The following is a 140252-nucleotide window of genomic DNA, read 5'->3' as shown; positions in this document are numbered from 1 at the left end:
ATTAACAACACAGTCAACTTCTATACCTTCACCAGTGATATGAGAAAACCTAAATACAGAGCTAAAATACAGAGCCAAAGTTCCAAACATTTAGCAGTTTGCTTGGTTAAGAACTAGATACGCCATGACAGATCATAACAGAACACTAGTGTGAAGACTTTTTTATCCCCAAAATGAGACAAAACCCACTAAAGAATGGTGACTATAAGCATTTGTATATCAGTCCAATAGATTCATACCAAAATAATTCACTGAAATTAAGACTCACTTGTGTTGTGGATTAGTCAATTCAAGCAATGGCTTGACATGGTTCTCTGTAGAATAGGCAAAGTCTCTCCATTTCCATCCTCGAACTCTACCATCATCACCACAACTACACAATTTTTCCAGAATTTCACATCAAACTCAGAGCTTTGAATTAACTAATGAACACAATGGTAAATAACTAACCCACATCAATCTAACGCTCAGAGCCTTGACCTTCCTCAAGACGCGCCGTTTCCTCGCCAGTGAAGAGGCGTCGCGGACTGGAGCAGTTTCCAGGGTGGAGAAGAGAGGAATAGAGGTCCGTGGAGAGGGACGAACCATTAGGAAAGGGGAGGCAATCTGTGCATGTAATGTGGGAGCGGCGCGGCGGAAACGACGGTGCGATCGGAGAAACGGCTCCACCGCCGGAAGCTGGAAAAATAATCTGGCCTTTTTAAGGGGATTGGTTTCAGCTAGCTTTCGTAGAGATCTGTAGAATGCCATCGGTCATCAACGTTTTCGTCTTCCCTCAATGATGACACGTGGTTGTATAACCTTTGGAAAGATCGATATCAGAAATGGCTAATTAAGGATCGGTTACAAGGCTTTAATTTTTTTTTTTATTTAAATAAATCACTCATTAACCTAAAAACCCTGCTAAGGATCGCCCGATAATGGTGGTCTTAGGATCAACTTAGTACCTGCATTCCTTCCCAAAATATCTCTCTTTCACATCATACGTCAAAGTTTGAAACTTGCTTAAATTACTTTTCATCATATGTCAATATTGATAGAGCAGAGCAAAATAACAATTAAGGAAATAAGAGGATGATGTTCATAAATACATCTCTGTTTCATTAGCATGGATTGTGGAACGCAAAGGCTACATGAAGTATAATTGGAACTCGATCGCCATCTCCTAAAAGAAATTGAAGGACAGTTTTATGTCAACGTAACAGTTGAAACCATCGCCTTTTTCGGTGGCAGAATCTTCTTATAGTTATTAGTTTAGATAGGATACCTGATAATGCATGTCCAGTAGGGGAAACTGAAGAATTCTCAGGCGTATCTTATTGTTGTGTTGGAATCAGCAAAACACCGATGAAGGTAAAGGTTTCCAAAGATTTGCAATCAAAGATTCAATGTTTCTTCACGTAATCCGAAGCAAAAGATGTCCAGTAATCTTACCCACATTCGTTTGATGTTTCTCAAAGCCTCTACATTGCTGCCTACAAATTTGTCATGACTTTGCTCAGTCTCACGGCATCCATCATTAACAACATTGTCTTCCTCAGCTTCACAAACATGTGCACACTCTTGGCTTTGTTCAGTCTCATGGCCTCCCATGTAAGCATCGTTGCTTGTGTTTCCTCCACCAACATGCTGAAGAATATTTGGATTACAAGGTTGGCTACCCAGCGATTCATTGTTCTCGGGAAGCAGTATGCCACATCCTTTTAATTTAAACTCACTGTTTTCCTTAATGAGACGAAATTGTATATCCACGTGAGCTAGAGGTGTAATGTCTTTGTTTAGAGGGACACAACAGTCTTTTATAAACAGATGTCCTCCCAACTCCGATGAGAAACTTCGTTGGAAATCAACATGATCAAAGTAGTTTCTGGATATGTCTATGAACCGAAAACATACCTGGATTTCGAACGTATTAAACCCATCTGTGCTAATAGATCCAACATCGCACAAGGCGCAAACCTTGAATCTGATGAATGGTTGGGAGGGAGAGATGTGATGTAGAGGAATATTAGTGAGAGAAGTTCCGGTAGTACGGTGAGTGAAATATGAAGGCACTTCTTTGCCTGATAGTATCACTTGCATGGGAACTGTTTGTGGTTGAAATAGAACTTTGTGATCAAAGTTGAAGCAGCCGATGAAATCGAGCTGGGCCATTGAGATAGAACAACCAGCCTTATCATGAAGCCTAGAGTGAATATTGTCCGTTGTAATCGCCACAACGCTTGGACAACCATCCCAGCTAGCCTCAGTCAATGCCTTACAGTTCCCAAAGTCACCCTTCTGAAGATGTCTTAGTTTTAAAATGTTCAGGGATACACGCCGTAAGTTGTTGCATTTCGCCATTAATAGATATCTGAGCATAGATAATTTCTCGATCCACCAAGGAACCTCTTCAATCGCTGTAAAACTTAGATCCAGCCCTTTGATGTTTACTGAGATATTAGGAAAACTCCTCAACCGTGAACATCCAAAGAGATTTAAATACTCGAGTGATTGGAGGTTTATGCCTGTTGGAAGAGTCTCCAGATTTTTGCAGTCTCTAATGTCCAACTGCTTCAGTTTATTGAGATTTTGAATCGAAGAAGGAAGCTCCACCAAACTTAGGATATCCGAGAGTTGCAATCTCGTCATGAGGGTAGTAAACGGCTGAACCCAAAAATAAAAAACAAGATATGTTAGTGTCTGAACTACGTTAGCATACCATTTATAAAGCTTTTTCAACGCAGCTATAGATCTTCACACATTGATTTTTGTAAACTAAACATTAGAGCATCTGCAGTGGCAGTACCTCAAAGAGTTTCTTCCTATTAAGCAAATATAAAAATTGGATAAAGTAAGAAAGAAAAACATTTTTGACCAGAATCGTTTCGTTATAAAAGTACCCATAAGCAAAAGGTGAGAAACGTTTTTCCACATGTCCATTAATTATTGGGTGATTTAGACAGAAATAAAAATAATTGAAAATTATATTATTACTTATTAAGAGAGAAGCAATTTAAAAAAACTAAACTTTAATTTTCTATATTATTTACAATGATGCCATTATGCCGAGGTGCCAGCTCAAAAAGCACTCTCGGATCCCTAAATTTAATATCCACCTATTACTTACACATGTCAATTAGGGCCAAAAACCGCAGCCCGAGCCCGCCCAGCCCTAAGAATTACCAGGTTTGGGCTTAGTTTTATAAGCCAAAAAAATTAGGCCTTTCGGGCTAAGCTCATTTGGGCTTTGTGTATTTTGAGCCTAAGCCCGATTGGCTAGGGTCGGCCGAAAACTCGGAATTTTATATTTTAGCTTAAATACTATCGTTTTTACATTCAAAATCATTATTAATATTGACATATTATTTTAATATTTTTATCCAAACTCTAATAAAACAACTATAAAAGTTATTAATGCACTTTATTGTTTGATAATTATAAGTACCACACTTTAAATTTTGTAAATATATCTTCTTCTTTTATGTACAACATGTTTTTTTTTATTTTAAAATGCAAAGTATGAAACGTTGACCATGTTTATCATAAATTTTGTTCTCTTCTATATTTAGTTTTAATTTATATTTGAATATCTAAATCTTATTAAGTTTGGTTTGTTTATAATATGTTTTTAAAGCATACGAAAAAGTAAAACATTTTTGATAAAGAAGAAAAGTTTAAACTCACTTTATATTTAAAAAAAATGAAACTATTTTTTTATAAAAATTTACATGTATTAAAACGATGGAAATGACAATAATAAATTATTTTTCGAAAAGCCCAGAAAAGCCTGAAAAACCCTATAGCCCTATAAAGACCGGGCTTTGAATTCTAGGCCCAAAATATTTCGGGCCCGGCCGGATCGGGCTCAAATATTTAAGGACTTAGCGGGTTTGGGCCGGGCCGGACCGAGCCAGCCCTAATTGACACAATATGCCATTGGTCTTACATAATATACATCAAATTAAATCTCGATATCAACATTTATAATAACGTTTCGTTGGTGGGTTGCTAAATATTATAAGCTAGTTAATAACTCGCGCCTTGCGCGGAATAAGATTATTAATTTCGTTATTTCGTAAGATAAGAGGACATTAGGTCTGTTTAATCTGGATATCGGTTCGGTTTTAGGTTAGTTTTTTTTATTTTTAATCTACTAAAATATAACTACCATTCTAAACCAATATTTATTTTGTTTGTTTGGTTAAAATACTTGAGGTTTTTTTGGTTTTTTCGATGATAACCAAAAACTATTATTATTTGTTTGGTTTCATTTTATATGAATTTTAGACAGTCATGATGTCGAACCAATGGTTTCATATTATAATTTCTAAATGCATGAAAAATCAAATCAAATTTAGATAATAATTGAAGAAAAAGAAAAGAAAATTATTAACACAAATCTTTTCATTACAATGGGGTCGATAGTGAATGAAAATATTATAAAAAAAAAGAATATTCCAACTTCAACGAGAATTAGAATCCTCATTTATAGTGAATATTTATTTATATAGGTGCTCACGTCAATGTACATGTATGTAGGGCTGAGAAAAATATCCGTAAATTTTGATTCGATTTGTTATCCTTTTCAATTCGAACAAAAAAACTGGATATATGTACCTCTAGGAAGCAAAACAAATACTAATATGCAATATCCGTAAAAAACGAAGCAAATCACAAATACTAATATTTTTAAAAACGGATATCCGATTTGATCCGTTATATGCATATATATACATATATTTAATGAATTAAATATATAAGTTATATAAATATTATATTTTATATAAGTCTTACAATATTTTTATTACTAAATTTATTGAATTAGTTATTAGTATTCAAAAAATTAAATGTTTTTTTGTAATAAAATTTTCTTATTTTATATTATTTAGATTTACAATTTATTTTTACGGATCGAATCGTATACAAGTTAAAAATCTAAAAAAAAATCGGATATCCGGGACACCGAATATCCGTATGGCTACGAATCAAATCGAATCAGATAATTGATTATTCAGACTAAACAGATCTGATCGCAATACCTCGAAAACCCCAAATATCCGATTTGTGCTCACACCTACATGTATGTGTATCTAAATATATATAAAAACGGTTGATAAATATATAAAGTTACTTCTAAATAACATTACAATACATTTTTGTTCAAAATAACACATAAAAGATAAAATTTTTAAAATACAAATTAAGTAAAAATAAAATAGGCCTATATATTAGTGATTTTTTTGCAAATTGTCTTTTTATGTGGAACATTTGTATAACCCGTAGAATCCTGCATGTGAGTTTTTTATTGAAAAAAACGTAAAATAGTATATAGTGTGAACACATTTATGTAAGGTTTGGCTGAGAAGCTCTTTGAACGTGACACGTCAGCCTATTCATTCTCAAATTATTGTGAGGTTAACACGTGACGAACATAATGGGAAAACATTAAATGGAAATGTTTCTCTCTTTTAAGATATAGAAGATTTATACGATATCTTACAACAGTTATTTGACAAGTTAAAAAGTAACCTCCGTATGAGAAACATTACTAAACGTCAGCACAATATCATATAACTCGATTATAGTGCTAAACCTCTTGAGCTATTTAAGGTAGATATGTTGGTTATGAAGAAACATCCAAGGGTTCAAAATTGTTCTTCCTCGTGAGAAACACCTGATCAAGAATATAATAAGAGGTCTAAATTTACCCTTGCCAACCAAAGAAAAACTTTCTATTAAGTCTTTTTTTTCTATTAAATCTTGATCATAATGAATTTCAGTATTTTACACCTTTAACATTGCACAGTACTGTTTTACATGAAATGATGATCAAATGTTGGTTTTCGTTCAAGGTACTTTCTTCAAATAAGAAAGTAACCGAATATCAAGATTAACACAGAGCATTGAGTTCCATGAAGTCTATTTTAAGAGTTAATTTATACACGATCAACTTGTGACCAAGTTCCACTATAGGGATTCTCGGTTTCTATTATGTAATTAAGATTTTACCAATAAATAATGACATATTTTCAGTGATGCTGCTAATTCTTGTAGCCCTTCAATTTCGGTTCAATGCAATGCTTTAATAGCTTAGTTCATCTATATGTTGGCCAAGTCTAACCGGTTGAACATTAGAATCAATCATGGTTCAAACCTTTACATGGAAATCATGGTTCAAACCAGTATTTATTTTGTATATCTCCTATGTATTAATTGAGAAGCATTTGAAAAATTAAAACTTTAATTTTGTATTAATTAAAAAAAACTTCAAATTCTAGGTGGCACTCTAAATGCTTTCTAAATTCCACTTCAAAGAATTCTAGAGCATCTAATATAAAGTATAGTTTAATCTAATGGTGTCACATTATTCTATAATTATATAACACTAGAAAACATTATATTAACCTAAAATATAGGAAGTGTGTATTCTTTCCTTAAATAAAAACTACGGAATTACCTAATATGATTTACATATATATGGTAATTAATGATTATGAATAATAAAGATTTGATAACAATTTTTGCATCATTCTTCATTTTTGTTTAAATTTATATTATTAAAAAAAATTAAACAATAACATTAACCATATAATAAAAAATTAGTTTTTTCTTATATGTTATATTTTAAATTTTTTAAAATGACTTTATACAAAAATGAGGAAACATTATATGTTATATTTTTTTTAAACGACTTTAAAATACAAAAATGAGGACACCTTATATGTTATATTTTTCTTATATGTTAGAATTTTCGTATATGTTATATTTTGAATTTTTTTAAAACGACTTTAAATTAAAAAAATGTAAGTTTTCCTTAAGTATACGACTAAAAACATTAAAATGACATGTTTCAATTCGATGGTTAATTTGAAAGCTTTCAAAACCATATAGAAGATAAAAGTCAAAATAATTTAACTGTGGAAACAATACTGTTCACTTTTTTCAAGAATGTGTTCGATGGAAAAAATAAGGTTTTTATGTCATAATTTGTTTAATGTCCACTATAGAACATTATATTAACCTAAAATATAAGAAGTGTGTATTATTTCCTTAAATAAAAGCTACATAATTACCTAATATGATTTACATATATATGACAATTAATGATTATGAATAATAAAGATTTGATAACAATTTTTGCATCCTTCTTCATTTTTGTTTAATTTTATATTATTAAAAAAAATAAACAATCACATTAACCATATAATAAAAAAATTAGATTTTTTCTTATATGTTATATTTTGAATTTTTTAAAATGACTTTAAATTACAAAAATGAGGAAACCTTATATGTTATATATTTTTTTTAAATGACTTTAAAATACAAAAATGAGGACACCTTATATGTTAGATTTTTTCTTATATGTTATATTTTGAATTTTTAAAACGATTTTAAATTACAAAAATGTAAGTTTTCCTTAAATATACGACTAAAAACATAAAATGACATGTATCAATTCGATGGTTGATTTGAAAGCTTTCAAAACCATATGGAAGATAGAAGTCAAAATAATTCAACTGTGAAAACAATACTGTTCATTTTTTTTCAAGAATGTGTTCGATGGAAAAAATAAGGTTTTTATGTCATAATTTGTTTAATGTCCAATCCGATCAATCCATGATGTATTAATTATAGCTTTGTTCCATCATTTTTAATAAAAATTGTTCCGATCCATCGGAAAGAAATTATATAATAACAACAAAAAATATTGTATATATATAATTAAAATGATCAAATATATAAAAGAAATTATCTATAATATACACAAATAAACTCATCCTGCGCAAGGCGCATGTCTTATCCTAGTAGGGCTTTATGCTTGGGTAAAGGCCAAGACTAAATTTAAGGGGATTGAATGACACTATTTAATTCACATACCAAGATTACTTAGCCACAAAATAAGATTTTTAATTAATGACATATTTTAGCGAAATCTAATACTATATAAATAGGAAATTTGATATGTATCAATTGGCTTTGGTGTCTTATATGACAATATAATATACTTGATTCCCATTAAGTTCATTTTATTTATTTGATTTTTGAATTAGATTAGTGGAATCGAATATAAACATTAATTTTGATTTTCTTTTTTAAAGACATTAATTTAATTTTAAATAATTTTAAATATATGTGATTTCCGGCTGTTTTGTGGATCGTGTGTTGATGGCTGTGTTTTGATTCTTTTCTCTCAAGTATTGATTCTTATTCCCTTCATTTTTGAATAAGTGTCATAATGACATTTTTTCACACATATTAAAAAAATTGCTGAAATATACGTAGGTTGTTATTAATTACACCTCTCTAACCAATAGTAATTGAAATAAAAAAAATTATTTATAAAATCAATGCATCTTGCAATTAATTTTCAGCTGAAAGTAATTATAATTTGCATTGTAATTGTAAAGTGACACTTTTTATGTAACAAGAAAAAAATGTTAGAATGACACTTATTATGAAACAAAGGAAGTATATTTTAAGTTAATGTTCTACAATCAAAAGCCAGTAATGGCAACAGATTGAACAAAAAAGATTATGTAAATATAATTATTTTCCGATATTTTCACCCTACACAAGGTGCGTGTCACTACCTAGTTTAATATTATTCAAGAAAATTTTATAAAGCATGTTATATAAATGTATAGAAGAAATAGAGTTTTCCCGTCAAAACCACAAAATTAAGTTTTCTCGCAAAAAAAACTACATAAATCAAGTTCCCGCTAAAATAGCAAAAATCAAGTTTTCCCACAAAATCAGAAAATCAAATATTTCCGACAAAACCGGAAAACGAGTTTTTCTGCAAAAATCAAGTTTTCTCGCTGAAACCGTAAAACCGAATTTTCTCACCAAAACCACAAAATCGAGTTTTCCCGACAAAACTGTAAAAACGAGTTCTCACACCCTAATCGCAAAAACTGATTTTTACCGCCAAAACTGAAAATTTAAATTTTTCTGTCAAAACTCCAAAATCGAGTTTACTGGCCAAAATTGCAAAATCGAGTTTTCCAGCCAAAATTGAAAGTCGATTTTTTTCCGCAAAAAAGAAAAATTGAGTCTTCCCGCCAAACTGAAATCGAGTTTTCTGTCAAAATCGTAAAAATCAAGTTTTTCCGCCAAAACCGCAAAATCGAGTTTCCCACCAAAATCACCAAATTAAATTTTTTCACCAAAGCTAAAATATCTAGTATTTCCGCCAAAACGAAGCTCAATTTTTGATTTTGATAGAAAAACTGGATTTTGTTGTTTTGGCTGGTAAACTCATTTTTACTGGTTTGCTGGGAAACTCAATTTTTCAATTTTGACTGGAAAACTTTCTTTTGCGGTTTTGAGGGAAAAAAATAATTTGGGGATTTTGGTGGAAACACGATTTTGTGGTTTTGGCAGAAAAATAAATTTTGGTGGTTTTGTCGACAAATCTCATTTTTGGTATAAAAACTCATTTGAGGTTTTAGTAAAAATTCATTTACGGATTTTAATATAATCTGGATTTTTGGTTTTGCGGAAAGAACTCATTTTTGAGATTTTGGCAAAGAAACTTGATTTTACGGGGTGGTCAGAAAAAAAAAATTTGCATAATCGAACAAAATTAAAATTTCAATATATAGCTAAATATTGTATAACATTTGAATGCAAAATAAATGGGCTAACATTAAGCTCTATAACCCTCAAGGCTAATTATGGTCAACCCTTTTCAGCTCTGTGTCATGTGTCAGAAGCAAGGGTTAGGGCTAAGAAATTATGCAGGGTTATCCCTATAAGCGGGGTGTTAATCGGGCTGGCCCGGTCCCGCAAAGCCAATTGCTATTTAAACCTATCACGTGATACAAATCAAATCTTGATTTTCTAATGTGAAACAAAGTTATTGATATGTTTTGCCGGTATATATAACTCACTAATTCACACCTAATAGAGTAACATAAAACATCTATATTATTAAAATTGAAATATATTTTGGTACTGTTTGGAAACACAAATAACAGTATAAATGAGAATGTCTAGAAACATAGATAACAATAAAAAAAAAAAAGTATAGTGTCCTTTTAGTAATTTCATTAATATAACTACATTAATTATATTTTCACATTTCACTCGGTTTAACAATTTCATTAATTATATTACATTAACAATACATCACATCATTAATTATAATACCATAATAATAATAGTGCATAATTTTTATTTATTAGTTAATCAACATTAACTTTAATCCAATTATAAAATCAAAAATGTAAATACCTTGGTTTTGCCAATGGTTAAACATTTAGGTTAGTTTGTTTTACTAAATCTTTTTTTTTATTTTAGTTTCAATCGGTGGAACATTGCATAGCCAAAAACATAATTCAAAGGCATGTTTTTGTAAATAATTAATAACTTAAATCAAAATAACAAAAATGTATTACATTAATTGTCACTTAACTTTTTACTCCATATAATTATTTTATTAAATAAAAAACTTCTTTCATTTCACTTAATTTATCCAAACACATAGAAATAATCATTTTGATTAGTTTATAAAATCAGTTAGACACGAACATTGACTATCTATTTAGATACGGGTTGTTCTTTTCAGGTATCATTTTTTTTTTGAAATTAGGCCCCGCTAGAATATTATAAATTTATGTATGGGTTTCGAGTTGGGTTTTTCTGGATCTGGATGAGTTCGGGTCTGATATATAGGAATATAAAATATTTAAATAACAAATATATCTGAAATAGGTTCGGATATTTATACCAAAAATAACCATATTACTCTATTCGGTCCAGGTCTTTTGGATATAATTAGTTATATTACGATCCAACTAAAATATATAACACTAATTATGAAAAATAAATATCAATGTATAAAAATATAAAAAACTAATACTCGTGCAGGTGCGCGGATCAATCTCTAGTATCTTCTTAGAGTAGTATACAGGTCAATAATTCACATGTCATCGAGTAATTAAGTTACTTTATTATGAAATTCACATTATGTCTTTAAACCATTGAGATGGAAAGGAACACGGTTTCGAAAACCCATATATTTACCTACAATTTAAGAAAATATTTTAAATTAATAAAAATTTAACTATTTTACATAACTAAATAAATTAAAATATAAGTTGAAGACGATTGGAAAGGAACACGCTTTCGAAAACCCATATATTTTACTTACAATTTAAGAAAGTATTTTAAATTAATAAAAATTTAACTATTTTACATAACTAAATAAATTAAAATATAAGTTGCGGGCTTTCAAGCCGGTCCTATCCCAAACGAACTTAAGTCCAAAATATTCAAAACCCAAATTGACTAAGTCCGAAAAGTCTGGTTTTTTAAGTTTAAATAATAAAGTCCAAACCTAGAAATTTATAGGGTTGGGCGTGCTCGGACTGCGGGCTTCGGCCCTAATTGAATTTATACGCAACATGTGTTGCATATTTTCTCTCTTTTGGACATATTTGTAGGTTAAAGTTTAGAACAACTACATACCTTATGCACTACTTCCCTTAGTTTCTCACTCTTTAGGTTTGTATGTGTTAGATCTTGCTCTGCGATTTCGGGAAAAGTCTTAAACCTTGAGCATCCCTCGAGATCAAGGTGCACGAGAGAGTTGAGATAAATGCCGGCTGGAATAGTCTCCACTTTTACGCATAAATTCATCAGCAGAACTCTCAGTTTTTTTAGATCTCGAACCGAAGAAGAAAGCTCCAACAAACTTGAGCAAAGCCCAAGATAAAGTCTCTCAAGATTTGTGGCTTTTGAAAGATCCGGGATTACTTTGAGGTTTGAAGATCCCCACAAATTTATTTCCTTGAGACATGGAAGCAACTGTACCCAAGAAAAACAAATAAAAAAACACATAGTTAAGTACATATACACATCTAACTACTACTAATAACATATATAGACACTATCTATGAAACTTACCACAACTCCTTCCCACAGCTTTTCGAGCATGCTTATCCGCATTTTTAGCATAACGAGGTTTTCAGGACAAAACTTAGAAGGCATACATCTCATTGGATACCCGTACCAACACAATAATTTGAGACTAGAGGGTAAATAGCTGAAGTTTTCTGGTAAATGTGATTGACCCGCTCTTCCTAACATATAATGGCTTTGCGAGTCAAACTCTAAGAAACGGAGATTACACATCCTTCTGAACGCATTCTCGTATACATGAAGAGTTTTAATCGTATCCATATTCAGTGCTATACCCAAAACCTTTTTAGTACCCTGAAATTTTAAGATCAATAAAATGGAGCAAAACTAATTAGATTAGCAATAAAATGGCACGCATTTAATCTGTTTGCATCTGATATATGGATAGACAAAAAAAATAACAAAGCTTACAGTGTTATTTTCAAACACATGGCAAATATCCTTCGAATCAATAAGGAATTCTCGTTCTCCAGGCTCATCGGACTGTGAATGAACAATCTCTTCACCCATTTCTTGTAGCAAAGAGTGCATTACCACATTATCTTCTCTTACATGTACAAGAGACTTATCGACTAAATTCTTAAGCCCAATATGAACATCTAGGTCACTATCTGCTAGCATCATCTTTATGTGATCGACTTCCTTACCATTGAAAAGACATGCAATGTGGCGAAATATTGCTTCATCTTTCTTGTTGTTTAATCCGTTGTAGCTGACTCTTAATGTTCTTCCAATTTTTCCATCCAAACCATTCCGAAGCCTCGGCAGCATATCCGGCCAATCTTCTACGTCCCTACCCCGTAAACTAGAACCCAAAACGTTAAGACCCAATGGAAGGCTACCTGCACGCAATACAACTTCAGAAGCAAGCTTCGCAAAACCATCAGGTGGAGAACTTTTTCTAAAAGCATATCGACAAAACATCTCCACTGCGAGTTTATAAGATGGGAGAGAGACCTCGTAAATGTGATCAATCCCATGCGCCCTTAATAAATGCTTATCTTTTGTAACCACAATTATTCGACTCCCACTTCCAAACCATTGAATTCTTCCTGCTAAGGCTTCTAGCACATCTTGATCATCCAAATCATCAATAAAGATAAGAGCTTTTCGGTGCCTTAGCATCTTTCCCACTGCACCTATATGATCTATCTTTATATCTCTCTTATCTAAAACTTCAGCCAAAAAAGCTCGTTGCAAGTGCAGCTTCATGTTATAGTCACATAGATTAGCTCCTCTATGAACCTCCATGCTCTTGGATATGAAAACCTTGTCTATGAAAACACTATTTTGGAACCGGCGAGAGAGCCGACTAAATAGAGCTCTTGCAATGGTAGTTTTGCCAATTCCGGAGGGACCCCATATCCCGACCATTTTTACCTCCTTGGAATCCAAGTGCAGCAATGAACTCATCTCTCTGATGTGATCTTCAATTCCAACAAAATCCTCAAACTCATCTGATGGAGATAAATTCAATTTATCCAAAACATCATCCGCTATTTCTTCGACCATCTTTGCTTCGTTAGCCCTAATAAAGAAAAAAAAACATTTTTTTTCAAAAATTCTATTAAAATACGTCAACTAAAATTTGTTAAGTTTTTTTTTTTGATAATCCAGGCAATTCGGACATCCCAGAGGGAACCCGACTAACGCCTAAGTATACCTTTGCAGAAGGCATTCTGGAGGTGCCTTTTTCAGCCCATTTTAATCGACAGTGACCAGCAGGATTCGAATCCGGGTCCGGGCCAAAGCTCCCTCAAAACCACTAGGTCATCCTCGCTTGGTTATTTGTTAATCTTTTTGCCACACATACTTTTTTCCTACCTAGTTTAATATTAATCTAATTATTTTATTCATTTAAAATTGTAAACTCTCAGTTGAATACAGTCCCCTAAGTTTTTTAATTATGTTCATTTTAATAATTAACATTTTAATTAAAATATCAATAACCTTAAAAATATTTTTTTTAAAACAAAATATTCAAAGTTCAGATAAAAATCTTAAAATTTATAGTTTTTAGTTTAAAAGTTTTCATTATAAAAGTAAGTAAATGTGGATAATCAAAAAAATACTAATCTTATTTTTTTAGTTTTATTAGAAAATTTAATTTGTTTTCTGAATAAATCTTATATAATTTTTCCATTCTTAATTATTCTTAAAAGCAAATTTAAAATTTTTATCCATAAGTCACTTTTATTCTTATAACTTAAAATTTTAAATTTTAAGACTTGTTTTTGAATTTCGGAAATCTTAAAATTTTATTGAAACCTATTAATATTTAATTAAAATGAATATAGTCTAAGCATAAAAATGAACAAATTTTTAAAATTAATATATTTAAATAGTATAATAATTAGATTGAGTATAAACAAGGTAGCAAAAAAATGTTTGGATATTAAAATATTTAGTAAATTTAGTTGGGATATTTTTATGGATGTTTTTTCTTCTGATTTTACAATCATGTTTGTTTGTCCTTTTCTGTAGAGCAGGATGTAATTCGGGTCTTACATTCCGACTAATCTCTTCAAGATCAGAACAAGAGCCGGTTATTTAATCTTTTCTTAAAGAGAATCGAACCCAGAAAATCAAGCTTCCACATAACCACTAGACCAACAAACCGTTGGTACACAATCATGTTTGTTAAATGTGGTTCATAAATTCGTACCAGGTGGTTGTTTCAAAAAAAAAAAAAAAATTCGTACCAGGTGACACTATGATATCCAAAGATGTTAGCTACACCAGTCAAAGCTTCCCTCCATCGAATGATCTTGTCCTCTGTTTTATTTTGGCATGTCTTGTTAAAGATCTTCCCAAAGTCTCCGGTCTGTTTCCTCACGTGGGAAGGATCCAAACCGTAGAAAACTGGTATGACCACTTGACCACACTCTTCCTTGCACTTCACGATCTCAAGCAACTCATTTAAACACCAGCTTGAAGAGGCGTAGTTTGTGGAGAAAATGACCACTGCAATCCTTGAATCCTTGATCGCCTTTGTAAGCTCGGGATCAAGCGATCGGCTTTTCTTGATCTCGTTATCTTTGAAAGCAATGATAAGTTTCCGATCTAGCTCCTTCAGAAAGTGGCTCATGAATGTCTTGCGGACATCTCCTCCGCTGAAGCTTGGAAAAACGTCATATGACCAATTATGAGAAGAGAATGAAGAAGAATAAGCCATATAGAATTGCTCGTATAAGCCGATTCCAGAAAACAAAAATAAGTTAGAGAAGAAGTGAAACCAATGAATTAGCAGCTTAAGAATTACATTATTGTTTATCTAACTCTCCTAATGCAACTTTTGACTGTTCAAACCTTACGAAGGAAGTTCCGCTCCTTTTGACTGTTTCGTGACTTTCACACAACTCACGACCTTTTTTCGAGTTTCTTTTCCTTACCTTAAAATTTAAAGTTTCTTTCACATCACAAAGTCAAAAGTTTGTAACTTTGGTTGCTTTATGGTAATGAATGATGACATCACTGAGTGCGGTGTTCAATTGAAAGAAAAACACAGGTACCAATCACACTTATCTTGCATTTTTCAAATAGAGCAATAGACTATAACAAGTGGCCCGCACTTTTTTATGCACATAGGTATATTATATTACCCACGGATTGTTTGAAATCCGCACTAAACAACAAAAGTATTGTTTTTTTGGAATTTTTGAAAGATTGGCTCAAAACTCATAGTCAGACCTAAAACTAACCCATGCTTTTTTTGGATTTTTTTTTTCTCCTATTCACCCCACAAGTTCATAATATTCAAGAAAATGCTATCAAATTTTTTTTATTTTTTTTTCCGAAAATGACATTTTTACTCTCTCACCCTCATCATCTTCAAGTAATTACAAGATTGTCATTGTCATCAATACCCCAACCACCATAAACAACCAATTTGAAGCTCTTAATGCACCTAAAATCCATTTACACTCTCTCTTTCTTACTTGTTATGAACTAAAAACAACATCTTTTTCACTTTGCCTCCATATTCATCCAAAAAACTCAAGCTTTTGATTCAAATTTTTTTATGGTTTATAGAGTCATTCGAGCATACTATTCTTGGTGGGTTACTTTCGTTTGAGATTCTGGGTAGTTGGAGAAGACTTTGTGTGCTAAGGAAGTCATCTCACTAGTTTAAGGTATGAAATTGGAATATTTTCCAGATCTGTTCGTGTAGAAGACTTACATGTAAGTAGTCTGGCTGTAGAAGACTTACGGGTAAGTCTTCTGGTCAAACGGATGACTTACTTTTAAGTCGTCATCTTTGATAAGTCGTCTAGGATAAATGGGTTAGTTTTGCATTAGACCGAATTGTGTCAGATATTTGACTTTTCCTGGACGACTTACCAGTAAGTCGTCTCCGGGAAAACAAAATTTCAATATTTTATTAAATCTGGACGACTTATCTGTAAGTCGTCCTAGGTTACTTTTGCAATTGGAAAATAAAACTTAAATATTTAACTTTTCCCAGACGACTTACGCGGAGGTCGTCAAGTAAGACGACTTATTTGAAAGTCGTCCAAGATAAGTAAAGTAGTCCAGATTTATTTCCTAGATTATAGTCAAACCTTGCTTATCTCGGGCGACTTTCTTGTACGTCGTCTGCCTGGACGACTTTCAAGTAAGTCGTCTGGGTAAAGTTAAATATATAAGTTTCTTTTTTGAATTGCAAACTAACCTGAGAAGACTTACAAATAAGTCGTCTAGCTTTAATAAAATATTGAAATTTTTGTTTTCCCTGAGACGACTTACTGGTAAGTCGTCCAGGAAAAGTCAAATATCTGACACAATTCGGTCAAATGCAAGACTTCCAGTTTTATGTTCATCTTTCCAGACGACTTAATTATAAGTCTTCCAAGACTTCCAGTTTTATGTTTATCTTTTCCTCAATCAATCACTCGACAGTAAGAGATATAACTTACCGGCGGCGGAGTTCAACGAGACGCCTCTGAGAGAATGCGCGCTAGGGTTTTCTCTCGGATCTTAAATAGAGGAAGTGGCTGTGAGAACGGTGGTGAGAACGACGGTGATAATGACGGAGAGATAACCGGCGGTGAGAACGATGAGAACGATGGATTAGAGAGAATCGACGGAAATCGCCTTCGAAATCGCCTTTGAGAGAAACGGCTTTAGGGTTTTCTGATTTTCGATAAAGAGTGGAAAAAAAATACCTTATATATGGCCGATAAATAATCCGGTTAGGTTTAAAAGTACATTGTAAAATTAAAGGTTTGGTCCGGTTTGGACGACTTACTAGTAAGTCGTCTGTTGAATACTGTACATCAGACGACTTACTAGTAAGTCGTCCCAAACCCTAAATTTAACCCCTAAACTAAATTGACTAAATTAACTAACTAACCAAGTTATAAACCAGTAGTTATACTTAAATAGTGTTTACTATACACAGAAATAAAAACACTTAGGTAAATTTTAAAGTTTTCAAAAAAACATTTATGCATTCCAAAATCTAACCCTAAGACACATACAATACTACAACATATGTTGGCAAAACCTAAACCAAAGAATATCATGACTCACTACTTTCACTCATCTATGTTGAAAACAATTAACTTTTGTTATATCTTAATTTATATCTCTTAAAACATATGTTAATTATATGATTTCAATTTTTCACTTATCAAAATATTTTTTACAAAAATTTTAAATTATTTCTAAGTAAAACTAGTCCAGACGACTTACGGGGGTTAGAAACGTAAAAAAATTTCGGTTTTTTTGTTTGTTCACAAGGGGTTGGTTGTAATTTCAATAGCCTTTTATGTTACTTTTGTATTTGATTCAAGTTTGGGTTAACCTTTGTGTTTGAAATCAAGTTGTGAGTCATATTTGGCAATTTTCCCATATATATATATATATATATATATATATATATATGTCAATATCATTTAAATTTAACTATATACCATATAAAATAGGTAAATATGATTGTTCGATTTATTAATCATAAAAAATATTGTACATAAAAAGAGTGATTATTTTGATTTATGTGTTTGTGCCAATTTAATTATATATATAACAGTTACCTGCTTCTCAATTATTCAATATATATATTATTTATTATTTTATAACTAGAGCCGGCCCGGGCGTAGCCCGGGATTTTTGTTTAAATTTTAATTTTGATTATATATTTTGACAGTTTAACTCCTTGAATATGCATACTAAAAAGTTTGAGCTCTTTAGTCATTTAGACTTAAACGCTTCACGCGGGATTTGGTATTTTGGCCAATATATATTTTAAGTTTGTTTCTAAATTTATCAGGTTGTTTCATGTTTGGTTAGAAGCAGTATTTCACACAATTCTTTTGTGAGTGGTGTAATTTCTAATTTGCAAGACGGAGATTAACGTATGCATATGGTATTGTTTATTTTTGATGTAGGATAGTTGTGTGAGTTTATTGTCTTCATACAAACTTCACAACCGTTAATACCTAAGTTTTGATTTATTTTATTTGACAACACTTAAGTTGTAATCCGGTGTTGATTTGTTAAAGAACTTCAAATAGTTTGGTTTTATTCTAATACCATGAGCTAAAATATCTTTTGCTCAATTTACGAAAACAAACTTCGGGTTTTATCTTCTTACTTTAGCTTTATTTATTTTTAAAGCACTACACTTTACCAATCATGTTGTAGCTTTATTTTTGTTAGTCAAAGCCTACAACAAATTTTTATTAACTTTTACCAATTATGCTTTAGCTTTATTTTAAGAGCTATAATAAGAAAAATTAAAGCAAATTTTTTTTCTTATGTATTTTAAGCAAAAAACCTACATCTTTGTTTTATAGGCTGTAGAAACTGTAAAATGAAAAAAAAACTATTTATAATATCAAATAAATTAGATAATCATAATAAAAACATCTAAAATATTTTAATTTAATTCTGGGTGTTTTCAAAATTATTGAAATGTTTTAAATAACATAAATTATTATTTACATATCACATTTTAAATAAAAGTAAACTTTGATAATTTATAAAAATCATTAATAAAAACTATTTTATATATACATCACATATTTTATTTTAAAATATCTACAACAACCTTACAGCTACAAAAAATTTAATTACAGCAAATGTTTCTGCAAAAAAATCTAAACAACTTTACACCTACAACTAACTTACCTACAACTAACCTTTTACAGCTAAATTTTTACAGCCACAGTCGAACCAATCATAACCTTCGTCATCTGTAGTAGTAACATGTGTTATACCGGTTTTGAAAATTGTACCGATAAAATGTAATTGTTTCTCTTGTACTTCTATACAGATTGCTTGATGTGTTTCTAACAATTGGCCTATATTTTTTTGTTTTGTTTTGTCTATATCCACATTTATCTATGGTTTTTGACCAACACACAGTCTTTCCTCTATATAACATTATTATATCGTAAACGCAGATTTGAACCAAAAGAAAAAATCATATACACATCCTTGTCATAGGAACCTTGTTTTTTTAATGAAAATACATTTGTAAAATCATCTTTAATACAATAGAATGTACCTAAATGATTCTTCACAAAAACAAAGAAATAAGCACCCACATTTAAATATTACATTGCTATTTTTATTAATCCAATGTATATATGTATATTGGAGAAAAGAAAAGTTATCACACGTCGTATAAAAAAATGTTAATAACTGACATTTCTGTTCTATACTGAAAGTAGATGTCAGTAATCAATTTCACAACGGAAACAATTCTGAAAGCGTCGGTGAAGTAAAAACAATGTTCAGTCTCTTTGAATTGATCAGTAATTACTTTTTACGAATCAAGACTCCAAAATCATATTCCTGAAACAAAAGCCAGAAAGTGAAACTTCGCTCCACTTCTATCTCCTCTTACTTACTAATGTTACATGAATGCTACACAAATGACTTTTTATTATCAATTCTTTTTTATATATGAAAATATAAAATATGATTCTACATATCTATACATCTGTATACTACACGACCTCCACATAACGCTTAGTTTCATCATTTGAGTGACCATTATCAAAGCCGTTACCAGAGTTAAGATCTTTTACTTGAGGCCGGTGTGGATCCGCAAATACTTCCTCCCTTTGGGGGTGGTTCGCATAGAATACCCACAGCACCAGACACAGCAACACTCTAACAGAGATCATCCCCAGCCCCGCGTTCACAACCCTCAGATTACACTCCAAGGGCGGACAGTAGTCCGATGTAATACTCTCAAACGTATCCCTCACAAAGTTGCAATCCCGAAAGCTAAGCAGCGGCGGCGTGTAATGCTCCAACGCTAGCTCTCGTTCACAGCTGCCACCAGCTGCTTGTATATCTCAGGCGTCACTCTCCCCACCGTCGTGCAGACATCGGATTTTGTTACCTCGCATATGTAGCTCTCCCACACCTAAAATCATTAAGACATGCCTTGGACCTTTGGTGTTTAGTTAAATACATTACAAAGATAAGTATGTACCGATGATGCGTTTCCTATTGACAGTTCCCAGGAGCCGCGCTCACGATCTTCCACGTTTGTGTCGAAGGGGCTGCAGAGAGGAGGCATTGGCGGTCTGGACTGGTTGTAGTAGAAGTTTTGGCCTGGAGATGGGTTTGTATTGGCGAAGGCGTAGACGAAGGTGTTCACGATGGTGACGATGCTGTTGATGACAAATTTGTTTTGAGCGAGAGTTTGGTTTGTTGTTTGCTCGTCTACGCATGAGAGGATGCTGCTTAGTGTTGTCTCTGCGTGAAGGTGGTCTACCCATTCCTTCATGGCTACACACGTATCTGAAATTGCACTGCACTGCACCAAACCAAAACAAAACAATGACATTTAGTCAGTGTTCTAAAAACGGCGGGTAGAGAGCAGTAAAAATGTAAATCCAAGGACCACTACCGGCAACAAAGAAGAAACAGTCAGGTCTCTGATCTTCCGGAATCGCTCGGCCGCCTTTAGAAGTGTTGACTCTTTCAAACGTCTTCACGTCTTTCTCCATCTGTGGTCGTTTCTTATGAATTGATTCTCAAAATTTCTTCATTATGCTCAATAATGATGTCGGACGGCATCTCGGTATCTACGGTCTCAGATTCTGTTTAAACCAATTAAACAAAAATACAAATAATTTCAGATTCTTACTAACATAAACAAAGCTATGAATATCCAAACGGCCAATCTTAGCAAACAAAACGACACAACCAGATCTAATAGTCATATTACATAAATACAATATTAACTAAAGCATATAATCTTCTATACATAACATAATCCGGTTTACCTTCATGAGTTCACCATTTGGCTCCATAGAAGCTCAATTTACAGGACACCACGCCACACCCTATGCCAAACAGGCAAACAACATATGAAACCAGTGAAAAATGAGACTTTGTCCGCTTCTACTAGTTCTCAGCATCAGCCACAACTTCACATGTAAATCACCAACCCAATCCAAATCAACGAACAATAAAAACATATGAGGAATCATATAAAACGCTAACCTGCAGCCGTAAATGTCACCAAGACTTCGACTTGTGATCAAGACAAATTTTCATCGCCATCGCTTCATTAATTTTCAGATCCATGAACTGAAATCGGATTCTGATTTTGAATCGTCAAACACAGATGCAAAAAAAAAACGATGAATCTGTAATGGGAGCTTTTGGGATTGTTGGAAAGAAGACGAAACAACGCTATCGAATGGCGGAGATGGAAGACGGGTCCTCGTTTCAAGACTGGGTTCTACTAAGCAAACATAAAGCCCAAATACAAACAAAACAGTAGCCCACACAGATTGCACACTAACTTAAATGAAACGCTGCGATTTCCCTCCCTGGACACGTGTTGTAAGCACAAAAATCGACTTATCTACGTGGAATCTGACGTGGCGCAACAGGAGAGAAGGAAACCCTTCTTTGTAATAATAGATATGCAAAAATACAGAGTGTTCATCTGGCATAAGGCGCAGATCTTAGCCTACTGGTTTTATTATTACAAAAGAATATTTACGGATGCAATAAGAGTGTACATGGCATTTTCAAAACATAAATTGGGAAATTCTCAAATTTATCTGGCTCTAGGGATAAACTCAGAAGCAGAGGAGAGACTGAAGTTGACATAACCTCTCGAGGACATCTCTTCGCTACCTTGTTTCCTTGCATTTTCCAAGGCCATACACTCGTTTAGCTCCATCACAACGTGTGCCATTGTTGGTCTCCGGTCGGAAGACGGGTTCACACAAGCCAGAGCCAGCTCTACCATCTTCCACGCACCGTTTGTGTCATAGTCCCCCATCAGTTTGGGGTCGATGATGTTCCTGAGGTCTCCTTTAGTGAGCATTAACACAGCCCATTCAATGATGTGGGTTCTCTCCCGGGTTTTATCTATAACAGGTTGGTTTGTGATGATTTGTAACAGCACTACACCAAAGCTGTATACGTCGCTCTTCTCACTCAGCGAGTTTGTTTTGTTGTACCTGAAAGAGTATATAACTTTCTCACCACTCATTTGGGCAACAAAACAAACAAAAGTGACGATAACTGAGTTCACTCACTCGGGGTCCAGGTAACCAGGTGTGCCCGCAACTGCAGTCGATATTTGGCAATCGCCATCGATTGGAAAAGATCTAGTGAGCCCAAAGTCAGCTAATTTAGCTCCATATCGCTCATTCAATAAAATGTTGGTAGTTTTCACATCTCTATGGACCATAGGAGGCTGACATCCATTGTGAAGATACTCTAACCCTGTTACAAATGGTTTGGTTTATGTCGATCTTGATTTGAGACATCATATACAGAACATCTAGTCCAACTTTTTATGTCATGAATCAGACAAAAAAAGGTAGAGATAATAAGTCGGAGTATTGCTCACCTTGTGCTGCCTCTACGGCAATTTGCATCCTGTTTTCCCAGGTTAGGACGTTGCCCCCGCGTTTTCCTGTAATGGGCATTGAATGTTTAAAACTGTGAAAGGAGATTGGATTCAACTAAATCAGAGTGTCTTAGGTAAAAGTGTTTACCCGACATGTTCTCACTCAGGTCTCCATTTGCCATGTATTCATAGATCAAAGCCAAGTTATCTCCATCATCACAGTATCCAACAAGTCCCACCAAATGTCTGTGATGAACTCTTGAAAGAAGGTCAACCTAAGAAATATAACAAAATTATCATTTCATGATTTGAGAAACTTCAAAGAAAACAAAGATTAACATGAGCAACATCTTGTTAAAAGTACCTCTGCTTTGAACTCCTTGTACCCTTGAGCTGATGAATGAGAGAGCATTTTAACAGCTACTTGAGTATCATCCAAGTTTCCATAATATACTGTACCAAAGCCTCCTTTGCCAAGAACTCTCTCAAAGTTTTTAGTTATTTTCAGCACCTCGTGATATGTGATCTTGAGGTCCTTACTTTTAACTCCACTGGCATTGACTGATATGGGTCCTCGAGCTGTAACACCGTATAAAAATATGTGAAATGAAGAAACTAAAATAAAAAAAAATACGTGAGTGTGACTAAAATCAAAAATCGTACATTTCTTTTTTCTTCTTCTAACAACGAAAATGATGGCCAAGATGACTAGCAAAGCAAACACTCCGGCCACTGACATTGCGATAGCAACCACTGGAACCTTTTTACTCTCTTTTCTGTAAGTTTCACTCAAACTGTACTCATCAAAAGGGGATATGAAGTTTAGTATGGCACAGAGAGTTTATTGTACTCTTCATCACTCCGAAAAATTTGAGACTGAATCAGTGAAGAAGTATGAACATCTTACATTAGTGTTAAAGAATTTCTGTGTAACCTTTGTTGAAGAGAATCTGGAATTGTGCTATTGAGATTTGGATTTCCACTTAAGTTTCTGCAAAGGAGAAAGCTCAAACTTTCCGAACCAAAAAAAAAATAGAGAAAGGGTGTTGATATAAGAAGCTCACATGAGTTTCAACAACTTCATATCAGCAAAAAACGCTGGAATATCTCCTGACAAATCATTCTTTGATAAATCTCTGTTCATTGAGAGAGAAAAAATTTGTTTAGTTATAAATCATATCAAATACGTAAGTTAATTGGTGTAACGGTTCAGGTACTTACAGCTCTATCAACTGTGTTAGCTTGGCAAATTCAGGTGTTATGCGACCAGTCAATTTGCTGTCTGTCAAGTTCCTAATGTATCCCAAAGAGTTAGAATTCGGGAAACCACGAAACAGAATGAATCTTGAGATGAACAAACAAAACATACAAGGATATGATCATTGGTGAATCAGCTTTTGGATAACTGCACTTTAAACCTTCCCAGTGTAAAAACTGAGGAGCACATGGATCTCCCTGCCAGCTAACCTTTTCCTTCAACTCGTAACTTTGCTTGATGTTAACCATAGCAGAAACTGATTAATCAGCACGTTCCATAAACCAGACAAAGTCAAAAGACAGGAAAGAAATTAGAAAAGGAATGGTTTTTAATGAACACTATATTCTGACCAGTGCGTCCGCACCAGTGTTTTTTATTTATTTTATATTGTTCAAAAAAATTTACATGATTGATTGTATATATTTTTACCACTTATCAATATTTAATATAATTTTATAGTTTATATGAATCAGTTTTTCTAATTAGTTTTAAATTTTCATTTGTTTTATCTATTTATAAATAAATAAATATATATCTATATATATATATATATATATATATATATCTTGATGGGTTGGGATTGAAATGTATAAATATAACAATAGCAGTGAATTATCATTTATTTTTTGTTTATACATTATTTATTTATTATAATAATTCATTATTTATGTCGAATTACATTTTTAGTTCTTAATAGATTAGATAAATAGGTTTTAGATGATATTTCTATTATAAACTTATACACATTTACTGTACATATTTTCTTTAAAATAAGTACTTTGTGCAGTATGTTATATTTTAAATTATACTAGATAAAATAGGTTAATTTTTTTATTATTTTAATTCTATATATTTTATTTGGTCTTTATATTAATTCATTCTACTAAACCTATCTAATCATACAATTGATCTAAATGGGTAATTATGATATAATAGAAACAAACATGGACCAAAATAATTAAAAAACCGTATAAGCTCAATTTAATAAGCAAACAGATTTTTTTGGTGGGAAAAAGGATTAGTTCCTTATAGATAGTTATGTTGAATTTTGGTTTTAAACGTAATAGGCTTTTTTGATTAAACCGACAAATTTTCAATTTATATGATAGTATATAGAGAAGAAATATTCAATAAATTAGTCAAGTGTAGCTAGATTTTTTATTTTAAAGATTGATATCATATTATTTAATGTGGTTGCTTAAATATAGGAACTATATTGTTTAAAAGGCTAGTGGCATAAATTTGTCATATTAAAGATAAAGTGAGGGTTAATTTCCACTTGTACTTCAGTCTTAATAGATTATATATATTTTTATTTGGTCTTTATATTAATCCATTCGACTAAACCTATCTAATCATACAATTAATCTAAATGGGTAATTGTGATATAATAGAAACAAACATTGACCTGAATAATTAATAAAAACCGTATAAGCTCAATTTAATAAGCAAACAGATTTTTTTGGTGGAAAAAAGGATTAGCTCCTTATAAATAGGTATGTTGAATTTTGGTTTTAAACGTAATTGGCTTTTTTGATTAAATCGGCACATTTCCAATTTATATGATAGTATATAGAGAAGGAATATTCAATAAATTAGTCAAGTGCAGGTTTTTTATTTTAAAGAATGATATCATATTATTTAATGTGGTTGCTTAAATATAGGAACTATATTGTTTAAAAGGCTACTGGCATAAATTTGTAATATTAAAGATAAAGTAATGGTTAATTTTCACTTGTACTTCAGTTTTAATAGATTAGATATTTTTATTTGGTCTTTATATTAATCCATTCTACTAAACCTATCTAATCATACAATTAATCTAAATGGGTAATTATGATATAATAGAAACAAACATTGACCTGAATAATTAATAAAAACCGTATAAGCTCAATTTAATAAGCAAACATATTTTTTTGGTCGGAAAAAGATTAGTTCTTTATAAATAGGTATGATGAATTTTGGTTTAAACGTAATTGGCTTTTTGATTAAATCGACACATTTCCAATTTATATGATAGTATATAGAGAAGGAATATTCAATAAATCAGTCAAGTGCAAATTTTTTATTTTAAAGATTGATATCATAATATTTAATGTGGTTGATTTAAAAGGCTAGTGGCATAAACTTGTAATATTAAAGATAAAGTAAAGGTTAATTTCCACTTGTACTTTAGTTTTAATATATTAGATGTCTGAATTACCTTCATCTTGGCTCGTGTCGAGCTGTAGAAAGTTTAAGACGTTGTAAATCTCGAGGGCGTTGATAAGAGGAGGAAGAGTTGAGTTCCCAGTCATTACAAAAGAGAAATTGAATTTCCCATCTGGAGAATTCAAAGCTCTTGGGTTATACAATGTTCTCATTTGGAGTTTCCGAGGCCTATAATAGGGGAACCAATTTTTGCCACCATTATAAGTAATGTTGAACTCTCTGATATCATTAGCTTCAAGATTATGTATTTCTGCGAAATGCATGTATATATATGTCTGTGCAGTGATCTCGCTGAGAGTCCAATTTAAGGTTAGAGGCTGACTAGCATTTTTAGGGACAGCAGCTGTCTTCGCCACAACTTCTGGCACATCGTAGAAGTTACTTGTATTGACAAAAAGGTCCGTCCTTATAGATACCTTTTGGTCGTCTGAGTATGGAAGCCAGGTTCGGTCGTGGATGTCGTCATCATACCTATAAAAGGAAAGGAGAGTATTAATGGAATCTCTTTTTTTTGGGGCGGTTTCTGGTATTCTCTTTTTTTTTTGTCATCCGTTTCTGATATTCTCTTATTATTCAAAACTTTAATCTCACACATTCTATATTCTGAATGAATTAATAGACTTTCATTTTTCTCCTACTTTTTCTCCCAAAATTTCAATTTCAAATTTTAATTATCGGAAACAACTTAGGTTTTGAATGGTGGCAAAATGAATGAAGAGGAACATTAAATTTTTTTATCATTCCTATAAACACTATTTATAAAGAATAATTCTTCCTTTTTCATTTCTGCTCATTCCTTTTTTTTGTATAGAATAATACAAATAAATCATTACTCACCAAATTTGAAAAAGAACAATCATTCTCATTTATTTATATTGTTTAATCCATCTTCAGCTTTTTTATATTCATAGTGTTCTTAAAATGTTTATGAGTTAGACCATTACTATAACTACAACCATTATATCAAGTAGTACTTTGGAAACTGTACTATTTGGTACAATTAGATTCTCGGACAATGGTACAACTTGTATAACTAAACTCTAGTTATACCAGGTTATACTCGAACAATGGTACAATTTTGTATAATTGAATTCTACTTACACGAAATTACACATTTATACTAAGTTGCACTCGAATAACTGTGTAACTTAGTATAACTACTTGATAATAGTACAACTACATGAAAGTTGTACTACTGTCACATAGTTATACCAGGTTGTATTACAGTGATGGTGCAATTTGGTATAATTATTTCCTAAGTTTTTTAGTTATTTTACGTAGTTACCAAAATCTGTGAATTCAAAAGAAATTGAAAAAAAGGAAACCGACAAAGAAATGAAACAATAAAAAAATAAAAAGAATAAGAAGAAGAGAATAAATGAAAAAAAAACTAATTTGGCCATATTCTTAAATGCAAAAGAAGAAGATTGCAAACAAAGGAGAAAACAAAAACAAATCAGAAGAAGAAGATAGAAGAGAAATCGGAAAAAAAAGAACGAGGCGTGAAAAATTAGGAGAAAATTTTTAAAAACAACAAAAAAAAAAAAGAGAGGGAGAGAAGAAGAGAGAGCTTGGGTTTAGATTTATAGTTTAGGAGGAAAATAAATTAGGTTAAAAAGAGTGGTGAATTTTGTAAACTGATAAATTTCTGAAAGTTTTCAATTTTTAACAAATTTTGAAATTAAAAAATAGAAATTAATTTAATTTTTCGAAAGAGAGTTTTTTTTTTTTTTTGGAAAAGGAAAGAAAGAGAGTATTTAAGAAAAAACTTTGTTGTAGGAGTATATAAGCATTTAATCCTTGTTGTTAACTTAACAGAAAGAACAAACCAACAATTACAAATACATAACCTTTCTGACTCATTTTTACCTGACAAATAATGGTGTGGGTGAAAAGTAAACTCTTGAGACCAAGATCAACGATCCACTTTGCGTGACATAAGTTCCATTGTGTAAGGGACGGATTTCCAAAGAGTTAATCACTACAAGAAAACAGCGATATTCTGACGGACATTCCGACGGAAAATGAAATCCTCGGAATATACCGAGGAATTTCCGAGGAAATTCCGAGGAAACACAAAATTGGGTTTCCTCGGAATTTCCTCGGAATATACCGACGGAATTCCGAGGAAACTACAGTCCGTCGGAATATTCCGAGGAAATTCCGAGGAAAACTCTGTTCCTCGGAAAAAACCGATGAATTCCGAGAAAATATTATAGCCGTTGGAGAGCCGTTGGGGGATTTTACAAAATTCCGAGGAAATTCCGACGAACTAGTTTTGTCCGTCGGAATTCCGTCGGAATTTCCTCGGTATGTCGGCAGGATTTAAACTATAAATACAAGCACTCCTCTTCCTCTTCATTCACTTCATATCTTCATCCTCCCTCTTACTCTATTTACACACGAATTTGATTCATAAAAAATATGTCTTCTTCAAATTATTTTCGTTCTTGGATCGATCGACCTCATTTGGATCCGAACACGAGATTGCTTACGGAAGAATACCAACGAGGTATAACTGAATTCATGGGGTTAGTTCACCGACAACCGGAAGCAAAAACAGGTATGTTAAGATGTCCTTGCTCTAATTGTAAAAATAGAAAGGTTATTAAAGAGTGGGATGTTTGGACTCATCTATATTTGAGTGGGTTTACACGAAGTTACAAAATTTGGTATCATCATGGGGAAACTGATTATGAACATGGTAGTACTAGTGAACCTCAGCCAGCGGTTAGATTAGAAGAACCAATTAGAACGGATGTAGATTATGGTGTAGGTACTGAGCAGATGGTAAATGATCATTTTAGAGGGGAAGATTTACCCAATGCAGAAGCTAGGAGATTTTATGATATGTTGGATGCTGGAAAGCAACCATTGTACGAAGGTTGCAGAGATGGTCATTCAGCTTTATCATCTGCTACAAGATTGATGGGCATTAAAACAGATTATAATTTGGCTGAAGACTGTGTGGATGCGATTGCTGATTTTGTAAAAGGTATTCTACCCGAGGATAATGTAGCTCCTGGTTCATACTACGAGGTTCAGAAACTCGTAGCTGGTCTTGGTTTATCGTATCAGGTAATAGATGTATGCAGCGACAACTGCATGATTTATTGGAGGGTGGATGAACAGCGGGTTACATGCAAATTTTGTGGAAAGCCTCGTTATAAAGATACAATTGGAAGAGTTCCAGTGCCATATAAAAGGATGTGGTATTTACCTTTGACGGAAAGGTTGCAGAGGTTGTATCTGTCTGAACGCACAGCGCAACCAATGAGATGGCATGCGGAGCACTCAACAGATGGTGAGATCAGACATCCTTCAGATGCAAAAGCGTGGAAGCATTTCCAATCAAAGTATCCCGACTTTGCGTATGAGAGAAGAAATGTCTACCTTGGATTATGTACTGATGGTTTCAGTCCGTTTGGCAAGAGTGGAAGACAGTATTCTCTATGGCCCGTCATTCTTACACCATACAACCTCCCCCCAAACTTGTGCTTGCGACGAGAGTTTTTGTTTCTCTCGATTCTCGTTCCCGGACCAGAGCATCCTAAGAGATCACTTGATGTGTTTCTTCAGCCACTAATATATGAGTTGCAACAACTATGGGCTCAAGGTGCTGAAACATACGATGTTTCGTGTAAAGAAAACTTTCAAATGCGGGCAGTACTAATGTGGACAATAAGTGATTTTCCAGCATATGGTATGTTGTCTGGATGGACAACGCATGGAAGGCTATCATGTCCATATTGTCAAGATAACACTGATGCTTTCCAACTAAAGCACGGAAGGAAAACGTGTTGGTTTGACTGTCACAGGAGATTCCTACCACCTGATCATCCATATCGTAGGAGTAGGAATTTGTTTACGAAGAACAAGAGGGTGTTTGACAGTCCACCTCCGGAAATTTGTGGGAAAGATTTGAAGATACAACTAAGAGATTTTGGTGCAGAAAGGACGCCAGAAGTCGGTGGACATGAGCGTTTTCCGGTAGATGCTGTTGGAGAACTACATAACTGGCACAAAAAAAGTATTTTCTGGGATCTGCCATACTGGGAGGATCATCTGCTAAGGCATAATTTAGATGTCATGCATATTGAGAAGAACTTTTTTGACAATCTCATGAACACGATCCTTAATGTTCAAGGTAAAACAAAGGATAATTTGAAGTCAAGACTGGATTTAGTCGATATATGTGCTCGTTCAGAACTTCATGTTGATGAGAATGGTAGGGCTCCTTTTCCCATATACCGACTTGATGCAGCGGGAAAAGATGCGTTCTTTGATTGGATTTCAAACGATGTGGAATTTCCAGACGGTTACGCATCAAATTTGCGTAACTGTATCGACAGAAAGGAAGGAAAGTTTACTGGCTTGAAAAGCCACGATTGCCATGTAATGATGCAGCGCCTCCTTCCGTTCGCCTTCAAGGAAATATTACCACGAAATGTTCATGAAGCAATTGCAGGGATAAGTGGTTTCTTCCGCGATTTATGCACGAGATCAGTGACTCTTGAAGGTATTGAAAATTTGAAGACTAACATAGCCGTGATTCAGTGCAACCTTGAGAAGATATTTCCTCCCTCATTTTTTGATGTTATGGAGCATCTTGTTATTCACCTGGCAAGAGAATTGGAACTTGGTGGTCCTGTGCAGTATAGATGGATGTATCTGTATGAGCGGTATATGTTCCATTTGAAGAAGATGGTGAAAAATTTAAGTAGGGTGGAAGGTTCTATAGTCGCACAGATGATCAATGAAGAAACTTCAAACTTTGCCGAGTACTACTTTCCAGCAGAAGTTCAGACCAAAAACAGAAGACCTGCTCGGCATGATGATAGAGGCGAACGGGCAACATATCATGTTACGGTTCCAGACATTTTCACAGACGTTGGACGACTTAGCGGAAAACCAAAGGACCGTCGACTTACTGAGCAGGAGCGCAGTCATTTGCAAACATATTTGCTCACCAACTGCGAAGACGTTCTTCAATATGAGAGGTAAATAAATGAGCTTACAAATTTTTATTTTAACAAGTTGAAATTTAAATCTTAATTAATTACATTATTGTCATCATATACAGGATTTTCATGGCAGAAAAGCGGTTCGAGTATAGATACGCCACAGAGGACGAACTAGAAGAAATGAAGCAGAGAGAATTTACTGGATGGATGTTTACTTATGTGAGTGCTTTAAACAAATTAAAATATATTTTATCACATATTTATACTAATTCACATTTATTGATATAATATATATATATGTGCTATTAATAGGTGTCTGCTGGTTTGGCCAGAGGTGAAACATTTGACGATTGGATACGTGAGATGGTCGTTGGACCAAACTTTGTTGTGAAGTCATATCCGAGATTTTGTACTCGAGGATATGCATTCACAACTCAGAAGAGGAGACGTTCGAGTACGACTTATGATGCTGGCGTTTGTTCTGCATCAGGAGATGATGTATACTACGGACACATACATGAGATTTTGGAAATCAAGTATTTGGGCATGGTTGGATTGCGCTGTACTGTTTTCTATTGTGATTGGCACGACAACACCCCAGATCGAGGTGTGAGAACAGATGCATTTGGTGTTACATCAGTAAATTCGAGGCGAAAGCTGCAATATTATGATCCTTTCATTCTTGCTTCCCAGGCCGATCAGGTAATTAAATGTTAATTATTCAGAATGATTCATCATCATGTGTATTAATTTATAATTTTTCTAAATGTTACAGGTTTGTTATATCAAGTACCCCCGGGTAAGGAACAGAGATGATCCATGGGTTACTGTTACAAGACTCAACCCGAGAGGCCGAGTTCAGGGAAGTTCTGAGCTGGAAGACCCACTACAACCAAGCACATCCGGCAACTGTAGTGCAGCAGAAGATTTAGCTGGAGTTGGCCTTGTAGTCGATTTAACCGACTTTGGAGAGGAAGCCGTCGTTCACGTAGAGGATGAACCAGTAATTGGAGAGTTTCACCAAGATCCAGATTCAGATTCATCTGGTGATGATGACTCGGAAACAGACTACCATTGAACTTATTTTTTTTTTTTTTTAAGAAATACCGAGGAAATTCCGAGGAACACTTGATATAACCTCTTTCCTCGGATAATAGTTATTTGGTTTATCTAGCAAGGCAAAGCTGAATACGAATTAAAAGCTACACAAAACACAACCAAATAAAACAAAGAAACCATGTAAAAGAAATACGAACTCATAATTAAGAAACCTAAAAAAAAACTCAGTTCAAAATTAACAGAAAATAAGACCATAAAACGTTAGAATAGAAAAGAAAATAAAATAGCCGGTGATAGCTCCTACTCCTCGTCTCCTGCTCCAGATGTTCCTGCATCGTTGGGTCTCTTGGACCTCTTTCTTACCCTGTGTGTACCACTCGAACCCGAACCAGAGCTGGATGGAGAGTTGTCCCGATGAACTACATCATCCTTTTGGCAACGACACGGCCTGATACGTGAAATGGCAGCCCAGATCTTGTGTAGCATGTCGTTGTTTGTCTTTATGCTCTGATCTCTCCAATGTTGTTGCTGGCGCGAAGTGGCGTTCGGTGGAAGCTCTTGCAGCTTGTACTGGCTGGAGTCTGATGGGAGTAGCTGATGGGGTTGTGAATCATCTGGAATGGCTTGTGCAGCCTCATCTTGTCCTTCTTCATCAACCACGCCCTTGCCTTTGGTCTGATATTTTGGCGTGAAGAAGGATGGCTTGTCTACTAGTGCGGTAGCAGGGGGTAGAAACTCAACTGCAGCCTCTGAAAGTAGAGCAGTCAGGCCGATCTGAGGCAGGTGGCAGTAGAGTGTTTTCTTCGCTCGGTCCTGGAATACGTAGACGTAAGGACCATCCCGATCGATCCTCGAGTGGGGACCAGCTATGAACTCCTTACTTACTAGAGAAATGACATCCAGGTAGTTCCAAGCAATGTTGTTCGATCTGTCCAGTGCTACCTGGTGGTTCTCACAGTCTACACCCACATGTCTAAGGATCCGAGTAATCACTGCACCAAATCCACATGCATTGCTCTTGGATTTGGTTACTTTCCCCTTGTATCCTGCTAAGTTTGCGGCCAGCACCGCTCCCATGTTGAAGGCAGTAGCAGGTGGGAATGTAGAGTTTCCAAATGCCGGTAGCAAATGCCTCACACCTTGGTACAGGAGGCACAACTCCCATTGCGTGACTGATGCGGCTGTGGTTGTCCCGTATAGCAATGAGCCAATGAGGCGTGTCGCATATCTCAGTACTGGGCTCCGGATAAGTGACTCCTTTGCCTGAGAAGATCTATAAACCCCTGTGCCAATCGTTTCCCAGAAGTTCAACAGCTCTGAAGTCCAATAAAGACCATATGTCCTCTCCCCCGCACTCAATCCAAATAGTCCGCAGAGGTCTGTGAAAGATACCTCATAGTATACTTTCTGCACTACGAATGCCAGAAAACCTTCCTGATGGCTATCATCGGGACGGGTGACGTATGCGGATGCTATGAACTGGCGTACCAACTCCGGATAAGTGGGTTCCTTGAGGTTGCATAGTTGGCCTAGACCCATGTTCTGGAACAGTCCTTCAATGTCTGCTTTGATTCCCAATATTGTCATCGTCTCAGGACATGCTAGTTGTGTAGCCGGAACGGCTACCTTCTTCATGTTGTTGTAGTGGGTGGTATCAGACTTATCCCACTTCTTTGGCCTTTGCTTCTCCAGCTGTGACGAACCCGCTTCTTGTGTGTTTTTCTTTGCTGATGTTTTCGTGCGCTTCATTCTCTACAAAATAGAATCATTGCTCTCAACATGGTTATAATCAATTAAGAAGGCAAAGCTGAACATGAAAATGAAAAGCAAAATCGAGTTGTGATAAAAAAAACGAAATTGAAAAAAATTCTCTATCCCTAAATCATCTCAAATCATGTTCCAAACTCGTTGATCACAGACAATTGTGTTCTATTCCATGTTTAAACATCTGTTTCATGCATATTTGATCAAGGAATCAACACGGAAATAAGAAATTCACAAAACCCAAAAAATTGCTCAAGAACACGATTTCAGAATGTGGAGATTCGCGGAGTATACCTGTCTTAGGGTGAAGACGAGTGTAGGAATCAGGTAGAGCTCGAAAAATCAAGTGGAATAGAGCCCAAAATTGTTCAAATCGGATGATTATAGAGAGAGAAAGGGGGGGGGCGAATTATAGGGGAAATCGGAGGGGATGAGAGTTCTAAGGTTTAGATCCAAAAAAGGTCGGGTTTTGCCTTATAATTCTGTTTTCCGAACACGCATCGATCGATGCGTTTTGTTTCTATAACGCATCGATCGATCACATTCTTACGGCCCGGGCCATCTTGGTAATCGATCGATGCGTTTTTGTTCTATAACGCATCGATCGATGCGTTTTTAAAAAAACATACAAGATTTTCCGAGGAAATTCCGAGGAACAATTCAGATTGTCGATCGATCGATGGGATACTCTCATCGATCGATCACAATCTTACGGCCCGGTCCATCCTAGTAATCGATCGATGCGTTTGTGTTCTATAACGCATCGATCGATGCATTTTTAAAAAAACATACAAGATTTTCCGACGAAATTCCGAGGAACAATTCAGATTGTCGATAGATCGATGGGTTACTCTCATCGATCGATCACAATCTTACGGCCCCGTAAATCCTAGTAATCGATCGATGCGTTTTTGTTCTATAACGCATCGATCGATGCATTTTTAAAAAAACATACAAGATTTTCCGATGAAATTCCGAGGAACAATTCAGATTGTCGATAGATCGATGGGTTAATCTCATCGATCGATCACAATCTTACGGCCCGGTCCATCCTAGTAATCGATCGATGCGTTTTTGTTCTATAACGCATCGATCGATGCATTTTTAAAAAAACATACAAGATTTTCCGAGGAAATTCCGAGGAACAATTCAGATTGTCGATAGATCGATGGGATACTCTCATCGATCGATCACAATCTTACGGCCCGGGCCATCTTAGTAATCGATCGATTTGTTTTTGTTCAAAAACGCATCGATCGATGCGTTTTTTTTAAAAAAATTACGTTTTGAAACCCCAAACACTAGTTCGTCGGAATTTCCTCGGAATATTCCGAGGAAATTTCGAGGAAGAAGAGGGTTTCGTCGGAGTTCCCTCGGAATAATCCGAGGAAATTCCGAGGAAATAGGGTTTTTAAACCGAAAACAACGTTTTGCCGTTTGAATAACACCTATATAACCCTTATTAAGTGTCTTACGTTCATTATGAAGTCAAAAATTTGTTCCTTACCGTATAATTAACACTTTTCCGATTGTATGAACGAAATCTCGCAACATAAGAGAAACACTTATACCTTTTAACGAACGGTAAAGGGAATACTTTCAATTAGTTTTGAAATTTGTTATTTCATGGTTTATGCTCATGTATACAAAGAATCCTCAATGGTATGCATTACAATTGTATAAGAAATGAAATACGGCAAAAAAAATTGATGTTTTGAAACCCCAAACACTAGTTCCTCGGTATTTCCTCGGAATATTCCGAGGAAATTCCGACGGATATTTTACTATCTGTCGGAATTTCCTCGGAATATTTTCATTTTACCGGGCAAATATTTCGCGAAAATTGAAATTAGAATTCCGACGGAATTCCGACGGATAATGTCCGTCGGACCCTAGGTTTTATAACCACGAGCCCCTTCTTCTTCCCCATTTCTCTCTTCTTCCTCTGCGCGACTCCTCTCTTTCTCTCCGGCGATTTCCCCCTGAAATCCGACGATATCTCCGGCGATCTCCCTCTTCTCTTACACAAATCATGTAAGGACCCTATCCCACTCTCTTAGGTTCTATTTGTTAGGTTTTTGTGTAGTTTTGATAGATTTTTGTTAGGGTGATTGGTTAGGATTGTGATTTGGTTGTATAATAGGTTTAGAATTGTGATTTGGTTGAATAATTTGTTTTGTTGAATTGATTTAGAATTTTTTTATAATTTTTTTATTTTTTGTATTTATAAAATCGATTTTTGTATATAAAATCGATTTTTGTATTTTACAAAACGATTTTTCTATATAAATTCGATTTTTTGGATTTTACAAAAAAAAATTCTATATAAATTCGATTTTTTGGATTTTACAAAACATTTTAATTATTAAACAATTTTTATTTATTAAAACTATTTTTGTTTATTAGAACTATTTTTATATATTTATTAAAAAATTTAATATATATAAATCTTTTTCTGTGATTAAATTATTTGGGATTTTTTTTTAATAAAAAAAATTAATTTATATATTTCTGTATTTATTAAATATATATTTTTTAATTTACAGGTCTCATGATGATCAGACCCGGCCTCGACAGCGTCGTGGTCGTGGTGGTACGGGGAGCCAGTCTCGGGATTCCAGCCATTTTCAGGATTCCCCTTCGCCCCACAGCTCCAACCATACATCTCCCTCTGCTGCACCCGCTCATGCTCCTCTCGCTCCCGCTGCTGCATCCGCTCCTGTTCCTCCGGGTCCTCCGGGAGTGATGAGGGTTGCGGAGTTGGTTCAACAGCCCGGTCGTGACCATCTTCCGTATCTCACTCCGTATCCACATGGACGGGGTCAAACATGGTAATTAAACATTTTTTTTTCTTTAAATTTGGATTCATTATTAACCGTTTGTTCTTTTAATAAGGTTCAACCGATCCGGGAACGGGATCAGCGCATGGATCAACCGTATGATGTACTCGGCCCTCGACAGTGGACATCCGACTTTCACTCACTTCCCAACCGACAAGCAGGTTCTGTGGTTTCGTCAGTTTGCGGTAAGTATTCTAATTTTTTACTTATATTTTTAATCTTTAATATAAATTTTCTACTAATTGTGTTTTTTTTTCAGCAAGAGTTCAACTGGAATTCCGATGAGACGCTCTTTATCTATCACCACTTCGTCCATAAAGTAATGGACAACTATGGGAAGCAGATCCACGAGTGGAAGAAGAAGTGGGAAATCAATAAGGTTCGATTTAATTTATTAAACAATTTTTTAATTTATTAAACTATTTTTTAATTTATTAAACTTTTTCTTTTTTTTTTAATTAAAAGGTCCCAAAGTCGATGAACGATACGGTCTGGAAGGAGTTGTGTGCGCATTGGGATAAGGAGGAGACGAAAGAAACTTCTTCCACCAACTCCACCAACCGCAGGAGCGACCGTAAAGGGAAGGGCATCTACAAGCATAACTTGGGTGCTCAATCTATTGCCACTCTCGGAGATCGCATGGTAAGTTCAACCGCTTTTTCTTCAATTATTTGAGTTTCAGAATTTAAATTTATTGTGCATTTCTTCTAATTTCTAATGTTTCTTTAATTTTATGTTTTTTTTCAAGGCGGAAGAAAATGATGGCGAGCCGGTCGATGATCTCGCCCTAATGAGGAGGGCGTATACCAACAAGAAGACCGGCCAGATTGATGACGGTCTTGTGAGGGACGTGGTCGACCTGGTCCAAACTCAGGTGGTAGACGAAGTGTCTCAGCTTCAAACCGAGGATGACGCTTCGACGGCTTCGACCAACTTGTCCCGGTTTCGAATCAACGAAATCGTTGAATCCGTAAGTTCTTTTTTTTAAAGTTCAATTCATTTATTTCTTGGTTTAAATTTCTAAATTTGGCTTTTTTCTATTCAGTCGGTTCCAAAGAAGAAGGGACGTTTGTTCGGTTTGGGTCGTCGCACCCGGTCGGTTCCTCCTTCTTCTGCACCACCGCCCTTTGTTGATCCAGAAGTACTTACGGCTCAGTTGAAGGACAAAGATGATCGAATATCTTTGTTGGAGACCCAGATGGCGGCTCAACAGGCGGGCTATGAGGCACAGAGGAGGCTGAACCAGCAAATGATGGAGATGATGCAGAGGATGTACCCGAACGAGGTGTTCCCGGACGTGCCAGACCCGTAGTTTTTTTTTCCCCAATCTCGGAATGTTTTATTTTTATTTGTGAAACTTTGAATATTAATTAGTATGATTTCAATTTTACTTTTAATTTCATATTTTCGAATTTAAATTTCAGAAATTTTATTTTTTCAAAAAAATTAATATTTTTTACATTTCGAGGAAATTAATTATATTTTTCACTACATCGATCGATGCGTTTTTGAACAAAAACGCATCGATCGATCCGTTTTTTTTAAAAAAATAGCGAGGGACATTTCCCTCGGAATTTTCCGAGGGACAACTCCCTCGGAAAATTCCGAGGAACGGATCCCTCGGAATATACCGAGGGAACAGTTCCTCGGAATAAACCGAGGAAAAAGTCCGTCGGTATACTCCTATCGATCGATGTATATATGTCCAAACACGCATCGATCGATGAACTTCCGAGGAATTATCCCGACGAAGTTCTACCTCGGTATATTCCGAGGACTTTTCCGACAAACAAGGGATCCTCGGAATTTCCTCGGAAATTTATTTCCTCGGAATTCCGTCGGAAAATTCCGAGGGATTTCAGAGGAAAAAAGAAATTCCGAGGAATTATTTCCGACGACGTATTTCGTCGGAATTGCGTCGGAATAACGATATTCCGACGAAATTCCGACGATTTTTTCCCTCAGAATCCTTGATGTTTTCTTGTAGTGAATAAACGGTGTCGTTTCTCCTGTCTTAACGAGACAAACTTGAAGACGGTTTTGTGTTAAGACATGGATCATCTCACGGTTCGAACCATATCTGCCTCCAGGGAATGAAACAGAAGTCCATTTGTTAGGACCAATGTGAAGATCAAACCTTGGGAGTCTATTTAGATCGTCATAGTTCCCATAATTAAAGGAAGCTTTGATCAGATATTTTCGGTTAGCTGTGAGGTTAAAGTTGTAACAGTTTCTTTCACCTTCAGGAAAGCTTCTTAAAGTCCAATATTGTTGCTGTAAACGCGTTTTGTTCGCATCATTGATCCTCCCGACCAATCCGCTATCGATGTAATTCGCATCTGATTCGTATATTATATTCGTCGACTTCTCCGTATAAACCGTTTCTTTAGGGACCAGCCCACAAGCTAAACTGATGAATTCTGTTCATGATCAACGTTATTTTATTCCAAAACGGTTCAATCAAAGCAGTAATAGCATGAAGAAAATAAATGTAAACAGAGTAAGAACCTGATTGATCTTGAGCTTGAACTGATTCAAAAATACCATAGGCTATTATCAAGAGCAGCAAAAAGCTATGAAAATACTTCATTTTTTCTTTCTATATTTTCTGTGTGTTGGTTGCTCTGATTCAGAAGAGGCTATTATTTATGGTTCATTCGTCTTAGATTGCCGAAGACTCATGAGATTACATTGTAGGTACTAGTCAACGTATTTTGGCACTCATGAGATTACATTGTTACATGTGTCCTAGTCCAATCCCATATCCCACAAATGGGCTACAGCCACGTGTCTGCCGTAAGAGAGCTGTTACTATGTACATTGGTTAAACTTTTTCAAAGTCGTATTCTCAACTTTTTGCATTCCATATCATAATATCTAGGCCCTGAGCATAATATCCGTAACCCGAAATCCGTACCGAACCCAAATCGAAAAACCTGATCTATATCCGGTCCGAAATGTAAAAAATACCCGAATAGATCTTATAAGTTGGTACAAAACATATCCGAACCCGAAGTGTTAATAACCGAACCCGAATGGGTAACCCGAAAAAACCGAAAAATCCAAAAAAAAATCCGAAGAAACCGATCAGAATGTCCAAAATAATATACAATATAATTGTATGAAACATGAATATATACTTCAAATATTCAATTTCATATTTATTTTGATATGTTATCTAATAAGTATTTAAAATTTAAATAACTACCTTAAATACTTAATTATATATAAATAAATATATATTTCTTATGTTTTACTTTTAAATTTTAGATTTTATTTCGGATATATCCGAACTGATCCGATATAACCCGAATCCGAATGATATATGATTACTTTATGGGTTCTATGATGTGATACAAAACTGACCAGAATCCGATGTGTTATATCCGAACCCGATCCGAACGCGAACGGGTACCCGAACGCCCAAGCATATCAGTTCATAATACATCTAATTTTTATATATTTATAACATTTTTAACAAAAAAAAAGTCCAGCACTTTAATTCATCTATTTTATTTAATACTTATAAATTTTAAATTTAATGATTATAAATTTTATAAACTTTATCTTACACAAAATTATCTAAAAATATAAACAAAGAATAATAAAAATGAAATAAAAATTATAACAATTTAAAAAATATTTCTATGTCTAAATCCAACAAAACAAGTCTCTATTTATAAAACACAAAATAATACTTTTTTATATAAATTAAATAAACAAATTATTATTATAGAATAATAGGTTTGAAATAATTAGGATGAAAGAAAAATGTGTACAATTTCAAGAACCGCTAATTTTGTGACATACTGTAAATATAGCTAGGGTCACTTTTAAAGTTTCAAATTCAACTACAAATAATCCACGTAACATTTACAATTTTTCCAACATCCTCGTTGGAATTATTCAACAGTTTAATAAATTAATCATCAGCCTTGTTAGCCTTGTTAGCCTTGTTGTATGTTGTACATGGTCTAACAAGAAAAATCAGCCTGCAAGAACGAAGATTCTGCGAAGGACGGGCCTTCACAATCTCTTTGAAACCTTCCTATTGATTTTTATTAGGGGTATAGCCTCCGCGCAAGTGCGGAGCCGGATAAGTTATTGATCGTTGTGTAGTTTTGTGTACGGGATTTTGTAGTTTATTTTTTTTCACTTTTGTTTTCCGTGTTGTATATAATGGTGATGAACATAAGATTTAGAAGTCACACAGTTTGATTAAGTTGATATAAGAATGACCGGCGAATTCATATGCAGTATTTTCGTAATGATTTGATCGATCATTAGCATTATTAGCGCTTTCATGTTCAAAAGATAAAGTTTATGAAGTTGTTTAGTATTTACTTAGGTAGTTGTTAGTATATAAAACAAATAATGTAAGGAACAAAATATAAAATTTGAATTCAAAAACTTAAACAATTTATCGAACAATAAATTAAATTATTTTCTTATTTTACCTAAATTAATTTCAAAATATAGAATTGTAATAAACTATTTTTTAAAAAAATTAATAACTCTAGAAAAATTTATAAAATTATACGGTTGCAAAATTATTTATTTTTAGAGTTTTACTCGACTTTGTTAAAAATAGTTTATGGTGGACAAAAAAAATGTCAGAAATAGGTAAACCAAAAAAATACACCACTGACAAATCTTGTATGAGTTAGAACCCGTCGACGTTTCATTAATAATCCAAAATAGAAATAAAATCTCTGAACAACATGCAAGGGAAAAAATATCCAAAGTTTATGATGGAAAACAAAGATAATAGCAGTTTTTAAAAATGCATAGAAAAGACGTTGACGGACTGATAGGAATATAATAGATATTTTCAATCACTCACGGCAGCGCTTGCGGTTGTTCTGAGCGTCTGAAATCTCTGCAGGATCTGCTGCAGCACATTCCTCATCGACCTTGTCTCCCAAAACAGACGGACCCGATGATGCTGTCAATCCTACGTCACCTTCACTGCTTGGAAGAATGTTCTCACTGTGCTCCTGAAATACATGAACGTGATGACAAGTAAAATTAGACAACCTTGCCATGGTTCTCTATGATGGTATCTTTAGTGATGGTGGAGATAGTGAAGGTACGGTGATTGCTATTAATGGCTTCCATCAATTTGAGAGCTCTCCATGTTTTGGGCTGGATCTTGGCAAGTAGCTATGAATATATCAAACACTATGTTGCTGGTATGAGATTTGAATCGACCTAGAGAGCCTGCAACAACATAGACGGTGAGGTTCTTGAGTATATTGAACTCCACCAAGCCAGACACACTCGTTTTCAACACCTTGTTCCCTATCTCTCTTCTAATTACTGCCATGTCCCTCGATGCAGTTCACCGCAGCAGGTTTGTTAATGTCGGAGAAGAAGTTATCTGACCAATAAATTTCAAGTTTTTAAGTCTCAAGATGACACTAAGCTAAAAGGCATTGTTTTAAAATCAAACCAATGACATACAAAAGAAACTCACCAGAGATTCCGATCACATCCATGTCAGGGGATTCATCGCTGAGGAACTCAATAACATTATGCACACCTTTGGTTACCATGTCCATCTCCATTGCACCACACCGGTGTTACAACTGAACCATACATAGCCATTTTTTCTCTGCCAATGTACAGTGAACAGTTTGTAGCCTCGTAAATCTAATTGACATGCATCGACAAAATCATTATTTCATCAGCAAAAGTTTCAATCTTGAGTCGAACCACACCACAAACATAAAAAAAGACTTACATCTTGGTGGTACCTGTTGAAAATGACAGCCGACGTTTCGAAGTGATCTGGATTCTCCTAGGAAGGCTTAAGTTCCATAGCACGTTGGCGCGACAAAAGCCGGACAATAGGCGCTCTAGTTGTACCATCCTTCAGCTCCACCTGAGACGTACTCAGCCTTGCAGCCTCTGTTAGTCCTAGCAACCAAATAACTTTCCGTTATAGCCCATCAGAACAGAGTTTACATCATATTAGTTACTCGGACAACTTCAAAGCGATCAATCAACTTTCACGATCGACCCCCTATCGTAGTGATGGATGGTAATGATTCACACGAACTGGGATAGAACCGTGGATCTCGGAATTCTGCCCAGAGAAACATACGCTTAAAGTATTAAAACTGATAGCTTGAATATTGATTAAACAAATATGGTATATAGTATTCCATAGAAAATCAAATTGTCAATACCTTTTCCTAGGTACTATTTTCTAGGCGGAGAAAGGTGGCGGGGACAACGACCGATTAAGGAACAACAACACTGGAGGCTGACATCTTCGAAGGTTGGCTAAAAGCTGCGACAGTTCAATTTAGGAGTAATTTAATAAGAGATATGAGTCTCAAGGTTTGTTTGAGGAATTATATATACTGAGACGGATAGTTTCAGAGGTGAAACGGTACCATAACTGATCGTTGGAGATATAGAGAGGTGAAGATGACAAGTTTCAAAAAAAAATTGATAAGCTAAAAGGGTAACGCTTCGGTTTATCGGTGGAGACAGAGTACTATAAAAAATCTTAGATACATACAAAAGAGATTTAGCCCACTTATAAGTTTTATTGGGCCAGAATGCGGATTTTACTAAATAGGTTTTGATGATCAAAGTTACACGTGAGTATTGAAACATTACAGTTATGTGTGGGATCCACATAAGAAATCCTTCATAAATATATATTAGTTTCGGTAATCAATGTACAAAATATCCTTTAGTTTAGTGGTATAAATGTTGGTGTTTATATCACAGTAATCCGGGTTCGAGCCACATGAAACTGGCTCATTATAATGTAGATTTCGATTGTTACTATCAAAGCTAATAATAAATAACGCTTAAATATAATTAGTCTTTTAAAAATAATAGTAATTAGTTTAGGACCTTTAGGTCAAATATTTTCTTTAATTTTTTCCAGAAAAATCTTTATGCTGAGTTAGCACCAATAGTATCAACTATCAAAATAGAGGCAGGTCTTTTCCGGAAGAAGGGCCTATCTCAACATGAACTTTGCCTGTCATGCCTATTCCTTTCCGAACTTTGTAGTAGTGCATATTCCATACTGAACTAAGCAAAAATTAAAATATACTACATGAACTTTAATGCATCGTACCTTTTCATTCCCGAACTTTTATTAGTGCATATTCCCTACCGAACTAAACAAAAATTCAAAAATACTACATGAACTCTTAAAATCGTGCTTCTATATATATTGACTGTCAAAGGTGTTAGTCATCCGTTAATTTATCAAAACAACGTCATTTTGAATAACATCTATAAACCAAAATAACTTTCTTATATAAATTGTGTAAACATTAACTTATATATATATTTTTTAGTTTAATCAAATAAATGTTATCAAATTTTTATTGTTTTAGTTTTATCAAATAAATCTATAATTACTTATGTTTTAAAAATTACCTTTAAAAATTATTATTTTATAAGTTTAAATTTTATATTATTAATTCAAATATTTACTTTATGCTTGTCCACCAGTGTGGGAGTTTGAATCTCCCAAAAAAATAAATTTTAACTTTACAGAATTTATCCAAGATAACGCGTTTTGATAAATTAATGGATGACTAACATCTTTGACGGTCAATATATATAAGCACGATTTTGAGAGTTCATTTAGTATTTTTAATTTTTAATTTTACAGAATTCATCCAAAATAATGTCGTTTTGATAAATTAACGGATGACTAACACCTTTGACGATCAATATATATAGAATCACAATATTAAGAGTTCATGTAGTATTTTTGAATTTTTGTTTGGTTCGGTATGGAATATGCACTACTAAAAGTTCAGTAATGAAAATGCATGATGCATTAATGTTCATGTAGTATATTTAAATTTTTGTTTAGTTTAATATGGAATACGCACTACTACAAAGTTCGGGAAGGAATATGCACGACGGGTAAAGTTCATATTGAAATAGGCCCTTTTCCGGTCTTTTCTCTCGCGTTGATTTTATCAGGAACAACTCATACGTAAACTAATATGATATTCCTGGGGGAAAATACTTATTTCAGTCTGAACTTTAAGGGGCTTTCATTCTCAAACTCTATAATAAGTGCATATTCCATATTGAACTATACAAAAATTCAAAAATACTACATGATTTCTCAAAATCGTGATTATATATATTGACCGTCAAAAATATTAGTCATCCATTGTATGAGAGTTCAAACCTCTCAAAATTAATTTTTAATTTAACGGATGACTAACATTTTTGATGGTCAAAATACATATAAGCACGATTTTGAGAGTTCATATAGTATTTAAATTTTTACAGAATTTATTCAAAATAAAATCATTTTGATAAATTAACGGATGACTAACACCTTTGATGGTCAATATATATATATACATATATATATATAAGCATGATTTTGAGAATTTATGTAGTATTTTTAATTTTTGAATTTTACAAATTTTATCCAAAATGACTTCGTTTTGATAAATTCGACTAGCACCTTTGACAGTCAATATATATAAGCAGGATATTGAGAGTTCATATAGTATTTTAATATGACGATGTTTTGATAAATTAATTGATGACTAACACCTTTTACAGTCAACATATATAAGCACAATTGAGAGTTCATGTAGTATTTTATATTTTTATTTTTACATAACTTATTTAAAATAACGTCATTTTGATAAATTAACGGATGACTAACTCTTTTAACGGTAAATATATACTATATATATATAATCACAATTTTAAAAATTCATGTAGTATTTTTTGAATTTTTTTTAGTTTAATACGGATTATGGACTACTATAAAATTCGGGAACGAAAAAACATAACACATTAATAAAGTTCATGTATTTTTTTTTAATTTTTGTTTAGTTTAATTGAATTTTTGTTTAGTCTAGTGTGGAGTACGCACTGATACAAAGCTCACGAAGGAAAAGACACAACGACTAATGTTCAGATTGAAATAAACCCTTTTCTGGTATTTCTCTGTAAACTGTAGTACTGAATATATATCAATTTCTCTGGGTTCTTGCAGATTTGCGGGGCCGGCTTAGTGTCATTCAGAGCCCTAGGGTAAATTTTATTTTCTAAAAAATTCATTATTTTTATTAAAAAATAAAACTAGTTTTAAGTTTTAACAACAAACCAACTGAATTTATTTATTTATCTTATTTTAAAATAAAAAACTTGCATAATTAATTTTAATATAATTTACAGTTAATCAATATTATACTTGTTATAAGAAAATTTTGGGCTCCTAATCTATACTATTATTTGAGAATTGATTTTTGGCAACGGAGTTCTCACGTTAAAAATTAGAATGGTTAATGTCATAGTTACCCTTAATAAAATTCTATTTTATTATATAATTAAAAACGATTTTTTATTAATAATATCATTTTTGTAAAGATAATTTTTATATATTGTGTTCTTATCTTAATGAATTTATTTATATACATATATATATTATATAATTAAAAACAAATTTTATATCAATAATATCATATTATAAAAAATAAGATAATTCTTATATATTGTGTTGTTATTTTGAAATGATATTTTTTATCAAAAAATTTAAAATAAGATATACAACAATTTATAATTATATATTAATATTTGAGTGTTTTAAATGAAAAAATTATCAAATATAAATAATATGATGTTTAATTTAATTTTTTTTGAACATATAAATATTAACTTATCGTGCTGGATTGTTTTGAACGAATAAATATTTGAAAAAATAAATTATGTCCACGTGCAAGGACAAAACAGCTAGTAATATCAAAATACATTAGATTTTCAGTGGGTATTAGGATCATTGCACTGCTTGCCTTTGGTATTGATCTGACACCGAGTCCCTGGGCTAGGGTCCATAGGTCCGCGGTTGAGCCTCCTAATATAGTATAAATATAGAGTAATGTTTTAGGAATGCCTTTGAAATTGTCGATCAAAATCTCTTTTAAGCGAGAGAATCAACGAAGCGGTGCTCTTTCAACGAACATCTAGCAGAAGCGCGCATCTCGCTCCTCGAGTTTAAAAAGAGCTCGTTCCATGGCTATGCTGAAAGCTGTAAAAGTGTTGGTTGGTTTGGATATAGTCTGTTGTAAATTAGAATGTTCAATTTTCTGTGGTTTTGAGCTGGATGCCGAGTAATCTCGCTCGTGAATGGAATATTTTGCGTCTCTAGAAAGACTCCGGGCTGAAATTTTGGCATGATGTACCCTCGAATTCATATCTTGGGGTCGTAGCTTAATCGCTTCGATTTCTTGGTCAATTTCCAAGTCATTTCCTACCTCGTGAATGACATTGTGGTACCGGTCACCTTGCATTGGTAACCGCGGCGTGGACTGATGTGATGGGTGTTCACCCTTGGTGATGGTGAGTCACCAAAGAGGTTGCATTGTAGTCCCCGGGATAGACCTCTCTCTGGTTGGTATGTTTAAGTTGTTGCCAGTCCTGCTCGAAGGGAGTTTACAGGATGTAACCGAATGTTGGTAGCGTTGGTGGTCTTTGATTTCTGAAGTAAATCAGGTTTGATTACAGACGGGTAAGAGAGTGTAAGTACAAAACGAACTTGCTATTGAGTTGATACTGTCCTCACCTACAGAATAACTAGACTGATTAGGGTCAACAACAATTCATTCACATGTCAATTGATTTTCTGTAAAGCATGATAGCTTGCCTACTTTAGAATTCTCTATATCTTCAACTCCTCCTATATAGTCATACACTACATTCTCCAATGGATCAAACATCAACCTGAAAGATCCAACATATGAATGTTAATGCATGCTGTATGTGACTATATGGACACAAATAAATGTGAAATACAGTGCCTACCCATTGACTGTAAAATCACGCTGTAAGCAATTCTTCCAACGGATATAGTCACGTTCATTGATTGCAGCCCACAGGCTTTCTGAAGTTTTTATTTGGCGCTTTGCCAGTCCTTGCTGAAGTACTTTTTTTTTTTTTTAACACCTCTACTAAAACTTGAGATACTAAACAGTAAACAACTCTGAACACTGAGGGAAGATAAGATTAAGAGAAAGTGTTCTTCCTGATAGGAGAAAGAAACCGAGAGCCCTATCATTAGCCCCTAGCTTACTCAGATGATTAAGTAGTTATGACATAGATTCATGTGAATGAGTGAAAACATTGAACAAACCTCTATGATGATATCGTCAGACATAAAGACAGATGGGAAACCTTCTTCCAACGATTTGGTAGAGGGGAAAGACTTGCCTTGCCTGCACACACACACAAGCATGATTCACAAATGCGTTTTTTTAGATCTAGATGGCTTTGGTACATTATATGAAAATGATAACAAAACTAATGTGTAGTTTCATTTAAACCTCACTTGAGTTCGGCAGAAGTGATAACATCATAATCCTTGGGGATTCTATCTAGTATAAGATCCCGAACACAACCTCCATCTAGGTATACTTGAAACCCTGGAACATCAATTCAGACAAAAAAAAGTAAGGACTTCTGGCGAACAAGGCTTGGCTCTCTGAAAAACACTAGAGCCAATATTCTCCATTAAGAAATATATAGCAATCTCGCATTGAAGTAGTTTTGACTCTAAATGATATTATAGAGGTAAATATATAGATGCTTTAATCAAGTACTTTTCTAAAGCTTTTTACCTTCAAATTATAACTAAAAACAAGGAATCTCTCTTACTAAAACAAAAAAAAAAAGAAGCAAATTCTAAATAAAAACGCAAAAATAATCAGTCATGATAAAAATCAAATTCATAAGTGGTCTACATACGTATAACAAAGACTCCTACAAGAACCAATACAACTAGCTTGTATATAAAGAGTCTTTACTACTAGAATCGTTCATCATCCTACTACCATCAGACAATAAAGCCTTTACTTAGAAGAGGAACAACACACGAATGGAACCCAAAAGGGTCTTCCTTTCACTTTCCTCTCCGCTGGATACTTTGCTGGCGAGTTCCACTCCTCACTCACTTCTCTCCTCTCTGGCCACCCACCCTCGTCTTCAGGGGATGTCCCTTGCTCCAGTATCGCACTCACTCTCGGTATGCTGGTTGTTGCCTCTACCCTTGGTGACCTTGCTTCGTTCAAAAGGTTCTTCAGCGGAACATGCTGCTCCTTTGCTGTGCTCCAGCTTGTTGTGATCTCTTGGTTCTTCGACAGACCAACATCAAGTGATGACGACTGAGATTCGTTTTCAGGTTCACTATGTCCTGTTCCAATAAAAAATTCGACTTAATGGTGCATAATAATAACGTTCCCTTTCCAATGAGTGAAGGTGAAGTAGTAGTACCTGAAACGGCATTATCTCTAGTGACTATCGGACTCAAAACCAGAGATCTAATGTGTGCTTCTGAAAGATTCTGCAACCTCCCGAAATCTCTATGGTCATTTGATTCAATTGTCACAGGGACCTCAGCATAATTGTTGTGTGTTTTGACGTTACCGTCAATCTCATTTGCTTGAATAACCCCTAAGCCACCAACAACTCTATTGGATTCTGTCCTTCCGCTTTCCACCAACTTCTGATTAGTTTTAGTGCAATCTTCTTCAGCAGTACTTTCACAAGCTTCAGCACCGATTTGGAGGGTGGAGTCTTTAGATGTTTCTGTTGAACTTTTATTCTGAACACTTGGTGGTTCATCTCCCTCCGATGCAACAGACACCGGAGAAACATAGTGTTCAACAGCACAAGAGGATTGAGAACTGAGCTCGCTAATTGTGCTCTTCTCCTCATCAGCTACAACATTTGCTTGAGTAAGTTCACTCTCAGGAGAAATGAGATCTGAATGGCTCACATCAGCATTCGAGTCAGCAACAAAAGGATCTACCGCAGGTAGGGAAGTTCTCACGGTTTCTGATTCAACAGTTTCTTGGGAAGCACCAACACCAAAAGATGATTCAACAGTTTCTTCAGGGTCAATCTTAGGCATTACTATGTTCTCTGCGCTGGGGGATTGGCCCTGAGGTTCAGTTTTGTCTGGTGAAGGAACATCCCTGCCGATACTTAAGTCTTCCAAGGGAAGCTCGTCTTCAAGGGCTTTGGTACCATGCAAAGAGACATGAGCATTTTCAGCAAAAGGTATGGCATCAAGAGCAGATAGACTGGTGTTGATAACTTGGTCTGCAATGGTTTCTACAGGAGGAGTATCGACCGGATTCTTATCACTCACTGCTGTATAGTCATCAGCTTCACCAGGAGGATTCATATTCATTTCTTCAAATCCATGGGGACCCTCCAAGTCCGAGTAAATGACTTCATCGTTCCATGAAGTATCCACTCTCTTTCCTAATGCAGATGCTGCCAACCTAGATTCAGATTCATCCGCTACATTGCCTTTGCATTCTGCCTCTAATCCAACATTTGATATGGTACTACGACCATCGTGAATGACCTGAGATGAACTTTCTCCACATGTATCCGCTGCTTCAGCTGAACTTGGGAAATTCTCAAGGACTTGGACAGGTAGAAGAACATCCAAACTCTCTTTAACCACTTCAGGGCTTTTGTTGCACTCCTGAGTTTCACCTGAAACGTTTCATATCAATCGTCAAAATAGAACAGGCAAAACAAGAAAGCCAAACGGTAATATAAAACCGATAAAATGTAATAATCAGATGGCTCATGAACTGAATTGTGTTTCCCTTTGAGCCAGATGATAAAATTGGCTACAGGTTTGATATCTCGTAAGGAAAAAATAAATCAACCAAGACTTAATATATTGGAAAAACAGAGCCAACCAAACACATTAAAATATCACAAAAAGAATACCATGTTTCACCAAATAGCAGCATATTCAAAGGTAACAACATCATCTCTGAATTGTTTTATCAAAAGAATGTAAAACTCACCAAGATCCGTAGCACTCTTTGCCATACCATTTGCTGCTGTCTCCTCCTCCTTTTCCTTGACAGAATCAGACACAAGGCTGCTAGAAAATTCACAAACAGCATCTGCAAACACATCTTCTTCACTTATTATATCACCAATTCTCTCATCCACAACTCTTGGACCTGACCCCGACATCAAACACACATTTAGCATCAAGGAACAAACAACAATGACACAGGTTAAACAGTGTTCTTTCTACTTTTTACCACCACAGTTCACAAATGTTCTTACTTGGGGTTTTTGGTTCATCATCCAAACAATGCCCTTTCTGCAAATCAACATTCTGGTTGGCCTGCTCGGAACCAAGGATCTCAAACCCTTTGATGGTTCCACATATTTTCTTGTGGGCACGCCGGTTTTTAGCACTAGGATGTGGATTTGGGTAATTCCAACCACATTTACTGCAGACATGGCTCTTACCTCCTCCTGTAAAACAAAAAGAATAGATTTCACAAAGATCTTCTTCTTCAGTGTCTATATACTTCAAAATTGAGATATTCTGATTAAGAAAAACTTAAAAAAAAAAATAAAGAATCAGAAAGTAAACTCATTAAACAAATAGAGAATACAGGACAAAAAGCAAGAAGCCATTATTGCAAAAGCCAAATTTTGCTAGAAAGCTACAAAAATCATATAGAAAGAGAAAAACAATTTATTTTTATGCACATTGATTAAAAAAAAAGACATGAACAGACTGATATTAACACACAGTATTAAAAAAAGAGGCAAATCAAAAACGATATCATAAACTGAGAAGCAGAAATTACAAAGAGACAACAAGGTAAGAGAAAATCAACTAAGAATGATACGACACTGAAAGATCCAAAATTGAGACTTCAGGAAGAAAACCCTAACAACATTGGTAATGATTAAGAAGAAACCTGGAGAGTGTTGTGTAATGTTGTGTTCCTGAGAATCCATGTGTGTGTTTTGTTGCTTTAGGTTTAAAGAGAAGGAGAGGAGTTACAAAGAAAGAATGTTTTGGAGTTTTGGAGTTAAGAAAGTTACAAAAGCAAATGTCTTTGTTGGAAAACGAAGAAGCGAAGCAAAAGCCCACTCAGATAAGTTAACCAAACGCCCGATCGGTGAGTGGGGCCCATTATTTCGTATAATTGTACGGAGTTTTTCTTTGTATGAAGTATATATCTCATTGGCTCATTGCTAGTTCTCACTTAATCATTATCATTCTTGGTGACGTTTGTTAGTTACCAACTGATCGTTAGCTTCTTCACTTAACAAAATTAAAATATTTTTACTCAACAAATAATAATGAGATTTTTGGTTCAGATCCAGCTACTGGATTCATTCCGTAGTTCCCATAACTTATTGTACTTTTGTCACATGAACGTCTTCATTACCCAAAGCCAAAAGCAATTCAGGTTCGCTTCTCACGTGACTTTCAAGAGACTTTATAGACCCTACCAGCCTAGTCTTATGCACTAAAAAACAAAGGAGAAAATATATTGTGGTTAGAACATTTCATTTTTTTTTTTTTTTTTTTTTTTTTTTTTTTTGTAGACTAGGATGGGTTCGGGCCTTCGGCCTTAATCCCACCCCAGGCCCGGGGCCGGCCGGCGCTGAAAAAGTTTAAAAGATTGCCTTCTCACTCTTTAGAAGAAAAAATTAATTTTGTTTTGCCAGAGATCAATCAAACATCCACCTTATGCATTTTGTACTGAGACGATAAAAACAAAAAAAAACGGTACAGAAGAAAATAAATATAAGCAATAACTTTGATTACAAAAGATCCACAATAATTACTTTTCAAGATTATAAAAGCGATAGAAAAGGAGAGATGTCAAATCTATAAGATTCATTTACTGCAGAGACTAGCGTCAATTTTGGCTTTGCTGAAATGAGATTATTCCATACACAAAAGAAGTTAAAAAATGCTTACAACCAATCATCTAATTTGATGATAGTCACACTTGATAACTGCTGGCTAATTTGGTCAAGGCCATACAAACTATATTATAAATAGACAGTGTTCTCACATAATGTTTTATATACGTACAATTTCTTGGATGTTCTAAATAAAAATTAATTGCACTCTAGCCAGTGAAATGCAAAATGATTATTTGAAATGAATTCATAATTTATTTAAAATATATTGATATATAGTACACATATAATCAAGTGCATTCATATTTTCCTGGCAATACATTGTTTCCTTTTTGCCAAATCTGTAACTTTGTATTGAAATGAGGTTTGTACACAGAAGTTACAAAATATTTTAAGCTTCCTGTCTTATGTTGATAGAGTCGCCTCCGACAACTTTTGCGGTCCAGAGGAAGCAGCCAATAGCTCGTAATCCTGAAGAATCAGTTAACCAAACTTGAAAAACTGGGACTAAGCAATAAACCGGATCATTTACCAGAAAAAGAGTCACTGGTTAACAACAAACTGATCTACTATGTGTTTTGACTGACCTGTAGAATAGACTGTGAGCAGAATTTGCCAGAGAGAACGGCGCCTTCCATGGAAGCTAAGTACTTCTGTTTAGTATAATCCCCAGCTAAGTAGAATCCTTTAATAGGAGATCTTTGTAGTGGCCGACATGGTTCACAGTCTGGGATGGTCTTGTACACAGACCTGATAGAGAGCGAGATATATATATTGTATGATCCATCATCATTTGAATGGGAACAATTTGGGGTTTGGTAATAATAAAATTTTCTAACTATAACCTTGGAGTTTTGACGACATGGTACTTGAGAATCTTAGCCTTGCTTTGGTCAGCAGCGATTTCGTCAGGGAAGAGTCTCTCGAGCTCTTTCATCGTTGCATCAATGATGTCAGAGTCGGTCCGTGATATCCATTCCTCTGCAGGTGCAAATACTAGCTCCAGCATTGACCGGTTAGGATCGTAATATTCCTTACATGTTAACGACATGTCAGCATACACACTCAGAAGGTTACTTCTGCAACACAGAGACAACAAGATTGTTCAGGACTAGTTTTATCTTTTTAAATGCCTTTAGAATTCACATGAAACACACCTACTAAAGAGTAAATGATCATATGTGTTCTTCAGTTTTCGATCAAACCTGCCATGAATATTAGTTCAACAAGTGATCTCTCATCTCAAACCAAAAAAAAAAAAAACATGAGGGGTGGTAGGTTAATAGTCTCACTAACCATATATGAACGTTAATAACTGGCACACCAACTAACTTCTCCAATCTCTTGAAGTATGGTATCTCTTTCCAAGAATCCGGTAAAAGAAGCTTCAGGATATCGACTACGGGAGGAAAAAAAACGTAAACAGCATATGAGTAGTAGGCAAGCGAGTTCGAATAATTCGGTTCGGATAGTTAGGGTTATTCGATTAAAATCTTGCCGGATTGAACCGTAAAAAAGTTCGGTTTGGTATTCGGATAGTTTGATTTTAAAGCTTTTACCTAAACTAACCGAAGTTTTTGGTTTTCATTATATTTCGGTCAAAAATTTGGGTAAGGTCGGTTAAATTCGGGTGATTTCGGTTAATTTGGTTCAAAATTTGGTTAACAATTTTTTTTTTGAAATACCCGAACTAACCGATTACCGAACCGAAAACCTAATTTTTTTTATAAACCTGCATCCAACCGAACTTCTCACCGTACTAACCAAAATTTCGGTTTGGTTAAAAATCCCAGCCCTATGAAGTAGGATCCCTTAAATGGAATGTAAATCCAAAAAAGACAGCATAGAAATGAAACCTGGAGTGGCAAAGACATAAGCGTCTCCTTGGATAGTGGTTCCATCAGTGAGTAAGAAACTCTTAACAGTACCATCATCCTCGAGCTCAATCTTCCTTATCCTTGAGTTAAGCCGCACCTCTCCACCTAGTGATCGAATATGTTCCACTATTGGCATACAAAGCCTCTCCGGTGGGTTACCATCTAAGAACGCCATCTTCGACCCATGTTTCTCCTGTCAAAATCGCAGTTTCTATGATTTAGAGAGAGAGTGAGGAAAAGAAAAGAAAGAGTTTTGCTGGGAATATGCCAAAAAAAACCTGAAGAAACCGATTCAAAGCTATCAAAATACATTGCATTGAAAGTTCGTCCGGGTTTATAAAGTTTAGGGCCTTTGACATGGCAATGAACACCTCATCAGTCACTCGATCAGGTACTCCCTGTAAAGAATACATAGAAACCAAAGTGAAATCTTGAGCACACGACAAGGAAGCAACAAAGAAACTCTAACAGAGGGAACTCGCCTGCTTTCTCATCCATTGTTCAACTGATAAACCATCTTGAGCCTCAACATAAGCCTGACCTCCGACCATAGCCGGAAGAAGTCCAATAGCAAACTTTATTTTCTCTGGCCATGTCAGCATCTCGTTGTTCCTCAATATAGCCCATAATCCTACAAAGGTAAAAGTATCCTCATTAACAATTTAAACAAACATATGTTGTTCAAACATATAATTTAGTTTGAAAGTTCAAACAACTTAAAGATAAAAACTATGCAATCACCGTTTAAGGGTGCTGGTAGGACATCTGGGAAATCAAATCTACTAAATTCTCCAGGTTTACTTGGCATGGCGAAGATCATGGAGTGTTCCTTCCACTGCAACCGATCATTGATCCCAAGTTCTCCAAATAAGTTTTGCACATTCGGATATGCACCAACTTTCACCAAGTATATGAAAAGAATCAAGGAAAAAAAAACTTAGAAAAGAATCAACAGGAAAGATAAATAAACTTTGTTGACCATTAATTAGTTAATCATAAGCTTTGCGTTACATCTTTCTTAAAGTTAATGGTAGAGCGGCTTAAAAATGAAAGGGATCTTCTTGCTGAACTCAATGAGCACATTTGAAAAGGTGTGCAAGATTATAGAGGTTCAAGAATCCTTGAGACTATCATATTAAAATCTAACTGCATTTGCAAACAGTAAATACATGCTACTAAAAAGATATCTTCCCTCAGCTATAGAAGATAAGAGCCGAGCCTAGGGCACATAATCGTAAATCATATGTAAAATTCAAATCCAAGTTATGAAAGTGAGAAAATACATACATATATATTGGAGGAGCAACGGAGAGAAATTATGACATTTTGAACTTACAAAATATATGTAAACCGGTTTCATACCAATCTCCATCTTCATCCTTCCATGCAGCTATCTGGAGAGGAACACATACTTCACATAGTTAACAGATGATCTTTAATAATTATAATCTCACCCGAGAGCCAGAAAACACAACAACAATGTAACACGTTATATAATCATAAAAAGGACAAATACATGTACGCAAATTTTGTACTTAAGAGCTGTGACATTCTATAAATTAGTTATATTGTAGTATAGTCTCATAAACTCAAATTGGTGCACGGCCTTTGGAAACTAACCAGTCTTAATAATAATGATGAATTGCAAACAACCATGAGTTAAGTTTTTACCTTTCCACCAAGAACATCTCTTGCTTCAAGCAACAGAGGTTTATGTCCTGCATCAGCCAGGTACTTTGCTGTTGACAATCCAGCCAATCCTGCAATTTATCCGAGAGGCAAAGGAGCTTCACCACATCAGAATCCGAAGGGAGCAGGATAATAAGTTTTGACACATTCATCATACCAGCACCAGCGATCACAACTTTTAAAGGCTTTGCAGGACGAGGAGCACTACGGAAAGATGCGGACAAACTTGCAGCTTCCAAGAAGTTGACAGTGTTCTCTAGCTCTGGCCTTGGTATATCCACACAAACTACCTAACACACATTTCAAAATTGGCTCATTTTGATCACCAATAACACTTTGATCAGATTTTTTTTGAATGAAACAGACAGAGACCTGCAAAGGACCAGCACTCCTCCTCCTCCTTGTTCTTGTCTTAAAAGAAGTTGAAATTTTGAAGCTGCGGTGTCCCATCAAATCACAACCTCCAGATGAAATTGCCTTCAAAAATCCATTTTGATAAGGCAAATTAGCCGCGGAAACATTCCCAAACACAACCATTGTTTTCACCAAACTGCTTCAAGGAATCTGCAAACCACATAAAAAAGAGACTTTACAGATTAAAAAAAAAAAAAAGGCGATAGCAGCAGTAAAGACATAAGCTTTGTGTCGGAAACACATAATGGAGAACAAGAAGCGAACTTGATTTTAAAAGGGTTACAGTCTCCAAGTTATCTCACTCTAGGCGTGCAATTCTGAAAGAAAAAGCAGGAGAAGAGAGGAAGCTAGACAATCCCAAAATGGAGGCCTCCAGTACCCCATATGGTGTTGGTTGGTATTGGTATTCAGAGACCACGTTCTTTGGTTTCGAAAGATACAGATTACCACCAGGTCCACCACATAAATTAATTAAAATATATTCTCATATAGATTTTTAAAAATTTATTACAAATACATTATTTTGTGATTAATTATTTTCATAATTTTTCGTTAACTAAAATTTAATATACATAACTAATTTTATTTAAATGCTGACAAGAAAAACTAATTTTATTTAAATATACAATTATTAAAATGAAAATATATTATAAATATAGATAATATCTTTTAAGCATTTAAAAAAAAAAAGACTATTTTGAGAGAGTTTATATCATTAGTGTTGGTCGGAAATCTGTCTCTGTTACCCGATTTTTTTTCTTTTTCGTTGCAACCTAACTCAAACTTATGATAGAAAAATTATTTTAAATTGTCAATTCTCAAAAATATGATATTTTTTCGATCCTCTTACTCAAACTCTATCAACATAATGTCATATTTTTCTAATTAGTTGCACTTTATTTTCATAAATATATAGTTGTATAGTTATATGTAAATTAACAATTGATCATATTTATTTTATTGATATGACATTGATATTTAAAATGATGATTTTAATACAATTTTTTTTTTGTTTTAAGTTAAAAGTTGTTTTGATTTATTTCATAAAATTAAATAAAATATAATTTTGTATTTTATTGATTCAGATTGGTTCGATGGATATGAAATCTGAAATGGAGCCAAATTAAATCTAATTTTGATTTGGTGCGGGTTTAAATTTAAAAACCGACAAAAATCAAAACTAAGAGTTAAACTTGAAAATCCAAAAAAAAAATAGATATTCCATTAGTTTTTGAATAGTTTTTTATTTATAAATTATATATCTAAATTTATAGTTTAGTTTTATTCAGGTGTCCATTCGGTTTTCGTTGTAGTTTGATTTTTTGGATTTAGAAAAATAGGAACCATTTGAATTTTTGTAAGTTTTAATTTGGTTTCTGTTTTTTTTTTTTTCCTTTTAGTTTGGTTCCAATTTGGTTTTTATGTTTTAGATAACATGCCAATGCCTAGCTTGAAGTGTAAAGTTTTGCTAAAATTTCTGTATTTTAACTTTATAGAATTGGGACCATACCTGTGATGGAGAAGTAGGTAAAGAATCAAATAAAATAATGGAGTAAAGGCAAAGAGCAAGCAAAGGCCCAACCAATAAGCGTAACAAAAAAATAAAAAGAGAGAGAGAAAGAAACCGTCGGAATCGAACTTTGCTCCACGGCCTTGCAATTTCCTTTTTTTTTTGACTTTTTCCTCATTATTCTTTGCTTTGACTTATCAGTCTTCTTTTTATGTGATCGATCACCTCCTCTTGATCTCAATCTCAATCTCAATCCACAGCTTCTCCATCTTCTTCATCCACCAACTCGCAGCAGCAAACAATGTCTAGTTTCACATATGCTTCTGCTTTCAACTTATCCGAAAAGTCTCCTCCTTTCAGTCCCGCCATTGCTTCTTCTTCTTCTTCCTCTGCCTTCGATGATGATACCGACGACGCTTGCAGCATCTGTCTCGAGCCTTTCACTCTCCAGGATCCTGCCACTGTAAGATTCTCTCTTTCCCATAAATCTGGGATGATCTGTATTAGATAGATCCTTTGATTTTATTATTGAAAGGGATGGTTTTTGAAAATGCTAATGGGGTTTGTCAGGTTACAAGTTGCAAGCATGAATATCACCTTCAGTGCATCATTGAATGGTATTATGTTGTTTTAGAATTTAATCTTGTTCGTCTATTGGTGACTTGATTCGTGATTGGGGTTTTGACACAGGTCTCAGAGAAGCAAGGAGTGTCCTATTTGCTGGCAATTCTTTGTCCTCAAAGATCCTGTCAGGTATACTCATGATCCTTTCTTGTTACAAATTGGTTTTTGATGCACTATCTTAATACTAGTACTGGTGTTCCTCTTTTTTCTTGTAGCCAAGAGCTTTTGGCTGCTGTGGACAAGGAAAGGCTGATGAAAACCACCAACATGAGATCTCCATCCTCTCCAAGAAGTTCCATTCCTCATGAGGATTTTCACTCAGAGGAGGTTCGTTTAGTATATTATTCATTATTCATTGTGCATTGGTAAGTTGCAAGAGTTTTGATTCTACTACTTGACTGGATAAAGATATGTTTTCTTCCCAGGAGGAGAGCAGCTTTGATGAACAATTCCTTAGGCATCTCACTGAAGCTGCCCATAGACGTTGTTTGCTTCGTACTAGGGACACTCCAATACCCTCCAATGATCCCTCTCCTTCTGATATGCCCAATCTTGGTCACAACATCTCTGCTGTTATTTCCCATGTTCAACATCAGAATGCAAACCCCCCGTCTCCTGCTGATACCAGCAATGGATCCAGGTATATTGACACTACACAATATCATCTAAACATTGAACCTTGTTCACTTAGTTACTGGCTGGTTGTGGTGAATTTGCATGGCGATGTCTGTTCTTGGAGAATGCTTAACTGACCTAAACCCTTATTTAACACATCTTCATCTTCTCTTGTATCTGTAAATCAGAATCTCCCGTGGACCTTCTCTATCTGAAGCATCGTCTCTTCCAGAAGCCATTAAATCCAAACTAGCTGCTGCTTCCGCAAGGTATGCCCACAAAACTCACTTCATCATTTTCCTTCATTCACAAGTCAAACTGATGGTATGGAGACATGCCTCCTCCAGGTACAAAGAATCTATCTCTAAGAGTAAACAAGGTCTCAAAGAGAAGCTACTTGCTCGCAACAACTCAGTGAAAGAACTGAGCAAAGGAGTACAACGTGAGATGAACGCTGGAATAGCTGGGGTTACACGTATGATGGAACGCTTTGATATTGCTTCAAAACGCTTTGGAGGGTCTACTACTTCCGGATTCAACTTCTCATTCAAAGGGAAGCGTGAAGAAGCAGAAGCCACTTCCAACAATGGGAACAAAAACCGAATCCCATAAGCTGGCAGGTTTCACACTTTGCATCTCCCCTGTTTCTTGTCTTTCAAGTTTGTTTTTTGCTATTGATGGATTTTGCTAATGAGAAAGAATCATCATTGAATTCATCTCAGGGACGAGGATAAGTTAATCAGATAAACGTATAATGCAAGCGATGTATATTCTCATGGAATCAAGGTCTTCGCATCCTGCATTGTTCTGAGCTCTCATGGTCTCTTCTCTCCCTCTCTCTCTCTCGTCTCTGTTTTTGCACTAAAATAAGTAAAATCCCTTCTGAGTAATCTTTTTATTACTCGATTTTCAACTCCTAGTTGGGAGTCAAAACTTTGTATTAGTTAATAATTACAAAAAAAAAGGGGTTTTGTTATATGCTTTCACTCAGGATTCGATTAGTCATATTATTGCATATAAATCCCATAAAAATAGAAATAAAAGTGACAGCTTTATATTTATGCATAAAATTTTATAATTATTTTCAAACACTGGAGTTTGTAGAAATAAAACCTGAAAAAAAAAACTAATTTTGTTTAGGTCATAAAACACCTGAAATCTAGCAGGAGAATGACTGTTTCTTTTAAACTACAGTTTCCAAATTTAAAATATATGATATATTTTATAATTCAAGATAACAATGACAGCTGTATAAAATTTTATAAATTTTCCTAATTATCTTCAAAATCGAAGTTTGTAAGATAAAATCTAAAACAAAAACTATTTTTTTAGGACATAGAACACCATAAACTTGCCAGGAGAATGACTATGTTTTTAACAGCTCTATATATATAAACTTAAGACATACAAACTCGCAGACACAAAACTAGAGTTATTTAAAAGCTATATATAAACACAAGACATACAAACTCCGCATACATAAAATTAGATTGTGGGAGAGATCCAAAACAAAGAAGAAAGCGAAGACAGAGAGACACCAAAAGATTTGCTAACATCAGATTCAACATATAAGATTAGATTGTGACAGCCAGAGCAAACAAGAAGATACATATAGAGAGAGAATTGCAAACATAAGATTCGGTGAAGAAAGCATGACAGGAGAGCCTTCTCTATGCATCAACGGATGTGGCTTCTTCAGCACGCCACAGACCAAGAACCTTTGCTCCAAGTGCTACAACAGTTTTTTAAAGGATGAGTCTGCCAGATACATGGACACTATACGAGACCACACGAAAACAGCAACAGTGGTGGAGAAGTTTGAAGAGGTAGTCGTTGTGGTAAAGAATAAAAAGAGGAGTAGATGCAATGCGTGCAATAAAAAGGTGGGGCTGCTAGGATTTGAATGCAGGTGCGGCCATGTGTTCTGTGGATCTCACCGTCACCCGGAAGAACATTCTTGTCTATCGGATTATAAATCTGCCGCCATTACCGAGTTAACTATCCAAAACCCTGTCATCAAGCCTGATAAACTGTATAGAATCTAGTCAACCTTTGATTAATGTTTTTTTTTCTTTTTATCTATAGCTTTTGTTTTGTTTTGTTTTGATTAACAGAGTTTTTATGAATATTGCCTAACATAACATAACATGTTTATAAGTTACCTTAACACTTGCTCTATCCTTAAAATTTAAAATAATGTTTGTAATGTATCTTGTCTTCGTACAGTTCAATTAGATTAGTACATATAACCTTCATGGTGTGCTCAATAATGAATTCTTCATGTGAAGAATGGTATTGGCTTTATATGGTTCACATACTATACCATGGCACCACTCGCAAGTTTGTCGTGAAAGCAAAACGTTGGGAAGAATAGTAACAGCAATACCATAAAACGGTTTGATTGTATAACCAGAGATTTATATACGGATCTTCCCCGAGTAAACATTTGTTATAAAGTGTGGTGCAGCAGTGGTTGCACTTATAGAATATTTCTTTTACTTCTAAAGGCAATCTCTCCTCGCTAAGTTCACACCAATCTTGTTTACTTGTCGTCTCATTCCCATACCCAAGTGTGAGGCAATGTTTGTCAGGTACGAACTAGATAATCAGCTCAGCCAAGAAAAGAGAAGATATGTTAAGGACCCTTTAGCCGGGAATAGAGAGTTTCATTAGTCAACGTTTTGTTAACAATTGTATAAATGTCTGTTAGAGCGTCTGTCCTTTCCATTATCTAAAAAATAAGATATCATAGTTTATAACTCTAGTGATAAGTCTGCTCGTGTTTGAGCTGTAATTCTTCTTTAAGTGGATTGCTAGATAGATCTCTGGTCTTATTGAGTAATTCTTCACACCAGAATCAGTTAACAATCTTGTGTGCCTTTTTCTTCTTCAGCATCTTTCTTTACTTTTGTTTTTTATTTAAATCGTTGATCAAATATGAGGTTTCTGATAGTTTGTTCATGGTGGATTCAACCCGGAGTAAACACTACTGCTTTAGAAGGCTACAAATCAAACGTGCTACTTTATACACATTACCAAAACTTCATGTAAGCATTGGCCTTATTAATGGAACGAAAAGGGAGACGAGAAAGAATGAAAAAGAACATACAAATGAACTAGATTTGGGGGGTTAAAAACAAGTTCGAATTGTTTTGTAGACTTATTATTATAACTACACGTATGTGCAGAATAATTGATCTAAGTTTGAGAACCTTGTTTTATTACACTCACATCTCAATCAAAAAAAAAATTAAAAAAAAAACAGAACACCAGAAATCATCATCCCTGAAGAGAACCGGTCGTAGTTCAAATCGGTTTATCCTGTCCTGTCTTTGGAGTAGTAGACGATGCCTTTGGCGTTTTTGGTCCTCCCTGCAAAAACACACAAACCGGTTCAGTATCTCAACTCCACAAAGATCTTTTTCACTTAAAAACCATTTTCTTTTGCGAGAGAGAGAGATAGTGTTTACTTACAGTTCCCTTTTGGCCAAGTAACCTCCGGCTTGAAGGAGCTCTCGCTAATGATGAAATAGCCACTGCCGCTACAGTCGCCACCCGTATCCTTTTATGCACGTCAACAAATTCATCAGTTTCGTCCACAATCTCTTCCTGCAAAAGCTCTTCAAACACATCTTCCAAAGTGATGACACCAATTACTTCTCCATCCTCTATCTCCTCTGAAGTATGCGAGAACCCACTGTTACTAATCTTGTCAATATCAACAACGACATTGTCCTGGTTTCCTTCTCGCTTCAGTAACAGAGGTGTAGTCAACTTGGAGTCATTAGTGTTTTCTTCTTCAAGCAAAGTTGAAAGAGAACCTTTGCGTTTCACATTGACCTTCACAACTGCAGCCATGTGACTGCTCCCTTTTTGAAACTCGTTCAGTATATCATACAATGGCATATCGGCTGGAACCCTGGTTAAACCATTTAAACACACGCACAATCAGAATCTAGTTTGTATAGAGAGGATATCTACAGGGAAAGAAAATGGCAAGACCTTGGAATGTGGCGTATACCAACTGTGCTGACAAGAGTATCTGATTCAGGGCGAACAGTGAGGAGACTCTTCACCTAACAAACAGAAGAACATCTTCATAAGTGTTTGCAAAAGAAGATGATAAACCGAATAAAGGATCTCAAACAACACCTACCAAAAGAAGACCGACAACATTTTTAGGATTCTCCGAGTAGACAGGAATCCGGCTATGTCCTCGTGTTTGAATCTTGTACATAGCTTCCCTAATCACAAGCAAAAAGTAGTGTAAGATACAAAGGTCAAATATGAGGTAGAGAGTTACCGAAACTCACCAGTCCAACTTTGAATTAATATCCAAGGAAAAGATTGATTCAATAGGAGTCATGGCTTCTCGAGCAGTCTTGGCAGTCAAATCAAGCGCACCACTAATGATTGTGGTCTCATCATGGGTAAGCTCACCTCCCTTGCCAGCAGCTTCCCCATGAATGGAAACAAGAGCCTTTAACTGAGCCCGTCTAAACAAAGGGTCTCCATGTCCCAACACCCAGTCCAACATCTTCGCAACGGGGAAAGATATCGGGTAGGAGAGAATCATTAAGATGCGGACAAGCCAGACCAAGTTAGCTCCCACTGCTAGTCCGTACCTGGAGCATATAGCTTGAGGAATAACCTTAAAACACACAATCACACAATCATTATAAGCCTCTTGATAAACCTTAAAGCTACAAAAACTTGGTTTACCTCTCCAACAAAGAGAACGAAAGTAACGGAGAGGATGATAGCAACATACTCGTTGAAGATCTTGTCTAAGTATATAGGAAGGCCCTGCAAGTATAAATCTTTTCACATCAGAACTAAGCACAAAGGTTAATGTGCAATCTTTAATGAATACCTCCATAGCAAGAGCATTGAACAAGAGAAGTGTCACTAGAAGCTGATGCTGTTTCTGAACAACCGGAAAGATCGCAGCTGAAAAACAAACAGTTAGAGAATCAGAATCAGAATCAGAATCAGATAAAGAGAAAGATTCAAGAGCGATTCAACCATCAACCTGATTGTTTCTTCTCCTTTGGGGAGCCACTGCGTTGGAGGATTTCGAGGTCGACGAGACTGAGAGACATGAGGCCCAGAGTGAGACCGGACATGATTCCGGCGAAGAGGACGAGGAAACAAGAGACGCCGGCGTAGATACTCCACCACAAGGATCCGAAGGGGATCGTCTCGCTTTCTAATCCGTTTGATTTTCCGACGGCGGTCAGCATCCTCGCCGCCATCATAGCGTTGAAAGGATGCATCTTTGAAGATATTTTTTCTTCGGTCTCGGTTTTAAAAATTTCCTGTGAATGATAAATTTGATTTATTTGCTGTTTCAAACCCCACGATTGTTATTTATTTCTCTAAATAGATTACTTTTCCTTTTACAACTACAATTTCCAGATATATGTAATATACTACAGTTTTTTTTAAAAAAAAATCAAGATATTAACGACAGCTTTATCTTTAATCTTTATATGCATAGAGTTGTAACTATCTTCAAAAATAATAATCTTTCTAAAATAATAATATTGGAGTGATTGTTGTAATAGCATACAATTTATAATTTTGTGTTGTTAATTTCAAAAACAACTTTATAATTAACATTTTGATTGATAATAATAAAATCTGAAAACAAATTACAAGGTTTATGTAGGGCTTAGAAAATATTTACTTTTCCAGAAAAATTTCCTATGATAACTATTTTTTAAGTTTTTATCACAAAAATAATTTTCAATGAAAAAAATGACCAACGTAAGTTTTATTAAAGAGTTAGGTGGGGTTTTGGATTAACTAATCTATACTTACGATTTAGAGTTAAATGGTGGAGTTTTGGGATATGATTTCAAATTTTTTTAAAAAAAATATTAGAAAATTCATAATAAAAGGAGATATTTTGATCATTTTCTTTTTTAAAAGCTATTTATGTGACAAAAACTTAAAAATGATTATTCGAGATAATTGTCCTTACTTCTAAGCTTAAAGGTTTAGATTTACTCAAGTTTATTGATTCTAAGAGCTTCGCTACTTATTTTTTTATAAATTAACATATTATATATAAAAATATGCCTGATAAATTTATCTACAGTTTCTAATATATTGTTTTAGTAAGAATGTAAATTTAACACACTGGTTAGGACATAAACGATTTATTTTATTTATTTAGCTGCCAGAAAACGAGTTGTTTTATTAAAAAGAGCTAGTTAATTCCCAGTGGGTTATTACTAAATAAAATGATTTCAACAAAAAAAGCCACATTACTTATGGTGCATGATGTGCGCCTGTGCGGATCGTAGACAAGTCAGCTTGTTTTAGGTGTCTCTTTAGTTTTATATTGGTTTAACTTCATCCTTAATGGTTGGTTTATAAATATTAAACTTAGAGACGCGAAATTTGACAAGACTTGGGTATTATTCAACACGTGACACACACACACACACACAAAAAAAAAAAAAAAAAAGAGATATGGGTTTCTAATGTCTGGTCTACAAACTGTCAAAAGCCATCAAGATGTTTTTCCTTTTAAAAAAAGTCATCAACATAATTAGCGATGAATGTTAAAAAAGTTAAGAACATCTTTATTCATAGTCTTTCGTAAAGGTTTTCAATAGTTATTGCAATAAAAAATTAATAAAATATAGTGTGAGTATCTAAAAATTCATCCAGTTGTTTCAATATTTTGGTTAGCAACATTGTTTCAATGCCTTTTTTTCTTGAACTAATTTTTTGTTTCAATGCTTTTGGTATAGCAAAATAGCGGTCACAAAAGTTTGTGACCATATTTACACTTGTGAAAACATTATCTTCAGCCAGAGAGAGAGGACCAGCTTTCTTTGTTTGTTACCGAGAAGAAGATATTGAGTGACTTAAAGATCTTTGTAGAATAACAAGATCACTAAGATTAATGTAACAAACGAAAAATTGTATATAAAAATATTATTTATGTCAATATTAAGCTTAATATTAATAATTTACATAATTCGACTCGATATTAAGATCTATAAGTTTTATAAACCATTTATAAGAGATAATACATTATTTCCTCGATTTATAAAAATAATTATTAAAATGATTTACAAGTGTTATAAAATATATATATATACATAATTGTTATAAATCAAGTGATGAATGTCCATAACCGGTCCGGTCCATAACCGGTCCGGTCCATAACCGGTCCAAACCCTAGAACAAAGAGACATAGCCGAAACCCTAGAGAGAGGAGAGAGAGGCGGCTGCATACCTTAGAGGAGAGAGAGAGGCGACCACAAGCTTTAGAGAAAAGGAAACCTTATTTCATTTTCCTTGTATATGTAATCTTTCCATTTATGTATTTAGTAGTTATCATAAATCTAGTTGAATTAGGATTTGTACTCTTTCCTTTTATCTCTATCTTGTAAACCTTATATAAGGGATGTCATATTCATTAATGAAATATATAGAATTCTCATTCTTTTACAACATGTTATCAGCACGATTGTTCTTTGCAATCTAAGCTAAAATCGCCAATCCCTTAAACCTAACCTAGCCGACGACTTTAACCTAATCCCGACGAACCCTAATTCGTCCTAGCTCGCGTTCCAGCTCGTCAGCAACCGATCAGCTCCATCCCTAAGGCGTTCCTGATCCTAGACGACCTCAGCTTCCGTTCGCATCACAGCCAGCTCGTGTTCCCGATCAACCAGCTCGCAATCCCGATCAGCTGCTTGCAAACCCGATAGGAAGCAGACGCGTCCTGTCCCGTTCAGCTCGCATCCGATGACAGCCAGCTCGCGTCTGTCCGTGTGCAGCTCTAGGTTCATCTGTTCTCTTTGGTGGTCCGGTTTCAACCCTACAAACAAAGGTATACCGATTAATCTAAGAACATAATGATCAAACCCTAAAACCCTAATCCGTTATTATGGAAATCCAATGTTCTTGATGAACCCTAAAAATTGGTATAACCTAAAACTGATCATCTTATAATCACTAGATTGAAATCGATTCCATTAGAACATGTTGATTGATTGTTCTGATCTGAATTATGAAAACCCTAAATGTTGGAATCGAAAACCCTAAAACCCTAAAGCTTGAAATCGATTTTAAATTGTTCTTGCTTGATTGAATGATTGATGATCTGAGTTTTAAGATTAATAGATTGATTGAATCTCGAAACTAAAATCTTAAGGCCTTAAAACCCTTAACCTCATGTTGATAAAATCGGCCACTTAAATGTTTAAAACCCTAAATCTCGTTTTAAATTCCTAAAGATCTTGAAACCTTGATCTCATATTGCTAAAATCGAATTCTAGTATTGCTTAAATCAAAACTCTAGGGTTGTTTGCATAAACATATAAAACTGAATACGAATTGCATTCGTCTTGTTTTAAAATATCGACCAGCATGACATATAGATCGTATAAACTTGAATAGTTTGCATCATAGAATTGTATGGCCGTGCGGCCTAATATAGAATCTATGATTGATCGCACCATGGTCGTTTTAGATTGTTTGAAAACATGACACTACAAGAAAACACATGCTTAACGAGGAAATTTAACGAGAAAAAACAATCCTCGTAAATTTACGTCGATTTTACGAGGAACTTACGTGGAAAACTAAAGTCATCGTTATTTCCTCGTAACGTAACGACAAAAGTGTTTCGTCGTAAAGTGGATATAATTTGACGAGTATTTTACGAGGAAAAACTATTTTCTCGTAAATACGACGTAAACTTTGCGTGTTATTTACGAGGAAATACGTGTATTTAGCGAGGAAATTTTGAATCCACCAACTTTGTAGGTGTTACACGTTTTTTTTTTGCCACCTAATTAATTTTCGTCGTAAATTCATAGGAAAATTACAACTACCAGATTCGAAATTTCCTATAAATATGGATGTTTGAACATCATTTTAAACACACCAACAACAAAAAACGTGAAAGAAAAAAAAATGGCTGGCTCCGGGACTATTTACGAGTTGCGGAAGTGGATGTATATGCATAGAGATGCTAACGGGAGAGTGACGAAAGAATACCTTGCGGGTCTGGAGACATTTATGCATCAAGCAGATTCAACACCGCTCGCCCAAGAAAGTGGTAAGATGTTCTGTCCTTGTCGGAAATGCAACAATTCGAAACTGGCAAACCGTGAAAATGTTTGGAAGCATTTAATAAATAGAGGTTTCACGCCAAATTACTATATCTGGTTTCAACATGGAGAAGGTTTTAATTATGATCAGAATGAAGCTAGTAGTAGTAATAGCAATTTTCAGGAAAAAGAACCGGTTGATCATCATTTGCATAATGAACATAGTTACCATCAGGAGTAGATGGTAGATTATGATAGGGTTCATGATATGGTAGCTGATGTATTCGTAGCTCATGATGAAGATGAAGAACCTAATATAGATGCAAAAAAGTTTTACGAAATGTTAAACGCGGCGAATCAACCACTTTACAGTGGTTGTAGAGAAGGTCTCTCTAAATTGTCGTTAGCTGCTAGAATTATGAATATTAAAACTGATCACAATCTACCTGAAAGTTGCATGAACGAATGGGCGGACTTGTTTAAAGAGTATTTGCCGGAAGACAATGTGTCTGCTGATTCTTATTATGAGATTCAGAAACTGGTTTATAGTCTTGGGTTGCCTTCGAAGATGATAGATGTTTGCATCGACAACTGCATGATCTATTGAGGAGATGATGAGAAGCTAGAAGAATGTCGATTCTGCAAGAAGCCACGATTCAAGCCGCAAGGACGGGGACGTAATAAGGTACCGTACCAAAGGATGTGGTACCTACCAATTACAGACAGATTGAAAAGATTGTATCAATCAGAGCAGACTGCTGGAAAGATGAGATGGCATGCCGAGCATACTCAGACGGATGGTGAGATGACTCATCCATCAGATGCAAGAGCCTGGAAACATTTCAACAAAGTACATCCGGATTTCGCTAGCAATATCCGAAATGTGTATCTCGGACTATGCACAGATGGATTTAGTCCGTTCGGAATGTTAGGGAGACAATATTCATTGTGGCCAGTCTTTATTACACCATACAACCTGCCACCGGAGATGTGCATGCAACGGGAGTTGCTATTCTTGACCATATTAATACCTGGTCCGAACCATCCAAAAAGGTCCCTGGATGTTTTCCTACAACCACTGATAAAAGAGTTGAAGGATTTGTGGTCAACTGGGGTGAGGACGTATGACTGTTCAACGAAGACGAATTTTACGATGCGAGCGATGCTTTTGTGGACCATAAGTGATTTTCCTGCCTATGGGATGTTGTCTGGATGGACTACACATGGGAGATTAGCTTGTCGATATTGTAATGGAACGACAGATGCGTTTCAACTGAAGAATGGTAGGAAGACAAGTTGGTTTGATTGTCACCGTTGATTTCTTCCCATTGGCCATCCTTACCGAAGAAACAAGAATTTGTTTAGGCACAAAAGGGTTGTGAGAGACACTCCTCCTCCATATCTAACTGGAGAACAAATTAAAGCGCAAATCGACTACTATAGAGCTAACGAAACAGTTCGTTGGGGTTGTAAACTCATGTATGCTAACTCAGAGCAACAAACCCATAGTTCTAATGGCGAATACATAGGCCGTGGTCGTGGAGGAAGGTTCTATGGTAGAGGAAGAGGTTGTGGTCGATACAACTATGTGAGAGATGCAACAAGGATTACGTGCTATCGATGTGACAAGGTAGGACACTATGCTTCAGACTGTCCTGATCGCCTATTGAAACTTCAAGAGACCCAAGAGACTAAAGAAGAAGAGACGCGTGAGGCCGATGAGTTGATGTTGAACGAAGTGGTGTTTCTCAATGAAGAGAAGGTGAAACCCAATACGCTTGAGACAACCCTAGACAAAAACAATATGTGGTATCTAGACAATGGTGCTAGTAATCACATGACGGGAGATTGCTCTTACTTCACCATCCTCGACGAGACAATCACTGGCAAAGTTAAGTTTGGTGATGACTCTCGCATTGACATAAAGGGAAAGGGATCCATTAGTTTTCTCTTCAAGAATGGCGTGAAGAAAACCATGTCAAACGTGTATTTTATACCGGCTCTCCGAAGCAACATCATAAGCTTGGGTCAAGCTACGGAAGCGGGCTGTGAAGTCAGTATGAAGGAGGATATTTTGTGTATTTATGATCGTGAAGGGAGGCTATTGATCAGGAGCAACAGAGGAAGAAATCGTCTCTACAAAGTTCTTTTGGAAGCTGAAAGTACTTCGTGCTTGCAAGTGATAACGTCGAATGAATCAAGCAAGTGGCACGCGAGGCTAGGTCATATTAACTTCGACAATATAAAGCTGATGGTTGACAAGGAACTTGTCACAGGAATACCAAAGATAGCAATCACGAATAACACATGTGTTTCCTGTTTACTTGGGAAAAAAACAAGGAGACCTTTTCCCCAAGTAACCAAGTTTCGAGCATCAGAAAGGCTTGAGCTCCTGCATGGAGATCTTTGTGGTCCGATCAATCCACCAACAATTGGTCAACACAGATACGTGTTTGTCATAATCGACGATTACTCCCGATACATGTGGACAATATTGTTGAAAGAGAAGAATGAAGCTTTTGGAAGATTCAAAAAGCTTAAAGCGTTGATAGAACAGGAAACTGGCATCTCTATTAAGACCTTCCGAACTGATCGTGGAGGAGAATTCACCTCGAACGAGTTTAATAACTTCTGCAAAGAGAATGGGATTCAGAGACACTTGACCGCGCCATACGCTCCTCAGCAAAATGGAGTGGTTGAGAGACGCAACAGGACGATACTAGAGATGACGAGGAGTATACTCAAGCATATAAGTGTTCCGAATTATATGTGGGGAGAAGCTGTGAGGCATATCACTTATCTCATCAACCGCTCTGCAACAAGAACTCTGGCATCTAAGACTCCATATGAGATGTTTAAAGGGAGTAAGCCGAACATCTCACACCTGAGGGTATTTGGTTGCATTGGATATGCTAGAGTATCAGCTCCTCACAAGAAGAAACTGGACGATAGGTCAAGAGCTTTGGTACACCTTGGAACAGAACCAAGAACTAAAGCTTACCGACTGTTTGACCCATCAAGCAAAAGGATTACTGTAAGCCGAGATGTGGTATTTATGGAGAAGGAAGTATGGAAGTGGAATGACTGCGTGAGAGAACGGGACCAGAGTTCACTTAGTATCAACCTCGGAGAATTTGGAAACAGAGGACTCAGAGAAGTCGAGTTTCACGTGAGTCCTAAGGAAGATAACAGTGCTGTCATAACTGAACAGACTAGCAAGAAGGTAGATAACAGTGATGAGATCATTGATAATGATGTTGTGGAGATCTCTGATGACGAAGATGAGACGCAAGAGGAACCGCAGTTGAGACGATCCACAAGAACAAGGACAACGCCGGAGTACTTGTCTGACTACATACTAATGGCTGAGGAAGAGTGCGAATGGCTTCTGATGTCTCTGAATGAGGAGCCATGGGATTTTGCTGAGGCTAAAAGCATGACAGTATGGGTAAAAGCCTGTGAAGATGAAATAACATCTATCGAGAAGAACCACACTTGGTTTCTTGTTGATCTACCTGCTGGAGCAAAACCCATCGGACTGAAGTGGGTATTTAAGGTCAAGCGCAATCCTGATGGAAGTGTGAATAAGTACAAAGCAAGATTAGTAGCAAAGGGCTACGTGCAGAGATATGGAATAGACTATGATGAAGTATTCGCACCTGTCGCAAGAATAGAAACTATTCGTCTAATCATTGCTTTGGCGGCTTCTCATGGGTGGGAAGTACATCATCTTGATGTAAAGACTGCTTTTCTCCATGGAGATCTTAAAGAAGAGGTTTACGTAAAGCAACCAGAGGGTTTTGAAGTCAAGGGGAGCGAGGAAAAGGTTTACAGACTCTCTAAGGCACTCTACGGACTAAAGCAAGCTCCTAGAGCTTGGAACTATAAGTTAAATAAGATACTAAGAGAGTTGAGGTTCACACGATGTTACAAGGAAGCCTCGTTGTATCAGAGAAAGCAGAATGAGGACACTCTTGTTGTGGTTGTCTATGTCGACGACTTGCTTGTCACAGGTTCTAACTTGGTGATGATAAATGAGTTCAAGAACGAGATGGCTGCCAAGTTCGAAATGAGTGACTTAGGAGAACTTACATACTACTTGGGTATTGAAGTGCTGCAACACAAGGATGGTATCACATTGAGACAAGAAAGGTATGCTGAGAAGATTCTTGTGGAGACAGGTATGGATGGTTGCATTTCTACTCATGTGCCGATGGATATGAACTTGAGGCTGTCAAGAACAGTTGAGGAACAAAGCGTTGATGAGAAGAAATACAGAAGGAGTATTGGATGCTTACGGTATCTGATCCACACACGTCCTGACCTTTCATACAGCATTGGAGTTTTATCCAGATACATGCTTGACCCCAAGGTCTCACATGATGCGGCGTTGAAACAGGTTCTGAGGTATTTGCGTGGGACTCTCACCTATGGTCTTACTTACAAGCGTGCAGATAAAGTAAGACTGTTAGGATACAGTGATAGCTCTCTTAATGTGGATGTCGACGATGGAAAAAGTGTTACAGGACACATATTTTATCTCAATGAAAGTCCCATTACCTGGTGCTCTCAAAAGCAAGAGACTGTGGCATTATCTTCTTGTGAAGCTGAGTTTATGGCAGCTACTGAGGCAGCAAAGCAGGCAATATGGCTTCAAGAACTCTTAAGCGAGATCACAGACAGCGAGTGTGAGAGTGTAACCATTCGGGTGGATAACAAGTCTGCGATCTCATTGACTAAGAACCCTGTTTTTCATGGACGATCTAAGCACATACACAGGAGATATCATTTTATAAGGGAATGCGTCGAGAATGGACAGATAGAGGTCGAACATGTTGCAGGGAATCGGCAGAAGGCAGACATTCTGACAAAAGGACTTGGGAGGATTAAGTTCAGAGAGATGCGTGAGCTTATTGGCGTTCTAGATGCAGCACAAAGTAACTTCAAGCTTAAAGGGGAGAATGTTGGAGTAAGCTTGAAGCCACTAGCACAAGAGTGAGGACTTGGAGAACAAGCTAAAGATAAATCCTAATCTATTTGTGTTTTGAGATAAAGATAAGGATGCTTTAGGAGTTATCTATAAGCATATTAGGATTTATGTTTAGCTATATATACATTCCATCGAGTTATGATTAGGTTTGTATGAGTTTGAGAGATTCAAGGTTTTAAGTAAGTTTTCCCTTGAGAGATTAATATAAGAGAGTTGTTTTTATACTTCATTTGCATACACAAAGACCAAAAGGTTTTGTAGTTTCAATAGTGGCCATGATATATTGAACCTCCCGGGCTTTGGTGTAAACCTAGACAATAGCTATAACACAGCTTCATTCTCTCACAGAACTAGGTTCTCTATTGTGTTCATTTTGGCCGTGAACAGTCCTGGTTAATCATGAGTGAACTTGGAGAATATAACATTTCCTTCATTCTCCTAGAAACGGCCCCATTTCACACTCACCAGGTGATTTGCCATTAGCTTTGTTTAGAGGAGTATCATGTACTACTCCATTCATATCTCAAAGCTATGGACACAAATCATTAAAAGCAAATGCTTATCCTATAATCCTTACATGTAGCACTATTTAATCATCATAGGAACTGGGTATAGACCGAAGTCTTACACTGCTTTGGGCAGACTTAGTTTGACTTAGTTGTCTCCTTGAACCTATTTCTTGGGATCTCTAGTCAGTTAGGTAGAGTTACCGCCAAACCTCATCTTAATTCACAGGCGACCTATTCCTTTAGATGATATAACAATTTGATCTCATGACACACCATTAATAAAAGGATCCTAGGTTGTTATCGCAGTGAACATAATATCTTGAGATTAGTCGAGATCAATTGTCTAATGATTTTTGTCATCTTTTTTTTTAAGATACAATTAACCATTATACACAAAACTCAGTGTATGACACTAGTTTTTTTTTCCTTTTTTTTGAAAAAAAAAATATATTGTGATAACTATCGCTAAGTTCATTTGGCATATTGCCAACAACTTTATATGGTAAGCAAAGCTTCCCCCACATTTTTTGAGATAACTCAAAAACATATTTACATTTACAATCTCTTAAGAGTTTTGAAAGTTAATCTACAACTCTTTTAGATTTAAATGAATAAAAAATAATTTTCGAAAAATTATTATAATTTTCTTTAAAAAAAATGTATTTCAAACTTAGAAATTCACATTTTACATACAAGTATCTTCATAGTTCTCTCAAGTTGATTAATAAATCCAACTTGTATGTTTTGGATTTTTCCAAACACATACTTTGCTTTTTAACAAATATACATATCATTACAAGATATTATTTGTGCCATCAAAACCACCTTTCTATATGATTATTTTTATCCATATTGACTTTAGAAACTACAATACTCATGCTAGTTTAAGTCATATTGGTCTTAATTCTCATTGTTTTTTTGTATGATCAATCTTTTTACAACTTGCATTTTAGAAATAACGAAATATAAATGTTTTGATCATTATCAACAAACATTTTATTTCCTATAGCAAACAGATTTATATTCCATCCATACTGTTTGATCTCTCGAAGATCAGAATGTTTTTTTATAGCTATGGTATCACCATATTTGAAACTTTAATCTTTTTATGCTCCAAGAAAGAAAAAAAATCTGAAACAATAAATCAAAAGATTAGTCATCTCATTCTTGATAATTAAAACAAATAAATTGTCTTTAACCAAATCAAGCATTTACACATTTTGACCATGTAATAATAAAAGTCAAGATGCCAAACGGAATTTCTAAAGTCTAAACGTTAGAGCAATTAATATATTGCAAAAATGATCAACGTATGCAATAGATATGCACGTTCACTCTGCTAAATAATTGAGCAAAGAAATGAACCATAACAATTGTTTCTAAAATTATATAGCGTCAACTATTTAAATTTGATTAAATTCTGAAACTCAAAAAAATTAAAAATTTAACCCAAAAATCCATGCAAGCTAATGAGGAAAGCTAAACGCTATTAATAAAAAAACTGCAGCCAGAATTGTTTTTTTTTTTAGTAAAAATTCCCTGCAATTAGAAAATCAGGCCAAAATCAAAGAAGCAAACAATGATCAATTGATAGTCAAATGCAACACCAAATTGCATAAATGAAACCAATATGCCAAGAAGTTTTTTTTTTCTTTTTCTCCAGTTCGATCAGAAGAATAATGAACACTAATTCTCCAAAATTGATTCTTGCACCTGTTTCGAACATAGATCAGCCTGTTCTTAAAAAAAAATACTTTTGACAAATATCAGTATTGTTAGTGCAAAAGCATAAACAATATTTGAAGATTTAAGAGTGTATGAACATTATTTTACTACCATAGGACAACTGATATTTGTAAAGAATAATAAGAACATAAATTAAAATTTCAATACCGAAATATAAAAATAAAGAAGAATTGCAGAGTCGAGATAGTTAATCTCTTTCCTTAAATCTTTAAACGCCCCGTAGTGTGTCGGTTTCATGGCGCTCAGATTCCCAGGATACAACTGCAGCATTGTTTCTGTTTACCATCACCGAAAAACAGAATCTATCGACCATATTTCTGTGATGTACTCTCAGACTCAAAAAATAAAAAATAAAAAATATTCAAGTAGAGGATCTTGGTTTTGTTGTTGTTGATCGTATGAATCCATATTTCTAAATGAGAGCACAAGTGTTGTTTTATAACTCTCAAAGAGTAAAACGTACGTTGTGACCAGAGTATTCAATAACGTTTGAATTATCATTATGGTGAAATGATTCCCATGAGTAATGATAACACGTTACTTTTCAAAGTTCATTTTGTTTGATTTACCAAATCAATTGCAACAAAATACTTTCTAATGGGTTCATATTTTATATTTTATAAACATAAAATGTTATTGTGAATAAGATTAATAAGTTAATGGACTTAGTATCCAATTAACAAATTTAATCTAAATTCAACCCAAATATTTCAAAGTGAAACAATTGCTAATTTTTCATATTTAGCCAATTTAAAGTCTTACCAGCTTAGTAAAACATTCACTTTGGATCTCCATTTTTCATTCAAACCAACTCTAATTTTGACATGTATCTACACTACTTCGTAGTGCCTAACATTCGGTTATTCCGACAAACGTCTTCGTCCAGAAACTTACCGAAATATGGTCTAAAACCATTTTGTCAAAAAAGAGTTCCAACACATAACATGTTTATAAGTTACCTTTAACACTTGCTCTATCCTTCAAAATTTAAAATAATGTTTGTAATGTATCTTATCTTCGTACAGTTCAATCAGATTAGTACATATAACCTTTATGGTGTGCTCAATAATGAATTCTTCATGTGAAGAATGGTACTGGCACTACAAGAAAACACATGCTTAACGACGAAAATTAATGAGGAAAAACAATCCTCGTAAATTTGCGTCGAGTTTACGACGAATTTACGTGAAAAACTAAAGTCATCGTTATTTCCTCGTAACGTAACGACAAAACTGTTTCGTCGTAAAGTGGATGTAATTTTACGAGTATTTTACGAGGAAAAACTATTTCCTCGTAAATACGACGTAAACTTTGCGTGGTATTTACGAGGGAATAGTTTACGTGTATTTAGCGAGGAAATTTTTGAATCCACCAACTTTATAGGTGTTACACGTTTTTTTTGCCCACCTAATTAATTTTCGTCGTAAATTCATAGCAAAATTACAACTACCAGATTCGAATTTTCCTATAAATTTGGATGTTTGAACATCATTTTAAACACACCAACAACAAAAAACGTGAAAGAAAAAAAATGGCTGGCTCCGGGACTATTTACGAGTTGCGGAAGTGGATGTATATGCATAGAGATGCTAACGGGAGAGTGACGAAAGAATACCTTGCGGGTCTGGAGACATTTATGCATCAAGCAGATTCAACACCGCTCGCCCAAGAAAGTGTTAAGATGTTCTGTCCTTGTCGGAAATGCAACAATTCGAAACTGGCAAATCGTGAAAATGTTTGGAAGCATTTAATAAATAGAGGTTTCACGGCAAATTACTATATCTGGTTTCAACATGGAGAAGGTTTTAATTATGATCAGAATGAAGCTAGTAGTAGTAATAGCAATTTTCAGGAAAAAGAACCGGTTGATCATCATTTGCATAATGAACATAGTTACCATCAGGAGGAGATGGTAGATTATGATAGGGTTCATGATATGGTAGCTGATGCATTCGTAGCTCGTGATGAAGATGAAGAACCTAATATAGATGCAAAAAAGTTTTACGAAATGTTAAACGCGGCGAATCAACCACTTTACAGTGGTTGTAGAGAAGGTCTCTCTAAATTGTCGTTAGCTGCTAGAATGATGAATATTAAAACTGATCACAATCTACCTGAAAGTTGCATGAACGAATGGGCGGACTTGTTTAAAGAGTATTTGCCGGAAGACAATGTGTCTGCTGATTCTTATTATGAGATTCAGAAACTGGTTTATAATCTTGGGTTGCCTTCGGAGATGATAGATGTTTGCATCGACAACTGTATGATCTATTGGGGAGATGATGAGAAGCTAGAAGAATGTCGATTCTGCAAGAAGCCACGATTCAAGCCGCAAGGACGGGGACGTAATAGGGTACCGTACCAAAGGATGTGGTACCTACCAATTACAGACAGATTGAAAAGATTGTATCAATCAGAGCAGACTGCTGGAAAGATGAGATGGCATGCCGAGCATACTCAGACGGATGGTGAGATGACTCATCCATCAGATGCAAGAGTCTGGAAACATTTCAACAAAGTACATCCAGATTTCGCTAGCAATATCCGGAATGTGTATCTCGGATTATGCACAGATGGATTTAGTCCGTTCGGAATGTCAGGGAGACAATATTCATTGTGGCCAGTCTTTCTTACTCCATACAACCTGCCACCGGAGATGTGCATGCAACGGGAGTTACTATTCTTGACCATATTAATACCTGGTCCGAACCATCCAAAAAGGTCCATGGATGTTTTCCTACAATCACTGATAAAAGAGTTGAAGGATTTGTGGTCAACAGGGGTGAGGACGTATGACTGTTCAACGAAGACGAATTTTACGATGCGAGCGATGCTTTTGTGGACCATAAGTGATTTCCCTGCCTATGGGATGTTGTTTGGATGGACTACACATGGGAGATTAGCTTGTCCATATTGTAATGGAACGACAGATGCGTTTCAACTGAAGAATGGTAGGAAGACAAGTTGGTTTGATTGTCACCGTTGATTTCTTCCCATTGGCCATCCTTACCGAAGAAACAAGAATTTGTTTAGGCACAAAAGGGTTGTGAGAGACACTCCTCCTCCATATCTAACTGGAGAACAAATTAAAGCGCAAATCGACTACTACAGAGCTAACGAAACAGTTCGTTGGGGTGGTAATTGGCATGTCCCTCGTAATATGCATGATTCTTACGGTGTTCATCACAACTGGCACAAGAAGAGTATATTTTGGGAGTTGCCATATTTGAAGGATCTTCTTCTGTGCCACAACCTCGATGTGATGCCAAGTTAGCTTCCTTCCATACCCTCGGATGAGAGATTCAGGTATAAATTGGTTAGCAGTGATCAAAGTTAAACCTCGAGGACGAATCATCAGTGGAGAAGAACCACCATTGCAAGAAGAACAGATAAATGAAGTCGAGGAACCCGAACAAGAAATTGATAACATCCTTCTCATTGATCCGCATAATCACGAGTACGAAGATCCTACCGATGATGCCACAGACGAAGCTGTTGAAGACGAGCTTAATGAAAATTATGATGTTTCAAGTGATGACGAGAATGTCGATGTATCCGATTGATGTATTTGTTTTATGAATAAGATGAGGGAGTTTGTTTTATGAATAAGGTAATGTGGGAGTTTGTTTTATGAATAAGCAAATGTGAGAATTGTGGTTTGGAATGGAAATACAGATGGGGTTTGCAATATATGAAGTAGAAAATAAGGAATATGGGGTTTGGGGTTTGGGGTTTCGAATTCTAGGGATTTAAACATAACACTCGTTAATTCCACGTAAGCACAAATCGTCGTTAAGGACTCGTAAGCCAACGAGGAAATAACGACGAAATATTAAAATAAAGAACGCATGGCTCGTTAATTCCACGTAAGCACAAATCGTCGTAAAGACCACGTATAAGAAATCGTCGTAAATTCTACGTAAATAGAAATCGTCGTAAATACCTCGTAAGCCAACGAGGAAATAACGACGAAATTTAAAAATAAAGATGGAGTTTGGAATATATGAAAATAAGGAATATGGAGTTTGGGGTTTAGAGGTTTTGGGGTTTGAGGTTTGGGGTTTGGGGTTTGGGGTTTGGGGTTTGGGGTTTGGGGTTTGGGGTTTGGGATTTGGGGTTTAGAGGTTTCGGATTTTAGGGATTTAAACATAATACTCGTTAATTCCACGTAAGCAGAAATCGTCATAAGCACCACGTAAAAAGATTTAAACAAAACACTTGTTAATTCCACGTAAGCCCAAATCGTCGTAAAGACCACGTTGGATGAAATCGTCGTAAATACCACGTAAGCAGAAATCGTCGTAAATACCTCGTAGTGTAAAAACTATAAAAAAAAAGGAAAAGGAGAAAAATACCAGATTAACATGCGGCAAGACTTCCAGCAATTATAATACGTAAGTCTCGCCCACATGAATTCTAATATCTTCTCATTTTCCTATTTTTTTCACACATTTATAATTTAAATAGGATTTTGCTGATGAATGTGATTTGAGATAGGGTGTGATTTGGGAGTTTGTGTGTGGTTTGAGAATGAGAGTTGTGGGTATATTTATAGGAAAGCAAGGCTCGTTAATTCCACGTAAGAAAAATCGTCGTTAATACCTCGTATATAAAAACACGGGCCTTTGTGATTCCTCGTATTGAAAAACACGGGCCTTTGTAACTGCTCGCTATTTCGTCGTAACCTTACGACGAATTTCCGACGATATGTAATCTTATATATACCCCCGAGCGCTCACTCTTTCTTTCCTCTCTACTTCCTCTCCATTTCGTAGCAATGGTAAGCCTCTCTAATTTGGTTAGTTTAGGGTAGATTAGATGGTTAGTATAGGGAATTTAGATAGGTTTACGGATTTTATGTTATTTAGTGTTCATTAGGTGGATAATGTTGGGAAATATACTGTTGATGTTAATTTTAAAAATTTAATTTTTTTCTCAGGTTCGAAAAGGAAGACTTACTGCCCATTACAGAGGGATCTTCGGAGAGCCGGATAGTCGTTTAGACCGGGCCTCTTCTTCAGCCCCCGGTTCTTCGGGTCAGGAGACTGTCCCCGAGACTCAGTACACTCAGAGAGTCTCTGGGTCTACTTCTTCTAGTGAACTATCGGCTCCTCATGTGCCTTCCCCGATGGCTCATCCGACGATGCCTCCTCCTGTGCCTCCTCCGATGGCACCTCCGATGGCCGCCGCTATTCATCCCGATTTGATGGTACCTCCGAGTGCTCCTTACTCGCAGTACACTGTAGAGGACATTCTCCGTCTGCCAGGCAGAGAAGGTTTACCAGTCATCGACCCCGACCGACCGGAAGGAACTTTGTGGTATGTTGCATTAATTGTTTTTTTAATTCGTTTAAAATTCATTTATAACATAAAAAATAATTTATATTTTAAATTTGTATTTTCCAGGTAGGGGGTTGACGGATGTCTTGCATCGGACGTAACCGACACGATCAAAGGTTACTTCTCCATGGCACATCCGAACTGGAGTAAGACGCCTCACTACGTCAGAAAGACGTGGTTCAAAATTTATGCTGTAAGTTTCTATTAATTAATTATATATACTTTAATTTTTTCATGATTTATATATATACTTTCTAAAAAACTAATTGTTAATTTATTTTTTCCAACAGCAAAAAAATAATTGGGCCTTGGGGATCACTGAGAGGGTGAGGAAGAAGTTTAACGCGAAGGTGAAAGTTCGCTTGTTGGACACGGTCTCCAACTGGAAGGGTGACTGGATCGTGAAGGGGTATGAGCGTGGCAAACCCGCTGAGCTCACCACGGATGTGTGGGATGGCCTCATCCGTTATTGGCGCCTTCCTGATTCCATTAGAATCGCCCAGGCTTGCTCTAACTCCCGTAACACGGTCGATGAGCACGGAAACATGCCGATGCTTCACACTACAGGCCAAAAACCCCACGCCGGTGTCCGTTTGGAAATGGTAATTAAATATTTTATTAAAAAAAAATTTTTATATATATATTTTATTCTAACTTTCTTAAATTTTTTTTAGGCCAAATAGACGGGTCCGAGAGGATCCACAAGAACAAGGCGGGCGTATTTGTAGATGGCAAGTCCGAGCAAATCTACAACGACGTGGTTGCTCGGGTTGAAGACCGCAGATTCAGCTGACCCAGTAGTGTACCGACGGATTACCCGTCACCTTATCCACACTTGAAGTGGATAAGATTTACGAGGAGGTAAATTTTCAAAAATTTTAATTTTTTATTATTCATTTAATATAACTTTAAATTTTTACTAACAATATTTATTTTTTGTTTTTAAGGTTGTCCCTAAAAAAAGGGACGGACGTTGGGGATTGGTTTCGTCAACGATGTTCCGAGAGCGACATCGTCTTATGGTCAGCGACAGGATGATGAAGTCACTGAGCTGCGTAGAGAGTCCGCTCAGCTGCGTAACGAGTTGGGCGCGACAAAATCTCGTATGGGTGGAGTCGAGGGCTTCTTGGACGTTATAGCGGCCACAAATCCGGAATGGGAGTCCATGTTGAGGAACATGCGACAACAACATCCCATTCGAGGCGAGTCATCCGACGTACATAACGAGGCAGAAGTTACGAGGAGGAGTGATGAATTCTACCAGGCGATGAACGACTCTTAGTTTTTTTTTTCCGGTTGTTGTATTATAAATTCAAAACTTATTTATATATAAAATATTTTCATATTGATTTATTTTTATTTTAAATTTTATTAATAAATTAAATAATTTTAATTATTTTTTAATTATATTTTTAAATTCTGTAAAATAATAAAAACGAAGTAAATTCGTAGCTAATGTACGACCTATTTACGTGGAAACCTTACGAGGAAATGACGAGAAATAGTAAACGAGTATTTTACGAGAAAACATTTACGAGGAAAGATAAACGAATATTTTACGAGGAAATCCTTTCGTGGTCGTTACGTGTATTTTGCGAGGAAACACTTTCAAGGTATTTACGTGTAGTTTACAAGGAACTCGTTTCGAGGTATTTACGAGGAAATATAGCGACCTCCTTACGTGGAAAATTGACGTGGTCTTTACGACGAAATGATCTACTTCGTCTTTACGACGAAATATATTCCTCTCTAAGTTACGACGAATTAGCGAGGAAATATGTGTTACGACAGATGAGTAACGAGCAAACGTGGTTCCTCGCTAATTCGTCGTAATTCCTCTTTTACGACGAACTCACGAGGAAAACCGCCCTCGTTAAGATTATGTTTTCTTGTAGTGTGATTGTACAAGACTTGCTTCTGGCCGAGATTATTGATTGTCTTGCGGCCACATGATCACATTGTGAAACCCTAAATTTCGAATGATAATGTGATTCAGATGTTGAAAATCTCAACCTAGACTATGCTGCCCTTAATCTCTCCGGAGACAACTATTTGCAATGGGCACTTGACACAAAGATTAACTTGAGGTCAAAGAAACTCGGTGATGCTATCATCGAGGGCAACAATGAGACTGATAAGAATCGGTACATGGCTATAAGTATTATACGCCACCATCTCATTGAGGGTCTAAAAGATCAGTACCTCACCATGGAGAATCCACAAGTCCTTTGGACCGCTTTACAGCGACGATATGATCACCAGAAAATGGTGCTATTACCAAAGGCTAAACATGAGTGGAAGAATCTCAGATTCATGGACTATAAGTCTGTGGATGAATACAATTCAGTATTGTTTAAGATAGTCTCAATGATGAGACTTTGTAGTAAGGAAGTAACCGAGAAAGAGTTGCTTGATAAAATATTCTCCACGTTCCATTCGACGAACGTGTTGCTGCAACAGCAGTATAGAGAGAGAGGCTTCGCCTCATACACTGATCTGATCTCGTGCCTACTCCTAGCCGAGGCTAATAATGAACTCCTGATGAAAAACAGTGAGATGAGACCTATCGGAACAGCAACATTACTAGAAGCCAATGAGGCTGAAAAGAAAGATCCCAAAGAGTGCAATCACGTCCATGATGATAAGAGATCACACGGCAAAGGCCGTAGTAGATACAAAGGACGTGGCCGTGACAACTACTCATATGGCCGGCAAGGAAAAAACAATAACCGTGGTCGTGGTTCCAGCTATGGCCGTGGCCGAGGCAGTTATGGCCGTGGCCGAGGCAGTTATGGCCGTGGTCGAGGCGGCATATCCAAACCGCCTAACTCGACCAAATCAGCTTGTCACAGATGCGGGATGAGTAACCATTGGGCCAAGAATTGTAGAACCCCTAAACATCTATGTGAGCTCTATCAAGAGAGCCTTAAGAACAAGAACCCGGAAGCCCATATGGTTCATGATACCGGGTATGATGCTGATGATGATTCCAACCTTGAAAAGGACGACCTCTTGGATTTTGAGACTTCTGATTGTCTGAAAGACTAAAATCGACATCTTGTCTTATTGTTTTATGAAATGCTTTGAGTTCATTGCTATTATATCTTGCATGATTTTGCTTGATAATGTGAATGATTTTATTGCTAAAGAAATTGCCTAAAGGGCATTATAGTACGGGTATAGTAGCCTAGTAAGAAATCTATGGCCAAGGCATTGCCTAAAGGGCATTATATACACCCAAGAATGTATGACCCATTGAGTTATAATAAAATGGTTTCCAAATAGAAACAATGGGCAAAAGGAAACAATTTTCTTCAGATTTAAGAAAGAAAGAAAACACCTAAGACCCTTTTAAGAAAGTGGTCAAGACTATACCTATGTAATCTACTGATCAAAACTATGCTACAAATCAGTATGATAAGAGGCAAGAGCCGTGGTGATCGTACTGATATATCCCACGAAAATTATACACTTTATGGCAAGACCGGATTAGCCATCCTAGTCTAAACTTGATGCAAAGATTGATATTGAGAAGGCACAAAGAGTTATCACATAAGATTTCACGTTGTGAAACATGTACACAAAGGAAAACTCATTAGGCTTTATTGTCCTACATCGCGAAATTATAGTATGTTCATGAAGGGGAGAGAGGATAAACCCGTGATACATGATCAATACTACAAATTCGTGAACAAATTCGTGAACCATGGTATATGACCATGATATAAACGGCTTGGCCATGTAGTCCATTACCTATAAGGATCGGACATCCATCCTAAAGCTTAGGGACATCATGGATTTACATGTATATAAAGTGAAAATATATCAGGCCATATAAGTGAGCATAGATATTCCCATCTCAGATTGAATACGGGTCATAAACCAAACATACACCATCTTAAGAGACTTTGAATAAACCACCACATACATATGTGCCATCTAAGATGGAACCTTAGAAGAGGATTGAGAATATATGTTGGATAAGAGTATGACTTTCTCCCATGACTTCTAAGAGACCTTGAGCCAAATATGGGTGATCAGAAAGTGGCCAGGTACACGGATTGCATGATCAATGAATCCGACTATCCAATATTAATAGGAGAAAGCTATAAGCTGGTAAAAAGTAAAGAATGATAAGAAACAGAATGGTATCAACCATCATTGTCTTGGCAAAGATCCTCGGATTAGAATTATAGACGTCCAAAGAAAGAAAAGATTATACATAGCTAGCTAATTGAGATGCCAGACACTGACCCGAAAAGAAAAGAAAAGAATAACTAAGTCATAACCAGCTTAGCACCAAACGAAATCTGATGTCCTAGAAAGAGACACAGTCAAGTTGCTACAGAGTCTATACAAGATAGACCAAAGTGTTCCATAAGATAAGGAACCTCGGAAAGAAAAAGAGAAAGGTTCACAGAATACAAATCCGAGGTCATAAGGAAACCAGACCAGACATTGAGAAAAGGCTGCGCAGCTAAACATGTAAGGTACCAAACCATGTAGTTTGGGACGCCAAGCTACTAGGTAACAAAGGTCCTGGATAATGAAATCTCAAATCGATTAGATCATGTCTGGAACACAATGGAACCATATATAAGTGTCGACACATATAGATATATTTGTACATAAGAGAGTACCACTTGAACATAAAGATATAAACGAGGATCAGAACCCACGAAAGAGTACTCATAAAGATTAGATTGAAAAGATAAACGTGGGGTTTAAAGTATCTATAAAGAAGAGATAGGCGTATTGGCCATACATACATATACAAAAACGCCATCTGATATAAACCAGTGAAATAGATGGGTCTTGTGAGGGAAAAGAAACCGTGAGATATGGTACATGATCACGAGGTCTAAAGGTGTTCATGTTTCCTACTAACAGCATACGATCATAGCTTGTTACACAAGGATACTCACAGAGACCATGGAACAGATTATAAGGAGATAAACTCCTATGTGGTGGATGCTGCTACACAATTTCGAAATTGACAAAGGTCTGGTCATAAGAAAGAAATTAAATTAACATATAAAGATGTAGTAAGCAGCATATGGATCACTGGATAAAAGACAACATTGTTCCTAAGATGTTCATGGACTGAAACAAAGTAGCTGCATAAAGATATATTTGTACATAAGAGAGTACCACTTGAACATAAAGATATAAACGAGGATCAGAACCCACGAAAGAGTACTCATAAAGATTAGATTGAAAGGATAAACGTGGGGTTTAAAGTATCTATAGAGAAAGATAGGCGTATTGGCCACATACATATATACAAAAACGCCATCTGATATAAACCAGTGAAATAGATGGGTCTTGTGAGGGAAAAGAAACTGTGAGAGATGGTACATAATCACGAGGTGTAAAGGTGTTCATGTTTTCCTACTAACAGCATTAGATCATAGCTTGTTACACAAGGATACTCACAGAGACCAATGAACAGATTATAAGGAGATAAACTCTTATGTGGTGGATGCTGCTACAAATTTCGAAATTGACAAAGGTTTGGTCATATGAAAGAAATTAGATTGATATACAATGATGTAGTAAGCAACATATGGATCACTGGATAATGAAAGAACAACATTGTTCCTAAGCTGTTCATGGACCGAAACAAAGCAGCTGCATATATTATGTAAAGGAGTTGTATAAGAACAATCCAATTAAGTCCATATACTTATGAAAGAGATTTGAATTCCTTGTGTTTACTTTATACCAAAACAGCCTAAAGAAAGGTTAATTGGTTGATACAGATTATCTATTAAATCTGTGTGGGCGTCCGGCTAGAGGTGTCCGGCCAACTTCTTTGGTCATGGCTAGTGGAAAGGAAAGATCAGCCATCGTGTGGCCGAGGTCCATGACCTAATAATATATATTCATTGTGTGATATGATCCACAGCAACAGAGGTCATGAGACGACATCAATATAAGGATAGGACAGCAATGAAAAACGAATATGGCATTGCCTAAGGCAATAGAGATCGATGACCACATGTGAGATTCATGAGTGTATTTGGCCACAGTGCCATAGTTAGATAAGATTGTAAAATTCATTACAACAATGATCATTGATCAAATCATGATATTGGACACTCATGAGACAAGTTATGAACATATATAAAAGAAGTCTATGACTTAATATGGATCGATCAGATTAGTGCATAGTCGATGGTAGTATAGAGAAAACTCATACAGTCTGTTATCTATCAATCAGCATTTTAACATCGTCATAGACGGCTAATAGCCAAAGAGAGTATCCGTGGGAATGTTTTGGTCGAGGACCATAGTCTTACATGTCTGACCAAAGTATAAAGTGGTCGACAGCAAAGGTTCACTTTTTGACCATGTACATACGATGTCAGAAGACATGAGAAAAGACCGGAAAGATCAAAGTGATCCAATTACGGTTCAGTAATAAACTTGGCCGATTTGATTACTCCCTTCCTGCACGTCCAGGAAAGATCACGCATCAGATGCGTAGACTAAAGAACCTACACTGAGGTTCACATCAGAGGGAGTAGTACGTGTTGTACTTTTTTTCCTTCATCATGGTTTTGTCCCACTGAGTTTTTCTGATAAGGTTTTAATGAGGCAACGTGAAGCGTATTACAAATCATGTATGGTTATGGCATCCAAGGAGGAGTGTTATAAATCAAGTGATGAATGTCCATAACCGGCCCGGTCCATAAACCGGCCCAAACCCTAGAAGAGAGAGAGATGGCCGAAACCCTAGAGAGAGGAGAGAAGCGGCTGACTTAGGAGAGAGAGAACCGACTTGGAGTTTTCCATATTTCTAGTTTTCATTTTCTTTGTTGGTTTATGTTTTACTAGTTATCCTAAATCTAGATGGATTATGATTTGTATACTTTCCATTTATCTCTATCTTGTAATCTTTATATAAATAATCTCTATTGATCATTAATAATTGATCATTAATAATGAGACATAAATATTGACCTAACACCTTCGTTTTACAACATAATTCTCATTCTTTCACGACAATAATTTAATTTTATATATTCGATCATGCGTAATTGATTCTAAATCATCCAACTATATAGTCTTGAACTGAGAACTTACTTAGACTAAGAACTGACTCTGTCTCAAAGCCCAAATTGTCTTTAACCCATGTACTGCTTCGACAAAGTTTATCAATTGGTTTATGCTCTTACATTCTTCCTTCACAGTATTTACTGATTCCTGGAAATGTGAGCAAAATCATGTAGGATGATTGCATTATATGTTCATAAATATAGGATTAGTGATAAAAATAAATACATGGTGATCTAGTTACATGTTCATAACAAGAGGATAAAGAGACCTTTTGGTCAAAACCCAACACGAGATGATTTCATCTCTTTAACAGAGATTTTTGCCAAGACACAGCATATGAATAAAACGTGTCATGACTCATGACAAACCTTTAAGCTTTCCTTTCTATTTTACCCAAAACCAAAACACATAAAGAAATTTATCTACTTTTGAAGAAGTTAAGATCCCATCGTCGTCGTAATAACCCGTTTCCTGATGTGCTACTACGTCCAACCACAGTCACTGTTGCCTTTGTACGTGCTGACACATCAATGGTTTCATCATTTGTGTCTGGCATAGAATCCGATATTTTAAGTGTAGCATCATCGGATGGTGCATCATGGTGGTTAATTAGTGTTGGACCGGATGCAGAATCTGTGTCAGACACTGGTTCTGTAGTAGAAGCAGCAGCAGCAGCATTACTTTCTTTTACTTCAGTCTTCTCTGTATTGGTCCCGGAAGATTCTTTGTTTTGATGAGTTTCTGCCTCCTTCAGCGATTTCATCACCGCTTCCATCAGCATCTGAGGATACGTGAACAAAATGAATATCAAACCAGTCAAAAAGAGGGACCAAAAGGTATTATTACCCTCTCTTCTTCCTCAGCAGTAGATGGAAAATCTGGCAAGTCCTCTACTTGAAACTCCACATATTGATCATCATCTAAAGCTACAGCGAGATTAGGAGGATACGGATCCCCATTTGACAAATCGAAGCTGATCATATCACAAGATGAACTACTGGACCCCTCTTTTTCCTGAAAAGATAAAACATATAACAAACTGATTAGTCGATAGCTAATGACCATAACCGAACAGTAAACACGAACAGATAAGGAAGAAGAGAACTGATCATAGACCTTCGTGTCTGACGATGATTGATTAGATGGGAGGTTTGAAGGAACCTGAGAGATGTAATAAAGGACCATCAACAAGGATATGGAGAAGCTTTATAAATTATACCACATACACCCGTGGGTAAAGAAACAAGTGAAGCAAAGTCTTTTTTAGTTTGGTACCAATGCAATAACAGTTACATAGTTCCAAATTTGAAACTAAACAGATATGATTTTCTAATTTTTAACGCTATACCCACCTCAAAATTGATAGATGATGTTTCTAGAGGGATCAATAACAGAGGAAACCATATTTATAACATTTAAACTCGCAGAATGTAGTCAACGAACTACCAACCTCTGTGCGACTCATAGGTCTTTCCATGCGGACTTCGTTGATTGCATAGGAGGTACTCCCCGCAGCTATACCTGAAATCAATGAGAAAAAGATGTTGGCTAAATGGTAAATATAAAACATTGGAAAAAAAAAAACTAAATGACTTTTACTTTTCTGTGCTGGGGATGGTGGAGAATTTACTTCTTTCATGGTGTTCCAACTGCCCTGAACATACAAACAGTTAACATCATTGACCTTTCTCACTAAAGAGACAAGAACATACTGATAGACTGCAAGACTCGTTACCTTGGCAAAATAATCATCCAATGGGTGAAAAAGTGTTGTTGGCCCAGCCACCTCTGGAGGCTGAAGAACGTTATGGAAAAAGATGTTTATAGAATCAAAGTAGAACTGTGGCCGCGGTGAATTGTGGTCTCCCTCGAATTTGATTATATTTTTGTCTCCCTTGCATAATATTAAAGAAAAAGCATATGTTTAGAGGTTAAACTGTTATCAAGAACTTGTGAGAGGATAAGAGGAAGAAAATTTACTACGTATGCTTCATATATACGCTCCGAGTGATGAGGGTGAATAAAGTCATCGTCTACGGCATGTCCCAATAAAACTGGAACAAAACATGACTTCGCTACCTGAAACATATAATTGATAAAAAAAAAAAATGAAAAACAAGAAACAAAAACATCACATGCATAATAAAGTAGTGGACAGAGTAGTTAATCATCAAAGTAATCAACTTATAGACAACAGGGACAAACAACCTTAATGGTGTTGAGATCTGTTATGTCAAACTTGGCTTTCTTCTGAACAGCTCTCCGCATATATTGTATTGCAAATTTTATCTGCAATTGAAAGAGCGTTAAATAAAACCTCTTGTAGTAAACAGAAGCTACAAATATACTTTTACTTACAGTGAATTTGGGTAAAGGGAACTTATATGTATCAACTAGTTCCATCATCAAATCAACCAAATCAGAGAAGGGGCTGTCTAGAACCATCGCTGCGATAGAGGGATCCTCTGCTCCATACATCAAGCTGGAAAAATAAATGCAGCAACACCAATATTATTCTTAGTCTAGCAGAGTGACTGTAGCAACCATATTATTAAGTTTCAGTGGGTTGACGTGTTATATCTTATAGCTATTGCCAAACATGAAAATGTCATATCTGTCTCAAACAACTATTTTCCTCTCAAGCTTATAAAGAAAAAGGGTAAGTAAATTATTCAGTTGCTACTTGAAATGAAAACGCTCTGATTAACAAAGGAAAGACTTGGAGATGAACCTTGTGACAGCACCCATAGAACGACCCCATAAACCAATGAGGGAGACATTCACATCTGTGCGTAAATACTCAACCACCGCTTTCAGATCATCTTTCTGCAAGCACCCCACGTCAACAATAAAAGAAGTGACTACTTGAAGACAATGGCTAGTGAACACAGTCAGTGACTGAGTGAAATAATTTAACTATCGACAGCACATGTGATCTTTCCACTTGTCAGTCTAACATGAATGCATCAAACCCTCTAAATAAATATAGTATGAACAAATTTAATCACAAAGATATCTTCCCAAATTAAGTAGCATAGAAATATTAAAGATCAATTGACCAAGAAGATATATCGACTTTGAACAACTTTTGTTTTTAAGCCAAAACATCTGAAGAGAAGGGAAAGCAATTATAAGAGAAAGATGAGATGAGCACATACTTCGTTCGAACCCAAAGTGACATACTCTCCGCCAGAGAGACCAGATCCCGAAAAATCAAGGGTGAAAATTGTGATGTTTGAAGGAAGTAATACGATTGCAGCTTCACTGGCGTCAGCTCTACATCCACTGAATAATCATAGGGCCATTAGTAAATAGTACGCTACAACAACCAATGAGTGGTTAAGGTAAGGTGGTGGACACTGAGCATTTTGTTGGAAAATGTGAGTACGAATATTGTTCTTTCAATGTGAGTCAATTTTGCTTATTTTTCACAAGCAAAGCTAAAATCACATTCCTATTCCTACAGTTACCTGTTTCCATGGCAGTATACTACACAAGGTAGAGGCCGCCTATCTTCAGAAAGCTCAACTGGCATGTAATGACTACACTTGAGAGTATCACCCCTGCTGTTTTTTACCTGTCAGATACAAGATCCTTTATTAACCTTAGCTGAAGAAAAGACAAACTAGACAACAATGAGAACATAAAATGTTCAAAAAAGGCGATATACCTCTAAATCCTTCCTCTGGTACCATCTCCCTTTGAGCAAGAACTCCTGTTCCAAGAGATCATTTTCCGGATTGTATTCAGCTCTGCAAATGTATGTAGATGGATCAAAAGTAGTAATTTGGAAGAGGACGAGGGTTTTTTTCTAGTGACTTAATCTTATATAATCCATCTAAAAAGGAGATTCTAATCAACAAAGAACAAAAATTCAAAAATCTGAAACCCTAAACTTGATGCAAAGCCCAAATTCTAAACACTTTTAAATTCAAAAGGGAAAAGTTCACATCCCTGGTGAAAGAAAGAGAAACTCGAAACATAGTTTCCAGAATCAGTAAGTTTTCAAAAAAAGAAAAAAAAAAGAATCAGTAGGTTTGTTTGCTTCTTTCACCTTGGAGGTCGAATAATGAAGTTAACAAGCTGCTCCATCCCAGAGATAATCAACACCTTCTTCTCATTCTTCAAATGATTTTACTCAAATCGATTCTAACACACACAAAAAAAAAAACAAAACTGATGCAGACAGAACAAGAATTGCAAACTATAAACCCCCAAAAGATGGAGCTGTTCCAGATGAGATCGAAGAGACGAGGAAGGGACACAGAAGTTCAGAAGAAAATTAAGAAACCGCTTTTTTGAGTTGTTCAAAGCTCAACTGTTTATGTTTTGATTTTTATATATATAAACTTGCAAATTAGTCCCCTCATTTATGAGCCTTTTCTAATCAACGGCTTAATATTTATATTCTGTTGTGAGTTAAGTAATTACGAGATTTATTAAGTGGTCATACAATCATTAACCATTATTGCTATTCAAAAGCATTTCAGTGAAAGCTGAATCAAAGCTCTTTTTCATTTGTTTCCCGGAAAATTTTTAAAAAACTAAAATTAAGGTTTTTTACTCGAGAACGTGCACGTCTTGTCGTTTTAGGTAGGGCCTTAAAGGATTTGATTCACTTTTTAGTGGAATGATACGAGGTGGTCAACTTATAGACATATGAGGTTAATTATTACAAGTACTAAAGCTTGTGTAGCTGGCTTGGCATTTTCGACACCTAAGTGGCACATCTGGCATGGAGATTATCACAGCTCTCAGAGATTTTGTTCCCTCTTGTGAGAATTCTGGAACTTGTGGAAGACAAACACACGAGTCCATCCTTTTTTCATGTTACGAATACACTATATATATCCCTAATAGGATTCACGTCTGACTTTAACCATTCTAATTTCTAAACCATCTCATAAGAATCAAGTTTGACTGTATTTGTTATACCATGCTAAAAAGAGTTAATAAATATCTTTCTGATTAACCTGCATAATTTTACTTTCTCTGAGATTCAAAATTCATACATGCTGAGATAAAAACATTAATAAACTTTTAGTTAAATTAATAGAATGCTGAGATTCAAAATTCAAACATTCTAATCGCAGTTGCTGTCATGTTAATGTCTTTCTGTTTTCCGGTCAGTTTAGAGGTCCTCATCGATATCTTTATTTTGGACGGTCTCAGTGCTGTTGGAGGTTGTACAGAGGTTATGGAGCGATTTTCCATGGTTTGTGTTCTATACCCTTCTCTTTTAGTACTTGCGCGCTTAATCAGCTGAGGCGCTTATAAGTTTTGCGGCGTTCACCGAGTCCTAGCTACTCCCCAAATGACATTGATAGTCCCGGCATCCGAAGTAATGAGGAGAACCTCACCTATTCGTAATTATCGCCGAGGGTAGAGAACGGAATTTGGTTCATTAGGATTTCAAAATCAAACTAGTGGAACGTGTCAGGTTTAGTGGGTGGGCGAAACTAGATTTGTAATACATTAGCTAGGGAATTTTGTTCAAATCAGGCTTGTAACCGTTTCATAATTCCCGTCTTTCGGATCGATTTTAATATATAATATCTAAAAAAAGACTAAAAGGATTTCTACATGGCAACATAGTCCAAAGTTGAAACTTGAAAGTGTGTTTCCTTCTTATTTAAACATTTCCCTCTACAACATCTATATTATTAAAAGAGAAGTACCCATTTGAAAATGTTTTTACTTCATTAATTAAACTCCCTTTTATTTGCTTGTCTTTTTCACTTGCATTTATGAAATATCCTAAAACGAATAAAACTGCCTAATTTATTACTTGTCTTTTCAGTTACATTAATGAAATATGTTTAAATGAATTTAAACTTCTTATTTTATTGTTTGTCTTTTTCAGTTACCTTAATGAAATATACTTAAATAAATTTGGACATAATATCATTTAATCAACCAAAAAAACTCATGAGTTATCCTTACGTGCATAATTTTAATAATGGAGATTTTTAAAAACGTGCATCATTAAAATGTTACCTAAAACATGTAGCACTAATATATAACATGCATCAATAAAACTAGAATTTGACTCACACAATTGTACGGATATTATTTTCAGTTGAATAAATTTAAAAATAATTATTTATTCAAAAAATATTTAAGAATGGCTATGTTTTTAAAAATTATATGGTATTATTTTCTCACAACTCATTTGTCATTTGATAAATTATTAGAAAGAAAATTTTAGCATAATATAACTCACTTGTCATTTGCTAAATTTATGGTTTTTATTTATATTTTTTATTATTTAATTATAATATTTTCATTTTATATTTGAAAGATAAATGAATTTTCTTTCAAACAATATTTTTGTAAATGTATTTTTTTTAAAATAATCAATTAAAACTGTTATTATCATTGAATATCATTATTTTTGACATAATTTGAGTTTTCGTTTACATCAAAACTTATCATATTTTAGGATAATCTATATTATTAAAAGAGAAGTACCTATTAAAAAATACCATAAGTTTTCTAACTTATTTACACTTCCATGCCACTGAGAATTAAATTAAACTACCTATTTTAATGCTTGTCTTTTCCAGTTAAATTAATGAGTTTTTCTTAATCAAATTTAAACTTAATGTCATTAAATAAACCTACCTATTTTAATGTTTGTCTTTTCCAGTTAAATTAATGAGTTTTCTTTAATCAAATTTAAACTTAATATCATTAAATGAACCTAAAAATACATCATATTTAACGTAGCTTATTACGTACGAGTACGGCCCAATAATGAACTTGAATTTTATTTTTACGAAAACGTGAATCACTTGACTTATGTAATATTTAAAATATATTAACTACAATATAACAAATGCATATAACCTACCTATACTTTAGTTTGAAATGATCATGTTCAAGTTTTATATAGTCAACTTACATCATGCATCGATCGATGTACAATATTCAAACCACCTATAGTTTTTGTTTTCTTTATAGGATGTATCAACCAACCAATCATCCCATTGATTTTCTAAGCTTTATAAAAAAACAAATCAATAAATACAAACTCAAAATCCAATATCTTCTATTAATCAAAACATAATATCTTCAATGTCGTATCTTTAATGTACCTATTAAATATAGAAACTGTAACCATAATTACACTAATTATAAGAATAGATTTGATTCCAACCAATTGATCTATTACTTCGGTAATTGATATGCTTGCAGAAGAGAAAACAATAAATTTAAAATTTATAAGAATATAAAGATATAGAGATTTCAACCAATTGCCTATATTTGCGTATGATTTCCGCATTATAAGCTTCAAATTGAACATTGAAAAAGATAGAGAAATTTTTTTAATCTTTTACCGACACAAACTTAAACAAAACGAAGAGTTAAATGTAATTTTTTTTTGTTACACTTCCCGGAAAAAAACGGTTACAACATGGGCTTTCATAATATGGACTTTTAACATATTAATGTTATGGACATTTAATAATTATCTTGACGAAAAACAAAGACTATAAATAATTTATTATTAATAAAATTATGAAATTATTTACAATTTGATGACTATCATCGTCTTTTTTTATATGTTAAATTTTTCATAGAAGTTTAAAAATTATTTTATTTTCTTTAAACATGTATAACTAATTTATAATCTTTTATGCCATACTAAGTCATAATATAATATTTCTTCATATTTTACATTAATAACCATTGTTTTTATATATAGTCTACAATTCTCTAATTACGTCTATTTGTTCAATTTTTTATATGATATCGAATATTCATCGTAAATAGATGGTTTAAAATGCCACAAAAATTATTTACTTGATGAATATAATACATCAAATATTACAAATACATTATTTAGTTAAATAAATAACCAAAAACAGAAAATTCAGGGTCTAGTAGAGATTTTAATAAGCCTGTCTACTTTGCAATGAAGTCCACCACACATTTTTTTTTAAATTATTGCTTCTGTTACAAGCCCAATCACGAAAACCAACATTGGTCTCGATCGCCCATTGTTTACATTCTATTGGGCCTTGTAGAACGGAAAACATATCTGAACCGTCGAAACACTCAAAACTAATCTGAACCGTTCATCAATCTATCTACAGACAGATTCGTCCTCTTTGCGAGCATCGAAAGTACCAAACCAATAGAAATATTCGTTTGGCTGTTCCTCATCTTCCTGCCACCTTGATTCTCTTGTCCTTAAAGCTAAACCCTTTTTCGCAAGTTCTGAAGTGGGTTTCAGCGATTTGTTAGATCTGATGGATTCAGATCAAGGAAAGCTTTTCGTGGGCGGAATCTCGTGGGAGACAGACGAAGACAAGCTAAGAGAACATTTCAGCAGCTACGGAGATGTTTCTCAGGCTATTGTCATGAGAGACAAGCTCACCGGCCGCCCTAGGGGTTTTGGTTTCGTCATCTTCTCCGATCCTTCTCTTCTCGATAGGGTTCTTCAAGACAAACATCACATTGATTCCAGAGAGGTTCCCCCACCTTTTTTTTTTTTTTTTGTCTTTTTACCTTGTTTACGGTTTTGCCCTTTTGGTTAATTCGAGAACGAGATTGAAAAAATTGAGACTTTTGATTGATTGGTTTAAGTTTGAGGATGAGAGGCATTTTAGGGAGATTGATATTAGTATTACATTTTATTTATTTATTAGTATTACTTTATGTTGTGAATCATAAGTTTTTTGAGTGTAGAATCAGTTAAGAGAGTTTGGTTTATTCCTAAGCTTTTAATCCACTATAAGACGCCTAACCACCGCCTAGCCATTTGTATATATATTTTAATAATGATTTTTGGAGGTTTATTCCTAAGCTTTTAAAGATTTTTTTTTTGTAGGTTGATGTGAAGAGAGCAATGTCAAGAGAGGAACAGCAAGTCTCTGGAAGAAGTGGCAACTTCAATGCAACTAGAGGCTCTGGAGGAGATGCTTACAACAAAACCAAGAAGATCTTTGTTGGAGGCTTGCCGCCTACTTTGACAGACGAAGAGTTTCGCCAATACTTTGAACAGTACGGCCCTGTGGCTGATGTTGTGATCATGCACGACCAGACTACCAGCCGTCCTCGCGGGTTTGGGTTTGTCTCCTTCGACTCTGAAGACTCCGTGGACCGTGTGCTTCAGAAGAGCTTCCATGATTTGAACGGTAAGCAAGTTGAAGTGAAGCGCGCTCTTCCTAAAGATGCTAATCCAGGTGGTGCTGGACGAGCCATGGGTGGTGGTTACCAGGGTTTTGGTGGCAGTGAAGGCGGTTTTGACGGGCGTATGGATTTCAATAGGTATATGCAGCCTCAGAATGTAGGAAATGGTTTACCGTCTTATGGTGGTTCTTCAGGTTATGGTGCTGGTGGTGGGTATGGAAATGGTAGTAACGGTGCTGGATTTGGTGGATACGGAGGTTATGGGGCAGGTGCTGGAGCTGCATATGGAGCAACGGGGATGCCAGGTGGTGGTTATGGAAGTAGTGTTGCTCCGAGAAACGCATGGGACACTCCATCAGCTCCTAGTGGTTATGGGAACCCCGGAGGCTATGGGAATGGTGCAGCTCAAAGTGGATATGGAGCTCCTCCGGCTCAGACACAGTACGGATATGGAGGGTACAGTGGAAGTGGTGATGCTGGTTACGGTAACCAAGCTGCGTATGGTGCGGTTGGAGGGAGACCTAGTGTTGGGGGTTTGAACAATCCTGGGGGTGGCTACATGGGAGGTTATGACCCGTCACAAGGAGGGTATGGTTTGGGTCGGCAAGGTCAATAGTCACCCTAGTGATTATCACCACCCCTGGTTAATGGATCCTTGTCAAGAAGAAGTTATCTCAAATCAGAGATTCCTCTCAACTTCATAAAGGGTTGGACTGTCTGAATCTTTATAAGCATTATGCTATTTATTACAATAAGTCTGGCTTCTATTTAAGTTATTTTTTTCTGTTGGATGTACTTTTGAGTTTCATAAGACTTATATAACTAAGGTTTTGCTGCTTTCATTATTGTATTGGTTTATCCTAGTGAATGGTTGTTTTTGATTTTGCTATATTTGTTTGGCCCTGATAGTAGTGGTATAGCATGGAGGGAGAAGCTTTAGAAAGTAGTAGAAGGTGTGGCCTTTGAGAAGGGCGTAATCATTTTTGGGTCGTGTGTGTTTATACAGTGACTCATCAAGGTAGCTTCAGTTCTTAGGTGGAGCAACGATTCAAAGGTCTAGGAGTTGAGGTAGTCGCTTGAAGAAAAAAGTGTCAAGTCGTTACCAAGTGGTTTGCCTAAAATCTTGTGGTGTGGTGTGGTGTGGTGTTGTTGAGTATTATATTCTTTTGTGAGGGAATAAAATTCATGATGAAAATGAAAACATCGATAGATAGATAGTCTAAAAGCTGATATTAAAACAAACTAAGTTATTTTATTCCCAAAGTCGCTCATGCAAAGCAACTACAAGTTTCTTCTTGTTTATCTCAGTTGTGTCCAATCTTTCCACCGCCAAAGCCTTTGCCTATTCCTTTGCCGAAGCCACCACCTTTTTCAAAGCCAAAAGCCTTTGCCTATTCCTCCACCGAAGCCTCCTCCAAAGCCACCGCCTTTTCCTATTCCACCACCGAAGCCTCCGCCTTTACCAATGCCGCCGCCAAGAATGCCTCCACCTTTGCCTATCCCGCCAGCTTTACCAAAACCTCCTCCATAGCCCTTTCCACCTCCTATGAAAGTCTTCTCCTCTTCATCTTTGCCAAAGCTCATCCCACCCTCTCTCGCAGCCACATTACTCACCACAAAGACATGGAAACACAACAAAACCAAGAGACCAGCTCCGTTTACGAGACGCCCCATGTCTCTTCTTGTTATACTTTTTTTTTTTTTTTTTTTTTATCTTTTGCAGTTCGATGAGCATGATCTATCGACCATTACAAAACGTTTATATAGTGTGAGTAGAGCCAACTACACTTGAAACATTTTTTTATTTAAACAAACTCTTTAAAGTTACTTCAACTGCTAACAACTGACTGATAAATTGTTGGACTTAAATTCGCAAATGAGTTAACGTTTTCATATATACCCCCATGACAACTTTGCTCTGTTTATGTCTCCATCGACGCATTTCTCTAGTCTACAAGACTATAACTCCATACGTGCTTTAAGTTTTTTGTCCCTTCCATATGGGGACATCTCGAAACCATTTTTGTAATGTTCATCTTTCTAATTTAGGTCCTCCTTTTGTTATATGTTTTATGAAAGTGAAAGAATCGGGATAATACACTCTAGTTTTATGTTAGTGGACGTTAATGGTTGTTAATTAGTTTGGTGGTCGCTTAAGCACAATCTGAATTAATAATTAGTTACTTAAATTTTCCATAATATAGGGTTGAGTTGTCGATAAAGTAAGAAACATTAGACTTACAGATCATGTATATAATAGCTAGTTTGTAGATAAAAGTGAATGAAAATTGGCTTAAAATCGTGAAGTGTGTTCCTTACATCTACTGAAAGTTTGGTAACAGTTAAGTATGGGTAAGTGAATAAAAAGCAGTCTGATAGTTTGTTTTCTATATACCAACTACGAATAAGTTCTTTAACTATATAGATGGAAATACAAGTAGGTCAGCTTTGTAAAATAGTGCTTTGATAAATAAATTCTTCGATTTCATGACATTTGAAATTAAAGAAACGGAGGAGGGTGTAGCATCTTATAGTGTATTTATTCAGTAAACAACTTTATATCTACAAAAAAACGATACCACATCTATAAAAAAAAAGTTCTAATAAGCTAACAATCATTTACGTTATGTAATCGAAGTTCAGATTTATATATTGTTGCGACAATCTTGTAGTAAATTCTCATTACGAGTATAGATAAGTTACTTGAGAATAATGAATAATGATGGTTAATTGATCAGATAATTAACTTTATGTTGCCGTGTCTTTAACGTTGTGAAGTGTTATGGGTTTTTGTTACAAGAAAGTAAAAAGGGCTATTTCGACTGTTGTATATTTTCCCTTTTCCCTTTGAAAATAGCATACATCAGTTTGTGGAAGAACTCACCAGATGGCCCACCATAAATAACATAACCCATCCCATACAACTACAGAGAGATCATCCAGAACTCACATTCATAAACATGAAAGGTATTGAAATCAAACTCATAGAAACACACGAACCATGAGGACAAGGAATCTCCTAGGAGCAGAGGAACAAGACTTGAAGATCCAGATTTGATTACAAGGAATTAATCACGTTTTGTCTTAAACAAAATAAATTTTGCCACTTTGACCATTTCACCAACTAGCTAGTTACCCTTGAGTTCATTCGGATCATTTTATAAGCTATAAATCATCTGAGTAACAACAAACCTGTGACATTGATCAAAACAACCAGATGTATGTACAAAACTGAAGTCAAATAAACAGAAAGCAAACAAGAGAATTCAGAAGCGCATAGTTTGGTACTTATATTGTCTTTAACACACCACACCAAAAGAGAAGCAGCACAAGCTGTGCTATATAGAGACACTCCGTTTAAACAGGATATGAATCGCACACACGACCGTGGTAACACCATCTTTTGCTTGATTGACTCATTTGACAAAATCCCCTGAATATCAAAATTCAACAGCTATCAACATCTAACCCAAAATTTAAGATAAACAATGGTTTCAAAAAAGTACATTGAATTACCCTATAAGATGTGCCTCCATAAAGCAGGACGATCTCTTGAGATGAGGAGGACACGAGAACTTGCATAATCAAACGAAGGGCAGTACATATCGTTTGGACCAATAACCTCTTTTACGGTTCCACTGTCACCACCTATCGAGGTCTCTTCTTTTGAAGTATCAAACACGAAAAGCCCCATACCAGAAGTAGCCATGACAAAGTTTGAATTTCCCCAGACTTGGGTTATTGCAGAGTGGTGCGAGTGAGTGTTTGAGTCAGGCAGGTTGTAAGTGCTCACCAGACGCTGTTTCCTTAAAGAGAATTGCAGCACTTGAGAGGAATAACCCACTGGCTTCTTAGCAGATGATGATTTCGGATTGGTTCCAACAAATACTGAATCTCCTCTAGATGATACACACTGTGCATTAACACCGAGCTTGGGGATTTTAGCGCCAATGCCAGATGGATTACGGAAGTCCATGATGTTGATTGAATCAGTAGTGCAGAAAACTCCATCGTTGCCTTCAGCGTCCATGGAACTTGCTCTGCATTTCAGGTGAAGACAAACAAAAAAAGTCAAATGAAAGAGATACTAAAAGTATCCAGTTTTAGCTTCCTCATGTTCATATATGTTCACTATACTAGACAAAGTGAAATGAAGTTCTAACCTTTGACGAACACCTCCCCCAACTTCAGCATCTGTGTTGTTGATATGAAACGCTGAGATTTTTCGCCCTGAAGAGGAAATGGTGAGCAGGGATTCAGGGTGAAGGGAGTTGACATCCCAAACAGAAATCGTTTCTGTTTCTGCTATGACAAGCTTTCCTCGGTTTCTCCACTGCAAAGGGCTTGAGTGATCTAAACCTGACACACAATTCTGCACTTCCCATCTCATGATTTGTTCCCCATCTCGGATGTCAAAAACCTTAACTACGCTTTGGAAACTAGCAGTTGAAGCTATGAGAGGACCGCATGGTCTGTACCACCATTGTTGAGCTTCTGGTGACAATGAACAAGCCAGAGTGTTCCTTCCATGGGATGTGTTGTTGGATAAAGGAGCCAGAGCAGTCCTTGGAACTCTTGAAGATCCGTCCTCAATGTGGAGTGCCTTTATGTCTTTGGTGTAGAAATCCCATGAACAAAATCCAGACTCCATCGTATTGCCAGCAGAAGCAGCTACAACATATCTGCCTGAGCAGCCATCTGCACCCGGTGCACGAACCACCCAGCAATCTCTCCAAGTGTTTGGTGAGATGTCTTCTGGAGGATAGTACACGGATTTTACCTGAAAAAAAAAATCAGATCTTGATGTAAGAGATAACAAGGCATGTACAGTGCACAAATTACAGTCAGTCACCACAGACAAAGCCACCCAGAATGATACAAAATAACAAGTTTAAGATGAAAACCAAATCAAGAAACACAATGTCAAGCATCATCAATATAGTAACTTGAGAAACGTGTATGATGTGGTCAATGTGAGAATCTAATATCAGTCCTCCACGCAAGAACTTTTAAAATTAGAAGCATGATTGATGACACTATAGATTTTACAGGCAGGACAAATGTTCCATAAACGAAGTTAATAAGCTGAGAAAATGAAAGCATAGTACCTCACAATTAGCAACGTCGTAATACGAACATGAGCCGTCATCATGAGCGAGTATAACAGCCTCGCCCTCTGATACAAACCACCCTCCAGTGGAAGTTTTGGATCCAATGTCATTAAGTTGGTACATACATTCATTCTCTATCTCTTCCAGCTCCATCTCATCTCTTTTTTCTTCCTCATCAATTTCCTCAAGGTCTTCGTCTGCTCTGAGGATTTCAGCTAAGTTGGAAGTCAGATTGACGTCTTTTGAAGGATTGTTTTCCTTCGACGCTTCCTCTGTATCCATCTCCTGCACTTCCAGAATATCCATCACATTCTGATCATCACTCCCTAATGTGACTTTTTCCTTGTCAAGCGAGGCCAAGAACTCTAGAGCTATTGGATTCTCCTCAACAAGACCCGAGGGCTTCACTTCAACATTTACCGCCTTGCTAGAAGACTCACCAAAGCCTTGACCTTTTGAGACTTGTGACACTGTCTTGTACTGAGTTCTGCTCCTTAGCAACCTCTGGTGAGGAAAGAGCCTGTCTTCGAGCTCCTCCTTGTTCAACCCTTTCACCGAAGCTTTCGCTCTGGCAGCCTTGTTTTTCCCTTCCTCTGAACCTCCAACAACATGAATCATAGACTTCTCAATCCCAGTGATCTTCTGATGTAAATCAGAGATCATACCCTGAGACGAGTCCTGATTATTCAAATCAAGCATGTCCTTTGTCTTCTTGATATCGGAAGCAATCTTCTTAACCTTTCCTTCGAGAAAAGCGAGCTTCTCGTGTAGCTTGCTTTGGTACTTAGTAGTAGCAACACTGCTGCTTCCCTCCATCGCCTTCCCAACGTTATCAATAGACTTCCTTCTTAACCCTCCACTAGTACCTTTCACAATCTTCTCAGCTTTACAATCAGATTTTTCCCCAAAACCAAGCAAAGCATCTGCCTTTGGAACAGAACCATCGAGTTTGCTTGAGCTCGGATTCGTCTTACTTTTACTCTCTTCACCTGTCTCCTCGCAAACCCTATCACAGCTCTTATCCTGATCTGATTGAACCCTAGATTCGTTCCTCTTTCTCAAATCCGAGAAAACCCTAATTAGATCAGACGGGCTAGAGCTCCTACCTCGTATCCCCGAAGACTTGGATCGAGTGACCCGACCCTCGCCATCACCGACACCTTTCGCGGCGGACTTATCGATCCGCGGGACTTGCCGGAGCACAGGCTTCTGCGTGGATCCAAATGACGGACGGTGAGTAGGCTTTGGGTTCTCTTTGCTCGATGATGATTTCTGGAGAGTGGTGGAGATAGGAAGTGGAGTTACAGACCTCGAAGGCTTTTTACCGGAAGATTGGTTTTCTCCGTTGCCGGTGTTCATATCTTTCAGACGGCGGCGAGTCGATGAAGCTGACATCGGCTTTGGGAGAAGAGAATTTTAAAAAAAAAAAAAGTAATTTTTTGATTTGATTGTGAAAAGAGAGAAGCGATAAATGGAGGCTATTTTAATCGCAAGACGACAAGAGATTAGGTTTTTTGAAATGTCTTCGCTTTGTGGATTTGGCGGGATAACGAAACATTTCAAAGTTATTTGAGATTTTGAATTTCCACATCGGTTAATGTGCAAAACGCCGCGTTTCGTGGAGTTAACACGTGGCGGCAACAAAAACAAATGACGGAACGCAGCGTTTAAGGTTTTTTGGCGGGGTGGGTTGTAAACGTGCAAATGTTTTTTGTTTCTCATGCAATATACGCGAAACGTTGTGTCTAATAATACTAAGGTCAAACGACACGACTCTTTATAGATGTTTGGTTATATCTTTATAAATTAAAGTGACGGGAAATTAACACAGTACTTGCAACTGATCGAATCTAATTTAAAGAGAGAAGAACAGAAATGGCGAATGAATGTGGTGGAATCGGACCGGGTTCGATCTTGGCGATTGTGGTCGTTGCGATGATGTTACTGTTCGTTCCTTTGATGATTGGACCGGTGGCTCCACCAACTCCTCCACTTATCTTGGTGTTTCCGATCGTCTTGCTCTTTGTGTTTCTCTATCTTCATTTTACTTCCAAGTGAAATCTCTTTTTTTTTATTTTTCTTCAATGATTATTATGTAGTATCCGTATGTATGTATATATTTTCCAGATTACAATGATATCTGTGTTTCTGACTCTACATCTATAAATCCAAGAGTGTGTTTTTGCCATTTGCAAAATGTTGGTTAATTAATATATACATGCGCTTCCTTGTCTTTGGCCTCAAACGAAATTTATGTTATTTACACTTATCTTTTCTTCTATTATTAGACGAGGCTTCAACTTATATTGCATGTTTTACACTAGCACAAGTAGACAAAAACAGAGTTTCAACATCCTTATTTTGTTTATCTATCTTCATTTTACTTCCAAGTGAAGTATTGCGCCCTTTTCATGATTTTTTATGTAATAGTATTTAATACGTATATTATAACATTAATATAAGTTTTATACAATTATCCGAGTGTATGATCGATGATACATATATCCCTTTCAAAATGATGATTACGGATTTGAGAGGAATTGCGAGTAGATATTGATGATTATATAATTCCCACACCCATTAACTTTTCTTGCAATTTTTATCTCTCGCATACCAGCATACGATACGTTACCAATACCGACAGCGCGCGGGAACAGATATACGCAATAAAACCAGGTTGATGTAATTTTCTAACAGATACAAAGAGAGAAAACCAATCAGTCAATCACCATTATGCCTTATGGCAGTGTCTCGCAGGCTCGAAAAAGCTAATTAAGCATCTATAAAAGAAAGAGGATTCAGTGAGTTTGAGAGATGAAAATGTTGGGGCTAGGATGATACGACTATTGACGTTGTCTAGATGTCACGCAAGGTTGTCACAGAGAATCTCTGTAATCGTGCGGTTAAAACACGTCAAAGGATGATGGCTTGGTTTTACCAATGTCATCATTATGTGTGGCTTATTTTTTTCAAAAACTCTATTTTTAAAAGTTATCCGGCTATAAAAAGAGAACCACGCGTTTCTAAGTTAATTAGAAGAGCTGTGAAGTTGCAGCGTTGGAAGTTTCTAAAGAGCCCCAATGGTGATTCTCAACCTAAAGTTACTGGAAAGACATATACGTATTTTGAGAACTTTAGATTCAAAATCACCATTAGGGATGTATAGGCATAAATGTAACTAGGTGTACAATATCTCATACGAATGTATTGAAAAGATCGTAGGTCCATAACCATTTCTGGAAGATTCAAAATGTAAGTGAATGTCTTAGCAAGACGAGTACCAACAAAAGATGAAAAAAATTAAAAGAGGGATGTTCCTTTTCCCTTCTTGTCTCCACCAATCTCAAAGTGCTTGCACCTCTGCAAAAGACCAACACAAATGTTTAGAACTCTAAACTTCCAAGTGTCGACAAAATGTAAGAGAAATGTCTCGTTACCTTAATTGAGTGTTGAGAGAAATGCTTGCAGGTTTGGCACTGGAGCCTCAGCACAATCTTCTTTGTTGTCTTAGCCTATTCAAAAGATTACAATAAACAATGAGCACAGACTCGAATACGATTGATCTGAGACACTTAAATGTCAAATAACAGTCTTTAAACAAAAGATTGATACTAGTAGTAATCAGGGATCGATATAATAACATATAAATCTACAAAAAAGGAAACTCAAATTTGATTCTCGGAGTCTAAACCAACACTGGTTTAGATTCGATTTTCAGTGTCTGAAATGTCACCTTCTTGTGGAAGACGGGTTTGGTCTGACCACCATATCCAGATTGCTTGCGGTCATAACGACGCTTTCCTTGGGCAGCAAGACTGTCTTTACCCTTCTTGTACTGGGTCACCTTGTGCAAAGTGTGCTTCTTGCATTCCTTGTTCTTACAGTAAGTCTTCTTAGTCTTAGGAATGTTCACCTGCAATTAACCCCACCAACTTTGAGATAACTCACAACAAACTGGTCTCAACAACATATAGAATTGGTCGGAATAATAAGATCTCAATACTCAAATAAGTCAAGTCAATACATTTCCTGTTTCTCATAATAACAAGAACAGACTTGAATCATAAGATCTCACCACACTACCCTCACAATTCAAGATGCATAGGGAGTAGTTAGCTAACAGATCAATAAACAATAACTAAGCTACTTCAAAAGTAGATACGGCAACCAAACAAAGCTCTACGAAATATAAATGGTTTTATCCTAAACTATGAGAGACTTAGCAGAAAGAGAAGAGAGTCACCATTTTTGCTATTCGGTGAAGCTCGGTGCCGGCGTCGTCCGCTGCCAAACAACACACAGGAACAATAGGTTGGGGTTATAAGAGGATTTTGAGAAACCCTAGCGCCTGGTATACAAGTTTTGGGCCAAAATATTAAAAACCCATTTATTTAACCAACAGTAAGCCCAATAACGCAGTTTTTCTAATCTCAAAAATGCATTAGTTGCTGAAAATAAAAACAGACATTACATTGCATTTGATTGGGGTACGGGTTAGGGATGGGCTTTCGGATACTCGTTCGGGTTCGGATCGAGTATTTTGGATTTTTGGGTATTTTGGTATAGGGATAGAGAACCCGTTCGGGTATTTCTGTATTTCGGGTCGGGTTCAGATATTTTTAGTTCGGGTTCGGTTATTTTGAATCGGGTTCGGATATTTAGATTTTAAAAGAAAAAAAAAATATTTTTTTTTTCATTTTTTAAGTTTATTGTATTTAAAAATATAGATTTCACTTAACTGTTTTTTTTATTTTTTATAGATTGAATGATTAATAGGTTTGAAGATAATATTTCAAAAACAAATAGATATTAAATTGGGTATTGTTTTTGGTCTTTAAATGTAACTTTTGTTAATACATGAAACAAAAAGTTTGACATGCATTTTAAATGAATATCAAATCATTTTTTCCATAATTATATATATACTTATGATCTTAAAGTATGTGTAACATCAATATAAATATTTTTTAAAAAAAATAAGAGATGTAAACTAGAAATATAAGTGTAAGTAGAAAATATCCTTCAATGATGTTTTAATGTTTAAAGTCTAAAATGACATAATCATAAAAAAAAAAAAAATTTGTGTTGATCTAAAATTTAAGAATAAAACTGGTGTTTGTGTGAATTTGAATATGTTTAGCTTTGATTTGAAAGTGTTTTTTTTTTAAGTTAAGACTTAAAGTTTAAGTGGCTACGAAAAGAATAACTAGGAATTATCCAAAGGATAATTTTGAAATTTAAGTTAGCAAAAAAAAATTAAATTAAAGAGAAATTACATGTTTACCACTTTTATCCTACTACTTTTTATTTTTACCACTACTAAAAAGACATTTTCAAAAATACCTTATTCATTAAGTGACAAAAAACTCTTATGCCATTATTTTTTGTATATATAATAAATAAATATTTAAACAAATAAAAATCTAAAAATAAAAAAATATTTTTTTTTTATTTTTTTTAATTATATAATTTCCACATTCAAACCCTAAACCCTAAAACTCAACTATATAAAGCTAGGTCATACTAAACCATCAATCTTAAACCCTATTTTTTAAAAATATGAACCCTAAACCATCAATCATAAACCCTATTTTTTTTTGAAATACGAACCCTAAACCCTGAAACATCAACTCTAAAACGTAAACCCTAAAACATCAACTCTAAACCCTAAACTCAAAACCTTCAACTCTAAACCCTAAACATCAATCCTAAACCCTAAACCCTAAAATTCAACTTTAAACCCTAAACCATCAACATTTAACCATAAACCCTAAAACAACAATCCTAAACCCTAAACCTTTAATTCTAAACCCTAAACATAAACCCTAAAACCTTGAACACATCAACTCTAAACCCTAAACCTCAAAACATCAACTCTAAACCCTAAACCCTAAACCTTCAACTATAAACATTAAAACATCAATTGTAAACCCTAAACCCTAAACTACAACTCTAAACCCTAAACCCTAAACCCTAAAACATCAACTCTAAACCCTAAACTCTAAACCTTCAATTCTAAACCCTAAACGTAAACCCTAAACCCTAAAACCCTAGAGTTGATGTTTTAGAGTTTAGATTTGAAGATTTAGGATTTTAGGGTTTAGGGTTTATGTTTATGGTTTAGAGTTGATGTTTTAGGGTTTAGATTTGAAGGTTTAGGGTTTTAAGGTTTCAGGTTCGAATTTCAGAAAAATATAGAGTTTATGGTTTACGTTTAGAGTTTAGAGTTTATGTTTTAGGGTTTATATTTGAAGGTTTAGGGTTTAGGGTTTAGAGTTGATGTTTTGGGTTTTAGGTTTAGAGTTGATGATTTAGGGTTTAGAGTTGATGTTTTAAGTTTCGATTTAGGGTTTAGGGTTTAAATTTGATGTTTTAGGGTTTAGATTTGAAGGTTTCATGGTTGAGGGTTTAGAGTTGATGATTTAGGATTTATAGTTGATCTTTTATATTTAGATTAGTTAAACTTATGTCTTTTTTTTCAAAGTTAATTTAAAGGTTATAAATGTCTTTTACCCTTTTATTAAAGATGAGAATAAAAAATGAATAGTATAAATATGAAAAGTGGTACTTTTGGCAATTTTTTTTAAATTAATCTCAAATTTGACATTATTTATAAAAGAATATTATATTTTTTCAACGTTCCTTCTCGTTATTTTGAATTGTCCTAGTTCTTCTTGTTTATTCAGTTTAGTGGTCACGGATTAAAGCGTCAAATTCTCCTTACTGGCCCGTGGATAAAAAAAAAAAAAAAGTAGCCGTTTAGACATACAACATTGTAAGTTCAAACTTAAAACCTCAAAATCTCAAACCCTAAATCCCCATTTCAAAATCCCTCTCCTCTCCACTCTCTCTCTCTCAGTTAAAAGCTTTGAATCTCGAAAAAAGCTTCTAAAATGGCACCAACACCATCCTCCTCCTCCGCAAAATCAAACCAACCCCAATTCACCTTAATCAGAACCCCACAATCCAAGCACCGCCTCAATTTCATCTCCAAACCCCCAAACCCAGACCACACTCCACCGGAGCACCCGGTCGAAGTAATCGGCCGGATCCGAGACCACCCAGACCGCAAGGAGAAACCGCCCTCGATCTTGCAAGCAAACCCAGACAACGACCAAACGGTCAGAGTCAGAGCCGAGGTCGGGTACAGAGACTTCACCCTCGACGGAGTATCTTTCTCGGAGGAAGAAGGCATCGAGTCGTTTTACAAGAGGTTTGTAGAGGAGAGGATCAAAGGCGTGAAGGTTGGGGAGAAATGTACGGTGGTGATGTATGGACCTACTGGCGCTGGAAAGAGCCATACAATGTTTGGTTGTGGTGGTGGTGGGAGTGGGAAGAAGGAGCCTGGGGTTGTGTATCGATCCTTGAGGGAGATTCTGGATGGTGGTGTTGTTGCCTTTGTTCAGGTCACTGTTCTCGAGGTTTATAATGAGGAGATTTATGATCTTCTTTCGACTAATTGTAGTAACAGCTTGGGGATTGGTTGCCCCAAAGGAGGAACCACTAAGGTAATTGAGAGGACTCTTTACTCTTATAGAATAGTCTTGTCTAAAGGTTTGTACTTTCTTTGTTCCTTTGTGTGAAACTGAACATATCAAATCTAGTTAATGGCTTCCTTGTTGATTAGTCCTTCACATTGCTATATTACTTTCTGGAGTTTTGTGGTTTCTTTTATAATAGTGTCTTATATAGAGGAACATGTTCCTTTGTGTGAAATTGAACATGTTCGCTAGCTGTAAGCTGTAGCGTCTCTAACTAGTGATGTTAATGGCTTCCTGTTTGATCAAACCTTCACATTGTTATATTAGTTTTTTTTTTGGAATTTGTCTTCTTTTGTGGTTTATTGTAGGATTGTTTTATATAGAGGATGATGCTTTGTTTGACTTTCTTTCTTCTTCTTCTGTGTGAAATTGAACTTGTTCACGAGCTGTAGCTTAGTATCTCTACTTTACTGGCTTCCTGATTTGATCAGTCCTTCACATGGTTATCTCGCTACTGGTATTTGTGTTTGGCATTGTGTTGATTAGTCTTGGACTTTGTTCTTTTACAGGCCAGGCTTGAAGTGATGGGGAAGAAGGCCAAAAATGCAACCTTCATTTCAGGGACAGACGCTGGGAAAATCTCTAAAGAAATTGCGAAAGTGGAGAAACGGAGGATTGTTAAAAGCACACTTTGCAATGAAAGAAGTTCCCGGAGTCACTGCATTGTTTGTACTTACAACCTATGCTTGCAGTGTATAATATCTTATAAAATCTTACAGCTTATAACTGACTGTTTCTTTTGTGTAGATCATACTTGATGTGCCAACCGTTGGGGGAAGGTTGATGCTTGTTGACATGGCTGGTTCAGAGAATATAGACCAAGCTGGCCAGACTGGATTTGAAGCAAAGATGCAAGTAATGTTTTGAATCTCTACCCTCTCTCTCTCTCGGTTGATTTGATTCTATCAAAGTTATAAAAGTATATCTTTATTCAACAGACTGCTAAGATCAACCAAGGAAATATTGCACTGAAGCGAGTTGTAGAATCTATAGCGAATGGAGACTCTCACGTGCCCTTTAGAGACAGCAAGCTGACTATGCTGCTTCAGGTGAATTTCTTGTTGTATCCTCTGGAAAGTGTTTTCTGTGGCTGCTTGAATATACTTTCTGTTTTCTTGATTGTAGGACTCTTTTGAAGATGATAAGTCAAAGATTCTAATGATCCTATGTGCGAGCCCGGATCCAAAGGAAATGCACAAGACTCTCTGCACTCTAGAGTATGGGGCAAAGGCAAAGTGCATAGTTCGCGGGTCACATACTCCGAACAAAGATAAGAATGGGGGTGATGAGTCTTCTTCAAGGATAGCAGCGATGGATGAGTTTATTTCCAAACTCCAGTCTGAGAAGAAGCAACAAGAGAAAGAAAGGAACAATGCACAAAAGCAGCTGAAGAAGAAGGAAGAGGAAGTTGCTGCTTTGCGATCTCTTTTGTTACAGAAGGAAGCATGTGCAGCCACCGATGAAGAGGAGGCAATCGAAGAGAAAGTAAACGAGAGAACCCAGCGTTTGAAAGCTGAACTAGAGAAGAAACTCGAGGAATGCAGAAGAATGGCTGAGGAGTTCGTTGAGATGGAGAGAAGGAGAATGGAAGAAAGGATAGTGCAGCAGCAAGAGGAGCTGGAGATGATGAGAAGACGGTTGGAGGAGATCGAGGTTGAGTTTCGGCGCTCAAGGGGCACTACTGATGAAACCAGTGGGTTTGCCAAGAGACTCAGGAGTCTTTACTCGGATGATGATATGGTGAAGTCGATGGATCTTGACATGGGGAAGTCAATGGATCTTGACATGGGTGATCCAGTATGGGGATCTGCTGTTTCGTACCAAACAAGCAACAACACAATCAGCAGCAATTTGTCTAACGTTTTGCAACCAAAGCCTCAAGAGAATATGGTTGCGCAAATGTATCCTGACCGTGTATGCCTGAGCACTGTCTTTGAAGAAGAAGAGGTCGAAGAAGATGAAGAGAAAGTGATAGTCGAGGATAAAAGTATCTGCTCGGTAACAACAAGACCAATGCCTAGTTTGAACTTTGGAGGTTTGGGTAAAGAAAACTGCGTGAACAGTACCGCTGGCGACAAAGAACCAGCATCTTGTAGAAAGTTAAGAATTGAAAATATATTCACCCTTTGTGGCAATCAGAGAGAGCTCTCTCAGCACACTGCAAAAGATGAGGTTCTTCAAGCCAAGAATGATCAGTTGGTTTCCTACAACGAACATGGCTGAAGCTTTAGCAGTAGAGGAAGCAAAGGAAAACAATATCTCGAAAGTACACTGAACCACCAAGGAGTTGATGAACTTTCATCACCTACCCGTTGTAGCTCATCTCAGCTCCACTCCGTTAATCACTCTCAGAAGATATTAGTCGCTATTATGTCTTCTTCTTTTGTCTGTTCAAAAGTAGAGTTTAGAGATGTAAGACCTTTGTCTAGTTCTGTGTGTTGGAAAAGAAATGCACAACCACTTCTTCAACAATAAATATGCTAAGAAGAGATTAGTCGCTTATGTCTTCTTCCTTTGTCTATGCAAAGGTAGTAAGTAGTAGCCTTAAAGAGATGCAACCTTTGACTAGTTCTCGAGTGTGGAAAGAACTATATGTACGACCACGCCTTATAATTAATATATTCTACAATATTTCAGCAGAAGCAGAATTGTCCAATTCATTTATTTGCACATTTGTTAAAACATCTTCATCAATGCTTTGACAATTACAATACGTTTTCATATTTTCATTCTACACTGAAGCTTTAGAACACAGAACCTGAAGTACTCATCACAAGTTACACACAGACAATGGGAGATTGGGAGAGGCAGAAAATATCCTCTTTCAATCTCTCTCCCTCTCATCTTGTTCCAAATGTAAGAAACAATGCATTTTTTATCAGAGGATGAGAATCTCTATAAGCATGGACATGTCTTTCACTATCATCGCCTTCTCCTTTCTCTCTTAACTTCATTTCCTTTTCTTCCCAGAGCCGATGGTAAGGAGCTCGAATCTTCTTATGGCATCCTCATGTCCAGCTGCTGCAGATGATGGCTTGGATTCATAGCTCTCTTGAACCCGCTGAGTTGTACTTGAAAACAATCGGCTTGAGCGGTTCTCAGCTGACGAGCCAGGTCTGCTGCTTGACATCACACCTCTACTTCCATTTCGAGATGAAGAACGATGTCTATCAGACTCTTGCTGCAACGGTGAAGCCAACAAACCAATCAAACTTTCTCTCACATTCTTTAGAAGTACTACTTCATTACTTTTGATAAATAAGTAGGGACGAAGTTTCCATGATAGGTAGAAATAAAAACCAACCTTGTCTTTTTTGACATCAGAAGATCTGTATCTAGTAGAGCGATCACCATGAGCGGCGCCTTGGCTTGATACATTTCGTCTGGTGAATGCCTCTATTGCTCCTGCAAATCTTTCTCTCAGGTCCTTTCCCACTAAACAATAAATAGCACGAAATTAACTTCTCAGTTTTTTATATTCTAATAAATTTACAAGCAATTATTAAGACATCTTTCTATACCGGTAGGTTTTTGAGATCTGTCTGCAGGTGATCCTGTGAGGTCCAAGGTTGGTCTTGGAGTTGGCTGTTGTCAACGATAAGACATAACAATAGCAAGATAAAGTTCTTTAGATAGTTGAATTGTTATGAATTTTTGGATCTGAAATCAATAATATAACTACTAACCCTTGGTCTCGAACTAGAGCCAGTCTGAGGATATTTCAAGTTTGTCCAATCAAACACGTAGTCGAGCTGGTAACCTATACAAGCATACTTCATTTCATCAAAACAAACAAACGAACAAGCTATGTATAAATCCCACAAAGCTGCAAGAAGTTACTAACCTTCGCGAATGAAAAGGTCTCTGAAAAGTCTTCTCAGATATGAATAATCTGGTTTGTCCTCAAATCTCAATGACCGACAGTAATGGAAATACGAGGTGAACTCTGATGGATATGACTTGCAAAGAATCTCCAAAAAAAAAGGTAAAACCAATCTAAGTCAAAAATCATCTGAAAACATACATTATCCTCTCTAATTAAATGAATGATGTGTACCTCAGCAGGAGTAAGCATCTTCTTTTCACTAATCTTGTCATACTTCTGCTTCTTTGTGCCACCTTTTAGACCTTGCCATGGCAGACTGATACAGACAATGGACTCAAGTTTAAGGATTTAGATAAGTGATATGCAACCAAGAGAAAGAGAGAGAGATTCCAACCTTCCTCGTAGAAAATACATCAACACATAACCAAGTGACTCTAGATCATCTCTTCTACTTTGCTCTGCATAAGAAAAAGGGAGTTAGCAAGAGAAGACAATAGGTTTTCAGACAAAGAAAGCAGCTCTTACCAATCCCAAGGTGCGTATTCACACTTGCATACCGTGCAGTTCCTGTAAGATTCTTGTTTTCCCTGTGTAAATTTACAAGGAAATTCTAATAAAGCAAGCAAGCATGAAGAAGGAAAGTATGGAACAAGGTCCTGAGTATTATTAGCGAGTAATAAACACCTGTATGGTATATGCTTCTGTGTCTGAAGATCCTTGTATTTTTTAGCAAGGCCATAATCGATGATATAAACCTGGTTGGCTTTGCGGCCAAGGCCCATCAAAAAGTTGTCAGGTTTGATATCGCGGTGAAGAAAGCCACGGGAATGCATGTACTCAACTCTGCATATCTGCACCATTGATACGAGATAATACAAAGGAAGATGAGATTCTCAAAAGACCAAAGTAGCCCTGAAGTGATAAGAGTAAAGAGGTTGGTTACCAATTGATCAGCAAGCATTAGAACAGATTTCAAAGAGAAGATACGATTGGAGTAGTTGAACAAGTCTTCCAAGCTGGGGCCAAGAAGGTCGATAACCATGCAACTGTATCCACCCTCCACTCCAAACCATTTGAGATGCGGAACACCAGCTATTTCACAAGAAAGACCACTTAAGAGAGAGAGAGAGTTGGAAAGGAACATATATATAAAATGATGGATGAGAGAGAGGAAAAGAAACTGACTTCCCCCTTGAAGAAACATGTATATTTTGGATTCATACTGCAGTTGAGGATGCCTTGTCTTCACAGGTTCCTGAAAGGGAAAAAAACATAAATGGAAGCAACAACAAAAAGAATCTTACTAAAACAGTCGAAAGACCTCAAAACTAAAGTAGGTTTTTACCAGCTTAACTGCGACTTCTTCTCCAGTTTGAATATTGATCCCTAAATATAAAAACATCAAAATATAAAAGATGCTAAACAAGAAGTCAAGAAGAAGAGGATGTGATATAGATAGAGATACCTAAATAAAGTTCGCCGAAGGATCCACTACCGAGTTTCCTACCCAACTTAAACTTTCCACCGATCACCACTTGATCCATCTTTTTCGATCACAAGAACCCGATTAACCCACTAAGTACCAATCTCAATCACTAAGGCGGGATTTGATTTTTCTTAGTGCCGCAAAGCTAAATGATCAAAGTGGACAAGAACCCACCAAGAAACAGTGGTTTAAGCTGATTTTAATGGTTAAAGTTCACGACTTTGCAAGAGAGAGAGAGAGAGAGAGAGAGAGAGAGAGAGAGACTGTGTTTCTTTAGTTCGAATATATCAAAAGAGAATTTGAAGGAAAAAGGGAATGGGATCAATGATTCGGATCTGAGTTTTGAGAGAAGAGAAGAAGGAATAATAAAAGAATGAGAATTGAATGAATTAACAAAAAAAAAATGAATTGGATGAATTACGTGAAACTTACATTTAAATGCATAACACACATTTTCATCAAAGAACCCTCCTAGTTTTAGCGTGAAGATTTCCCCCGCCTTGTCTAAGCTCTGGTGGTCTCTACCGCTGAAGGGAAGACGCGGTCGCAAGAGGAGTGGGTGCGGTGGGCCTGTCGTATGGTCAGTTGTGATCCGCTTCCCGGGAGACAGAGGCTTGCACAGATCTGTCGACGCCGGTTTTATCTCCGAGGGGTGGAGGCTTCGACAGCTCCGCCGTCGTCGGTCAAGTTTCCGGGATGTGAAGGTATGTCCTTCCTTGCGTCGCCGGCTGTGGTGGTCCGTTAATTTGGACTTTGGTTCCTTTATGTGTGTGAGCTGTTTGGCTCGCGGTTAAGTGAGTATAATTGGATCTTGGATCTCAATCGGATGAGGAATCGTTGACATCGGTATACTCTCTCCGAGTAGAAGAAGGAAAAGTTTCGATGATAGCTGTGCTTCTAGTCGGGAGCTCTACATGTTTTGAGTTCCGGCGAAGCTAAGGGCAAAAGTGTGGTGTTTCTCCGCCGCCTGTCCAAAGTGTTTGGTGGTGCAAAGTCGGAGATGATCTCACGTGGTCGATGAACTCTCCGGCGTGAAGACTTGGCTGCGGAGAACAACTACGGAGGTGTGGAGGCTCTGCAGGTTAGGAGCCCCACCGAAAAAGGGTGTCGGTGGCCGTCTCGATTCGGCGCGACTAGGGCGAACTGCCCGCGTTTGTGTATTGGGCCGGTTGGGCCGTGCTTTCCCTTTTGGTTTCGGCATATTCGTTGTAATTGCCCGGTTTGTATTATGGGCTTTTGTTTCAGTACGCTTGTACTTGGGCTTCGGCCATGGGCTTGGCCGATTTCCTTTTTAATAAAATTATCGACGGAAAAAAAAAAGAATTACGTGAAACTTGACTTAACCTATGTGAGGAAGAGAAACATAGTTTCAAGAAAGACAATACTTTGACGTCTAATATTTTTTATCTTTCGTATTCCCTTTTGCAAAACTACATCAATAAGCATATACTATTCCGGAAGGAATGTGCTCCTTGCCGGCTTGTGTAAAAACTTTCATGTTTTCAAATTAATCCATCAGATGACAAAAAAAAAGCATATACTATCATTCCAAGGTTATTTACTTTGTGTTATTATTCACACAACAAGTTTCTGAGAGGAAAATCTATAATTTGAAGAGCTTATCATACTTACAAACCAATTTTTTTATTTATTTTAATAATTACTCTTGAGTTTTTACATATTTATGCTATAAACTTTTTTTTGGATTAAAATTGTCTGTAATATATAATAATATGTTTGCGCTATTGTATGAAAAAAGAAGAAGTTAGGAGCACTATTTATCGTGAAATTATGGATCTTAAAAAATAAATTGATGTAAATGGGTAAAGCAAATAATTATAGGAGCATTGTTTATCGTGAAATCATGGACCTTAATAATTGATGTAAATGAGTAAAACAAATAATTATTCCTATGTTTTTTTTTTGCTAAAACATTATTCATATGTTAAATGCTCAGTATATCAAATTAGTAAATTTAATTTTGCATTCACTATATAATATTATACATTTTATATGTACATTCATTAATATACTATAAACCTATTGGTTCATCTAGTTTTTGGTTTTTACGGGTTATTTTACACATTAAAATAAATAAAAACATTTTATTGTATTTTCGACATGTAAATCCAATTAAAATCATCGTACTTGATTCGGTTGATTTACATTAATTTGTCATACCGGTATGATCGGATTGAATATCAACAATATCATAAGAGCTGTTTTTATAACGTATTCATGAGTTGAAAAATACGACATTATTTGTTTACTAAAATATAAAAGTATACTGTTAAAAATATTATTTTTAATTTGATCTAAAGTCCACACGACAATATTTCTGCATGTTTATGAGTTACACCAAAAGTCCACACGATCTCCAACTCCAAGTTAATGAAACGCGCGTTTTGGACGCGGATGTGTCGGCTTCTCAAGATTCAAATTAGTAACGTGTCCATGGGAAAGAAACAAACACAACTTTATATATAGAGATTTGTTTCTTTGTGAAAGATATCAAGATAAAATAAAAGAGTTATTTGTTGCACAAAAGAAAAAAAGATAATTCCTTAAAAGAGACAAGTGACTTGGCTCATATTGTTAGTGGGTGAAGATTTTTTTATCTTTGAGGTGTAGTTAGTAGTACAATCAAGTTTTTATCAACAAAATAAAAATCTCTCCACATTGACATTGTGAATGTTAATAAGCAAACCAATTCCAAAAAGAATATTTACTGCTCATTTTTTCTTTGTTGACATTAATCAAACAACCCTATGTTGAAACAATACATCTTTCACTCCTTCAGGATATGCCTTTGCTTTTCCATAGGAGGACACTCTACTTTTGTTGAAAAACAAAAAAAGCTTTCAACGAAATCAAACACACACACACACACACATGTTATATAAGAAGAGTCTCTGATTCAGTGGCTGTGCAAATGTGTCAGTCAAATCAACCACCGGATGAGCTGGACTTACTACCTTCTTTCTCTGCATCTTCCATCTGCGTCGGTAATAGATTCAAGAAGCTTCCTTGCTGTGTTGTTTTCCCTTCAGATGATTCATCCTCCTCTGTTCATGTTTTTTTTCACCATTAGAGAGAATCAATACAACTACCACTTGTTCTAATAAATAAAAAAAGCATTTACCAAAGAGGGATTTAATTGACGGCCGCTTTGGCTTAGTCTTCTTCTTCTTCAGCTCAGCTACACATTACAAGCAAAGACAATCTAGTTATGTTTGCTTCTTCTTCAGACACAGGTTAGGAGGAGGTTAAAAGTTGAATACCTATCCCTGTTAATTGGTCATCGTTTACGATTTCAACGTTCTTGTAAGTATAACCCACAAAGTTTATGTCCTTGGATGAGAGCATCTAGAAAAAAAAAGCCAACCTCATGTTAAGAAAAGCTCAAGACAAAAAAAAGAAGAGAGCATAATATCATTTATAACTTCACATGATTCCTTTTGATAATTCACATAATTCGGGAAGTCAGTGCCTATGTCATACCTTTCTCCATGGTCCCGACTTTGACGACTTTGGAACTTGCTTGTCAGCCTGTTCCACAAGGAATTAAAGAATATTAATACATTATTTTCTTTATCAGGAACCATAAAAATATCATCTGTGGCACCAGTTTATTTCAATATATATACATCGGGTATCAGTATGTTTACCTCTTCAAACTTCTCAAAATTTTGGGTGTCCAACTCATCATTGACTTGAGGAATAAATGCAGCCTTCATCTGGTACAGTTTTCCCCATTCGATTCCTCTGAACCAGGGGTGACCCTAAAAGAAACCATTCAAAGCGTTTTGTAGAGGTTTCTCACAAAAAAAAAAAATATTATACAGGGAATCTCAAAAGTAGGAATAATAATGCACACAACACCTTAATTTCATCTGCTCCTTTGGTTCCAAGCCTTTGTTCAACATTGCATAAAAGCCTACAAATAAGATCCTTGGCTTCTGGTGATAGTCTAGCCTCTTCTGGGAATTTCAAGTAATTTCTCCAGTTTACTATCTACAACGAGAAAAAAGAGAAAAAGGTAAGCTTCCACATTAGTTGATTAGAATTACCAAAAGACATACAAAGTTAAATATAAACAAAAGCAATGGATTAATTCGTTACCTTCCTACAAGTTGTCATTGGATCATCTGAATAAAATGGTGGAAACCCCACAAGCATTTCATACATAATGGCGCCAAGGGACCACCTATTAAGGAGTAATCTCAAGATTAAATTATCTGCATCAAAGAGAATAAATCACCAATATAGTTGGTTGGCACTTGGCACCTACCAATCACATTCCATTCCATATCCTTTTTTCAGCAGAACTTCTGGGGCAATATAGTCAGGAGTTCCAACTGTGGAATAAGCCTGAAACCAAATAACCTAAATTAGATAATTCTATTTTACAAATTATACCACTGGAGAGAAAAGAGGTGAAACTTACAAGCATCCTTCTATTTCTCTGCCAGTTTAGCAGCTGCTCCTGTTGGGTGCGCCTTGTCGCCACAGGGCGACCATCACTTTGTAGAGCCCCACTAACGTTTCTTGCAACTGTGAAATCTTTTTCCTGAAGATTACTACAGTCCAACGGTTTACACAATCCAAAATCTGACAGTTTCATGTGTCCCTCTCTGTCAAGTAGCAGGTTATCAGGCTTGATATCTCTGGGGACCCAAAAAAAAAACTATGTTTAGAACAAATGACACGAACATGAGACTAAGATCATATGTCCTCCTGCTTTTCGCTGACCTGTGGATATAGTTGTGCTTATGAATGGACTCAATAGCCAGGACAGTTTCCCCAATGTAGAACCTAGCCTCGTCTTCAGTAAGGGTGTCTTTCCTCATAAGTAAAGTCATCATATCCCCACCAGGTAGATACTCCATTATGAGATACAGATACTCGTCGTCTTGGAAAGAACAATACAGTTTGACAATGCAGTTACTGTCAACTTCCGCAAGTAAATTTCTCTCGGCTTTTACATGTTCCACCTGAAAAAAATCACATCTCAGAAACACATCAACCGAAAGAAAGCGTCTCGGGGAATCTAAATACCTGGCCTCTGCGAAGCATCTCAGATTTCTTAAGCTTCTTCATTGCATAGACATTGCCTGTTCCCTTCTCCCTACAGATCCTAACCTGCAAATACAGAATAAAACATAAAACTGATGTTCATGAGGATGCATACCAAACTGAGGCTGAGGAGAAGAAGAAGCAAAACCTCTCCAAAAGCACCCTTCCCGATCATTGTCAAAGGCTCAAAGTCATCAGTTCCCATTTTATGCCTCTGACGGCGCATGTACTCAGTTTCCTTCAACTCCAAATCCTTTAGCAAGTTGTTTTGCTCTTCCTCGGAGACTTGTGCATCAGCTAATTTGTTTTCCAGCATTTTTCGGCTGCATGAAATGTGAAAGAGCCTCAAGGATATGGATGGGAAGTTCATCATGAAAACGTGGGGGGAGAAACCATTACCGCTCTTTTCTTTCGTGGAGACTCTGCATTTGCATTTTGTAATGGTTTTCAATATAAAGTTTAGCAGCAGCAGCTTTCTCTTTGGTAACATTTGAAAGCGCTTCTTCACCTCCGGGTGGCTTTGGCACTACTTCCTTTGCTGCTGCTTCCTTCTTTTTCACCTTGTCTATAGATTTTAGCTTCTTCACCCAAGCTTTCGCAGTCTCCATTTTCTTTCTTCTTTAGTTAACTGCTTTTATGTACAAGTGAGTAGAGGTTTGATAAGCCAGTGATTAGATTTCTACTTTGGCCACACCTACACAACAAGATGATATTTGTACTATTAGCTAAGACAGACTCAAACAGAAGCATGGTGAAGTGAAGCATTGAACATAAAACAAAAAGCAATTCAAAGTTGAAAACTTTTGTTGGTTGTAGCCAGCCACACAACTTAACCTTAGATTCAAATCAAAGACATATGAATCTAAACTAAATTTGCACTGATTAATTACTAAGACAAAATACAATACAAGTCAATCACATGATCATTTCCAAGTAGAACAAAACCTGACCGATCTGAAATAATCATGGGAATCAATGCAATTCGGACAAAAGCTCGATCCCAACGGAGACGGTTGTAATGAAACTCTCAAGAACAAGCGTTTGATTAGAAAAAAACACAACACAGAGACAGAGAGACCCGCGATTTGTGGTGATAAAAAAAGGCAAACAGAAAGACCTACAGTAGATTGGTTCCTGGGGATTCGATTCCTCAGTTCTTGCCTCTTGTTTCTTGAGGATCGAATTCTGAAATTTGAAACAATTAGAAAAAAGGAGAGAAAGAAAAAAGTTGGAAGCTTTATTTATTTATTTTTGGTTTATCGCTTTCTATGTGTGTGAAAAAAGACAAGACGACGAGAACTGTTCTTTCTTCTGTTGCTGCCCCTCTCTCTCCCTCTTTGTTTTTTTTTCTCTTACTTAGGAATATATTAAAAATTAGTATTTTTGGGGGATTAGCTTCAAAATAAAATTAGTTTACACTAAAGTTGATTACCGTATATTAAGGTTCTCTTAAAATATGATTTCCACTAAATATGTAAACTGAATTTTAATACCAAAGTTGAATAGTATAATATTATTGGGCATGGATTGAGTGACTTTATCATTGTTTCGTGGACCCCCACCACGGGAATGTGTTCGATGGCAAAAGCCAAGAATAAATGTCAAATTTATTATCCCCAAATTAGTTTTTCTATTCATAAATAAAAGTAGACGAGAGACTCAAATAGGGGTGGACGTTCGGGAATCCGTTCGGGTTCGGATCGGATATTTCGGATTTTCGGATATTTCGGTATAGAAGTATAGAACCCGTTCTGGTATTTCTGTACTTCGGGTCGGGTTCAGGTACTTTTAGTTCGAATTCGGTTATTTCGGATCGGGTTCGGATATTTAGATTTTGAAAAAAAAATATTAAAATTTTCATTTCTCAAAATTCTTGTATTTAAATTTATAACTTTCACTTAACTAATTTTTTATTTTTAATAGATTGAATGGTTAATAGATTTGGACATTACATTTTCAAACTAAAAAGACATTAATTTGGTTATTGTTTTTAAATTTTGTATATAACTTTTTGTTAATTCTTGAAATAAAAAGTTTGACATGCATTTTAAGTGAATATCAAATCATTTTATCTGTAATTGTATGTATACCATATGAACTTAAAGTATGTGTAGTATCAATATAAATATTTTATATAAAATGAGAGATGTATACTAGAAATATAAAGTTAATTATACATATGTTTGGTTATCTTCGGATATCCATTCGGGTTCTAATATTACCCGTTCGGGTTCAGATATCTAATCTCTCCTAATTCAATACCCGTTCGGATATTTTGCTACTTCGGTTCGGATTTTGGTTCGGGTTTTTCAGATCGGGTTCGGGTGCGGCTTTGGATATCGGGTAAAGTGCCCACCCCTAGACTGAAACAAGAAGTAAAAGGTGAAATTTCATTTCTTCCAAAGACAGTTTGGCGGCACATCACTCCATTGTTTTCGTAATATTATTTCCCTATTAAGGCTAATTTGCGAAATGACCAAGTTCGGATATTAAGTGAATGACGCTGATGTTGACATGATTAAGTTTCTGTTGTGAAACTTAGGAGAATATGTCTGTATGTTTCTGTATTATTCATAAACATAAAGATCCCTTTATATATAGAGAATTACACCGTCATAGAATAATGGAAAGACTAAAGAAATGAAATACAAATATGGAAATAGTACAAATCATAATCTAATAAGAAAAAGACAAGATGCCGATTCTCTCTCTCCCTCTCCTCACGGTCGACTCTCTCTCTCTCTAGCATTGGGCCGGTTATGTACATCCACAATATGATTTATAACACTCCCCCCTTGGATGCCATAACATTGTAATACGCTTTAGATGTTGCCTCATTAAAACTTTACCAGGAAAACCCAGTTGGACAAAACCATGGTGAAGGAAAAAAAATACAACACGTATTACTCCCCCTGTTCTGAATATCACTGAAGGTCTTTAATTCAGTCTACGCATCCCAATCAAATGCGTGAGCTTTCTGAACGTGCAGGTAAGAAGTGATTTGGTGAACAGGTCGGCTAAGTTGTCACTGGAATGCACTTGGACGACCTGGACCTCGCCGGCTTTCTGAAGCTCGTGCGTGAAGAAGAACTTAGGTAGTATGTGTTTCATCCGGTTTTCTTTGATGTAGCCATCCTTTAAGCTGAGCAATGCACGCTGCATTGTCCTCATACATCATGGTTGGTGCGTCCTTTCCTTCGGTCATCCCACAATCGACTCGGATGTGGTTGGTCATGGACCGTAACCACACAGACTCGCGGCTGGCCTCGTGAATATCCAAGATCTCTGAGTGGTTTGATGAAGTGGCAGCAATCGTCTGCTTCATGGAACGCCATGAGATGGCCGTGCCACCATGAGTAAAGATGTAACCGGTCTGTGATCGAGTATTGTGAGGATCCGAGAGATAACCTGCATCAGCAAAACCAACTAACCCTTCTTTGTTATGGTTAGTATAAAATAAACTCAAGTCTTTCGTTCCTTGCAGGTAACGAAGAACATGTTTAATCATGTTCCAGTGCCTTTGGGTCGGACAAGAGCTAAACCTAGATATTAGGTTCACGGCAAAACATATATCTGGTCGTGTATGACTTGCCAAATACATCAAAGCTCCTATGGCACTGAGATATGGCACTTCGGGACCAAGGACATCTTCATCGTCCATCTTAATGAAGATTTGACATCGAGTTGGTAGATGTCTCAACCTTTCTGTGCAGCGGTTGCTATGATTGTTCTGATTGTATCCATTCTGGCCACCGGTGCATAAACTTCAGTGTAGTCAATCCCATGTTCTTGTGAGTACCCTTTAGCCACTAAGCGAGCTTCATACTTGCTTACTTCACCATTCTTGTTGAGCTTGGTCTTATATAACCATTTTACTCCAATGCATTTAGCTCCTTCTGGCAGGGTTGATAGGCTCCATGTCTGGTTCTTCTCAATTGACTTCATCTCTTCATCCATGGCCTTTCTCCATTTGAGACACTTTTCTGCTTCCTCATAGGTCGTAGGATCAGAAGAATTGACTTCAACCATGTTCACCATGTGTACTGCTTCTTCCTTATATATAACTGCCATTCCAATAACATAGTCTCTCAGATATTGTGGTGGTCTAGTTCTTCTTCCCTCCCTGCCTCTTACGACCTGATTATCAATGATTTTTGTGGTTGCTTGTGGCTCTGCAGGTGTTTGTGGTTCATTGTTCAGCTGTGGTTCAGTTGCTTCTTCATTATCGCTCTCTTCTCCTTCACTTTCTTCCCACACAGCATCATCATCGTTCCAAGTTAACACTGACTCTATGATGTGATCGTGTTCTTCCCAGTTCCAACCTTTACCTTCTTCAAACACCACGTCCATACTCACAACAATCTTATTATAAAATTATGTGTTACTGTAGTTAGATCTTTGGTGTTGGGCATAAGTTAGATTAGTCGAGTCACTCATATTGTGAGTATATTGAGTTACATATATTTTTTCAAATTCAAACTCAAGTATAATTATTTTTTATTCTAATTAAGTCAAATCAAATTAGTTTTATTTCTCTGTTAAATGTGCATATATTTTCATAATATTTATCTCCAGAAACCTGTGGAAGGGTAATGAAGTCAGCAAACACTTGGATAGAGACCGGTGGCAGTAAACTTCTTTTTTTTGCTTCTTCATATATTTAACTCGATCTATGTTATGTTTCATTTTTAGAACCGATGAGGCGTATTGGTAATGGCGGTGTTGTGGGTATGCGAATAGTGGAGCTTCTTGTTAATCATTTACGGGTGAACACGACAGGGGATTCATCTATCAATCACCACGGAGTCAATGTTGTGATGAAGGGACACCACTCTCGTAAGTGGAGTACTTAGGAAACGGTGTTGAAGCCGTCAGAGGGGACAAGCACACTATTTCCTCTTCTTAAGAATGTAAGAGGAAAGATAGTGTAAATATGTAAGAGAAAAGAAAGTGTAAGTAAAAGCATTTGTGAAAATTCAAAATAAAAAGGTAGAACAATCTACACATGTCAAATTATGTGTAGTTTACTAATATTGTTTTCATTTGGGGCTATTTAGCAAAATCTCCCATATCACAAATATCTTTGCAAAATTAATGATTAATTAATTAACAAAATGCAACTCAACAAGAATATTTTCGCATATTTTGCATGTGTTTTGCATATGTTTTGCATATACTTTAAATTAGTTATACATATATTTTTACTGTACACAATCTTATAAAAAAGGGCGAATTGCCAAGTGTGACTCAAAACTTGGAGTCAAACCCAAAACAATACCCCAACTTGGGTCAAACGCAAAAGTAACCTAAAAGGCTATTGAAATTACAACTATCCCTTTGTGACCAAACAAAAAAACGGAATTTTTTTTACGTTTCTACCCCTCGCAAGTCGTCTGTTTAGACGACTTGAAAATAAGTCGTCCAGACGACTTAACTGAAAGTCGTCTGGACAGTTAGTCTTAAACATAATTTAAAAATTTTGTAAAAAATATTTTGATAAGTGAAAAATGGGAATTATGTAATTAACATATGTCTTAGGAGGTATAAATTAAGATATAACAAATTTCAATTGTTTTCAGCATAGATGAGTGAAAGTAGTGAGTCATGATATTCTTTAGTTTATGTTTCATCAACATATGTTGTAGTATTGTATGTGTTCTTAGGGTTAGATTTTGGAAAGCATTAAAACCGTTTTTGAAAATTTTTAAAATTACTTATGCGTGTTCATTTCTGTGTATAGTAAACACTATTTAAGTATAATTTGATTTTATAACGTGGTTAGTTAGTTAATCTAGTCATTTTAGTTTAGGGGTTCATTTTAGGGTCTAGGACGACTTAATATTTTGTCGTCTGTTGTACATTATCAGCCAGAATAAGTCGTCTAAACCGGACCAAACCTTAAAGTTTACCAATGTACTTTTAAAGCTAACCGGATTATTTACCCAATATATAAGGTGATTTTTTTTTTTGTTTCATTTTTCGCGAAATTCAGAAACCCTAACAGTTCTCTCTCAAAACCCTAACAGTTCTCTCTCAAAGGCGATTTCGAATTCCCACGATTTCCGAACAAACCATCGTTCTCAACGTCGGCTATCTATCTCACTTCATTCTCACCGTTGTCGCCGCAGCTTCTTCTAACCCTAGCGCCGCCGATTCCTCTAAACCCTAGCGCCGCCGATTCCTCTAAACCCTAGCGCCGCCGCTTCCACTATTTCCGAACAAACCGTCGCCCTCGCCACCGTGGTCACCAACGTTCTCACCGCCGCTTCCTCTAAACACTAGCGCCGCCGCTTCTTCTAAACCCTAGCGCCGCCGCTTCTTCTCTGTAAACCTTAGCGCCGTTTCTCTGTAAACCCTAACGCCGCTAAGTCATCAATCTCGAGGAAAAGATGAACATAAAACGTTGTCTCTATCAATTTACTCATTCTCACCGTTTCACGTTTATTTTTTCAGATCTATAACCGCAATGACGAGTACTCCAACTCCTTCTGCGACTGGAAGACTTGTAAGTAATTTAAGTCGTCCGGCTTTGTCTTCCAACTGGACGACTTAGTAGATGACTTAAATATAAGTCGTCCATTTGGAAGACTTTCCAGACGACTTAATTATAAGTCGTCTACTAAGTCGTCTGGACTTATATTGTTGTCTTTGATTATTTTGCAGACAAAAAGGATGGATATTCCAGAACTCCCCCGTAGGTTATACACATCAGGGGAAGAGCCAGAAGCCCACAATAGCATTTCGTATCATACGGATAACAGCAAGTTGCATACTGCTCTTAGGAAAGCTCTTACTGATGACGAATTTGAAGAGCTCAAGGAGTCGAGTTTGGGAGTTTTCATCAAGTTCAAGGAGCAGGGATTTGGTTGGGCTTCAAGGCTGGTTCACTACATGCTCAGTTTCAAGCTGGACATTAAGAAGAAGTATGAGATGTGGTCTCTCGTTGGTCCAGAACCTTTGAGGTTTTCACTGTTAGAGTTTGAAAACCTCACTGGTCTAAACTGCGAGTACATCGAGGACCTTGAGACACCAAAATGTGACGTTACCCCAGAGATGGTTTCTTTCTGGGGGATGCTGGGAGTTCATCTGGAAGCTGGGCCAACTACTGATCAGATAATAGCAGCACTGAAGAGATGCGGGGATTGGTCCAGGGAAGATCGCAAGCGGCTCGCGTACCTCTCCATCTTCACTGGATTCATTGAAGGGAGAAAGTTTTCAACCGCTACACGATCTACTCTGGCAAGGCTAGTGATGGATTTAGAACGGTTTGAGAATTATCCATGGGGGAGAGTCGCGTTTAAGGTGCTGATGGACTCTTTGTGGAACAAAGAAATTGCTGGCTGTTACACCGTGGATGGGTTTATACAAGTTCTTCAAGTCTGGACGTACACAGCTATGCCGGAATTGGGTGCTAGTATTGGTGGTCCCAGAGCAGACAGTCCGTCTCCACCGATACTGGCTTACGAGGGCAGCAGAGGCCGCAGATCAATGAAAGCTGCTATCTTGAGTCAGGTATTTACTTCAATCCAAAAGACTGCGCAGACGACTGGAAGTCGTCTGGAAGGTCGTCCAGCTTGACGACTTATCGGACGACTTATAATAAGTCGTCTGGAAAGTCTTCCCAGCTGGACGACTTATCGGACGACTTAATTTAGTCGTCTGGAAAGTCTTCCATCTGGACGACTTATTAGACGACTTATAATAAGGCGTCTGGAAAGTCTTCCCAGCTGGACGACTTATCGGACGACTTAATTAAGTCGTCTGGAAAGTCTTCCATCTGGACGACTTATTAGACGACTTATTATAAGTCGTCTGGAAGGTCTTCCAGCTGGACGACTTAGTAGACGACTTATAATTAAGTCGTCTATTTAGTATTTTTTTTCAAATATCTAACTCGATTCTTCTATTTACTGCAGACCCGCGTGATCAACTTTGTTGAGAAGGACATTAGTGAAATGTGGCCAAAATGGGACTCTGAGGTTGAGGACCTGCCCGCGGAGAACATCATTAAAGTCATGTATGAGCGGAGACCGTGGAAGTGGACCATGGATTGCTGGGAAGTCACTGGTACTAAGGTCAATACAAAACCTAAGGTTGTGACTCCATCGAAGAAGGCCAAAGAGATGGTTGTGTTGGAGGAGGAGGAGGAGGAGGAAGACAATCCAAGACCTCGGAAGAAAGCTCGTAAAGAGGCTCCTGAAGAGGCTAGAGAAGAGGCTAGAGAAGAGGCTAGAGGGGTGACCAGAGAGGAGTTGGAAATTATGTTCAAGGGCGTAGCTGAGGCTATGAAAAAAGGGTTTAATAAGTGCATGAGGGAGTTTAGGAAGTTGTCTGATAGATTGGAAGCTGTGGAGAAGAAGGTTGGTGTCACCAATCAGGCTACCCCTCCACCTCTAACCAATCAGGCTACCCCTCAAGATAAACAGCCTACCCCTCTTGCCAAAGAAACCGGGGGTAGAAACAAACAGGCTACCCCTCATGCCAATGAAACCGTGGTTAGTAACCAGCCTCCTCCTCATCAAACCAAACAGCAGCCTCCTCCTCCTCAAAAGAAACAGCAGCAGCCTCCTCCTCTTCAAAAGAAACAGCCTCCTCCTCAAAAGAAACAGCCTCCTCAAATCAAATATGTTAGTATCAAATCCAGGGTTAACTAGTTGTCCAGACGACTGTAAAAGTTGTCTGGACGACTAGTTGACCCTGGACGACTTAAACGTAAGTTGTCTGGACGACTAGTTGACCACGGAAGACTTAATTTTAAGTCGTCCAGGGTCAACTAGTCGTCCAGACAACTTTTATTTAAGTCGTCCAGGGTCAACTAGTCGTCCAGACAACTTTTATTTAAGTCGTCCAGGGTTAACTTGTGTGCAACTTTTATTGCAGAGATGGTTGCCGGAGGATACAGCAACCGAGGCGAACTCGGTAAATAAAGCAGATGGTGTCACCTCCAAAGAGATTGTTGCTGTCACTTCCACCGATCACCAACCGAGCCTCGCTTCCACAGATCAACAACCGAGCCTCGCTTCCACCGAGCCAAGCGATCCAGTTTCACAACCGAGCCTGGTTGTATTGGACAAGCGTGCAAAGAGTAAACGAGCGAAGAAACCTGCTCCTACTGTGAGATCTCCTTATATGGCAGAGAAAAAAAAAGATAAAGTGGCAGCCTATAATCCATTTCCGCCAGTAAACAAAGAAAAGTTGAAGGAACTCGCTGATTGGTTGAAAACTGATCCGTAAGTGATTGCTTTACCCATAATAGCTTGATTTAGTCGTCCAAAACTGATTGCTTTTTTGTTTGCAGTCATTATTTAACTAAGATCGAGGACAAACCACGTACATCACCAACAAGGTGGTACCACTTCCTCCGGACAGCCAGAGGATGGCTGGAAGACTGCGTAAGTCTTCTGCACACGATTTAAGTCGTCTACAAAGTCGTCCAAGTAGACTACTTTCCAGACGACTTAAAGATAAATCGTCTGGAAAGTCGTCTACTTGGACGACCACGTAGACGACTTAAATATAAGTCGTCTTCGTCTGGTAACTTCTAACTTGTTATATTTAATATGCAGCATATAGATGCTTGGATTAATGTGCTAAGGCAGAGGTATCAGGAGAACCCACAAGCTTTCAGGAGCGAGCGAATGTGCTTCCTGGATCACAACTTTTCTCAGTCTTGGAGAGAGCAGTATCAGCTCTTCAAAACATCGGAACCTGATCACAAAGGTTTAGGAAGAGTTCTACCTGGTGGGGCGTCGTATTTTTATGACGGATCAATACCTTCATTTTGCCAATCAAACAAGAAGTGGGGGGAGGACATTGATGATATCTATGCGCCAGTGAACTTGGACGACAAGCATTGGGTTGCTATTTGGATATCGATCCCTAAGAGGCACATAGTCGTCTGGGACAGCATACCTTCATCTAGTGTACCAGACGCATGGGATGCGATAATGGAGCCTTTTCTCCAGATGGTCCCTTATCTGCTTGTTGAGTGCGCAGCCACCGACGAAATGCGGGTCAAATACGGGTTGGAGCCATACACATATGAGAGACCGCTGAAAGGTGTACCCACGGCCAACAATGGTGATTGTGGCGTGTACACTGTAAAGTACATTGAATGTCATGCGCTCGGGGGCTCCTTTGACCCTAAAGACTTTGCTAGGTGCAACGCGAAGAAAATGAGGGATAATATGGCGGTGGATATATGGAAGGAGCTTGTTGATCAGCATCTGAAAGAAAATGTGGATGGTGATAAGTTCGTGGGCATGTATGATTAGATTTGTATTTGAACATGATTTTTTAACATGATTTTTGTATTTGAACATGATTTTTTAACATGATTTTTGTATTTGAACATGATTTTTTAACATGATTTTTGTATTTGAACATGATATAAGTTGTCTGGAAGAAATAAGTCGTCTGGAAGGTTTTCCAACTGGACGACTTACAAATAAGTCGTCTGGAAGGTTTTCCAACTGGACGACTTACAAATAAGTCGTCTAGAAGGTTTGGACGACTTATTATAAGTCGTCTGGAAGGTTTTCCAACTGGACGACTTACAAATAAGTCGTCTAGAAGGTTTGGACGACTTATTATAAGTCGTCTGGAAGGTTTTCCAACTGGACGACTTACAAATAAGTCGTCTAGAAGGTTTGGACGACTTGAAGGGATAGTAGAAGGTAGTCTAAAAATAAAATACACTTGAAGGGATAGTAGAAGGTCGTCTAAAAATAAAATACACTGGACGACTTAGTAGAAGGTCGTCTAAAAATAAAATACACTAGACGACTTAGTAGAAGGTCGTCTAAAAATAAAATACACTGGACGACTAAAAATTTAGTCGTCTGGACGGGTAATCAAGACTGGACGACTTAAATTTAGGTCGTCTGGACAACTAGTCAACTGGTTGTGTACATTGTGGTTTCGTATGGCCAGTTTCCTTGCAGTTTGAGCATCTCCGTGCCCTGTGTTTCTTCCTGGGTTTGTGTCCTCTCATCCTAGATAGCTCCAACCAAGATTGCCATCTTGATTTCTTCGGTCTCCCCCGACCACGCTTTAGTTCTGGAGGAAAGCATTCTCGTTCCTCAATATGTTGTGACACGATAGGATATATATTCTCTGAGTATCCTGCATACAGATAATTCTTTGAGTACAGTGGACATACAAGTGTGGAGATATGCAAACCAGCATGTATTCCAGCAGCTATAGCATGAGAGCAAGGTATTTTCTCCACTCCATAGACACCACAATCACACTTTGCATGTTCCAAATCAACCACACAGTCCATTTTGCCACCTTTGACAAAGAAATGCCATCCATCAATTGGTTCGACCGTCATCGTACCCGCTATCTCTTCTCGAACAGCAAGCAAGTATTCAACACCCCCGCTATGTTCAGTTGTGAGACTCAAAGCATCTTGTCTCCTTTTCCAATACCATTTTCCTAACTTCTGCCTTATGAACTCCAGCAGGAACGTAATCGGAAATCCTCTTGCTCGCTTCAGTGCGGAATTAATAGATTCAGCAATGTTGCTTGTTTTTATGTTGAACCTGTTCCCCTTACAATAAACCCTTGACCATAGCCTGACGTCGGCTTTCTCCAAATACGTTGCAAGTTCCGGGTTTGCACTCCGTATCTCAGCCATGTACCGGTCAAAATCGTAAACCGTGTGAGCATAAGCAGCCCCTTTCACCAAGTACATGAGATGTTTCCCTTTAAACTTTTTGACAATGTTATCTTGAAGGTGATAATAACATATTCCTCGGGTTGCCCAAGGAAACACCTTATCACACGCACTTTTAATGGCCTTGTGCCGGTCGGAGACTATCACCAGAGGCTTGTCATGAGATATACAACTAGCCAATTTTGTGAAAAACCATTCCCAAGAAGGTATATCTTCCTCATCCACGATCCCAAAAGCCAATGGGAATATCTGAAAATTGCCATCTTGTGCGGCTGCAACTAACATAGTTCCTCCATACTTTCCACTTAGGTGAGTTCCATCCACCACAATGACCCTTCTCTGATACTTAAAACCTTTGATAGAAGCTCCAAAAGAGAGAAATAGATACTTAAATCTTTTCATAGAATCAAGTTCTATCGCCGTGATAGAATCAGGATTTGCAATGGAGATTTGCTCGAGATATGATGCCAGACGCGAATACCCTTCTTCTGCTGATCCTCTCACCAATCTTTGTGCATATAACAGTGCTCTGTATGAAGTGGTGTAATCAAGCGCCATGCCAAACATGTTCCTCATTGCATCAGTGATATGCTGCGGAGTTATCCCATCAATGATTCCAACACGATCAATGAAAAGACTACCTACATACTTCGGAGTACAGTGTCTCCGCTGAGCGATTCGGTCTCCCGCTGAGCATAAATGTTTTTCCACATACTTTGTTACCCAAAACGTGTTTGTCCCATGTTTGACACTCGCTCTGACCTTCCATCCACAATAGCTAACCGGACATGTTGCCACAACGAGAGTTTTCGTTGATTTGTATAATCTGAAAGAAAACTTACCCCTCACTGCTGCCAACCGCAGCTCTGAAAGCAGTGCACCCTTGCTAACAAAACTCTGGTTGACATAGATACTGGTACCATTCGATTTTCCTCCTTCAATAGCATTTGTCTTAGCATATGTCTTTTGGATTTCTTCAAAACAAATATTATCATCATCTTCCTCGTCCTCATCTGGAACCTTTCCATAAAGACTGTAATCCCCACCATTCTGATCCGTTTCACCAACAATAGAATTATCAGCATCCTCCTCCCCATTTTCCTCCTCCTCATTATCACCAACATCTTCAAAACATTCATCAGCTTCATCATCATCACCAACATCTTCTTCCCATTCACCAGCTTCATCATCATCACCAACATCTTCTTCCCATTCACCAGCTTCATCATTATCACCAACATCTTTTTCCCATTCACCAGCTTCATCAATATCCCTTTTCTCTGAAACCGTTTCGACCTTGCTGCGGCTTGATACACAAAGACATACTCTATGGGTTTTGAGTATCTCCAGCAAGTTTCGAACTTGTCTATCACTTGTAACATGAATGGGAAGACTGCCTGGAGCCATCATCATTTCTGCTGGTAATGAGTAGCTAATCTCCACACTCACTGTTCTCATGTCCAGGTTATAATCTTCTTGAGCCATTGCAACAAGTTCAGCATGTGTTGAATCTTCATTCAATAAAAACAATCTTGCTCCTTTGAGATCATCAACCACAAAATCCCAACGGAAATCTCTCAACAACCATTCTCCATACACTGCATGTAACTGAAAAATCATCTGCAAATATTCAAAATAAAACACATTAGTAAACATAGAGAAAATGAAGAAGTTCAATAAACATTGCCGCAGACGACTTAGCATTAAGTCGTCCAGAAGACTTAAAGGTAAGTCGTCTAAAGAGGTCACTTTTGCAATTGAAAATTAAAAGGGACGACTTAATTCTAAGTCGTCCGGCTTTGTTTGTTAAAAAAAAAACTTCAGACGACTTATATATAAGTCGTCTACGAGAAACGGGCTAGTTTTGCATTTGACCGAATCGTGTCAGATCTTTGACTATTTCTGGACGACTTATAATTCAGTCGTCTCTGGGAAAGTTAAAATTTCAATATTTTATGAAAACTTGACGACTTACGTGTAAGTCGTCCTAGGTTAGTTTTGTAATTGAAAAATAAAACTTGAAATTTAACTTTCTCCAGACGACTTAGATGAAAGTCGTCCAGCTAAACGACTTAATTTAAGGTCGTCCGGGATAAGCAAGGTTTGACCAGAAAATTGGGAAAAATTCTGGACGACTTTGCTTTCCCCGGACGACTTTAAATTAAGTCTTCTGGAGGGACGACTTTATATTAAGTCGTCTGGTTAAAGTTAAATTATGAAGTTTTATTTTTCAATTACAAAACTAACCTAGGACGACTTACACGTAAGTCGTCAAGTTTTCATAAAATATTGAAATTTTAACTTTCCCAGAGACGACTGAATTATAAGTCGTCCAGAAATAGTCAAAGATCTGACACGATTCGGTCAAATGCAAAACTAGCCCGTTTCTCGTAGACGACGTATATATAAGTCGTCTGGAGTGTTTTTTTTTAACAAACAAAGCTGGACGACTTAATTTAAGTCGTCCGTTTGACCAGATGACTTACTAGTAAGTCTTCTACGCGAACAGATCTTGAAAAAAAATTCAAATTCGTACCTTAAACTAGGTGAGATGACTTCGTTTGCACACAGGTCTTCTCCAACCACCCAGAACCTCAAACGAAAGCAACCGTAAGTCAAAACGAAAGAAATATGGCTCTGTCAACCATAGCCCATATTTTGAATCAAAAGCTTGAGTTTTTTGGATGAATATAGAGAGAAAGTGAAAGAAATGTTGTTTTTAGTTCATAACAATTGAAACAGAGAGAGTGTAAAGAGATTTACGTGCATTAAAGGGCAATAAAAGCTCCAAACAGTTCGTACAAGGTTGTTGCCACTATTCATTGCAGTGGCAATATTGTAAATACTTGAAGAAGATGAGGTTGAGACAGTAAAGAAGCCATTTTTGAAAAAAAAAAAAAAAAATGTTAATGGCATTTTCGTAGATAAAATGCAGGTGTAGGGTTAAAATCTCAAAAAAAAAAGGAGTCAAAAGAAAAGGTTAGTTTTCTGTTTGACTCCAAGTTTTGAGTCACTTTTGCAAAAAGCCCTATAAAAAAATATTTTACTTTATATTCTTATAAATATTCAAATCAATTCATAAAAGAAAAACTACATTCAGTTATATCATTTTTATTTTAAACATAAAATAAATATATTGTTAGTTTATATAAAATATAATCTAATATTAAACCAAATAATAACATTCATCTTACAAAACAGGCTATATGCTTCATAACAATCATGATTACTCATTACATTAATATGTTCACCATTATCTTAGCGAGTTATACAAACTTTAAATATTAATCAATTATGTAAAATTTCCAAACATTATGAAGATATTTGTATGGTTGATGGTAAAATTCATAGTTACTTTATAGATTCATTTATATATGTTATTAGAATGACATAAAGAGTGAAAATATATTGAAATAATCATTATTTTGAGATACACGTGATCAATTATGTGTTTTTCCCTTCATGTTTCATTTAAAAATTACAAATTTATTAAAATTATGTATTTATATTGGAAAAATCTTACTTAAGACATGGAATCCAGCAAATTATGATATTTTCTTAAGTTTTAGTCACCAAATTTATAACACTGCATTTAAAAACAATATATTTTGTTCACATATTGATTAGTAAGTTTTCATCCTATAAACTATTAATTTTAGCATAAGTTTCAGAAATAGTTTATAACTAAAAACGTTCATTTTATGTATCCTCATTTTTCATTCCAAATACTTCTATATATAGTTTTTCTAAAATGTATTTAAATTTTAATATCGTTCTCCTCCACGAACAGCGGAGGTTCCCCGATCCTAGTGAATATAATTTAAGATATAATATTATTAGATCACATTATGAGATTTTGATTGATTAGTGGTGTATTCACTCTCTAATTACTTAAGGTTATTTTAACTTTTAAGAAGCAGCGATTCATTATTATATGTACCCTCTCTCACAACATTTGGTGTCGGCTTAACAATAACAGCTTTCCTGTTTTTTTAAAAAAATGTTTTTAAATGTTTTCACAAGTCTGGCTTATGTCTCATAAGTTATGGAGATGATATTGAGTGCACACAAAAGAAAATGAAGATGATATTGAAAGAACAAGAGGTCTAGCTTTGTTGGATTCGAGTTGCAGGGATATTACAAGAGCTTCCAATGGAAAAAAGCGGTTCATGTTCTGATAATTTCAAGAAAGGGTTGATTTGAATTTGGAATCCTTTATAATCCATGTGATAAAGACTCCTTGGGAAATTTAGCTTTGAAAATGGTTGTTGAGGTTCCTTCAAGCGATAGATTGAACCGCTCTCTCCAAGACATCCTTTTTAGTGTTGAGTTTGGTCGAGATCCCGACTGCAGCTTCATCTAATGACATGAAACTGAGAATGGAAGGCATCAATATAGAATTAGGCGTAAGAAAGAGGTACCTTGTTAAGTGATGGGATATATCAAACAAAGTTCTGCATTGAAAGTTTAGACAAAGAGTGTCCAATTATATAAATATATGTCTAACTATAATTAGTTCGAGGCCTTTTGAGAAGAAATTGATATAAATAGAGTTGGACATGCATGGGCTCACTAAATATCAACAATTGGTATCAAAACGGAATGACGAGAAATCTGCAAGAAGACCAAAATACCTTTCGAGATATGAATGAGAGATATTTGGCAGAGATCAAGTCAGAAGATCTTGAAAGTTCAGTTGTGAGACACAAGATGAGTGTGGTCTTTAAATTGAAGGGGAGAATGTGATATATCAAACAAAGTCCACATTGTAAGTTTAGACAAAGAGTGTCTAACATATAAAGAGATAATCAACTCTAATTAGTACAAAACTTATCCAAAAATAAATCCATGCGGACTAGCCTAAGCTCAAAATAGACAATATCAGGACAATTGAAAATTGGACATGGGATCACTAAATCACAAGTGCTCCGGGGCGGAACCAGCTCTATATCTAGACGGGGGCACATCAAGTTTTTTCATTATGTCTAGCTGTAAATCATAAAAACATTACATAAACTAGTACTAATCAGTTAAGGAAATTCAAAATCAGTGGGGGGCACATGCCTTCGTAGGTCTTCGTGTGCGTCCGCAAGTGCTTCATTATGTCTAGTCTTAGCTTCTTCAAAACTACATGCAGCAAACTGCCTTGCCGTCCAAGGACAAGTTCATCATTGGGTACTTGTCAGAGAAATCCTGGAAGATTAGATAAGCTTCCTGTCTCTTAGATAAACATTATAATTAAGGCTGTAACTGGTAAATTAAAATGAAATTGATGGAACAAGAAAAAATAGAATGATAGGAATAGAATACTGCAAAAAATGTAATGAAATTCATTCATGAACAAATTTGTTATGGAATAATTTTTTTGTATTTTATCTAATTACTTTTGGAATTGATGGAATGACCATTCCATTCATAGCAAATAGTAAAAAATATATGTGGAATTAATAAAATCAACTCATTTCATTCTAAAATATTGTAATCCAGTTGTATCCTAAACAAAAATATTTTTTTTGCATATTTTTTACATAAACTTTTAATCTAATTATAAATAAATTTTATTTTTACTGTATATAATTATAGAAATCTTTATTAAATCAAAATCATCCAAGACTTTTTCATGTGTGGTGAATTTTTCTTAGACCCTCTTTAAACATTCATCTTGATAAAATAATACACTAAGGGATTTCACCCGGTACTGGAGCCAGCTCGTTCTTACTGAATTTCACTTCATCGTAGAACGTTGCACGCACTGTCCTTCCTCCAAAGAATCGCCCATCGAGGTCTACAAGGGCTTTAGTTGTTTCCTCGGGCCTTGAAAACTGAACAAAGATTCTCACTGCTTCGTGCGTAGGGAAGTTTGGTTCAGTGATCTCGAATATCAGTACACGAGTCACTGTTCCGTATTTGCCACACTCCGTTCCCACCTCCTCTTCTAGCTCATCGTCTACTTCTCCAGGTCCAACCTTGAATATAGGTGAGATGTGTCAATCGAGCGCAAATACATTAGTAATAACTCTCCAGCAACAAGTAATTGTTTATGGTGAACAAACAATCAGATTGACAAGAGTGATGCCAGCGTTCAATACAATCGATGCATTCACATACCGAAATTTCTCTGACATACTAGACACAAGAAACGTTTCACAAATACGAAAACGATGTGACAAAATATTTACAGAATCCGAAAACCAATAAAATTTCCTTCAAGCACATGCCAACTCCCCAAGTTTCATTTCATATACATAAAACTCTCTAGTATCTGGAAAATCAAAGCATGGAGGATCAACTTATTATGCTAAATCCCCTAGAACCAAAGTATGGTCACAAATGCCTAGTAAACTATTCGAGGGGAAGATAGTCTAACTTCTGCATCTGAAACGTTGTTTCCAAAGAAGAGACAATCTCTCAATTCTACAACAACCCATCAGTTCACTAAACTAACATTAATATGAGCCACAACAAAGAATCTTCATCATGTTAAAAATGCAAAAGCTTTTTCAGCTTAAAAGAATCACGAAAACAGCCATTAATTCACATAGACATCTTCGTTAACAGCATTCCCAAGTGCCCTCACATTCAAGCAAAGGCTATTGATCTAACATGCTGCCAACAGTTTGAAGTCACTATGTTAAAGCTAAGACCACAACAAATGAGCGTATCGTTAGCAGACCGTTGTAAATCAATTGGCAGCAAAGTGTGTCCGTCCCCTAATACAAAAACAAGCTCCACAATTAAGAAGGCATACCATGTTTCTAAGAAGCAAGACCCTGGTTGGTTCTCCACTGATACTCACACCCTTGACGACCTTCTTCTCACTAGCATTAACAATAACACCAGCTCTCCGATCAGTCTTCTTAGCCATCAAGGGCGTGGTGATCCCTTGCTCAGACTTGCCAAGCCCTTGCCCTTGTTTCCACCCCATCTTCGCCATCATCCTCTCCGCAGCCGTCATCTGCCCGCCCGCCCCAACTCCCAACCCGCTCGTCTCCGACGTCCCCATGCTAAACCCGTTGTCAACGTTGTTCCCAGGCGGAGAAGAGGATCTCCCACGCTTCCCACCGCCGCTCATGGCGGCGCGTCTCTTCCACGCTTCCTCGCCGGAGATATTCAGCGGAGTCTGATCAAAACGATCTCGTTCTCTCTCCTTCTCCCTCTCTTGCCTTTCTCTGTCTCTCTCCTCCTCCTCGTGCCGTCTCTTGTCGAGCTCTCGTTTCATCTCAGCTTCCATGGCTTTCTTCTTCTTCTCCCTCCTGTAGTCTTCGTAATCGTTGGGTCTAGCTGGATCGTACTCTTCGATCACCGATGAAGTCACGCCAACCAACGCCGGTTGCGATGCCGCCGGAGTGAGAATCGACTGGGAGGAAGGAGGAGGAGGAGGAGGCTTGGGCTGCGACGGGAGAGGCTTGGGCTTGTTCTGAGGTCTGATGATAGTTTGCGTCGGAGCAAAAGCGGGTGGTTTGCGAAGGGTAGGCGGAGCCATCTTGGTGCTGCTGGACCAGACGGAGGAGGAGTTTCCGGTGGGTTTGTCATCATCCGACGGCGGAGGAAGATCTCCGTACAATCCACCTAGCATTTTCGGCGTCTCCTCAGCTCGATTGAATCACGGTTTGCTTTCAATTGAAAGAGGATCAGCTGGGCGAAATTAGGGTTTTAATTTTCCGATCTTATGTTTTTAATTAAAAAAGAATAAAAACAAAATAAGAAAAATCGTTATGAACCGGATCATAACCGAGAGATTATGATTTGTAATCTTTCCATTTATTTATGACGGTGTAATCTCCTATATAAGGAACTTCTATGATATGAATAAAGATAGACCTTTCCATTACTTTTATAACACGTTATCAGCACGAAACTCTAAATCCCTAAGCTAATACCCAAATCGAAAAATCTTATAACCCTAAAACCCTAACCCTAGCCGGCGATCCGACGAACCCTAAACCCCGATCGCGTCTCTTGTTCCCGCATCTGTTCTAGCTCGCGTCCCCGATTAGCTTCAGCCCAAGGCGTTCCCGATCCTAGCTCAGACGTTCGCGACCCGAGAGCAGCTCCAGCACGCGACCTCTTCCTCGTTCGCGACAACATCAGTCAGCTTGCGTCCGACGATCAAGGCGTTCCCGATCAAGCAACAAAGGACATCCGCGACCCGATAGAAGCGACTCGATCCATTCCAGCTCGCGTCTCGTTCGTGTCCAGCTCGCGGTTCAACTCCTTTGGTGGTCCGATTCAACAATCATCTAAGGTTAAAAGGTAATTCAAAACCTAAGAATCTCTAATCGAACATGGATTGATTGATAAAGAATGAAACCCTAAAACCCTAATCTTTATGAATCAAAACCATAGGGTAATAAATCAAAAATCCTAATTGAGTAAAT

The 140252-nt window shown here is 36.4% G+C and overlaps 16 protein-coding genes and 2 pseudogenes across 26 annotated transcripts in view; 5 read left to right on the top strand and 13 right to left on the bottom strand.

Annotated features, from left to right (window-relative positions):
• Positions 1 to 2717, bottom strand: part of LOC106386075 — a 3088-nt gene extending 371 nt beyond the window's left edge. Inside the window, exons 1-2 of one of the 3 annotated variants that reach the window (XR_001277370.3) lie at positions 451 to 2717; positions 269 to 373 (exon numbers count right to left, since the gene is read on the bottom strand). Coding sequence is in view for 1 of the 3 variants with exons in the window: in XM_013825969.3 (XP_013681423.2) it covers positions 269 to 373; positions 455 to 750 (401 nt within the window). In the remaining 2 variants the exon portion in view is untranslated. The remainder of the gene's footprint in view (positions 1 to 268; positions 374 to 450) is intronic. The other 2 variants (XR_007320404.1, XM_013825969.3) reach the window with 2 other exon arrangements.
• A 5874-nt stretch (positions 2718 to 8591) lies between these two features.
• LOC106386076 (disease resistance protein RPS6-like) lies at positions 8592 to 15384 on the bottom strand. Of its 2 annotated transcripts, XM_013825970.3 has the most exons (4): positions 14610 to 15384; positions 12319 to 13435; positions 11893 to 12201; positions 8592 to 11793 (listed from the first exon to the last, which is right to left on the bottom strand). In XM_013825970.3, exons 1-4 carry the CDS (start codon positions 15080 to 15082, stop codon positions 11431 to 11433), a joined length of 2262 nt encoding a protein of 753 aa, XP_013681424.3. In that variant the 5' UTR covers positions 15083 to 15384; the 3' UTR covers positions 8592 to 11430. The 2 variants fall into 2 exon arrangements, with proteins under 2 accessions (XP_013681424.3, XP_048606261.1); XM_048750304.1 differs by lacking the exons at positions 8592 to 11793; positions 11893 to 12201 and having other exon boundaries at positions 12446 to 12749; positions 12865 to 13435.
• Positions 15385 to 21759: 6375 nt separating this feature from the next.
• On the bottom strand, positions 21760 to 39534 carry LOC106389756 (probable LRR receptor-like serine/threonine-protein kinase At1g51880). 4 transcript variants are annotated; one of them, XM_048750302.1, is made up of 14 exons: positions 39349 to 39534; positions 38833 to 39260; positions 28083 to 28192; positions 26206 to 26684; positions 24114 to 24258; positions 23966 to 24037; positions 23809 to 23880; positions 23652 to 23735; positions 23408 to 23538; positions 23109 to 23323; positions 22893 to 23019; positions 22745 to 22810; positions 22428 to 22617; positions 21760 to 22349 (listed from the first exon to the last, which is right to left on the bottom strand). In XM_048750302.1, exons 1-14 carry the CDS (start codon positions 39428 to 39430, stop codon positions 21941 to 21943), a joined length of 2610 nt encoding a protein of 869 aa, XP_048606259.1. In that variant the 5' UTR covers positions 39431 to 39534; the 3' UTR covers positions 21760 to 21940. The 4 variants fall into 4 exon arrangements, with proteins under 4 accessions (XP_048606259.1, XP_048606258.1, XP_022555801.2 ...); XM_048750301.1 differs by having other exon boundaries at positions 23109 to 23538; XM_022700080.2 differs by lacking the exon at positions 39349 to 39534 and having other exon boundaries at positions 23109 to 23538; positions 38833 to 38920; positions 39081 to 39260.
• A 9016-nt stretch (positions 39535 to 48550) lies between these two features.
• Positions 48551 to 51755, bottom strand: LOC106439726. Its single transcript, XM_013881231.3, has 5 exons — positions 51600 to 51755; positions 50950 to 51144; positions 50679 to 50840; positions 49120 to 50355; positions 48551 to 49039 (listed from the first exon to the last, which is right to left on the bottom strand). The coding sequence occupies exons 1-5, from the start codon at positions 51637 to 51639 to the stop codon at positions 48699 to 48701; spliced, it is 1974 nt and encodes a 657-aa protein (XP_013736685.1). The 5' UTR covers positions 51640 to 51755; the 3' UTR covers positions 48551 to 48698.
• Positions 51756 to 52965: 1210 nt separating this feature from the next.
• Positions 52966 to 56663, bottom strand: LOC106439724 (15-cis-phytoene desaturase, chloroplastic/chromoplastic-like). The gene is made up of 13 exons (NM_001315737.1): positions 56499 to 56663; positions 56284 to 56416; positions 56109 to 56197; positions 55774 to 55831; positions 55179 to 55334; positions 54920 to 55068; positions 54716 to 54835; positions 54417 to 54630; positions 53857 to 53959; positions 53718 to 53765; positions 53406 to 53639; positions 53148 to 53310; positions 52966 to 53031 (listed from the first exon to the last, which is right to left on the bottom strand). The coding sequence occupies exons 1-13, from the start codon at positions 56661 to 56663 to the stop codon at positions 52966 to 52968; spliced, it is 1698 nt and encodes a 565-aa protein (NP_001302666.1).
• Positions 56664 to 56683: 20 nt separating this feature from the next.
• LOC106439725 (E3 ubiquitin-protein ligase RHF1A) lies at positions 56684 to 59980 on the top strand. Its single transcript, XM_013881230.3, is given in 9 exon segments — positions 56684 to 56993; positions 58037 to 58513; positions 58621 to 58667; positions 58741 to 58803; positions 58890 to 59001; positions 59100 to 59314; positions 59478 to 59558; positions 59637 to 59876; positions 59878 to 59980. Coding segments are annotated over 8 exon segments (1023 nt in total). The 5' UTR covers positions 56684 to 56993; positions 58037 to 58351.
• LOC106439723 (putative zinc finger A20 and AN1 domain-containing stress-associated protein 8) lies at positions 59892 to 61458 on the top strand. The gene is made up of 2 exons (XM_048750300.1): positions 59892 to 59909; positions 60012 to 61458. Exon 2 carries the CDS (start codon positions 60942 to 60944, stop codon positions 61332 to 61334), a length of 393 nt encoding a protein of 130 aa, XP_048606257.1. The 5' UTR covers positions 59892 to 59909; positions 60012 to 60941; the 3' UTR covers positions 61335 to 61458.
• A 923-nt stretch (positions 61459 to 62381) lies between these two features.
• Positions 62382 to 64640, bottom strand: LOC106439722 (DUF21 domain-containing protein At4g14230). The gene is made up of 8 exons (XM_013881226.3): positions 64322 to 64640; positions 64163 to 64239; positions 64012 to 64095; positions 63603 to 63940; positions 63446 to 63533; positions 63292 to 63365; positions 62764 to 63208; positions 62382 to 62661 (listed from the first exon to the last, which is right to left on the bottom strand). The coding sequence occupies exons 1-8, from the start codon at positions 64563 to 64565 to the stop codon at positions 62596 to 62598; spliced, it is 1416 nt and encodes a 471-aa protein (XP_013736680.1). The 5' UTR covers positions 64566 to 64640; the 3' UTR covers positions 62382 to 62595.
• A 23562-nt stretch (positions 64641 to 88202) lies between these two features.
• LOC106439721 lies at positions 88203 to 92347 on the bottom strand. 2 transcript variants are annotated; one of them, XM_013881223.3, is made up of 14 exons: positions 92071 to 92345; positions 91687 to 91768; positions 91487 to 91593; positions 91175 to 91301; positions 90748 to 90842; positions 90375 to 90498; positions 90225 to 90305; positions 89997 to 90095; positions 89752 to 89910; positions 89616 to 89670; positions 89467 to 89537; positions 89133 to 89177; positions 88863 to 89030; positions 88203 to 88797 (listed from the first exon to the last, which is right to left on the bottom strand). In XM_013881223.3, the coding sequence occupies exons 1-14, from the start codon at positions 92106 to 92108 to the stop codon at positions 88435 to 88437; spliced, it is 1614 nt and encodes a 537-aa protein (XP_013736677.1). In that variant the 5' UTR covers positions 92109 to 92345; the 3' UTR covers positions 88203 to 88434. The 2 variants fall into 2 exon arrangements, with proteins under 2 accessions (XP_013736677.1, XP_013736678.1); XM_013881224.3 differs by lacking the exon at positions 89133 to 89177 and having other exon boundaries at positions 92071 to 92347.
• A 3765-nt stretch (positions 92348 to 96112) lies between these two features.
• On the top strand, positions 96113 to 98045 carry LOC106439718 (heterogeneous nuclear ribonucleoprotein 1-like). The gene is made up of 2 exons (XM_013881221.3): positions 96113 to 96493; positions 96853 to 98045. The coding sequence occupies exons 1-2, from the start codon at positions 96272 to 96274 to the stop codon at positions 97768 to 97770; spliced, it is 1140 nt and encodes a 379-aa protein (XP_013736675.1). The 5' UTR covers positions 96113 to 96271; the 3' UTR covers positions 97771 to 98045.
• A 263-nt stretch (positions 98046 to 98308) lies between these two features.
• LOC125583405 lies at positions 98309 to 99682 on the bottom strand (annotated as a pseudogene).
• Positions 99683 to 100292: 610 nt separating this feature from the next.
• On the bottom strand, positions 100293 to 103720 carry LOC106439717 (KIN14B-interacting protein At4g14310). The gene is made up of 4 exons (XM_013881220.3): positions 102263 to 103720; positions 101318 to 101934; positions 100671 to 101194; positions 100293 to 100587 (listed from the first exon to the last, which is right to left on the bottom strand). Exons 1-3 carry the CDS (start codon positions 103658 to 103660, stop codon positions 100672 to 100674), a joined length of 2538 nt encoding a protein of 845 aa, XP_013736674.1. The 5' UTR covers positions 103661 to 103720; the 3' UTR covers positions 100293 to 100587; position 100671.
• A 221-nt stretch (positions 103721 to 103941) lies between these two features.
• On the top strand, positions 103942 to 104453 carry BNAC03G59810D. Its single transcript, XM_048750299.1, has one exon. It carries the CDS (start codon positions 104141 to 104143, stop codon positions 104321 to 104323), a length of 183 nt encoding a protein of 60 aa, XP_048606256.1. The 5' UTR covers positions 103942 to 104140; the 3' UTR covers positions 104324 to 104453.
• A 951-nt stretch (positions 104454 to 105404) lies between these two features.
• LOC106439716 (60S ribosomal protein L36a) lies at positions 105405 to 106649 on the bottom strand. The gene is made up of 4 exons (XM_013881219.3): positions 106509 to 106649; positions 105999 to 106178; positions 105703 to 105777; positions 105405 to 105625 (listed from the first exon to the last, which is right to left on the bottom strand). The coding sequence occupies exons 1-4, from the start codon at positions 106509 to 106511 to the stop codon at positions 105566 to 105568; spliced, it is 318 nt and encodes a 105-aa protein (XP_013736673.1). The 5' UTR covers positions 106512 to 106649; the 3' UTR covers positions 105405 to 105565.
• A 2258-nt stretch (positions 106650 to 108907) lies between these two features.
• On the top strand, positions 108908 to 112445 carry LOC106439713 (annotated as a pseudogene).
• Position 112446: 1 nt separating this feature from the next.
• Positions 112447 to 115602, bottom strand: LOC106439715 (casein kinase 1-like protein 11). The gene is made up of 13 exons (XM_013881218.3): positions 115098 to 115602; positions 114978 to 115018; positions 114818 to 114887; positions 114576 to 114724; positions 114317 to 114483; positions 114158 to 114219; positions 114027 to 114090; positions 113864 to 113948; positions 113651 to 113777; positions 113493 to 113566; positions 113328 to 113391; positions 113111 to 113241; positions 112447 to 112987 (listed from the first exon to the last, which is right to left on the bottom strand). Exons 1-13 carry the CDS (start codon positions 115174 to 115176, stop codon positions 112757 to 112759), a joined length of 1344 nt encoding a protein of 447 aa, XP_013736672.1. The 5' UTR covers positions 115177 to 115602; the 3' UTR covers positions 112447 to 112756.
• A 2226-nt stretch (positions 115603 to 117828) lies between these two features.
• Positions 117829 to 121539, bottom strand: LOC106439714 (serine/threonine-protein kinase tricornered). Of its 4 annotated transcripts, none has more exons than XM_013881213.3 (14): positions 121316 to 121539; positions 120594 to 120888; positions 120343 to 120517; positions 120177 to 120260; positions 119871 to 120112; positions 119566 to 119785; positions 119410 to 119489; positions 119241 to 119325; positions 119001 to 119132; positions 118787 to 118900; positions 118620 to 118667; positions 118400 to 118484; positions 118261 to 118317; positions 117829 to 118183 (listed from the first exon to the last, which is right to left on the bottom strand). In XM_013881213.3, the coding sequence occupies exons 2-14, from the start codon at positions 120800 to 120802 to the stop codon at positions 118065 to 118067; spliced, it is 1650 nt and encodes a 549-aa protein (XP_013736667.1). In that variant the 5' UTR covers positions 120803 to 120888; positions 121316 to 121539; the 3' UTR covers positions 117829 to 118064. The 4 variants fall into 4 exon arrangements, with proteins under 4 accessions (XP_013736667.1, XP_013736670.1, XP_013736668.1 ...); XM_013881216.3 differs by having other exon boundaries at positions 120594 to 120822; positions 121316 to 121527; XM_013881214.3 differs by having other exon boundaries at positions 121140 to 121488.
• A 15909-nt stretch (positions 121540 to 137448) lies between these two features.
• LOC106439712 (DNA-damage-repair/toleration protein DRT111, chloroplastic-like) lies at positions 137449 to 139564 on the bottom strand. The gene is made up of 2 exons (XM_013881211.3): positions 138623 to 139564; positions 137449 to 137840 (listed from the first exon to the last, which is right to left on the bottom strand). Exons 1-2 carry the CDS (start codon positions 139448 to 139450, stop codon positions 137553 to 137555), a joined length of 1116 nt encoding a protein of 371 aa, XP_013736665.1. The 5' UTR covers positions 139451 to 139564; the 3' UTR covers positions 137449 to 137552.
• Positions 139565 to 140252: the final 688 nt, after the last annotated feature.

Source organism: Brassica napus, chromosome C3 (genome assembly GCF_020379485.1).
Source record: "Brassica napus cultivar Da-Ae chromosome C3, Da-Ae, whole genome shotgun sequence".
Lineage (NCBI taxonomy): Eukaryota > Viridiplantae > Streptophyta > Magnoliopsida > Brassicales > Brassicaceae > Brassica > Brassica napus.
This window is presented reverse-complemented; position numbering and strand designations above follow the sequence as displayed.

What these genes read in the sequence shown, in the direction of transcription:
- LOC106386076 (XM_013825970.3), bottom strand. Translation starts at nt 15,082, where the DNA reads ATGGCTTATTCTTCTTCATTCTCTTCTCATAATTGGTCATATGACGTT. An exon ending in ATGTGTTTGAAAATAACACT is followed by an intron (nt 12,202 to 12,318) that starts GTAAGCTTTGTT and finishes TTAAAATTTCAG; the next exon opens with GGTACTAAAAAGGTTTTGGG. An exon ending in AGCTGTGGGAAGGAGTTGTG is followed by an intron (nt 11,794 to 11,892) that starts GTAAGTTTCATA and finishes TCTTGGGTACAG; the next exon opens with TTGCTTCCATGTCTCAAGGA.
- LOC106389756 (XM_048750301.1), bottom strand. Translation starts at nt 39,430, where the DNA reads ATGAAGTATTTTCATAGCTTTTTGCTGCTCTTGATAATAGCCTATGGT. An exon ending in ACAAGGAGTTCAAAGCAGAG is followed by an intron (nt 23,020 to 23,108) that starts GTACTTTTAACA and finishes TATATTTCTTAG; the next exon opens with GTTGACCTTCTTTCAAGAGT. An exon ending in TGCCGTAGAGGCAGCACAAG is followed by an intron (nt 22,618 to 22,744) that starts GTGAGCAATACT and finishes CATTTGTAACAG; the next exon opens with GGTTAGAGTATCTTCACAAT.
- LOC106439726 (XM_013881231.3), bottom strand. Translation starts at nt 51,639, where the DNA reads ATGGATTCTCAGGAACACAACATTACACAACACTCTCCAG. An exon ending in TGATGAACCAAAAACCCCAA is followed by an intron (nt 50,841 to 50,949) that starts GTAAGAACATTT and finishes TGTCGGGGTCAG; the next exon opens with GTCCAAGAGTTGTGGATGAG. An exon ending in AAAGAGTGCTACGGATCTTG is followed by an intron (nt 50,356 to 50,678) that starts GTGAGTTTTACA and finishes GAAACGTTTCAG; the next exon opens with GTGAAACTCAGGAGTGCAAC.
- LOC106439724 (NM_001315737.1), bottom strand. Translation starts at nt 56,663, where the DNA reads ATGGTTGTGTTTGGGAATGTTTCCGCGGCTAATTTGCCTTATCAAAAT. An exon ending in GGAGTGCTGGTCCTTTGCAG is followed by an intron (nt 56,417 to 56,498) that starts GTCTCTGTCTGT and finishes AATGTGTGTTAG; the next exon opens with GTAGTTTGTGTGGATATACC. An exon ending in GAGATGTTCTTGGTGGAAAG is followed by an intron (nt 55,832 to 56,108) that starts GTAAAAACTTAA and finishes GTTCCTCTCCAG; the next exon opens with ATAGCTGCATGGAAGGATGA.
- LOC106439723 (XM_048750300.1), top strand. Translation starts at nt 60,942, where the DNA reads ATGACAGGAGAGCCTTCTCTATGCATCAACGGATGTGGCTTCTTCAGC.
- LOC106439722 (XM_013881226.3), bottom strand. Translation starts at nt 64,565, where the DNA reads ATGCATCCTTTCAACGCTATGATGGCGGCGAGGATGCTGACCGCCGTC. An exon ending in ATTAATTCAAAGTTGGACTG is followed by an intron (nt 63,534 to 63,602) that starts GTGAGTTTCGGT and finishes GCTTGTGATTAG; the next exon opens with GGAAGCTATGTACAAGATTC. An exon ending in TACTTGGCCAAAAGGGAACT is followed by an intron (nt 62,662 to 62,763) that starts GTAAGTAAACAC and finishes GTGTTTTTGCAG; the next exon opens with GGAGGACCAAAAACGCCAAA.
- LOC106439721 (XM_013881223.3), bottom strand. Translation starts at nt 92,108, where the DNA reads ATGGAGCAGCTTGTTAACTTCATTATTCGACCTCCAAG. An exon ending in TTCATTATTCGACCTCCAAG is followed by an intron (nt 91,769 to 92,070) that starts GTGAAAGAAGCA and finishes ATACATTTGCAG; the next exon opens with AGCTGAATACAATCCGGAAA. An exon ending in ACCATCCCCAGCACAGAAAA is followed by an intron (nt 89,538 to 89,615) that starts GTAAAAGTCATT and finishes CATTGATTTCAG; the next exon opens with GTATAGCTGCGGGGAGTACC.
- LOC106439718 (XM_013881221.3), top strand. Translation starts at nt 96,272, where the DNA reads ATGGATTCAGATCAAGGAAAGCTTTTCGTGGGCGGAATCTCGTGGGAG. An exon ending in ATCACATTGATTCCAGAGAG is followed by an intron (nt 96,494 to 96,852) that starts GTTCCCCCACCT and finishes TTTTTTTTGTAG; the next exon opens with GTTGATGTGAAGAGAGCAAT.
- LOC106439717 (XM_013881220.3), bottom strand. Translation starts at nt 103,660, where the DNA reads ATGTCAGCTTCATCGACTCGCCGCCGTCTGAAAGATATGAACACCGGC. An exon ending in ACGACGTTGCTAATTGTGAG is followed by an intron (nt 101,935 to 102,262) that starts GTACTATGCTTT and finishes TTTTTTTTTCAG; the next exon opens with GTAAAATCCGTGTACTATCC. An exon ending in GGGGGAGGTGTTCGTCAAAG is followed by an intron (nt 101,195 to 101,317) that starts GTTAGAACTTCA and finishes CCTGAAATGCAG; the next exon opens with AGCAAGTTCCATGGACGCTG.
- BNAC03G59810D (XM_048750299.1), top strand. Translation starts at nt 104,141, where the DNA reads ATGGCGAATGAATGTGGTGGAATCGGACCGGGTTCGATCTTGGCGATT.
- LOC106439716 (XM_013881219.3), bottom strand. An exon ending in AACCCGTCTTCCACAAGAAG is followed by an intron (nt 105,778 to 105,998) that starts GTGACATTTCAG and finishes TCTTTTGAATAG; the next exon opens with GCTAAGACAACAAAGAAGAT. An exon ending in TCTCTCAACACTCAATTAAG is followed by an intron (nt 105,626 to 105,702) that starts GTAACGAGACAT and finishes GGTCTTTTGCAG; the next exon opens with AGGTGCAAGCACTTTGAGAT.
- LOC106439715 (XM_013881218.3), bottom strand. Translation starts at nt 115,176, where the DNA reads ATGGATCAAGTGGTGATCGGTGGAAAGTTTAAGTTGGGTAGGAAACTC. An exon ending in CAGAAGCATATACCATACAG is followed by an intron (nt 114,220 to 114,316) that starts GTGTTTATTACT and finishes AAATTTACACAG; the next exon opens with GGAAAACAAGAATCTTACAG. An exon ending in CTGATGTCAAAAAAGACAAG is followed by an intron (nt 112,988 to 113,110) that starts GTTGGTTTTTAT and finishes TCACCGTTGCAG; the next exon opens with CAAGAGTCTGATAGACATCG.
- LOC106439714 (XM_013881213.3), bottom strand. Translation starts at nt 120,802, where the DNA reads ATGGAGACTGCGAAAGCTTGGGTGAAGAAGCTAAAATCTATAGACAAG. An exon ending in AAGGAGCAGATGAAATTAAG is followed by an intron (nt 118,901 to 119,000) that starts GTGTTGTGTGCA and finishes GGTTTCTTTTAG; the next exon opens with GGTCACCCCTGGTTCAGAGG. An exon ending in TGACCAATTAACAGGGATAG is followed by an intron (nt 118,318 to 118,399) that starts GTATTCAACTTT and finishes TGTAATGTGTAG; the next exon opens with CTGAGCTGAAGAAGAAGAAG.
- LOC106439712 (XM_013881211.3), bottom strand. Translation starts at nt 139,450, where the DNA reads ATGCTAGGTGGATTGTACGGAGATCTTCCTCCGCCGTCGGATGATGAC. An exon ending in TCTTGCTTCTTAGAAACATG is followed by an intron (nt 137,841 to 138,622) that starts GTATGCCTTCTT and finishes CCTATATTCAAG; the next exon opens with GTTGGACCTGGAGAAGTAGA.